The 144,179-nt window shown below is 39.4% G+C and overlaps 2 pseudogenes; both read right to left on the reverse strand.

Moving 5' to 3' along the window:
* Positions 1-32,494: 32,494 nt before the first annotated feature.
* Positions 32,495-33,192, reverse strand: LOC149225181 (soluble starch synthase 3, chloroplastic/amyloplastic pseudogene; annotated as a pseudogene).
* Positions 33,193-36,884: 3,692 nt separating this feature from the next.
* LOC149225182 (soluble starch synthase 3, chloroplastic/amyloplastic pseudogene) lies at positions 36,885-98,267 on the reverse strand (annotated as a pseudogene).
* Positions 98,268-144,179: the final 45,912 nt, after the last annotated feature.

Genomic DNA, 144,179 nt, shown 5'->3' on the forward strand with positions numbered 1-144,179 from the left:
AAAATCGAAGAAAGCTTAAAATGGGAAGCTAAAGGGACTGAAACAGGCTTCACATTATTCATACCAAACCTCAAAAGTATTTTCTCAATATACTTTTGTTGTGATAGCCATAACTTACCATTGCTCCTGTCTCTAAAAATCTCCATGCCCAAAATCTGTCTTGCTGCTCCTAGATCTTTCATATCAAATGTCCTTGCCATCTAAGCCTTCAACCTATTGATTTCTTCTATGCTTTTGCTTGCTAAAAGCATATCGTCAACATACAATACCAAGATAATGAATATGCCATTATTCAACTATTTAAAATAAACACAATGATCATATTCACTTCTAACATATTTCTGACTCAACATGAAAGAATCAAACTTCTTATACCACTGCCGAGGCGACTGCTTCAGGCCATATAATGACTTCTTGAGCCTGTAGACAAATTTCTCATTGCAATGGTGAACAAACCCTTCCGGTTGTTCCATATATATTTCCTCATCTAAGTCACCATGTAGAAATGCAGTCTTAACATCTAACTGCTGCAACTCTAAATCAAGCAAAGCCACTAATGCTAACACAATTCTAATTGAAACAATTTTAACCACTGGTGAAAAAATCTCATGAAAGTCAATACCGGCTTTCTGAGAAAACCCTTTTGCAACCAGTCGTGCTTTGTACCTGTCTTTCGTATCATTCACACCCCATTTCAGCTTGAAAACCCATTTACACCCCACAGTTTTCCTGCCTTTCGGAAGCTCAACCAGATCCCATGTGCCGTTCCTACTTAAGGCCATCATTTCGTCCTTCATGGCTACTTTCCACTTGTCACTGTTTGAACCTTCTATAGCTTCCTGATAACACAAAGGTTCATCATCATTAGCGGTCAAAGCAATTGAAGTAACATGATCATCATACCTTCTCGGAGGGCGTTTGATCCTTGTAGACCTCCTTAAGAAAGTTTATGGTGCTTCCACAATTGGCTGCCTATCATCTGTAGGAACTTCTTCATGATCGCCATCTGAGACCTGTTCATGACCTCCATCTGAACCCTGTTCATAATCTGATTCTGAAACCTGTTCATGACTAGAATCTGAACTATGGTCGTTATGACTATCATTAGAAATGCTGTCAAACTGAATGTGCTGGAAATCAAATACATCATCCTGTTTCAATCTACTATCTACATCTAACTGTACAAGAGAGGATTCATTAAACTTTACATCTCTGTTGATGATGATTTTGCGGGTAGTAGGATCCCACAATCTATATCCCTTTGTTCCATCACCATACCCAACAAAGATATACCTTTTAGACTTTGGATCTAATTTAGTTCGCTGATGTTTAGGCACTAGAGCATATGCTTCACAACCAAACACTCTGAGTTTAGAATAGTCACAAGGGTGTCCTTTCCATACCTCTTGCGGAACCTTGCAGCCTATCGTCGTTGATGGAGATCGGTTTATCACATAACAAGCTGTTGCCACTACTTCCGTCCACAACTCCTTTTGCAACCCGGCGTTACTCAGCATACACCTTGCTCTCTCTAGAAGAGTCTTGTTCATGCGTTCAGCAACTCCATTCTGCTGAGGAGTATAAACCGTGGTCTTATGTCTCTCGATCCCTGCATCCTTGCAATAGCTGTCAAACTCCTTGGAAGTAAACTCACCACCATTGTCAGTTCTTAAACATTTTATAGTTCTACCAGTGTTGTTTTCTACCAATGCTCTAAACTGCTTGAAAACTGTAAAAACATCAGACTTCTTTTTCAACATGTAGACCCACACTTTTCTAGAAAAGTCATCAATAAACGATACAAAATATGACGAGCCACCATATGACGCTGTAGGGGCTGGACCCCAAACATCTGAATGGATATAATCAAGTATTCCTTTACTAGTATGTTTGCCTGTTTTAAATTTTTGTTTACTTTGTTTTCCAAACAAGCAATGTTTACAGAAATCTAACTTTCCAGATCTTAGATTAGGAAGTAACTTGCGATCAGCCAAAATTTTCAACCCTCGTTCGCTCATATGGCCCAACCTTTGATGCCATAGGCGAATGGAACTACTGTCCTGTTCAGACACCGACACATGATCTGACCCAGTTCTACCTTCTAATTGAAAAAGATTTCCTACCTTCTTAGCCTTCATCACTAGTAAAATACCTTTATAGATTTTCATAACTCCACCTTGAATTACAGTTTTATATCCATTCGTATCCAGTGCTCCTAATGAAATTAGATTTTTTCTTAGATCTGGTACATGTCTCACATCAGTTAACAATTTGGTTGTGCCATCTAACATTTGCAGTTGTATACTTCCTATTCCAACAATACTGCAAGTGACATCATTACCCATGTACACGACTCCATCATCAACTAATCTATAAGTCTTAAACCAATCTTTATGAATACACATGTGGTTAGATGCCTCGGAATTTAACAACCAATGTTGATCATGTTTTGAAACATTAACAGACAATACCTCATCACTCATACCTGAACCAAATACTGAACCTGTATCTGTGGTGTTGGCTTCCTTCTTTTCTGTCGAAGAGCCTTCTTTAGCAGCCTGCTTTCACTTCCAGCAATCCTTTTTCAGATGTCCAGCCTTGCCACAATGCCAGCACTTCACCTTTGTCTTCTTTCCTTTGGACTTTGAACGAGAGTCGCTATGCTTTCCCCCGGAGTGTCTCTCTCTTGAGCGACCTCTGGCCATCATTACCTCTGACGTAGAGGTGTCTACATTCGACCTCTTCCTCATCTCCTCAGACAACAAGGCTCCAACAACATCGTCAAACTCAAGAATGTCTGTTGTACTAAAGCTTATGGAAGTAACAAAGTGATCCCAGGATTTGGGCAATGAACACAATAGAGTTATTGCCTTATCCTCTGAATCAAATTTCACATCTAGACTGTCTAATTGCACCAGTAAGGTATTAAAAACATTCAGGTGATCAGTAATCGAGGTACCTTCTTTCATTCACAAACCGTAAAGCTACCGCTTCAGGAGAATCCGATTTGTCAAGGATTTCGTCATATACAGCTTCTCCAACTTCGTCCACAAACCAGCTGCAGTCTTCTCTGACACGATGTTAAATAAAACATCATCAGCCAAACACAACCGAATTCCGCTCAAGGCTCTTCCATCCAATTCATTCCACTCATCATCTGTCACGGGGGAAGGCAGTTTGGACCTGCCCAACAATGCCTTTGCAACGCCCTGCTGTACCAGTAGATCATGCATCTTTACCTTCCAGATCTCGAAATTATTTTTGCCATTAAATTTCTCGATTTCGAATCGGGCACTTTGAGTTTTCGCCATTTGTATCAATCAAAAAACAATAATCTCCAAAAAAAAAACAAACCAATGTTTCAATACCAGCAATTAGCAAAACCAACTGCCTATGCCTTTCTGTCTTTGCCTTTAAATAAAGAGCTGAGTTATAATACAAAAAACTGAATATCAATATGCACTGGAACTATGCTATTGTTTAACAAAAGAAGTGCTTTCGGTACTGAGCATCAACCAATGAATTACTCTCTCAAATGTTTCGGGCAAATAGTTTCGCAGAACTGAGCTTGGACACCAATAAACCAATGATTTACTTACGTTTTCTCCACAAATAGTTTCGCAGAACTGAGCTTGGACACAACCGAACAGGATTTTGTGAACAAATCGGAGCCTAAAGCTGCTTATTACCGATCTAATGGAGTTGACCCAGCTACAGTCGCTTGCTTTATCTCTCCCCATCCACGGAGTGCTCTCACGGAAAGGATGACATTAAACACAATACAACGATTCCGAAACCACAGAGAACCAGATTACAGTTTTAACATTTTCGATTTGCAATTTTAAAATTTACGGTTCTGTGTTGAATGGAACCCGGCGATATAATCAGACGTGCAATACAATCAGACGTGTAATATAATCAGACGTGCAATACAACAGTTTCTCTATCTATTGGTTATCTTTCAGCACATTCGAGATATCGCAGAAATTTGATTGTAACAACACTGCCTTCAACACCACGCAGCAATCTATATTTTACAACTTAAGTTACCTCCACCAGATCGGTTCTCAAATCCACGCAGCAGTCTTTAATCCACCACGCACCAGCACCAGATCGGCTTCAATGTAGCCAGCGCTCCACGATGAAATCAATGGAAGCCTCGCTCCACCGTTCAGGATGGCTCTCTACGCACGCAGAGACACCACGCAGCGCCTCCAGGCAGCACCTCCAGGCAGCAAAGAAATGACCTCTACGCACAGCAGGCACCAAGCACGTAATACACAGCTCCACGCTTTTGCGCTCCACCTTCAGCACGCTCCACCTCCAACTGCTCTGATACCACTTGTTGGAGATCAAATGCTCAGCTAAATTAAACAAAATACACAGCAGATCAATCATGCACATAAAGACACAAGAATTTAACGTGGTTCACCCAACCAATCTGGGCTACGTTCACACAACATAGGCATCGGAAATCTTATTAATCAAACAGGAGATTACATAATGAAATCCTCACACAACTCTCACCCTCATTCCAAACAATCCGAATGGTTGCCTGTTATACAGCAAAGAGAATCTAACAACCTCATTAACTCACTCACATCAAATATAGGAGGCATTAATCATCTCCCAACAACCTGGAGCTAATCTAGGATCTGAATTTCTATTGTTGTCACCTACAGAGATTTTTGCCTATTTTACTCCAAAAAGAAATTCTCAACATCCATCATCTTCTTTTCACAGTACTCTGATATTCCATTTTCATCTCTGTAATTGTTTTGCTTCATATATACCATTGCCATTTGCATAGTTTCTCCACACAGACAATGCAGAGAATTTAAAAAAAAAATGAGCAGCAAAAGAGTAGGTATTCTGGTATTCCATTTCCATCACTAAAACTATTTTGTTCCATATGCCACTACCATTCACAGAGTCCCTACATGCAAACAATGAAAAAAAATAATCAAAACTGATGGTTGACTGTTTCAGCCACTTTCCGCAGCTGATTTAACTTTCCGCAGCTGGTTCAACTTTCCGCAGCTGATTCAACTTTCCGCAGCTGGTTCAACTTTCCGCAGCTGATTCAACTTTCTGCAACTGGTTCAACTTTCTGCAGCTATTTTGTTAAACTCTAGATTGCAGGTGTCATCAAGCAAAATAAGCCACATCGGTAGCTGGGCGAATGTCAGTACATGGATGATGTCCTATTCATTTGGTCAAATTCGATGAAAAAGACCCCGGTCAAAGGGAAGTCAAGTTGTGTGTTATCACTAAGTCGCCACACTGAGTCGCCACACTAAGTCGCTGCATGTCAAGAAAAAAAATAATAATTTTGAATCAATGAAATGAATAAGTTATTTGCTCACTTTTTTGAAGGTATTGATTAATTTTGGACTGATGATGAAAAATGAATGGCTAACTTTGTATCCAAGATTTTTAGCTACAGAACCGTGCACATTCCACAGCTAAAGTCCAATTCCGCCGCTGAAAAAAACCTCATTGTTCAAATCAGCCTAACTTTCTCATCCAAAATCAGATTTCGATGATTCAAGTACTGTTTGAAAGATCTCAACAAGATCTACACAATGAGAAATCTATCATTAGAGTTTGAAATGGCAAATAATGAAATAAATTGCTGAAAAGAAGCAACATTCAACTTGGGGCACCAATTCCAAAGCAGGTATAAATTCTTTTGATTTTTCCTTTGAAGACTTGTTTCATTAATACAAATTCTTAGTTTTGTGTGTAAATATCATAACTAGAGAGATTGATCACCTCTCTCCTTTGATAACCTTACATTCCATTGTAGAATAAGTATTAGTTTTTTTTGCAGATTCTAGGAGGAAGGACAAATGACTACAAGAGAATGGTGTCTCTCTAAGAGACCAATTTGTTTCATAAAAGGATGATAAAAAACAAAGAGGAAATATGTTGATGCAAAATCAGATTCAAACACTTGAAAAACTTTCAGATACTATTGTCTCCATCACATCCATACTTCGTAATAAACCATTCACCTCATTTCACTCCATATTTTCCATTTACATTCACATACACTTTCCATCTCTTTTTGTCCATTCATAACCCACAAATAAAAGCAAGAGGCTCATTCACATGCTTATTTCCCATTGTCATTTCTACTCTCCATTGCCATTTTCCATTTTCATCTTCCATTGCTTGTCATTTTCATTCCGCAAATAAGCCCTGCTTCAATGCAAATTATTGAGTCCATAGTCCTTTGAGTCTAAGTTCTTTGTAAAAACACCTTGACGCTTGCATGCCTTAATGGCAAGCCCTCATGCTAAAAAACAATGAGAATACATTAATGTCCCTTGTTCGTTAGATCTTCTAGGTGACTCAACATCGACAAATTCATTCGTGCCTAGCAAGATGTGTTTGGGAATCTTGACTCTCATTGTCATCAATGGTGAGAGTTCTCGTGTTGACTAGTGGCATCCATTAATGGCCACTAAGACAACAATTTCATACTATGTTCAACATTAGAACATCTTTTCACATAGTAGGAATTGTGCCAGTGAGTTTTGAAGACATGAAGACTATTATTTTCAGCATTTTGGAGCAGATTCAACAAGTTTTAGTAGAAGCAATAAAAAATCATCTTATCTCTCTATCCATGACTCCTCTTGTTCAGCCACTTGAAGAAGAATATGATCAGAAATTTTCAGCCACTACACATACAACTCATCCATTCCAAAGGGTAAGTGAAGGTACGTCATTTTCTAACTTTTACCATAGAATTCCATAAAAATCTAGAATGATAATTGTTGGAAAAACATTTCTCTTCCTCATTTCATAAAATTGCCAATACCATCAGTTGGGGGGGGGATACATTCATATTCATATATTGCCATGTCCATATCATATTCAGGAGCCCACATACTTCCAACATATATTAATTATTACATTGTTATTATGAGCATACAATGGCTTTTGAAAAAGTGATTAAAGGATAAATTGGATACAAACAAAATCATGGTTGTCACACAAGAACCAACCATCATGCAATCTAATAAAGATATACTTTGCAACAATAATCAAAATATCATTATGCAAAGTTCAAAGATCAAAATAGAAGGCAACAACAAAAAAAATGGTTATAACACAAGAACCAACCATGTTGCAATTCAAGTAAAACACTTTGCAGAAATATGAAGTTATCAAATGATATCATGCAAAGTTAAGTCAAAGCTCAAGGATCAAAAGAGTTAATGTAATATATATTGCATGAGGACATGCAATAGCTTCAGTTGGGGGGTATGTTGAGTCTTGAAAATGTCATTCATTTCCATTACACTTTCACTATTATGTCCATTATATCACCTCCATTTCACTACTATGTCACCATATTCATCCCACTTTCATTATCATTGGACCACATATATGTTTTTCCAATCCTTATTAATTCTAAGCCTTTTAAGTGAATTTGTGGTTAAAAATTAGAAAATAATGTGCATATGCTTATACCTAACAAATGGGTTGAGATTGTTGACATGTGTAGGTTGAAAGGAGGCTTCTAGAAGACCCTTATGTGGCACTCTAAGGCCAAATTCGAATTTGAGTGGAAAGAATCATGGGATCATGAGGATATGTGTCACATCTCCTAATTGTATTGTAACTCTAAGAAGACATCTGCCTTATTAGTTCCTATTTTGATTAGGACTCTAGAGGTAGAGGGAGAGATTCATGGACTCTCATTAATGATATGGCTTCTCATCTTTTTGTATAAATAGGAGATCTCTCTCATTCATTTGTTAGTTCTTGAGTCCTTTAGCTTGTGAGCTTAGCTTGGCTTGGCTTTTAGTTCTTTAGCTTGGAGTTTGTAGTTCTTCCTTGATGGCTTTTGAAAGCTTTGGAGAGCTTTGTTGTACTTTGTAATTTTGAAGAATTTGAATAAAGCTTTTAATGTTCTCAACATGGAAGGAGATGTGAAGTAGATGTCATGGAGCATATTAGAATGTAAGGTAGAGTAGATTTCATTTCGTAAATTTTGCTTTGATTTCATTATGTCATTTGATTGCTTTCAAGTTGGTAGATTAGATTTTTCATTCATGCAATTTTAATTCATGCAAGTGTGTTCAACCGGTTGATTGTAGATTAGCAATGCACATAGCTTTTTAATGACTAATGACATGATGGAATTATCTTGTCCTTCTACTGATTTATTTTCTTAGTTCTAATTCCAGCACTGTTTATTTCTTTCAGTTTTGTTTTGTTCATTTACTTTTCTGCAAGATAGATATTAGACTGCTCATGTCATTTTTAGTTACCTCCTATAGCTAGAGCAACTCAAATGGTGAGGGATTGAAGTATGAATGTGTAGTTTGATATTAGTTTATTTTTCTGCAAGTTAGTTATTTAATTTCTCATGTCATTTTCAGTTACCTCCTATAGCCAGAGTGAGTCAAATGGTGAGGGATTGAAGTATGAATTTGTAGTTTAATATTAGTTTCATTTTATGCAAATTATATATCGGATTGCTCAATTTGTTTATGATTACCTCCTATAGCCAGAGCGAGTCGAATGGTGAGGGGTCAGAATATGAGTTGATGTAATATGATTTAGTTTACTTTGCTTACAGTTTTTGAATTGCTTTAAGTTCAGTTTTCTTTTTATACAGCAGCAAGGATACTGGGTCTCATAGTCACTAGCTCATTGTTTGGTTGTTGCATTCTATTTTGATTGAAGTAGTTTCATATTTACACTTTTGTTTAAGTACTAACTCCATCAATAACATGTTTTAAGATCTTTTGAAGTGCTAAGTTTTGGAAATTATCATTAGGGACATAGACTTTGTCTTGAAATCTACATCCATACTTGTCCTTTAAAAGTATTCTTAAGACCTTAGAATAGGATTTCCATTTGCATTAGACACTTTAGGAAACCAACAAAAAAAAAACCACAAAACAAAATAAAATCTATAAAACAACGAAGTAAGAAAAAGGTTAACTAAGCACATATGGTGCACCACACTTCATCAGTTTATGATACCCGGATTGATAATTTATGTAGAGCAATTTAAGACGTTAAATTGAATAGACACTCCTCCGGTGATGTTACTCTAATGATGGAAATTTCATCTAAGTACTTCATTGGTGTTGTTACTCATCTGATGTTGTTACTCCTCTGGTGTTGTTACTCCCTTGATGCTATTACTCCCCTGCTGATGTTACTCCGTCAAGGTATGTCACCCAGGTACTTCCCCAATCAACTTTGCGGATTTCATTAATAACTCATGTGACATGACTCAATATGACCGCGGACGGTCATCCTTTAGTTGAGGAGAGGTACTATAATGATGACTTATTATTTTTATCAAACCTTGTGCTAAGCCCAATCATTCACAATTCTCCACCATACTTTGCACGATGCCTATATGCATCGGGACTTAAAGTTAGTATTGTTGTACTAATGAACGGTCCTTTCCAATGCTTATAAATAATTACCATTATTACCTTCCATTATTATCCATTATCTGCCATTATTTTTCCATGTTTCATCGTTATCCTTCTGGTTTTCCCTCTCACTACACCCTATCCCTATCACAACTCTCACTAAAAATCTACTTGCTAACACTCCTTCCTGACGGTCTGCTATTACTCCAAAGTGTTGTTACAGGCCATTGCAAAATGGGTGGACAGGCTCTAAGACACAAACCAGAGAATACATAGCAGGTTCAATGCAATGCAGATGTTTGGCAAGTTTTCTTGGATGTAGGGTGGAATGTGTATTTTGAGAGGTTACAAGGATTTGATGAAGCCATCACAATAGAATTTGTGTTAAACTTGGAAGGAAATCATTCTAGAGTCCATGGATTGGATATTTTTGTCACGAAGGAAGCTATTTCAATTGCTAGTGGATTACAACGAGGAGGTCAGAAATGGTTCTCTTAGAAGTCTCCTCTGTCGGAGTTTCCAGAATTGTTTTTACAAGCTGGGGAGACAATGGTTAAGAAAGGAAAAGGGTATGATTGTAAATCACTGTCATATCCATGGAGTGAGGTGGCATATTTTGTAATGAGGTATGTTACCTGCGAAGGCCATTTCTCTACATTGTTTAAGTATCATTTCAAACTCATTGCATGCCTTCGGTTTCGGCATGCACAGGTTCATGATTTGGACATGTAATACTTCCTATGGAGCAGCCTCCACTTAATGGTGCAATATTCCTGGCGGTCTCGACAACCATTAGCGGTTCTTACAAATCATGGGTTGGTGAGATTATTGGTGGTGCATGCTCTGTCTTGAACCTCTGTGGCTTGGCCACAATTCACCGATTTGGCAGAGGAATAACTTGCAGGCATGCTACCTATAGGGGAAGAGGAAGAAGATGTAGCAATGGAAGAAGAGGCCACAAATGATGTTGTTCCAGCATTGCCTGTTCACCCAATAGAGATTGATGCAATGGATATAGAAGATAGTGCAGTCAATGCTACTCCACAAGAACCAGCATCAACTGACAATCTAGGAGAAGAATCGTCACCCTTGTATGCAGTTATTGGTGGTACTGACACACAAGAACCAACATCACCTATTCGAACAATGAAAGAACTCTTGGCTGAGAATGGAGGTAGTTCCGCTACACAAGAACTAGTACTACCTATTCAAATATTTGAAGAACGTATGATTGAAAATGTAGGTGGTATTTTCACACAAGATCCAACACCACCTATTCAATTGAATGTGGAACCTTTTGGGGGAAACAGGAGTTGTAGTCGACACCACTCCATAAGAGACAGTGTTGGTTGTTGGGTAGGAGGACAACTCAAAAGAAGCGATGCAGGATGAGAAAATGGGAGCATAGAACAACCAACAAATATAGAAGAAGAGGAAGGAGAGCTTGCATCAACAGGCACTGAGAAAATAAAAATTGATGAAATCATTACTCGTTCTTCTTTTCTTACATTGTTTCCAAGAGGGGAAAGGAAGACCCGTTCCTCTAGACGCATGGATAAAGAATAATCCTCTTCTCCAACCCTAAAATTTGTTAGTAAGGCTAAGGGAACCATTATTAACACGATTATTCAAAAACTATTGTCAATTGGTGAAAGAATTGAACAAATTTAAGGGGTTGAGGTTGACACTGTCACACAAGAACCAGTGCCAACCAAAGGAAAAAATGAAGAAGCTTTGGCCAATTTTACTCCTGTAGAAACTATTCTGAGGTTAATGGAGGAAGGTGAAGCTAAACAAACTAACCTGCAAGGGCTAGGAACTGTTCCTGAGAAGATGAAGGAAGCTGCAGCTGAAAAGACAAACCTACAAGGACTAGAAACTGTTCTAGGGCCGATGGAGGAAGATGTTGTTGATCAAACTAACCCACAAGGGTTAGAGACTACTCTTGAGCAGATGGAGGAGACTGTTGCAGATGAGGCTAACCCACAAGGGTTAGAAACTATTTTAGAGAAGATGGGGGAAGACATTACTGATCAGACTAGCCTGCAAGGATTAGAAAACATTCCTAAGCAAATAGAAAAGGATGTTCCTGACAAAACTAACCTGCAAGGGTTAGGAACTGTTCCTACACAGGTGGAAGAGGATGATCAGACAATAGAGAAACTACAAGAGGAGGGTGTCAAAGACACTACCACACAAGACCCTGCAGTGAATCCAGAAGTGCAAAGGGAAGATGTAGAGGTCTTGAGACCTGAAGAAGGCAATGGCGGGACTGTTCCCAGAGTAAAATAAGAGTTGGTTGACAATTTTGTCAACATTAACCCACTAGGCCCTAGACCAGCTATGAGGCCTGTGGAAGATGTAGTTATGAAACAAGATTTTATCGAGCAATGTGCGAGAAGGAGAACCCCTCTTAAGGAATGATATCAGGCACAATTCAGAGAGAATATGCAATTGAAAATGGAGATCATGAAATTGAGGAAATGGTTGCGATGCCTACGAAGAAAAGTGAGAAAGAACAAGAAAAATGTTGTAGAGTCCTAGCCTTAAACTGTTTCAGTGGCAACACAGACTGAAGACCGACCAATGACTTCAGCAAATACACAGACTGAAGATAGGCCGATGACTTCAACAACTACATAGACAGAGTTGTTTTTTCATATGATTGAGGCACGAGAGTTTGTCATGTATGTAGAAATTTAGAAGTGGCAAGCCAGAACAACTCACTTTCAATGAGGGTCCATTCCTTTAGAGGAACATGGAGAAGGAATAAGGAAAACTCGCAAGAAAGCTCCAAAAATAGTTTCTGGTTACATGGAACAAATAGAAAATGAAAAATAGAAGCATGAGAAATAGCATAAGAAAATTGAGGGGCTGGAAGAACAAGTGAAGCTACTAAAGGCCGATAAGGAAGAGATGTTTACCTTGGCTCAATAGGAAATGGCTTGTCGTCCCCCTGCTCATAGCTACACCTTGTTCCTCCATAAACAATATTTATTCTTTTTGTTTAGAAAGCATCCACCAGGAGCTCTGTCATGATATTGAAGATTCAATGCAATTTTTGCGCATCATGAGATGCCACAACATTTTGGACCAACATTTGATGTGTGAGTTGTACATACATGACTACTTCCTAGGCAATGATCAATCATTTAACCCAGTGCCATATGTAGGAGACATTCAACTCAAAGCCTTTACCTCCTACACTATCAACTAGGCTAAATGGAAAAAGGTTTTTGATACATTCGAAGAAAATCAGGCAAATAGATCACCTATCATCAAGATAGAGAATTTTCAGTCTGTGAATGTTTATATAGACACAAAAGTCTCTTCGGGATCGAAGGAAAGAAAGAACAAATGTTGGAAACTCATAAATGGCGTGCTGATATATGCACAAAACAGATCTTCACTTGTTAGGAGGAGTCCTGGGATAGCTGCCAGAAAAGGTGGATGCTCTCGTCATCAGCTATCAGGATACACGAGCCTTTTGGGGCCCCCAATTTTTTGTAGGATCTATACAGGGTTCCCAGTACATTGTGTGCATGTGTCATCATGGGGTCTGATGGATGGGTTTGAGGTTTCGACTTCCCATCATCTAGCTGCTAGTTGATCAGTACACTCTAGGTTACGAGGTAAGCAAGGACTGGTGGAAATAAGTAATCCAAATAGATGGGTATAAGCCTCCAGGGATAGAGATGTATACAAAATATGATATTTCATAGCTTCATGTTGACCATCACAGCTCGAGCCCAGATTTGCACAGGTGACAAATTGCATGAGGACATGCAGTAAGGCCAGTTGGGGGTAGATGTTGGTGGCTATATTTGCATACTTTTACTCACCCTTTTTACCCTGTTCTTTTATCCATTTCACGCCAATAATGGTTAATTGATATATTATATTACATAGGTATACCTCTCATCATGTCTTTATGGATTATTGGTCAATGAAGCATAGTCATAGGGGATTATTACCTAAGTGACTTGCTAATTCAGTTATTTCTGCATATTTAAAGGGAGAATGACCAGGACCATGATTCACTGAACGATGCTATCAAACTGGCAGTGCTATTCTTGAATACTGGCTGCAATGGTGAATCAACCCTTCGATTGACACACTTCTATATTTTAACATTCTGTTTCATTCTGAAAACCACCATGTAATTAAGGGCAGATAATGTTGTAATTCTAGGAGTTGTATCATTGACAAATGTATAAAGTAGAGTTGCTAAGTTTGCAGGAGAATACTCTAACTTTAAGTCTGTAACAACATGATTGTAATATTTCTTTTATTAATGATAAGTTGATCTTTTGAGCATATCATGATTCTTTGATCTCACCACAACCCTGATTAGGGAGTTGGGACCACTTTCCTGACTAGGTGCTGCTGGATTAGATGTGTGTTAGGTTTATTTTTGTGAGTTTATTATTGTTGTGAATTTTTATTAGTGCGTTGTTGTGAGTCCTTATTGATGCTACTCTTATTGTTTTTACAGTTATTATTTGTTGTTACTCTTATTTCTATTACATTATTGCTTGTGGTTACACATTGATGAATTTATAGTTAATGTTCACTACTGGGTAGGGAATTTGTGGCCTGCACATATAGTGCATGATAGCCTTGAAACAAATGGTAGAACCCTGGGTTTACAATTAATTGTGGATTGGGTGAATTTCATGATTCATACTTGGACACCAACAATATCCATAAGTATTTTCTACGTATTGAATTTATTGACAAGTAATTAAATTATTTGAACAATGAAACAACAACAACGGGTGTGTTTTCCCTGTAGAGGGTTTTCCATGAGAATAATTTGTGTCCTCTTGTGCATGTTTATTTGGTTGTTTTTATGGGTCTCATGTATCTTTATTGTGTGATTTGATATACTAACGAGTTAATGTATGTGTGTGATTCAATAATTGGAAAAATATTTAAAAGTTAATAAAAGTTTTCACTACTGATTCAACCCCCCCGTCCTCTCTCAGTGGTGAAAACATTTCCAATAGTTGGCATTAGAGAAACTTCTTTTAGTGGAGCTTGATCACTCAAGGGTATATCATGGGAATATGTCTCAGAACAAAAGGAAACAATTTAAAAAAAAAGAGTTGCAAACAGGTTAAGAGTGCTACAAAACCTGATGGCCCTCTCCTCTTGGTAAAAGGTATGGAAAGTAATGTTTTTGGTCAATCTAGTGATGATGATTTTGGAGTTATTGAAGAGGATTATGATCAATGTGTTGAAGTTGATTTCTCAAGAGGCGAGGAAGGTGTCTTTCTAGTGTAGGAGTCTAAAGATGAAGATATTAAGAGATTAATAACCCTTGAAGCAGAAAATAAAGTTCAAGAAAGATTGATAGAGAAGCTCACATTGGAGAATAAATATTTGAAGAAAATTTTCCAAATTCTTGAAGAGAGAGAGAATGCCATCAAAGAAGAAAATTTTGATATGAAAAATTGGTTGGAGAAAGCAAGGAGAATTGAAGAGGAGATTGGTAGCTAGCTCAAAAATCAAATCAACCAGTGTGAGAAACTAGAATCAAAATTAGAAGAAAGCATAAAGAGAGAAAATGAGGAAGAAATTGAAAATCCCAAAGCAGAAAGTTTGAGCAGAAATGAAGGAAGCCATCATCAAGATCAAGAGCCAAGTCAAGAGACAAATAATGTTCCAAGGAGAGATATGAGAAATGTTAAGTGTTTTAGTTGTCAAAAACTTGGACAAATTTAAGGAAAGTGCAGAGGTAAAACAATAAAATATTCCCTACAAAATAAGAAGTTGATTAAGGAGCATCCTCAAAGATCATTCCCATTAGTCTTCAGGTATAAAAAATTATTTTATGGGTACTTTTTCTTATGCAATGATTTTGGTCATAGAGGTGTTGATTGTAGAACCTATGGAGCAAGGAGTATAAATCATATCAACAAAATATTTGAACCTTTTCTGCCATTTTTTGGGCACATTAGATGCTATGTTTGCGATAACATGGGTCATAAGGCCAAGGATTGCAATCTTCCCATGTGTTTTAGGAAATCCAATCAAAGGGAGAAATCCATGAAAATCTAAGCAGTCAAGAATCCAAATAAGAATATGCATGCCAAGGATCAATCTCACAAAATTTGGAGAAGAAAGGAGCAACATATCACCCCCCCTAAAAATTGAGGCCTTCATGCTCTCAGGGGGAGTATATGGCTGCATTATGGAGCGAATGCATATCATTAAAGGTGCTTCCATATTGGAGAATATATATGAAAACTATGTTGCAGCTGGTTTTCATGATTTTGTAGCACTAATATTTTTTGTTGCAATAGATTATTTAGAGATGACACATGTGCATGGGGAGAGTCTCACATGCTTCAAATTTTTAGTGGTTTATTGATGGCATCATGGTCCATGCTAGCATAAGAAGAAAAAGACATTTCTTGAAGGGGGTTGATTTTTTTCTCATGTTATACATTTATCTAACATTGGTCATTGCAGGAGCTATTAGAGATTAAGGAGAATTTCTTTGATTTTGTATGACTTATATGATTCTCCATAGCCTTGTATTAGTTAGCATGCAGTTGATTATTTTCAGATTGATGGTTATTTTGAGCATTCATGCAAAATTTCCTTTATATGAACAAGTTGTGTATGTTGTTAGTGAGAGAGATTGACATGCATTAGTTCCAGTGATTAGAAGCCATAGTTCATATGCAAATGAGATGATCTTGATGTATCTATTTCACTTGCTTTAGTTATTGAACATGAGTATGGTCACATGTTGATTTGATGTATGATTATTATACATTTATGTTGCTAGTGTTTATGCTCCATATGCATGCCTATGGCTCTTATATAGTAGCTAGATGGTTTTGTTTTGGCCTCTATGGAGCACAGGATAAAGAATGCACATCATGATTGGCTTCTCTAGAGCTTGTGTGAGGCATAATTTATTGTTACTAATATATAGTAGGAGTATGATAATTGTTGTTGGTTTTGTTACATATGATGTGACGTTATTTCTGTCATATATTGATTCATTGGTCACAATGTTGAATGATCTCTCATGTGTGTTCTTTGCCACCATTGAGGATATTGGTTGTTGTTACTTTTCCTATGCTGCATTTAGTAGATCTCTTTATGGTTCATGGTTGCTAGTCTTGCTATTAATAAATATTGTGCTACAAGTTTAGTGCTACTCCAAGTTTAATATTATTTGTTGCTACTTAATTGTTGGCATTATGCATATGCGGTGATATGATATGTTGGTACTAGTTGGAGGATTTGTTGGGCAAGTTTGTTGTTTCATGGATCTATGACTTTCTTCCATAATGCTTTGCAACTTATGTTGTTGGTCAAAAGAATGATAACATTATATGGCTTCTCTTGTGATGTGAGATGTGTTGGATTTCTTTCTACTACTATGAGAGGATGGTTGTTTGGTGTTGAAAATAATGTATACATTATTGGACACATTTGTTGTTGCTATCATATAGATGTGTTGGTTGGTGCATTCTAGATTATGTGATATGATGGTAATATTTTGTTGCTGCAAGTTCATGAGCCATCTCTATGTGCTAGATATTGTTGATACATATTAGAGTTTTATGCTCCTCAATTGATGTTATGGTTATATGCTACCACTACTCATTATTACATCATGTTGATTGGCTACTCCTACCATCACATCATTTTATGCTAGAATATAGTTCCTTGATTCATCATGGAAGGAGTTTAATTGAGTATATCTTGGAGAGAGTCATAAGTCTTGGTCATGTATTGAAAGTTTTTAGCATCATGTAACAACCACATGTTTCATATTGTACTTCATCAGTTGCAATCATGTATCATGCTTATGAAGCCCTCTAATCAAGTGTTCAAGTCATTGGGTTCATGAGTTGGTGATAGGAAGAGTTATGAGTCAGGTCAAGTTTGTGTTATTTTGAGTTGTTACAACCATGTTTGGGCTATTGTATATCATGTTATAGTCATTTTGTAGCCTTGTATCTCATTATACAACCATGTACTTACATTGTATTGGATATCATTGGTCATGGTCATGTTGGAGAGAGAGTATTGGTGTTTAGTATCCATTGATGAGGGATGAACTATTAATTCATGTGGGTTGATGTGTGGTGTTTCAGTCATGTATTATATTGCATATCAAACATATTGTGTTAATGTAGTCCCTTAGTCCATGAGGTGTAGCCTTCAACTAGAAGGCATTGGTTGTAGGTTGATGATGATGATGCTCAGAGGGAGCAAGTCTAGAGTGTGGTTTTTGATCAATTATGGATATTGTGTTGCTGCTTGAGAGAGGATGGATGATCATGTTATTGATTGGTCATCATGTATCTGCTGCTATTGTATCAGAGGATGATTTTCTTCTACTCATTGAGTTTGGAGATAATGTTTCTTCTCACATTATACTACTGTTGCTGGTTAAGAGTGGTGTTCATGGAGATTTTTTTGTTGTTGGTTGAGAGTGGTGTTCATGGAGAGTTTGTTGTTGCTGCTTCGGGAGAGAGAAATCTATTGCTTCCACTATTTCTTGCCATGTTGCCATGAGGAGTGTCATTGTTTTCTAGTGCATTTTGATCTGACCCAGATAGTTTCTAGGGGGAGTATTGCCTATTCATCTTTGGTCACTTGGATGAGCTCAGCCCTTTGTCATTGATGTAAGGGAGAGTGAGTGAGGAGTTTTCAAAGGTCAATTAGATGGTTTAGCTAGGGTTTCCATCAATGCCAAAGGGAGATGTTTTTTGCATTGATGTTGTGTTGCAGTGATGGATGGTTGGCATTGATGTCAACCTGGTAGGATTGGTGTGTTGTTGATTGGAATTAATGTCAACCTAGTATCATGAGTTTCTAGTAGGACATGTTTGATTAATGAGATGGTAATTGGATTGTGCATTGGTTATAGATCTTAGTTCAGTGAGTGTAGATGTTCTCGCAGGTATTTGGATTGTGTATGGATTCCTTGGTAGGTTGTGGAGCTGCTACACCTAGTTGATAGTCATTAGACACTGTCAAGTCATGTCTATGGTACCTTATGTGTGTGTGGTTGGTTTTTGGCTAGTATGATCAGTTGTAGGGATTTTGAGGTCTTATCATTAATTATTTGAAAGTAGTGTAGGTGTTGGAGAAGTTGTGGAGCAATTTGATGGCTCTGGTGTTAGTGCAGTTGTTGGTTGGCATTCAATTCAACTTAGTTTGACTTTTTATGATGTTCAAGTTGTGACAGTGGTTTAATCGAGTGTTTCAAGGCCTATAGAGGGTCCTTGAGAACTTATATAGGTATGTCAAGTAGTAGAGAAAGTTTGGGCAGGTTCTGAGCTAATGAAGTTTTCATGTTTTTATCCTCTAGCCCAACTACAAGGAGACAACCTCATATGTGCAGTTGAAAGCCTCCAACCAACATTTGGTACGCTTATTCATGTGGTTGTAGCTGAAATCTAGCAGTTCTGTGGGTGTGGTTGTGGCTTTAACTAGAAAATTCTGTAGATTCCTCATGCACTTTATGAATTTCTCTGATTTTCTATTAGGTTCCTATACTACTAGTGTAACCCCTTATTGTTATTAGTGAAACCCCCTTATTGTATTATTGTGCCCATATAGTCCCCATGTTGTTATTAGTATGCCCCATAGAAGCCCACTATTGTTATTGTTGTTCCCCTACAATATTATCGTTATGTAGGCTCTAATTGTATTGGGACCCCTTATACTCCTATATATAGAAAGGAGGTCTTGTCATTTGTATCGTCAAAGAATTATTCATTTATGTAATGTAAAGGAGGTTTCCCCCTCAAAGAGGCTTATTTTGAAGTCATTGATCTATATGCTCTTCTATTTTGTGAGCTGGTTTCATAACATTTGGTATTAGAGCTTTGGATTCTAGGGTTTTTCTTGCTCCAAACAGATCATCGTGGAATGTTTTCTATAACATTCTGTTTGCAACGTTTCATAAGCTAAAAAAAAAACCATTTGAGCCAACATCTTTCTGAAACTTGGGTCTGAATTTAAGATCTTGTATCGTTATATTTTCGGAGATCTGATTTGAGGAAGTTAGGGTTTGTTCAAGCTCCATAATTCCATCTCAAACAGGTCATCATGGCATTTTTGCTATAATATTTTTTCTACAAAGTTTCAGTCACTAAAATTAAATCCCATTTGAACCGAAAGCTTGGTGAAGCTTGGGCCCAATTTTTAGATCTTGTTTCACTATATGTACGTAGATATAGTCCAAGACATTTAGGGTTTCTATAGGCTCCCTAATTACATCCCAAATGGGTGACCTTGGGAAAATCGTCATAACATTCTCTATGAGAATCATATTGAAATTTCATAAGAATTTACAGAAAGAGGACAGATTGTACGTTTATTTGTATTGTTTCTAGGTCCAAAGGTTGGAATAGTGACACGTGGAACTTCGTACAAGTTCACTCTACTGAAACAATATATAATCAAGTCATCTTGGGAGATTGGGCATAACACTTTCATGGAGAATCCAATTTCGATCAGACTGGTGGCATTGGAAAGAAAATGCAGAGGGCTACTATGGGTCACAATTTCTAACCTTGGAGATCTAAAATTTGATAGATACAACAGATTCAAGATCAAGCGACTAAAAGCAAGAAAAATAATGACTCGAATCAACCAAATAGAAATACCTAGTAAGAAAAATTGGATGGATGATTTGAAGAATTTGATCGAAGCTAAGATAAATAGTTTTATATGTGCCATGGAAGCTAATATCAGTGGTAGAGAAGCATATTTGAAGAAAGGCATGGAAGATTTGAAGAAAGACATGGAAGGTTTGAAGGAAGGTGGGACTGCTACAAGAAAGGCCTCCTAATGATGAAAAGGTAGTAGAGGAAACTCATGATGAGAAAAAAATAAATGTTAATCATGATTTCATAGAATCTAACATTGGATTGAAGACCCACCATATTCGAAATATCGATATGAGTAAATTTGATGGAAAGGATCCCATAACATGGATAGTGCAGATGAAGAAATATTTTGATCTACATGATGTGCAACTGTTACAAAAGGTATGTATTGCATCTTTATATCTAGAATAAAATCAATTTTTATGGTATAAATGGCTTTGTTCCCTTAAACTAATTGTCACCTAGTCAATTTTCATGGAGGAAATGATAGCACATTATGAGGATACAAAGAGCAACACCTTCTTTAGCCAATTGATAAATATCAAACAAAAGGGTTCAATGGCAAAGCACATTGAGGACTTCTAGAAATTGAATATAAGGGTGAATGATATTCCAGAGAAGCAGAGGATTTATGTCTTCATAGGGACTTTAAAGTATAACATTCAACATGAGGTTCGTCTTTGGGAACCTGATTCATTGGACAAAGCATTCACGTTGGCAAGAAAAATTGAAAGAAAAATTATGGCAACAAGAAATCCTACCACTCACAATTATAAAGATGGAAGTGTTGTTTCTCCTAGTCTTCCACAACCTACAAGGTTGACACCACAACAATTGGAAGAAAAAGGAGAAAACAACCTTTGTTACAGTTGTGATATAAAATACACTAAAGGTCATAAGTGTGCTGAGAAGAAATTATTTTATGTTGATTGTGAAGAGGAGGAAGAAAAGGATCAAGAAATGTCAAAAGAAGAGGATATACACTAGGAACCAACCTAAGAGAAAGAAGAAATGAATCCAACCATATCTTGTAATGCATTGGTAGGAATTACCACTCCTCAAACTCTAAAAATAGAAGGACATATCAAGAAGAAAAAGGATAACCTCACTTTTGCACATAATCGAATGAAACAATAGGCAAATTAACATCGCAGCGAAAGAAGTTTTGATGTAGGTGATTGGGTATTTCTACAACTACAACCATACAAACAAATGTCCCTCAAGCAAGCTAAGAAGGATAATAAATTATCACCAAAGTATTATGGTCCATACAAGGTGTTACAAAAGATTGGTACTATGGCATACAAATTGGAGCTTCTTGCATCTTCCCGAGTGCACCCATTTTTCCATGTTTCATGCTTAAAGAAGGTTATAGGTGAGAAGATCTCAGTTCAAACAATATTTCCTGAACTTTACCTGGAAGGAAAAATCATATTGGAATCGGAAGCAGTCACAAAACCAAGAAATCTACAACTACGAAATTGATCAATTTTAGAGTATCTCATCAAGTGGAAGAACTTACCCACTGCAGATTCCACATGGGAGGATGATAATTTTATACAGAAGCATCCAGAACTACTAAAGCGTTGAGGAAAACACTTTTTGAAGGAGAGGGGCATGTTAGGTCCCTATACTACTAGTGTAACCCCTTATTGTTATTAGTGCAACTCCCTTATTGTACTATTGTGCCCATATAGTCCCCATGTTGTTATTATTATGCCCCATAAAAGCCCACTATTATTATTGTTGTGCCCCTACAATATTATTGTTATGTAGGCTCTAATTATATTGGGACCCCTTAGACTCCTATATATAGAAAGGTCTTATCATTTGTATCATCCAAGAATTATTCATTTGTGTAATGTAAAGGAGGTTTCCCCCTTGAAGAGGCTACTTTTGAAGTCATTGATCTATCTCATTCTTCTATTTTGTGAGCTGGTTGCATAACATTTTTGTTGAAGAACCACATAAATAAAATATTATTTTATTGTAGAAGAGAGTTGAACTAAAAATTATATAAGGGTTTCCTCTCCATTTGTAATTGGGATTTGGTGAGTGAAAGGGATCCAAGCTTATGTAATAAAGGTGATCTATAATTGTTTAGGCTTTGTATAATTGTATGTACAATTGTTATGTGTGGCATTATGTTTTAGGCTTACTCATTTTTTAGATGTTGGACACCTAATCTGTTAGGGTTATGGTGTGGAATGTGAACCATCATGGGGAGTCCAGGAGACCTTAGGTCCTATGAGGATTGGAAGAAGTTGGATTGGAAAGCAAAGAGAACAATACAGTTATGCATCGTAGATTCTGTATTTTTGAATGTATCAGGGGAAGTTTCAATGAAGGCTCTATGGGTCAAGTTAGGGACTTTGTACCATTATAAGTCTTTGGTGAACAAACTATTCCTACAAAAAAAGTTGTATAACCTAAGGATGAAGGATGGAGACTCGGTGAAAGAGCATATGAATGCCTTTAATACGTCATTAAGCTAATTGTTATATGTTTATATTAAAATTTCAGATGAAGATAAGTACATCAGTTTTCTATGTTCTCTACTAGATTTGTGATTGTTGTAATAGGTAGGAATATAACTGCCTTGCAGTTTGATGAAATAGGATGGTCCCAGAATGGTGATTCTTTGTTTGTATGAGAACAATCCCAGAACAAAAAAAAAAAAAGTCCTCGAGTGGGAGATCTAAATCTCTAGGAGAACCTGTAAAGGTGTACTAGAAGTGCAGAAAGGAAAGACACTTTAAAAAGGACAGTAGATCTAAAGCTCTTGAGAAAGAAAAAACCACCTCAAATGAAGGTGGGTATGTGTACTTGGATTCTTCTTCAAGTACACATCTAGATTATGAGGCATGGTTGATTGACTTAGGTGCATCTTTTCACTTCACTCCCCATAGGCAGTGGTTCTATGAGTATGATAAATATGATGGTGGTGAAGTCTTCTTAAGGGATGATAGGAAGGCTAGAATCGCTAGACGCGAAAAAGTCAAGATGAAGTTGCAAGGTGGAAGGATTAGAACACTTCTAGCTATTTTGCATATTCCTCTACTGGGAAGAAATCTGAATTTTGTAAGAAAAATGGATGATGCATGTGTAAAAATAGTGTTCGAGAAAGATACCTGCAAGATGGTTCTAGGAGCACTAATATTGATGATGGGAGTTTAGATTGGAACTCTATATAATATTTTGGGCAACACTGTTATTGATGGGTGCAACAGTTCTGTGGTTCCTGAAAGTGGAGTAGAAAACCTTGTGATCCCTAGAGAAAAGACCATGTTATGGCATCAAAGGCTTGGACATATTGGAGAGAAGGGCCTTTGAATACTTCATGGTAATGGTATGGTAGAAGGTATGTCTAATTTCTCTCTGGATTCTAATTTCTATGAACATTGTGTCTATGGGAAGCAAAATTGGGTGATTTTTCCCTCTGGTGCTAAGAGGGCGAAAGGGATATTCGAGATTGTGCACAGTGATGTGTTTGGACCTGTGTCGGTTCCATCACTGGGTAATTATGTGTACTGTGTATCATTTATAGATGAATTCTCAAGGAATACGTGGATATATTTATTTAGGAAGAAATCTGAAGCCTTTGACAGATTTAAAGAATTTAAGGCTTTGGTGGAAAACTAGACAGAGAAGAAGATAAAGGTGTCGAGGACAGATAATGGTGGAGAGTTATGCAAGAAGGAATTTGAAGAGTTCTATAAGAAGTGTGGTATATCACAACAGAAGACTACTCCATACACACCACAAAAAAACAAATTTGTAGAAAGAATAAACATGGCATTGATGGAAAAGGCAATAAGCATGCTCTGTGGTGCCAAGTTAGGATAAGAATTCTTGCTAGAGGTAGTGGAGACTACATGTTACCTAGTCAACAAGTCACCTTCATCAACGTTGGAGGACAAGACTCCACAAGAGGTATGGACTAGTGAGAAACCCTATCTTTCACATTTGAGGGTATTTGGTTGTGATGCATATGTACATGTTTCAAAGGAGAAAATAACCAAGTTGGATAGTAAATTTGAAAGGTGCATCTTTATTGGGTATAATGATGGCTTAAAAGGTTATGATCTTTGGAACCCAGAAACAAGGAAGATTGTGTACAACCATGATGTGGTGTTTAGAGAGGTGAAAGATGTTATTAAACATGAAGTCCTACCAAAGGAACTTGAGAAGATAGAGTTTGAGCTAGCTTTGGACCTAGATGCATCTTTGCTATTTAAACTTATGGATAGATTGTTTTTTTTACATTTGTCTTGAGGATTAACCACATTAGATGATTCGAAACATCGACCAAATATTAATGATGTGATTAATCCTAAAGACATCTTCTTTATCAAATTATTTATATTAGTAGAAAATAAAAAGCGCTTTTTATTATAATAATTTATATATATATATATATATTGAAATTCAATTTTATAATATTAGTTAGTTTAAATTAATAATTTATAAAAATAAAAATAAAAATAAATAAAATTTTATATCTTATATTAAAAAATTAAAATATATTCATTAATTATTAAAATTTTAATAAATCAAAAACATTTTTAATAAATAATAATTATTATTATTATAAAAATTAAATTGATGAATCATAATAAATAACCATGATGATAATACTAATAAATAATTATAATGACAATAAAGAAAAATTTAACAATAAAGTATTCATAAAGGGTCACTTTTGCTACATCAAACTCGTTGTTTTATGAATCTTGTCCCCTCCGTATTCAGTTGTGTGATTCATTGACACTTTTTCGTTCTTTTATTCTACAGCTTTTTGGACCTTGGAGTGGATTTCCCAACTTGCATGTGAATATAAGGACAAATTTAATACAATACACCATAAATAGACATTTGAAAATGGTCCAAACAGATCGCCATTTATTAATCATATCCAGTTGGCCAATCAAAGGTCCAAGCAGATCCAATCTTTGAGTTCAAACAGATCCTCTTTGAGTCCCAATCTTTGAGTCCAAGGATATTATCAAGACATTAAAGGAAATTCTATACTCTAGAAAAATTGTTTGACACATGGGTGTCTTATTGGTTCCAAGGTCCCAAGGTCTTAAAGTCATGAGATCATCCTTAGGTCATTCCAGTATTAAAAGAGTATCTTAAGTGAGATAAAGTTGTGGGAATAAAAAGTAAGAAGTTCAAAGTTATTGGGAATAAGAAGTAAAGATGCAGGTTATATATGGGTAGATATATTTGTTACATGGGTAGATATGGGTAGATATTATTATGTACATAAAGTTAATTATTGACCTGTAATTTATATGTTCATCTAATCATCTGATTTAAAGTATAAATGTAATAATAATTTATTATTACTATTATTATTATTATGATGATGTATGTATGTATGATTAGAGTTAATTTAATTTATATTTTTTTATTTAGCATAATATTGTTTGTAAAAATTTATGGGAGAGCGTGGAGGGGTTTATTTTTTTATTTTTCTCGAAGGGAAATTATAAGTATTATATGTATGGGGTTTATGTTATGGATTTAATAACTATGTAAAAGTTTATCTATTTTTTAAAGTTTTATCTTTGGCCTATGATCAAAATTTTCCAATATAATGATTATTGGAGATTCTAGGATTATCATTCATCATTTGGTGGTTGGTTCTCTTCTATGGGGGTATCAATTTAAGAAGTATTGTTAAGAAAATCATAAATCTTTTATCTAAATTCTATTGTACGAAGGTTGTTCATGTCTTGCATCGTAACAATGGCAAGATAAACCAATTGCATGGCAATAGGGGCACTAATCTTGCCTTGGGAACTATATTGATTAATGGGAAAGAGAACTTAACTTGAATACCTTAATGTCAAAGAGTGGGCTAAGAATTATTTAAAAATTAAAAATTTTCAAGCACCAAGTGCTGCCATACCAAGTAATCAGCCATGCAACAATGGTTATAAAGTTGATCAAGGGTAGTTGGGAGCCCATAGCTCCTCTATTCTCTTTTATGTGAGGAATGCAATCAATATGTTGTACGTGCTTTTCATGGTAGAAGATGCATTGAGAGAGTCGTTCTATTCTAGGACTCCATGGAAGCTCACATCACTTCGCTTTCGTTAGCCTTATGCAACTTAGACAGTTGTAATTCTAAACCTAGTATGAATTTGGATGCCTTGGACATGGAAACACACTTCAAATTTGGCATATGGGTAGTTTAATTACTATGCTAAAGAAATGCCAATTATTTCTAACATTGTCTCACAAAATTGGGAACGATGGAAGTGTTTGGGAGATAATTCAATCATGGAAAGTCTCATCCTTGTTGTGAGAATGTCACTATAATCAAGTATAAGCGATGTGGACTCCCCATGTTGATGTTTGCATCATGTTTCATCTAGATAAGTGTAATAATTGAAGTCGTTAGTAGTATGATTTAAAATCAAATATGGTCAGCGTGTTTTTACTACTTTGAGGTAAATAATGATATTGTATCTTTCAATGTGGCTCGAATTCAAGAAAATTCATTGCAACCAATGAACAATTGGATATAGGTGGATTACATGTAGAAATCCAGGCCTATAAGTATAGCCCTTTTAGGGATATTTCCTATAAATTTGGAGAGGAGGATGAGTTTAAGTCCATGGCATAGAAAATTAGTTTATCTTGTTGGGGTGCATAAGGTTCCTATTACTCTATCTCATTGATCCAAGAGGATCTGAAAGGCCAAAAATTCAAAGTTTCGAAAACCTAATGGAAATATTTCCATGTCGAAGATCTCAATGAGACGATTCCAATGCAACTTGAATTGCATTGAACGAATTTCATATGAAAATGATATCGCAGTATGAATACTTATACCTACAAGTAAAAAGTCAAACTTTCCAAGACATGTGGCATTACCTGGATGTGACACATGACAGTACAAACAGGGTGACGTGGTAGATGTAGGATGATGTGGAACTATGTGAAGATTACATGTGGCAATGAGTTAACAACGACATGACATAAGTAGTGATGTGGCACCTGATGTAGGTGCTTATGTGGCAGAATAAACAAGAGACATGTCGTTGAGTCTGAATGGTTGAGGTGGTACCATCCAAGAGGTAACATGTGGCATCCTCCAGACGTGTCCACATGGTATATGATTGGTGGTGACATGGACCAATCCGCAAGTGCCACGTGTCCCAATCACTGTGCACCATGTGGCACCCTATGGTTCACCAAGCTGGTCTACCAAAACAAAATGTGGTTGTAATGACCCAAACTAAGCTAATGGAATATGGCATGCACCACTTATTAACATATAACACACATCACCTGAATGGGAGGTCTTCAGGTTTCACACTCGAGACCTCCCCCCAAAAAATGACTTAAATAATCCTCACAAGTTGATATGCCAATGGATGACTTTGTTAACTTTTCCTATAATGTATTATTTAAACTGTGTTCATCTATCGAGAGAGGGGAGAGTAGTGGGAGAAGGACCTGCCCATGAATTTCTGGGAGAGAAACCTGCGTTCCTAGCCACGAGCATCTATTTCAAGGGAATATCCATGAGCCTATACATGGGCATGAATTTCCAAGATAAGGATTGCATTAATTACAGAGAGGTACATCTGCATGACACGAAGTCTAAGGCAAAGAAGCTCAAAGGGGTTTCGAAGTGATAGTGACGAAAACATATGGTGTTGTTAATGGCGTTGGATACCGCTAACATACAAGGGATCTCCTCAATATGTGGTCCCAATTAGACATCACACCATTTGGTGTAGGAGTCCCATCCAAAAATATGACCCGAATTTCATTTACTTAAAGATATGCCTTGGCTTAAGTAGTTAGCACGAGAGAGAAGGGCACATGTGCTTTTGAATGAGAAAGAGAGTGTGCCTTGTAAAATGTTCAATTGTAGAAGTATCAAGGTTCCTTCATTGCAAGGGAGAAATTAGCCTGTAAAAGATAAGTAATAGTACCAATATAATGGAGACACGTGCACATAGATGAGAAAAAATTATTAGAAATCAAGCGAATTATCTCACATAGATGCAATGATCATTAAATCATCACAACACATTTCCAACAAGTTAAGCACCAAAGTCACATAAATACTTCAATTACTTCAATACATATGGAAAGCCAACATAAACCACAAACATTAGAAGAATAATCTCAAAACATATATGATTCATGCATGAAATGTGTTTGCTAAAAGGCTTCAAGTATTAAGAAAAAGTTCCAAGATACATAAGTGCAATGAACACCACTAGCTCCAATAGTGGAGTGTTAGAGTCACTACTTGCTCCCAAAAGTAATATCTCTATCTCTCTCATTCCTATGGTAGAAGCTAAGGTTAAAAGTCATTTTCTTGAGTAATGAGGATCCTTTTATAACTTGAGGCATGACCTTTCATATCCTTGTGACTCTTGACTTTCCAACTTCTAATTACCTTTGGACTTCTAGAACCCTTTGACTTCCAAATGACTTTTGGAATTACATATGACTCTTGGAATTACATGTCTTTTGGACTTCTATACATGGCTCTTTTGTCCATACATGACTCTTGGACTTCCACTTCTTTGTCTTTACAATGATTACATGATTACATCATAACTTCCACATCATCATGTGATGAGGACATGACAAGTCACTATCATTGATGACAAGGACTCTAAGTGACTGATAACATGGAATTTCTTCAATAGGAGATGTGGCTTCCACTCGTTTCTTTGATCTTGCATGAAACTTTCGATCGTTGATGATTTCACTCTCCAGAGGGTCTTTGATATTATGGTGTCTTTAGGGTTGCTTCGATCATCAAGATTTCAATGTGTTATTTATTCTAAAATGCTTCCTTTGACTACACTTTTTGCCTGATATTTTTCATGCATCCTTGCCATGCTACCCTTGAAATACCTGTAACTACAATCACTCATGACAAGAAAACATCAGCCGAAAAAATATCCTAATCTAACATGTTTCAAGCAAATTTTTGTTCATGACTTAACAATGTGTTTTAGAGGAGTAGGGAGAACTTTTCGGTGCAAAGGTGCACTTAAAAAGGTTGAAGGGCCAATGAGATGAAGCTTAAATACTTCGGGGTGTGATCATGCACTTAAGAGGAGAGAGAGAAACTCAAGGTAGGGTGAAAGGCGAGGTTCCAAAGGGCAAAGGATGAGGCTTTAGGCTTCCTCAGTGTGTTATGCACTCAAGGGAGAAAAGGAGGGTGCATGGTGAAAAGATGAAGGCTTAAGGGAAAGGCTTCTGAGCTTCAGGGTTCACTCATGCGATCAAGAACGAAAAGGAGGGCCTAGGGCACATTACTGAAGGCTGGAGGGGTTAGGCTTCAGGTCTTCAAAGTGTGCTCATGTGCTCAAAGAGCGAGCAGTTATTCAAGTCAAATGAGTGCGATCAAAGGAAGACTTGGTTATTGAGGGTGCAGTTTAGAATAAGGGGAAATATGGTTAGGATTGCACTATTCTCTCTTGAAGGGAATAGGGCACACTTACTAGCATCAAATAATTCCCACCCAAGGCTTAAGAGTGCACTTTTTTTCTCCTTTGCTTAATGGGTTTGCTTGCGCAACCAAAAATTTGTCTAAGTCTGAAGGATAGAACAAGGGGCGAGCACAATGAATTTAGACATGACTTTGTGTGCGACACATACCAACTCATCAGTAAAACTTAGACAAGATTAAAGAATGATAAATAAGCATCAAAACGAAATTTTATATGCACTCCATAATTACAACAAACAAAGTGTGTGAGACTATAACTAAAAGGTGTCGTTTTGCAACAAACAAAGGTGTCATGACCATGAAATGTAGTAGATATGTCTTAATAAATGAAACGACACTCAAGAATGATCAAGAACACTTGAAACATATAGAATGAAGATGAAGGCGACACTTGATGTGACAGTTGAGTAGGATCCAAAATTTAAATGTAGTGGAATTTTGGAGGGTGTTGTAGCAGCGACAACACTTGGCGACACACTAGGTGAACTTGAGTTTCTTTGCCTAGGGATAGCATTTCAGTTAAAGGGTTAGCCCTTTAGGGAGTATTTATTCACCAATCATATTTCCTTGACATCCCCCTTTCAACATGGTTATATACATAGTACCTCACTTTCTTCCACTTGGTTCAAACACACACAAAAGAGATGTCGTATCACAATTGTTTCAATCTAGGAAAGGGTAATGTGTGTTTCGAGTTTAAGATACTGAGAGTATGAATTTCATCTTTGGTGTTGCTCCGTTATCAAAAGGCATGGACAATACCATAGCAGAGTCACTATAGAAGCAAAAACATTGCTTCGCTATCAGAAGGCCTTGGCAGTACCCTGATGAAGTCGCTTGTTTCTACTCCCTACACAGGGAGCCTTTCTCTTCTTTCACCCTTTATTTATTTATTAAATAGTATCATGCTTCAACAATTGTTATTTTCAACTGGTGTGTTATCACAAAATCAGGTACTGAAGGCTGCCAATCAGCAAGATTCTGTGTAACTATTTCAAGCCAGCCTTTAGACTAAGGCTTAGCCTCCTTAGTCAGAGAGGGCTCTCTCACAGATTATGAATATGGACTAAGGACAAGGAAAGATGGCTAACTCTTTAAAAAACACATGAAAATAAGCTGGCTGGACAAATATCAAATTGATTTCCATTGGGCTTATGGAGTCTCACATATCTTAGCAAACAACAACACCATCCTTTCATAGAAATCAGGGCACTTTACATCTAATGTTCAAACATGACTTACATAAAACACAGCTTGCAAAGCATACAGGAATTCAGAGCATGATACATGAATTCTGAGTGATTATGCTGTAACAAAACTGTAAGAGAACACTAAAGAGAATAAACCATCACACATCTGAACAATAAGACATATTGTGAATCCTGAGAAGAAATAACAGTCATTTGTATTACTGAGCTCTGTTATACATAAACCAAATAGTCTTCTCTTTTTTATCAAAATATCCAACCCCAATTACATCCAAGTCTGATCCATATATAGGAATACATTCTTAACCACCTAGAGCGAGCTCGAAGGCTGCTATTAACTACTCCTATCTACTGCTTAACTAATTCATTAATTACATAAGTGCTGAACTGTAATTACAAAAGGTCCTAATTTATTCAAAGCTAAAATCTGTCCTCCTCGTAGCATGGTTACTTTCTGATTCTTGACACCTGTATACTTTCTGTTTTGGCCGAGATATGTTGGAGGAGAATGCAATGAACAAGCTGGCTTTGGATACTGGCTGCGTAGATGGTTCATTAATCAACAAGATAAGTGCCCTGTTTTCCCGGTCCTTGTCTTCCACCACTCTTCGGAATTCAAGCAGCATGTCTCCAGCTCTTTTTAATACCCCAACAATGACGAGCATCACCATATTCCCAAATGTGCTGGCAGCTTCGTTGATGGACAGGTGCCTCTCTGTCAAAATTCCCACTTGTATACCAAACTGCCTGTCTGCGCTAAAAACACTACCTACAGCAGTTTCGTAGCGCGCTACGAAACTGCTGTATTGTTTAAACAACTTACCTTTTTGGATTTGCCGAAGCAACTGCAATTATGTCTCTGTTTGATCCAAGCTCAATATCTGGAAGTGATATTCCAATGTATCAATAGTTATGATCTGGCTGGAGCTGGAAGCCTGACTGCACGAAAGTGAACCATCTTCAACACTGATAAATGAGCCTATATCTATCTCCACATTCAGGGTATTTTCATTTTTAAACCCACCCGAGCCAACAGAATCATGAGTTATCAATGAAATCTCTTTCTGTGTTCACAAGTTTCTCAATAATAGGCTGACCAAAGCTCTTCATTTGCTCCAAAATACCGTTGCTCATAAGGAAAGCTAGGAAAACAATATTCTGTGTTACATTTTGTAATTTTTTAGGAACTAAAGGTTTTATCCAATCATGAACTGCATTGTCCGAAACACAGATGACTTCTACAACAACGTGCTGTTGCTTCCAAATTGAAGAAAAAGTTGCTCCCCTGAAACTACTGAGCGTTTCCTTATAGATTCATCCTTTTCAGAATTCTGGACATGAATTATCTTGAGCCTCTGAATTCGTTTCAATCTACAAGAAGTGATTGAGACAGAAATCGACATAGATCCCAGAAGGTTATGCTCTTCAACGCACACAATAACATCATCGCACAAATCCACTACATAATGTATGAAATTGCAAGAAACATGTTTCCTTGATGCATCTTTGAGATGACTACCTTGATGCTAATAGAAAACAATTATGCGCCGCTTCAAAAGACCAACATACAAACCTGGTTCGAATTTGTCTTCCTTCATTTGCGCATGAACGGAATGATCTATAACACCCATCTCCTTCAATATTCCACTCATCGTTCACTTGTCCCCATAGAAGCCAATTGTCAGCAAAGATTGTTAATTCAAGGAGTTGAAACTGATTCCATTACAGGGACGAAGAATTAGGTACAATTCCGTTACAGAGACGAAGAACCTGCTCTTCTGGAAGATTAACCTTCTCTACAGAGCTCAAATCATGCTTGTTAGATACAATTTTCATAACTTGAAAGAGAGAGACCTCCGAATCCTTGTTGTAATCAAGACAATCATATTTTGGGCAAATGATCTCAGCATTATGTCCCAATTCTTGAACTGCACGAGAAAGACTTGTAACCACATCTGCCAGTCTTCCAACCTTTGCAACAGGTGCCATTTCCATTTCTATTGTCATACAATCCACCATGTTCATCGCCTCTTTCAGAGAAAAACAAAATCCATCATATATGCATCTAGTGGCACTTTAACAGTTGCCTTCACATGGGAACCATTATCTGCCGGGATCATTCGCTGTGGTGGAAGAACACCAAGTCGATGAGTCCATTGATTGAAAGAGCATCGAAACCATACTTCAGATTTACCATTCAAAACTGTATTAGATGGGTTGTAAAAGACTGTAACAGAGTTCCCAGCTTCAACTTTACTAGGTTCGGTGTAGAATATATGCTTTTGTGACTGTCGAAATAATGTCATTGTTTTCTCCTTCCTTTCTGCTTTTAAAAGTTCCAATTTCTCAGCCTTCTTGCGAACAGATTCCTCTCCTACATGAACTTTGAGGCTTCGAGATTCAGAATTGATAACAAGCATACACGCAGGAGCTTGAGAGCATGCCACCTGTAAAATACATCCACCGCAGAGCTATTTTGCATGACAGTTGCTATGGATTAGGACAAATCCCCAATTTCGTAGCGCGCTACGAAACCACCTAAACATGTAGCGCTGCGAAACCGCTAAAAGGATTCATGTGCTTATTTGCAGACATTTAGCATTGAAATTTTGTCAGTGATAACAGTGGCTCCACTTGGGATAGTGTGCCCTTGTGGTACACTAAGAACCTGCAGTTCCAGTGCCTTGTAAAATTTACTTGACAAACTTCTTCTTCCAGCTTCTTGGGCCTTCACCTCGGGCTTAAGCTTGCTGATCACTGTTAGGAAAAAGAAATCTACATCTACTAAAAAAAAATGCTCAGTCAACCTTGAGCTTATTTGCATTTACCTACCTACCTACCCTAACAATTTCAACTTCTTCCTGCTCAATCAATGTGAAATTTCCAATATAGCCAATCCTTTATCTTATCTGACATTTGAGTCCTTTGGCTGTGCTTGAAACAAAAATAAACCAGATACTGAAGTAACCGAGGCAGCATGAGGTATAACTGTTCTTCAACATGAAAATATAACTGGAAGCCGCCTGAACAGTAAATCTTTTCCATGTATTCAGCTATAGGGTCAAAAAACACATGGTTAGTTTGTTGATTCTCAAAACTTTCTGTATCTTCAAACGACTGATCCTCAGCCACACCAAATTTATTTGATATGCTATCCAACTGCCTTTCTAAATGATGCTCACAAACAATGTAATTTTCCTCACTATTATGATCATTATTTGAAGTAAGCTGCTGTAAGGAATTACAAAATGGAACAAGCTTTTCCTCTGCCTGAGGGTCATAGAAAATTTCCTCCAGTATTTCTTCTTGCTGGGTGTAATCGATTTCATACTCATGATGATCTGAAGCCTGACAAATCTGCTGCATCTCTACATCAATATCAAAGGATGAAACATGGTTTTCACAAACAAACCCCTGCTAATCTTCATGCTGCGTTTCATGAGAGGTTATACTTTCTTCTCGGTGCTGAAATGCATTGTTATGAAGAGCCTCTAAAATTTCTTCATCCATAAATTCATCATCATCATAACAATCATCCAAGTACTGAATAAGATTTAAAGAATGCCTACAGCAATCTTTAAGCAGCAATAAGGAAGGATAACCTTCTTTATACATTTCACAGAATACATCATGAAAACTAGCAAGCGAATATATTGAACCATTTTCCAGACTTTTATACCAAGACCATGCTTTTCCTTCTAAAGTGGTCATAAACATTTTCATGAGACAATCTTCAGGGAAATGAACCTTAAGACTGCGTACATGCATATGGAATTTAACCAAATGAAGAGCAGCATCATCTTTCTTTTCATCTTTGAATATTGGAAGATCCTCTAACCAATCAACCTCCGGCATAGGATTTGGAAAACCATGGATATGAGACCGATCCATAGGAGAATACCTGGCATTCATTCTTGCAGTAGAATCCATCTTGAAACTTCATCAAGCTACTGATCTTCTAGCAGTGGAGTCACCTTCAAATTTCTTATTCGATGTGTGGAGTCGCCAAGGTAGTTTTGCAGCCTCAAAAAGATGTTTGAGCTCCTGCTACCTTCAGAAGTTCAACCTCTTAATTTCGGGAATGAATAGACTTCAGGCTCCCGGCAGACGCACCAAAATGTTATCACAAAATCAGGTACTGAAGGCTGCCAATCAGCAAGATTCTGTGTAACTATTTCAAACCAGCCTTTAGACTAAGGCTTAGCCTCCTTAGTCAGAGAGGGCTCTCTCACAGATTATGAATATGGACTAATGACAAGGAAAGATGGCTAACTCTTTAAAAAACACATGAAAATAAGCTGGCTGGACAAATATCAAATTGATTTCCATTGGGCTTATGGAGTCTCACATATCTCAGCAAACAACAACACCATCCTTTCATAGAAATCAGGGCACTTTACATCTAATGTTCAAACATGACTTACATAAAACACAGCTTGCAAAGCATACAGGAAGTCAGAGCATGATACATGAATTCTGAGTGATTATGCTGTAACAAAACTGTAAGAGAACACTAAAGAGAATAAACCATCACACATCTGAACAATAAGACATATTGTGAATCCTGAGAAGAAATAACAGTCATTTGTATTACTGAGCTCTGCTATACATAAACCAAATAGTCTTCTCTTTTTTATCAAAATCTCCAACCCCAATTACATCCAAGTCTGATCCATATATAGGAATACATTCTTAACCACCTAGAGCGAGCTCGAAGGCTGCTATTAACTACTCCTATCTACTGCTTAACTAATTCATTAATTACATAAGTGCTGAACTGTAATTACAAAAGGTCCTAATTTATTCAAAACTCAAATCTGTCCTCCTCGTAGCATGGTTACTTTCTGATTCTTGACACCTGTATACTTTCTGTTTTGGCCGAGATATGTTGGAGGAGAATGCAATGAACAAGCTGGCTTTGGATACTGGCTGCGTAGATGGTTCATTAATCAACAAGATAGGTGCCCTGTTTTCCCGGTCCTTGTCTTCCACCACTCTTCGGAATTCAAGCTGCATGTCTCCAGCTCTTTTTAATACCCCAACAATGACGAGCATCACCATATTCCCAAATGTGCTGGCAGCTTCGTTGATGGACAGGTGCCTCTCTGTCAAAATTCCCGCTTGTATACCAAACTGCCTGTCTGCGCTAAAAACACTACCTACAGCAGTTTCGTAGCGCGCTACGAAACTGCTGTATTGTTTAAACAACTTACCTTTTTGGATTTGCCGAAGCAACTGTAATTATGTCTCTGTTTGATCCAAGCTCAATATCTGGAAGTGATCTTCCAATGTATCAACAGTTATGATCTGGCTGGAGCTGGAAGCCTGACTGCACGAAAGTGAACCATCTTCAACACTGATAAATGAGCCTATATCTATCTCCACATTCAGGGTATTTTCATTTTTAAACCCACCCGAGCCAACAGAATCATGAGTTATCAATGAAATCTCTTTCTGTGTTCACAAGTTTCTCAATAATAGGCTGACCAAAGCTCTTCATTTGCTCCAAAATACCGTTGCTCATAAGGAAAGCCAGGAAAACAATATTCTGTGTTACATTTTGTAATTTTTTAGGAACTAAAGGTTTTATCCAATCATGAACTGCATTGTCCGAAACACAGATGACTTCTACAACAGCGTGCTGTTGCTTCCAAATTGAAGAAAAAGCTGCTCACCTGAAACTACTGAGCGTTTCCTTATAGATTCATCCTTTTCAGAATTCTGGACATGACTTATCTTGAGCCTCTGAGTTCGTTTCAATCTACGAGAAGTGATTGAGACAGAAACCGACATAGATCCCAGAAGGTTATGCTCTTCAACGCACACAATAACATCATCGCACAAATCCACTACATAACGTATGAAATTGCAAGAAACCTGTTTCCTTGATGCATCTTTGAGATGACTACCTTGATGCTAATAGAAAACAATTATGCGCCGCTTCAAAAGACCAACATACAAACCTGGTTCGAATTTGTCTTCCTTCATTTGCGCATGAACGGAATGATCTATAACACCCATCTCCTTCAATATTCCACTCATCGTTCGCTTGTCCCCATAGAAGCCAATTGTCGGCAAAGATTGTTAATTCAAGGAGTTGAAACTGATTCCATTACAGGGACGAAGAATTAGGTACAATTCCGTTACAGAGACGAAGAACCTGCTCTTCTGGAAGATTAACCTTCTCTACAGAGCTCAAATCATGCTTGTTAGATACAATTTTCATAACTTGAAAGAGAGAGACCTCCGAATCCTTGCTGTAATCAAGACAATCGTATTTTGGGCAAATGATCTCAGCATTATGTCCCAATTCTTGAACTGCACGAGAAAGACTTGTAACCACATCTGCCTGTCTTCCAACCTTTGCAACAGGTGCCATTTCCATTTCTATTGTCATACAATCCACCATGTTCATCGCCTCTTTCAGAGAAAAAAAAAATCCATCATATATGCATCTAGTGGCACTTTAACAGTTGCCTTCACATGGGAACCATTATCTGCCGGGATCATTCGCTGTGGTGGAAGAACACCAAGTCGATGAGTCCATCGATTGAAAGAGCACCGAAACCATACTTCAGATTTACCATTCAAAACTGTATTAGATGGGTTGTAAAAGACTGTAACAGAGTTCCCAGCTTCAACTTTACTAGGTTCGGTGTAGAATATATGCTTTTGTGACTGTCGAAATAATGTCATTGTTTTCTCCTTCCTTTCTGCTTTTAAAAGTTCCAATTTCTCAGCCTTCTTGCGAACAGCTTCCTCTCCTACATGAACTTTGAGGCTTCGAGATTCAGAATTGATAACAAGCATACACGCAGGAGCTTGAGAGCATGCCACCTGTAAAATACATCCACCGCAGAGCTATTTTGCATGACAGTTGCTATGGATTAGGACAAATCCCCAATTTCGTAGCGCGCTACGAAACCACCTAAACATGTAGCGCTGCGAAACCGCTAAAAGGATTCATGTGCTTATTTGCAGACATTTAGCATTGAAATTTTTTCAGTGATAACATGGTGGAAGAGGGATCCCAAATTATTAAGAGCATAAGAGTTTTCCCCTTCAAAAAAGTATTTATATAACCTCTGATATTGGTTTTCTATCTTTAAATTTTCCCCTTATCCCTTCTTTGCTAGTTTGGATAAGCACATAACACACCAAGTGTATGTACACCAACTTGAGGAGGTTGGATAATAGAATAGATGAGGATATAATATGTTCCCTCAAGGTTTTGTTTTTGGATGTATCTCATTTTCTGTCTAGACTTATCTCAACCTATGATGTTTTCCCAAATAGAGAAGAAGAATAAATAGATAACCAAGCATTGTGGTTGTCACATTTTATTTTTATTTCACAACAAAGTGTTTCTAAGCCACACACGTTTCACACAAGGCCTTATTTATGTAAAATGAACATGACATAAAACAAGACAAGACCCAACTTGACATGACACACATCTAACTGACATAAATGAAAAGAAAAGAAACAAAATAAAATATTGTACAGGGAACACAACTTAGAGCTTCTATTGGAAATAATGCTTCAAATATCAATCATTTATGGGAAGAGGGTTAGTCCTCCCATCTAAGGATTTTAGCTTGAAAGTATTATGACCAAGCTTTTCTTCAATGGTGAAAGGGCCAATCCATAGAGGTTGGAACTTCATGTTTTTTCCTTTCTCTTTGTGGGATTTTTTCCACTTCAATATTAAGTCACCCACATCAAAACTCTTTTTCCCTTAGGATTTCTTGTCGAACTAGTGTTTAATATGGTTTTGATGGACAACAAATATTTCTTTGGATTTGAGTCTTTCTTCCTCAATTTTTAGCAAGGTATCTATCATGCTTTGAACCAGAAGGCAAGGTCTACCTTAGGACTCTTAGGAGAGTTGCAAGGATGTAAGATACATGTTCAGAGGCTAGATAATGTATTTTCCATATACTAGGAAGTACAATGAGGTTTTTAAGGAAGGCATTAGAGTGATATGGTTAGCCCATAATGCATTTTTCAAAGCATTGCGTCGGTTCCTTTCCTTACAGAAAATGGTTTTCTTAATTATGTGGATACTATTTTTGTTTGTTGATTCAGCTAAACCATTTGCCTACAGGTAATAGTTAGATGCATGCTTTAATACAATACCATTTTCTAATGTGAATTCATAAAGTTTCAATGAAAAAAAATAAGTTGCATTATCAAAGACAAGAGATGTTGGAATGCCAAACTTGGTTATAATGTTATGCTTTAAGAAGTGGATGACTTCCTAGTCATTAACTTGTCTTAAATGAACTATTTTTTTCCACCAAGTGAGATAATTTATTGTTGTTAGAATGTATCAATGTTGCTTTGATGAATGTGGAAATATTTCTTTAATAGCATCTAGTCCTCACTATTGGAATAGTTCCTCGACTGCTACTAGTATAAGTGGGGAAACTAACTTCTAATATCAACCAACGCATCTATGACAAGTTGGGAACTTGTGAGCATAAGCATGAGAATATTTGAATAAGGTGGGCCAATAATAACCAACCCTCATTACTTTATGCACATTTTTATCACCTTCATAGTGGCCACCTATCGATCCATTGTGTAGGTATCTTAGTACCTTCTTTGTATCTTGAGGCTCAAGGCATCTTAGCAAGACACCATTATGGTGCTTTCTGAAAATCACTCCATGAATGAGCTGATAGGATAGAGATTTAAGGTGGATTTCCCTCTTTTGTTTATTCGATAAATGTGTGGGAAAGGTTTCATGCTCTAAGAATTTTTGTATGTTTGAATACCATGGCATTGTACATTTGTTATGGGGCACTTATTCAATATTGTACATCTCTATTTCCCACTCCCAACCTGAAATATAAATCTTAGGGGCCTATCACGCTTTAGCTGAAAGTTGACAAAGGACATGACCCTTAATGGTATGAACTGGTTTAAACTACAGATGATATTCTTGTAAACATCTCATCCAATTTTCCCCCTTCTCACCCATCTGTTGTTGCACAAAAAGAATTATGACTGTTGGATGAGGAACATATATGATCATGTGAGCTTTAAGGAGATCAGTCCTGAAATATTTTACTGCCTTATACACAACATAAGATTGTTTATCGATGGAAGGGTAGTTCAGATACGACTCTTGTAAGCCAACACTCATGAAAGAAATAGGTTGTTCATTTCCCTCAGCTTCATTTTGAGTCAGTACGACCACAATATATGAATCTGAAGTAAAAGTGTGAAGCAATAAATATTTACCATAATCAGGACTAAATAATGTAGGTGTGTAAGCAATATATTGTTTAATTTGAGTGAAATAATCCTTTTCCCTTTTGTCCCATTTATAATTCACATATTTCTTGATCATCTCCTATAAGGTTTAACTATCTAATCATCATCAGAAATGAACTTTCATAGGAAATTAATGTTCCCTAAGAAAGATTACATATATTTCTTATTCACCTAGAATGGGATCTAATTATAGCTTTGACCCTTTCAGGATCAACTTTGATTCCACTCTTTGCAAGGATGTGTCCTAAGAGAGTACCTTCTAACACAACAAAGATGCTTTTCTTGGGATTGAGAGAAATACCGCATTTATGACACCACTCAAAAATTTGCTTCAGATGACGTACATGATCTAATATTCTTTTGGAAACAATAGTTGCATCATCCAAATAAACAACTACACGTTTTCCAATCAGGCCATAGGAAGCGATGTCCATCACTCTTTGAAATGTAGCACCAACATTGATAAGCCCAAATGGCATATGTTTAAAGGCGAATGTTCCCCACTTGGTCCTGAAGATAGTTTTGAGATGATCTGGTTCGAAAATTAACACTTAATTATAGCCAAGCAAACCAACTAGCAGCGAGAACATCTCAGACCTAGATTTTGTTTGGAGGATTTTTTCCATGGATGACACCAAGTAATTATCTTTATCTAATGTCTGGTTGAGGTTTCGAAATTCAACACATACGTTTGTCTCATCAAACTTCTTTCTGGCTGGGACCAAATTCAAAACCCAAGTAGAATGTCTAACCTTGAAAATGATCTGAGAATCCAACAACTTTCTCAATTCCTTTTAAATTAGGGGTTCTAATGTTGGATGAAATTTCCTTAGCTTCTGCTGAAAAGGTTTCACCCCTTCTTTAATGGGAATGACATGTTAGATGATACAAGTATCATGTGTCTTCAAATAGTCTCAAGTCCATGCAAACACATCTCGGTACTATTTGAATAGGTGAATAAAGGATTTTCCTTCTTGTGGAAAACAAAATGTACTGAGGTTTACATATTGTGAATCTTAGTAATAGATTTGACCTACGAATATATGAAATGATGCCAGTATACCCAATAACTGTAAAAAAACACAAAATATAGAAATTCTTCTTTATTGATCAAAACCCTTAAGGTAGGGTAACACCATACAATCACTCCTTAAGGAAGGAGAACACTCCACAAGCCATATGCTTGTCCATACAATATTCCTTGACCTCCCTCAATGGGGAGTCTCTAGTCTCTATATATGATTCATACATACAATACCATGGGTCATTACCATGGTTCTCTCAATACCATATATCTAATACCGCAGGCATACCTTATAGCTATGGCCCATCCCATTATTACATTATTCCTTTGGGTACCTCCCTCTGTACCCCATACTATCCCCCTAGATATACTAGATTCCACCCCCCTTAAACATGTTTCGTACTCGAAACATAAGAAGAACAAAAATAATAACATCTACTCAAAAGAGTAGTCCACTGGTACCATGCACGTGCATCTAACCATCCAAGAGAAAGGTGAACCCTTAATCTAGCTGGTGCCTCGCTCGCTTCAGATGGAAGTTGACCCTGGTGGCTCTTCTGTGTTGATGTGTTGTGGGTGGATCGTCTCCCTTCTCTATCTGTCATTTGGGGGTTGTTTTCCTTATGGCTAATTTGTTGCCATTGTGTTGGTTCTTTTCTTGCAGGCTGATGTGGGTGGTGATATGCTAAAGTTTTAACCAACGGTGTATCTTTCTTTAATTCACCACCTAATGGATCCTGATTGGTATCTTGTACATGTTGTGGCATCTGCTGTTGTTTCTTGTCTTCCAATATTACTTCAACCATGGATTCCTCATCTAATGTATCAGTACCTATAACATTTTCTACTTCAGCCTCCTTGGACTCTAGTTGTTTATTGATGGAAATATCCTGTAATGTAATTTTCTTCTTTTTATACCAGATCTTCAAAAATTTATTTTGCACAGTAATATTGATAGTACCAACAGATTCCATCCAAGGGTATCCCAAAACAACATCCACATTAGTCATATTTGAAGCATAAAAATCAGAATGCAATACATACTTATACATTGTAATCTTCAAATCTTTATAAACTTGAACATCCTCATTATCAACCTGTGTGTTTTCCATGTGGTTTGCTGGAACTTGAAATTTTTTAGCCAAATGAACATTAATAAAATTATACTTTCAACTAGGATTGATAGACACAATTATCTTCTCTTTCTGAATACATCCATGAACCTGTAATAAGGAGATACCATTAGAAACTAACCCCTTACATGTCTCATTCTCCTGTTTTCTAGCATGATACCATTTGTCTAAAAGGACTTTTTCAAGCTCTTCATCAGGAAGGCTTAAATGCTTCTCGAAGTCAGGTGATTTCCACCATATGGCAGTCTCATCTTTAAACTTAAACCATGCCAAAGGTCTCCAAAATTTCCCAACTTCTAAATTTTCCCATTTTATGAATTCTTCAATAATAGATCCATCATCTTTCCCTATAAAAATAAAATCCTTGCTAGGTTTTTTGGTTTCCTTCTTTCCAATATGAGACCATTTGTCCAAAAGTAGTTTTTCAATTTCGTCAACACGACATAACTTCAGAATCTCACTATCAAGTGATTTCCACCATATAGCAGCCTCATCTTTCAAATAATACCCTATTTTGTCCTTCCAACACCATGGGAAGTCACACTTATGAGATTCTATAAAATTTTAATATTCGGCCCATCATTTTTTTCCTATAAAAAACATCTTGTTAGAACCTAAGAAGAGGGTTTCGAAAAAAAAAATCACTTACTTGGTGAAAATTTAAAATGGCCATAGTTTGGTCAATATTTCTTAGAATCCTTATTATGACTTGTTTTCGGAAATAGAACAGCCATTCTGCATTTTTCCATGTGATAGAAATCTGGATCTAGGCACTCTGGTATTTCAGATTCACGCTGCATTGTCCCGCCGTCACAAAAAATTCTGAAAAAGAGTTAATTTTAAATCAGCGATATCTCCTTCATCTGAACAATGATTCGACTGATTTTTTTTTGAAATTGGGTATTTTTTCAAGAGGATCTGAGATCTATAATTAATTTCTCATAATTCTCCACAAAAATGACAAAACTTAATTGGAGATCTGCCATCCATGAATTTTCGCCAAAGAATTTCTGTAACACAACTAATTTTTAAATCAACGATATCTCCCTCATTCGGACTCCGATTCGGCTGAATTTTTTTGAAATTGGGTATTATTTTACAAAGAATTCAAATTTGTAATTTTTTTCTGCAAATTTTACACCATAAGTTTCAAATCTGATCTACAAACATGCCACCCCAAAATATTCCTGCAAAAAAATATAAAAAAAATATCTCTCTACTTTGCTAAGAAAGTGCTCTGATACCACTTGTAATAGATCTGACTTGCAAATATATGAAATGATGCTAATATACCCAATAACTATAAACAAACACAAAATATAGAAATTCTTCTTTATTTATCAAAATCCTTAAGGTAGGGTAACACCATATAATCACTCATTAAGGAAGGAGAATACTCGAAAAGCCATATGCTTGTCCATACAATATTCCTGGACCTCCCCCAATGGGGAGTCTCTAGCCTCTATATATGATTCATACATACAATACCATGGGTCATTACCATGGTTCTCTCAATACCATATATCTAATACCACGAGTTTACCTTATAGCTATGGCCCATCCCATTATTACATTATTCCCTAAGGTACCTCCCTATGTACCCCATACTATCCCCCCCTAGGTATACTCATTCCATTATTACATTATTTCCTTGGGTATATCCCTCTGTACCCCATACTATCCCCCCTAGGTATACTACAATCTTCTTGAGTTCCCAAGATGACTTGTTCAGATGATAATGTCGAGCTCTAAGTCTTAGTACTAATTAGTCCTTTGAATCAGTTTTGTAGGTCATATAATGTTTCCATGTATACTATACCTTTAGTCATAGTGTTTCCTTTCATTACATTAGATGACTCCTGCAAAGCCTTCTCATTCTCATCCTCTTCAATGGAATCTTTAAACACGTTTTCATTATCCATTAAATGCAATATCTATTGGCCATCATTAAAAACAAAAAAATTAGTAATGTTATTAGGCACAAAATATTTATATATAATCTCTCTAGAAAAACCATTTCTCAATGCCAACATTCTAGCGGCTGCATTAGCTAATGTATTGGTTGCAACATTTCTAATCCTAGGAACAAAAATGATATTAAGAGCTTTAAAATAATTAATCGGTTGTCATACCTCCTATTGGTAGTTTTTAAGATTTGGTGAAGCATAGTGGATAGTATCCTGTACTTTACAAGAGACCACTTCCTAGTCACCAATTACCTTGAGCAAGTATACCTTAAGATTGATGGATTTCTTTAGTCCAAGCACGAGTGCTTCATATTCACCAGTATTATCTGTACACTTGAACTCTAAATAGAAAGATAAGATGTACTTCTTATTGTATGGGTCTATGAGTATGCAACCAACTCTAGAGCCATCTATTCGTAGGCTAAATTGCTTCATTTTTAACCCCTTTCCTACTTCAAATTCATAACGTTAGACCTCTCTTTTAACCTCGCAATCTCCTTATTCTTGGACTATTCCAAGAATCGTGCCTTTTCCTGCACTAGCTTTATATTTCATATTTAAGAGTAAGAAATGCACTTAATTATTTATTTTTATAGGTTTTATACCTTTAATATTATTTGCAACTAATATCTTCTTTGCTAAAGTATTTGTTAAGCAATGTATTAATCATTTCTTTAGCATGGTCAAGTGCAGGTGGGATGCCTACACCGTTGGTGAATCCTAACCTTCCGTGATAGCTCACTACCTAATGCAGATATCTCATTTAGAATCGGTCATCTCAAGTTGGTCTCGAAGCAGAGATAAGTTAGGGATATGATACAGATTAGGTCGTAGGCCGAATTCTTAAGTTTAGCATTTTGTTACAACTGAAAGGCTTAGATTGTAACACTAAATGTAATTTTGTTATGGCCACAGGCCTAAAGGGATGTATATAATGTAGGATTCAGATAGGAAATGGAGCGATAGCAATGCTACTATAATTATGGTATTTTGTAATTTTGTTGGTATCGCCCTCGTTCTGGGCTAGATTCGATTTCATCATGTACATTTGTTGATTCTGAAATTTAATATAAAGGGACTGTGCCATGTTATTTCAATCATGTGTTTTAATTCTATGTTGATGCATTGCTAAGAGCTAAGTTTCCAAGTTTCTTAAACAGGGAAATGAGTTGGTTGGCTAGGGCCTAGCCAACCCAGCTTGTTCTCCCTTGCATTCTTCTTTCACGTTAAAGGTGTGTTGATTTCGTTTTAATGCAAGACGTGAATTAAGTAGATTCTTCTATTATTTCACAAAGTTTAGGTTTGATTCATTTATAACCATTGTCTAACTGATCTGTGGTGTGTATGCCTAACTAAGTTTGATTTTACCTTTTTGTAATTTTTCTTTTTGAAGCTTAGTATTATTTCTGCTTGGATCATGCAAGCACATTATTCCTGCACTAGTGCATTTATAGTTTTGCAATTTGATTTCTTTGGTTCGTTACAATGAAGTCTTTCATTCTTTTCTGTCATAAGGATATTGAATTGAGCTATCCAAAAATACACCAGACACATATAATAGAAAAAACCAAAAGAACTGACAGATAGAATGAGTCATTTAGACTCAAATGATTAGATAATAGTTGGATCTCTAACACTTGATCCTGAAGGATCAATGTTTTTGTTTTTAGGTTTTTTTGGGTATAATTTAAAGAAGATTAGTCTGGAATATGATCCACAGTTAGGATTAGCTTTTCAAATTCATAATGCAAGTGTCCCTCCACATGGGAAAGCCTCACATCCACTTTATCTAGGGTGAAACATTGGTTCCTTAGCATTTTCTTAATGTCTTCCAAGGTGGTAAAGATATTGTACCTCTCGACTTGCTTATCCTTCAAAACCAATCCCGAGAGAGATGTCATTTACCAATGTAAAGCCATTGATTTCAAATATTGCTTCTTCCTTTCCCTAGTGTGTCTAGGATCTGAAATCTAGGTAGACACTTCGTCCATTTCAAAATGAGTGGGATTGCCTCTCCACCCCATCTTGACTTTCCAACATGCATATTTCTCTTCTTTTATCTGGAAGAACTACATTAAAATAAGTGGCAACTGAATCTTGGGTTAATAGTCTCACCCTACTTTATTCCTATGGAGAAGATACCTCCTCTCCCTCTTCAACAATGCATACACTTTCTTGGAAACATGGCAACAGTAGAGGGGGTACACCTGAGATAAATGTTGAATCTCCCTCAACCTACAAAGGAACATGGAGGAACACCATATGTAATCCCCCCTATATTTAAACATCAACCTACGACATCATCACCAACATTCATAACATAGGCCATGTGGTGTGAGGGATTCCCTAGTAACTTTACCCTAGACTCAGAGATCCATGCCACATAAACCCCACACCTGAGGACCATAAACGATAAAAAGAACCATAGGGTGCCCAACAACCACCATTTATAAAGAACCCTCGCATGTGAAAGGAAACAATAGCAGGAAAAAACATGCCCTGACTCCTAATTTTTCAAACAAGAGCACTAGATGCTCAAATGAAACCCTTGACATACCAATTCCAATGGAGTTCAAATCATACATTAACCATATTCCTACAAACCCACTCAAAACCAAACTCTCAAACTACTCATAGAGCCCCCCCTTCACAGATAAATCTATAAAATACACAGACCCAAGCCCAAAACAAAAATACATGCAACAAATCAAGAAAAGGGTAAAGAAAACCTACAAAATTTCGTTTGGAAATGAGGATTGGGTACTCCTCATACTACCAAATTCTAGGAGAATATTCCTCAAGCTGGCCTTCACAAGTGTTAAACACACACATGGCAGCAACAGAATATTAAAGATAAGCAGGAGAGTACATCTATTATTAACAAATGATATACATTTATAGTACATTTGTGTGACCGTTGGGTTCCACATCCCAAGGTCTCTTGGACTTCCTTAGTCTATTCGGCTTCCACACCAACCCTTAGAGGATTAGGTGTCCAACATTCCCCCCCCCCCCCCCCCCCCCCCCTTAATTCGAAAAGTTGAGTATGAGTCTAAGAAGAGAGTTGTAATACAAAATGTGAAAAAAGCATGGCAGCACTAGGCTAAATGTGCTCTTTGAAATGTTGGTATAAAGGGCAGTGGTTTAAGGATGACCACCAACACTAGAATGTTTAGTGCAGTTCTTGGAACTCTTCCAAGTCTGGCATGAAGCTCAGGTATTCTGCTAGAGGAAGTGCTCCTAATGTTTTGAAGAGGGAGGTCTCAACCTGCGATTGGAATGCGTAATGCAATTCCTGGAACTCTTCCAAAACTGGTAAGAAGCTGAAGTATTCTGCTAGAGGAAGTGTCCCCAATTCTTTGAAGAGGTATCACCAGCTGAAGGCATGCTCAGGGGCATCTTTGTATCTAGCTACAACTCTGAATTTGGTATGGCAGGTTGTGGCTCAGGCTCACTTGATGTGGCTTTGAAGCTTGTAGATGACCATCATTTTCCCCCGTGTTAGATACAAGGTGAGAAGATGAAGAAATATCAACTGCAAGACTATTCAATACTCTAGAACAAGTTCTGACATATGACTGGAATATCTTCTTGGCTGTTGATGCCCATTGCCAAGAAGAGATCCATCCAAGATGAATCTTTGTTCTTGCAGGAGGTTTGTTTCTGAAGCATCTGTTTGAAGAATGACTGGTTTTATGACAATGATTACATGGATGAAGATAAAAATAGTGATATTTCAGATGGCCAACTCGGTCACAGTGTGGGCATTTCACAATCTGTTAGTGTGAAAGGGGAGTAGAATCTGGAACACCTGAAGGTGGACTGTCATGAAGGAATCCAACACTCTGACACCGTATGGGTTTTGACTAATATGGAATGTGAAATGACACGTCCCTCTCATATTCAAGATCTGTTCTATTCTTGTTATGGAAAAGCTCTTCCCAAGGTCTGATGGTCGACTTGGGAAGTGCAAACTGAATTTCAGCACTTGCATGCAAATCTGCTTCTGAAATGAGCACTGGATCTAAATCAACTTGTTGCTTATGGCAGTCTATTTCAATGTTCTGAACAAAAATAGGTTCAGAATGATTACTCATCTGGTTTAATTCTTCTTGCTGAAGCTAAGATTCAAGCTCCAAAAATTCTACCTTTTCTTGTGTATACTGCAGATAGATTTTAATATCACAGAGAGTGTTCTTGCTGATTTTCACTATATCATGATCAGTAGAATGCATCAAAGTTTTCAAGAATTCTAATACTTCAGTAATTTGAGTCATTTTCTCCAATGTCAAAATTACACTATAAAATTTGTTCACGACTATGAACCAATGTCACTGCAAGGTATTCTCAAACTTTGTTCTCCCAGAAAACTACAACAATCAAGTGATATTCTTCCTTGAGGAATGAACCAAAAGTAAGATTTTAACTCTACAATTATTCTCCAAATCCACACACAACAATGGTTGGTTGCATTCATATACAAGGAAAAGTATATTGTGCATTCCCAAACGATGAGACTCAAAACAAGAGATAGGTCAGTATCAAATCTGGTTACATAGACCTCAGTCCAGCATCATGGTGAGGATAAAAAATCTTGTGCAAAATCATTACAGCCCTACTTTCTCCTCAGGGCATATTGTGGCATTCAAGTAGTTGAATATTATAAAATAAACATTTTCTCGTACCTTTTCAACTTCTCATGGCATTGACTTGCTCCATATGACTAATGGAATGGCAAGGGTGTAATGCATTCAGGAGTTGAACTCATTGCAGATGAAGTCAGATGCTTTGCCATCAAACATATGAATAGAGCGACCTTGCTGGAATCTTTCAAGCTCTGTTTAGGAATAATCAGTTGTGGCAGCAATCATTGTTAAGCTACAGGTGACCATTCTGTGCAAAAGAAGACTTGGGTTGGCCTGGAAATGAACAAGTGCAACTATAGTCTAGTTAACCTCTAGCGTGGGCTAGCTTAATCTTGTATTGTGCTACTTTCAACAAATGTCTAGGAGAGGCTCTCAGTTTTGCCTTACAAGCACAACAAGGAGGATACATATGTGTACGTTCAGCTGACAATTTCCATATAGAACTCATGCCCAAAATGATAAATCTGCCCACAGTTGATATATATTTTTAGTAGTGAATCTTGGCTTCCTGAAGTGGCCTCTGACAAATGCAACAAGATTCGTCTTTTTCCATAACTCTGAATGTGAACCGTCTGATGTTAAACTCGGTTTCAAATTGAGGATGTTTTTGAAAAGGACATGGAATACCTTAAGTTGGTCAAAGGTCTTTGGTTCAGTAATCAAGCATGCAAAATACCCATGGATTCATTGAACTCAATGCATAATTAATTGAGGATTTTTTGGACATAAAATGGCGTTGGAGGAGGGACAATGTGAAAAGACATTTGATAAACTTCTTGTTTACAAAGGAGAAACTCTGCAATTTCCTTTCAAGTGGTCGTGGTTAAAGAACATCAGGTTCTTGAGTTATCGACCACAAAATTTGACGCTACTTCAAGAGATACCCTCCTCGAATCTCAAACACATAGAATTGGATGGAAGCCTCTGTTCTGTCTGTCAAATCTCTCTCAATGATATTCAGCAGCTCCGAGTTTTGCAAGTCATATTTTGAACCACTGCGCTATTCTTTGCAAAAACTCGACATGTGGAAATGTGTGAGCCTCAAATCGCTTCCTAGCAGTTTTGGCAAAGCTCTAGATTTAGACTCAACGTGCTTATTCCAACACAAAGGAATTCTGTCGGGTTCCCCTCAGTATGGGAGCGATTCAGATTATGAAACTGATGAAGATTAGGGGAGCACACCGTGCAAGAGCAGGAATTGTGTGAACAGAGGAATGGCAAAGCTGATAGAGGTAACAACCTCTATTATAACAAATGCTCAGAAAGGTATAATCAGGAGGAGAGCATTGGTTTACAAAGGTGACAAAAATAGGTCGCTCACACTTGAGCAGGGCAGGAGATCGCCTGCTCTAATACCATGTTAAACACACACATGGCAGCAACAGAATATTAAAGATAAGCAGGAGAGTACATCTATTATTAACAAATAATATACATTTATAGTACATTTGTATAGCTATTGGGTTCCACATCCCAAGGTCTCTTGGACTTCCTTAGTCTATTCGGCTTCCACACCAACCCTTAGAGGATTAGGTGTCCAAAAACATGCATAAGTTTTCCAACCTCCCACCACCTCAAGCACAAGAAGTCAATGAACCAAAAACTCTCCATCCCACCATCCCACTCGAGACCACACACATCGAAACAAACTTTGTAAAATATATTAACCGCTAATAGAAAGGAGGTCGAGGTCTCAACCTCACCTCTACCCTTCCCCTCACCGCCTAATGCCTGAGGCTTCATTGTAGGGGCATATTTAATACCAACGGAAGCCATCTAGTGGCTTTCATGTTGGAGGCGGACCACACTCCCTCACCATAAATGACCAACATGTCTTAGGGTGGTGGGATCAACCCCCAAGGCTCCCTCATTAAAACTATTAACAAATTTGATTGGCATTTTTCTTTCACGTGTTTTGTAATATTTATAATTTATTTTTTTGTTGAGATATGAATAACATTAATTAAAGAAAGATAACTTAGAAAACAAGTTTTATTGTAAATATTAAATTTTTAAATGCATTTTAATAAAATTTAAATATAATATAATGACTACCTATATGAATCATTATCTTAATTTATATGATAAAATGAATCTTACTTTATAGTTACTATTTATGTTGATGATGATGATGGTGATTAAAATCCACTAAGACCTATATGGTCTATCAAACCTTAATAAGGCAAGAGAGTAATAGAATTCTTTAATGTTTTATTTTTATGCTAAAAAAAAATGAGAGAAGCACTCCTAGATCACCATAGTTTTTTTGAGTTAAAAGGTCAAGAAGGTTGGTAGTGTGACAAATATTTGGAAAATTAGATTGAATGCCAGTATAAGATGGACAAAGTAAAAGAAAGTGTTTATCATCTTCAAACCTCCTAGGATTTCATAGGTGACAAACTCTTTCATCCATGGTGTTTTGGGTATTGATCAACACAAAATTTCAATATGAAGCTCATGAGAATTAGTTTTAATCTTGACAATGTTTATTTTCTTCTTAACACTAGTAAAGATAGAGATATCATTTTTGTTTTTGAGATTGGGGTTGATCAATTAATTATAAATTCATAGTTTCGTTTTTCCCTCCAACTATTTATTTCCCCACAATTTCTCTTTAAATTTGGAAGAAATAATATTTTAATATTATCTAAATTATGCAAGATGGTCTAACCAAGACTGGGAATCATTATGCCACCCTCGCTTGATTCAAAGGTGGAGTTTTGGATAGAGTTAGAAGTAATTTTAGGAAACCTCTTTGCATCCATGTTGTAAAACTTTTTCTTATACTTATGATACCTATTCTGTCCATTCTTTCAACGAGGAACACACTTGCTTCATTCAGGAGGATAGGGTAGGGAGTATTTCCTTTAATATTGATTTTGTAAGTTATAAATTGTTTATGGATTTATTCAATATTACTCCATGACTCTCTGGATATCCATATAAAATAATAGGAGTGAAAATATTATTAAAGAGGAGCTTCTTTTTATCCCAAATCCAAATATTTGTTGGGTTATAATTGTTTTCAAGTTGATAGTAAGCTTTCCAACCTCCATTTATCCTTTTCTCAATGGTATAATTCTAATTGTGCTAATGATGAATGTAAATTCCCAAATATTCATATGAAGGAACTTATTCCAAGGATCTATTGTCATAAATGAAAGTATCATAAGTGATCTTTTTGAATTTAATTAGAGTAACTATAATTTTTTCAGTATTTATAGTCATATCCATCTTGGAGCAAAAATGATGGAGGATTTTAAGTTTCTTGCCAAGATCGTAATGGTTCATTTCCAAAAGAACAATATTTTCAATATAAAGGAGAAGAGTTATGACCATACCAGTGAGCGTGGGGCCAACACAACCTGCATCCTCCAAAAACTCTTATATCTTATCAATGGATATGCCAAAAAGGCTATGGGATAAGGGACACCCTTGCTTGAATCCAATATTGTATTTAATTTCCTCCAGAAAAACCTTAGTGGTCTTAAACTGGGCAATAAATTTCGCATATAGCCTCGTCACAACAACTCTCAACTTGACAAGAACTATTCTCTCTTCTAGCCTCTTCCATAACTCTGTTCTTGGAATGGCATCAAAAGATTTTCTAAAGTCAACAAAACAACATGAGAGATCAACTTTATTTATGCAACAGTCCTCCATAATTATCATAAGAGTAACAAGATGGTTCGTGGTCATAATGATATCTCCTAAACCCACCTTACCTTTAGCTCTTTTACATTTGCTTTCAATGCAAGGGCTAATCTTATTTTTCCCAAATAAGCATGTACAACTTGTATAAAGTGTAGCTAATCATAATGGTCCTCTAATTAGAAGGAATGTTTTTATCCTTACTTTTAAATATAGGAACAAAGGCTTTGTGCCTAAGGATTAGGGGATCCTTGATTCATTACTAAATTAAAGAGCTTGTGTATATGCGGGATAAGGATAGATTCTCCCATTTTAAAAATTTCAACTTGATGGCCTTCAATGTCCTTAGCTTTCGCATTAGTGAGCTTCTTAACCCAAAAATCATGATCTTCCAAAGAAAAGATATGATCCTCTAGAGGGACATTAAAAATTATTTCCATGGTGCTAGGGGATTCATAGAGGTTTTTAAGGTAAATATTATTGTTCTTCAAGGGAATAAATTATTTTCTTTAGTCTTACGAATCTGAATTTTCCTCCAGAACTTTCTAGGATTAAAAATATTTTTACATATTTCACACACACACACACACATATTCTTATTTCTAATTATATATTTATTAATTAATTTTTATTAAGTTTTTATAGGTTTATTAATTATATGTTCTAAAATATCATGGTTATCAATATGAATTATTACTATTTAAATTTATTTTAATATGATATGCATGTTATAATATCTTTGTGGAAAAAATTGTTTGTAATTTTATGAATAAAAAAAAATTACAATATAAAAAATTGAATTGAATGGATTTATTGTTTTTATTACTTTTTTAATTAAGCCAACATCATCATCATCATCATCATCATCATTATTATTATTATTTAACACTTCATTTTATGAATCACTACAACATATTCCTCATACTAAGCTCTAGAGCACCTCTCAACATAACAAAAATATATGTATTAATAAATGAATAAACTCGTAATTTATTTTTTAAATTCATAAATTAAGAATTTTTCTATGTGGTGTAGAACTATATTTTTAAAGTGACATAATACGATAAAATAACCGCATATATATCTATATATATCTATATATATATATATATATATATATATATATATATATAGATATATATATATATATATATATATATATATATATATATATATATATATATATATATATATATATATATATATATATATATATATATATATATATATATAAAGTTAATTTGTAAAGTGACTTTTAATTGGCCTAAAAGGGTTAGATCCAATGATGAAAAGCGAGGAGTTTTTCACCATTGGACAAGGTTCAATTCCCGTGAGGGCCTAACTTGGAGTCATGGGGACACCTTGAAATAGTGGTCGAACATGTGGTTGCACCTAGAGATACCATATTAAATGGTTTCGTGACCTGTGCATACATAAGTGGATCAAATCCCACCACCATGTGTTTCTTAATTTTTATAACCCTTAAATGAGGTGACCAAGGTGGTAAAAGTGGGAAGAACATGTTTCCACCACTTCACTAGACCATGAGCCAATAGGATGTGGCAACACGCTTGCTGTCATGTGGAAAGAGTCAATTTTGCAGACAAAACCGACCTCCCTAGAAGCTAAGGCTTTCTAGTGACAAACAAAACAATCAAGCACTATCTTTCCCTAAATATGCATTTAAAATAAAAGCAACCAGGTGTTCAAGTCTTACCTTTAGTCCAACGCTGTTTGTAGCAGCCAAGCCTCTCCGATCCAGATGAGCTCCTTCTCCTTGAAACCTGCATTCACTAACAAGCAAACGATTACATAGCACATGAATAACTCATATAATAAAACATATTCATCATAAAGACCAAGGAGTTTATGAAACAAATTATATATAACAACTTGTTGAGAAAAATGAACTTAATTGTATTAATTGGAAACAAAAGAAACCATTACAACCAGTGCCTTGGTGTTGTGTAGGTCCCTCCCAGGGTCCAGCAAGAGTTCTCCTTTACTTTGATCAGCTCACCCACTTCCAAATGAAGCTAAGAAAGGAATGGAATCTATCCTCTCAAGCTCTATAAGGGAGTCCTAATTTCAACAACATCTACCCTTAGGAATGTTCGGCTTTCAACCTCTCCTCCCTCTAGCCCAATGCCTGTATTTATAGTGCTTTGGAGGAAGTTAATCAGGTCCACCATGAATGGGATAAGCCCCTCTTTCAATGGGATAGCTCCCCTCTTCATGGGATAAGTTCCTCTTTCTTTGGGATGCATGAACCATCTGGAGGCGCTCAATCCACGTCAAACCATCTTCTGGAATGCTCTAGATTCGACCACAAGTAACTTTTTTGAAGTAAAACTTGCGCCTTTTGACCTTTACAGGAGTACGCACCCACCCCTTTATAGACAGAGCGTACAAGTAAGCAGGTATTATGAACTTGAGGTGCGTACACGCAGGTAAGGGTAAGAGAAACTGCGTAACCAGAGTTATATTGATTTTTAAGGACTTTCTCTCTTTTTTGGAGTTTGTCATGAGGAGCAGAGGTATAAGACTTGCCAAGGAGGACAGTATGACAATTGATGGAGCCATACTGACTGCAAATAGTCATGGTGACAAATTTTAGTGTAACAGATTGCCCCCTAAAGTGCGAAGCCTGTAGTAGATTAGGGTTTCATATCATCTAGGAAGGGTGAAGCAATTTATTATTTCAAGGATTATCTTGTGGAGAGCCTAGTCGGAACCTGCAAATATTCAACACAAAATACATATATGAGATCATATCATCGCTAAGGTAGGCATTCCCATACTCAGATTGAAAACTTTAACTAACAAACTAACCACTGCTCTGATATAGGAATGATTTCGCAGTACATCATAATCATAGACTCATGTAGACACAGTATGGACGCAGCCATCTGTTTATGATTAGTCTACTATATAATGAATACAAAACTCCTCGCAGCCTGGATGGTGGAAACTATATCCAGGGTCTTCATTTCAACTTCCCGAAATAGTACCATTCTATCCATGCGAATAAATGAGTTGATGTCAAACATGGTAGAAACCACTTGATTACCAGTCGATGATGTAAACTGTTAACAAGTGTGAGAGAGACCACCAGTGATGTCAATGGTTCTCAAAGTACCCAGTACAATCCATGAGATGTGAATGAATGTGTTGATGTCGAACATGTCATGGAATCCTTCGATCAAAAGTCAATGATGTAAACTGTCGTCAAAGGCGAGAAACCTGCCATTGAGGCATGCAGATCTCAAGGTACTGACGATTTCTAGGTCATCTTTCTAGATAATGTGCTGATGTCGATAGAAAGCGACCCATTACAGGCAAGCCCACAACATGAAATCATAGGTCAAGTTGAAGAAATGTAGCTGTAAGGACTGACTCAGGGATGGTCAAGATGGATGACAGGTATTTTGCAGATGAATGGTTTATTTGTAGTGGCCTCTTGAACACATAATGACACAACAAATGGCTTGGTGACAATTGACCCAAAGTTAATACCCGGAAACCGGCTGAAGACTTTCAATGTGGTTTGATCAACTATTAGGCAAAGGATTTCCCAACCCAGGTGAATGAAAAGTGTCGTGTTCAAGAGTGGTGATAAGGTTTTTCTGAGACAAAGGATAACAAATAGGCTCATTTTTCTCTCTTTTCCCCCACCATTTCTGGCAAGTACCTCTTTATTTTTTACAAGCTTGAGGAGGATAACATTTGCTTGATTATAAGCTCATCCTTCGGATGAGTCCAACTTAGTTTAGATTCGAACCCTAAGAAGGAGTGGTCCGTTCCTGTTTGTAATCGAACAGGTCCTTTACTGTGAAATTTTAACGAGTCCAGTATAGGAGAAACTCAGCGTTTTTCAATTTTAGAGAGTCTGAAAAACTTAAGAAGACTCCAGGGTTGACCTTTTTCGTAAATTTGTGTCTCCCAAGCCCGAAAAAGTATAAAATAATACTTGAGAGAACCGCTTGATCTTTACGACCAAGAAGTACTTTCATGATTAGTGTCTTTGATCTGAAAAGTAGAAAGCGATCAAGGACACGTCGTTTTATTTCCAATATCGAATTTGAAACGACAAAAATCCGGCAATCTTTTCATGTTTTTACGGTCGGAAAAGAGCTGTAAGTGGACCGTCTTTTAATTCCGTTTTAACAAGTGTAAAAGAAACGCTCGGCAGTCTTTTCATATTTTAGGAGTCTGAAAAGGGCTTAAAAGAGAACTCCAAGGTTTCACTTTTTCATAAGTTTTAACGAGTTCGAAAAAATGATAAAAATGTACTCATGGTTTTCACTTTTTCATAAGTTTTAATGAGTTCAAAAAAATGATAAAAATGTACTCATATGGCCGACTTTCAATTTAATTTACGAGCAGGAAAAGACGGAAAGGACTCGGCATTTTCATTTGTTTTACGAGAATGAAAGATGGCAAAATAATCTCGGGATTTTCATGAGTTTAACGAGTCTTGAAAATAATTGAAATTGACTCAAGATAGGTTTCATTTTTACAAAAGCTTGAAACAGAGAAAAACTATGCTTCAAAGTAGTTTCATTTTTACACAAGCTTGAAACAGAGAGAAAACTATGCTTGATGCCCCCTAAGCGTAACTGCTAGAGCGCATGCCCCCCAGCTTCATTTCATTCAACTAAGTACAAGTTGGATGGAATGAAGGTTCATGTATGAGATCATTTGAAAGACTCGACCTAAAAATGTAAGAAAATTATGTAAAACACTGAAATAACTAGCCTAAATATACAAATTAACATTTATGAGATCTAGTCAAACTCTCGACTCAAGTAGAGGAGGATTTGTTTCATTTTTTAACAAGCTTGACACAGGAAAAGAACTATGCTCGGATTCAGTTTCATGTTTACGCAAGCTTGAAACAAAAACTATGCTTGTTATAAGTTCGCATGCCCCCAGCATAATGACGCAAATCAAGGTACATGCCCCCCAAGCTTCATTGCATTCAACCAGGTGGATGAAATGAAGGTTTACTTTCGAAATCTTGGAAAGACTCGTGGGAGTTGTTTCATTTTTTAGTGAGGTTTACACAGGGAAGGAACTATCCTCAAAACCCTTGTTTCATTTTTTAAACGAGCTTGACACAAGATAAGGAACTATGCTCATAACTACTCTCTACAATCTACCTAACAAAAAACTTTACTCTAAAAACCTTGATTCATTTTTTAACGAGCTTGACACAAGACAAGGAACTATGCTCATGTCTCCTTGTTTTTTTTTTTTAACGAGCTTGACACAAGACAAGGAACTATGCTCTAATAACCTTGATTCATTTTTTAACGAGCTTGACACAAGACAAGGAACTATGCTCTAAAATCCTTGATTCATTTTTTTAACGAGCTTGACACAAGACAAGGAACTATGCTCATGACTACTCTCTACAATCTACCTATTTAACCTATCCTTGTTTCATTTTTTTAACGAGGTTGACACAAGACAAGGAACTATCCTCGAAAATCCTTGATTCATTTTTTAACGAGCTTGACACAAGACAAGGAACCATGCTCAACCCTGATTCATTTTTTAACGAGGTTGACTCAGTAAAAAGAACTGTCCTCATATTCACTGATTCATTTTTTAACGAGGTCGACACAGTAAAAGGAACTTTCCTCGTGGCAGCCTGTTTCATTTTTTAACGAGGTTGATACAGGAAAAAACTATCCTCGCACACACTAATTCATTTTTTAACGAGGTTGACACAGTAAAAGGAACTTTCCTCACAACATTGATCATGGCTTCCAACTGGAAGAAAGACATGTCAATGGACACACCTTGATCATGGCTTCCAAGAGGTCTTCATCAGAAGGAAGAATAGTTCTCTGGAAGGAACATATGTCAAGGGACTCAAAAGGGATAAGAACATCGCGTTCAATTAATCCCATAGAGTTTTCCATGTCAATTACCGGATCTAAATCAAAGGAAGATGAGAAAACAGTGAGAGGCTCACTTACATCGGTAACTGAAAACATGGGACCAGTTGCCACATAATTAACCTGTGGCGGGGTAGATACCACTTGAGAATCAGGAACATTTAGGGTTGTCATATTATTGGTAGTTGAAACAAGACTAGGGAACGAAAGCTGGTCTACAGTCACAATATTTCCATTGTGAGGGAAAGACATTACGCGAAAGAGTGTCGATACGACAGCTTTCATTGCATAAACATAGTCTCGCCCAAGGAGTAAATTGAAATCCAAGGGACCTCGAACTACCATAAGATCAATACAGACAGTTTTACCTTCCAAGGTAATAGAAAAATTAGGAAGGATCCCTAAAGGTTCACTAATGGTCTGTTAAAAGCTTTCAGATTCTGCGTAATAGGCGCAATCTAAGGGGAACCCAAAGCTTTCCAAGCAGTTGAGGATAAAATACTAACAGAAGCACCTTCATCTACCTGTGTGCGATGCATGTCCCTACCACCAGCCTTGACAATGATTTGGAAAGGGATGGAGGAAGGAAGACGAGGTTCTGTCAATCTATTCCAATCAAAGGAAAAGACCTCAGTACTTGGAGGGGGTTCTGTAGAAACAGGTGAAATGCCCCCCAGCGTAGAGGAATCTGATGTAACAAAAAGAACCTGAGCGGTATGAAGTTTACTCTCCAAAGGGAAAGTGTGATCGATTGAATGTGAAATTGAATCGACCACTTGATCAACTAATGGATCATCAACCTGAGTGACATGAGTTTCACTCTCCAATGGAAGAGTGTGATCGACCGAATGTGAAATTGAATCGACCACTTAATCAACTAATGGATCATCAACCTGAGTGACATGAGTTTCACTCTCCAATGGAAGAGTGTGATCGACCGAATGTGAAATTGAATCGACCATTCCGTCAGTTGACGGTAGGTTGGGAGAAAGTTTACGGTAACCAGTTGGAAATTCTTGTTGTGGAACAGTATGGTTTTCCAACAATTTTGAGGCTTCATCAATGTGAGGGAAAATGTGAGTTTGATGACTCCCTTTGCATAACTTACAAGGAAACCTAACTTTACCCTTTTTCCCAGGAACCTGACTATCACTGGTTGATGGATCAATGGAAAGTTGTTGAAATTTTTCTGACCATACTTCCAAGACCTTTGGAATACCAGGACAATTGACAAGGAAGTGGTCACCCTTACAAAGTCTGCAAGGGTATTTGGGTTTACGATGCATGTCGGAGTTTTCCTCAACACAACTAACACTTACAGTCGTGGTTGGTTGGTTGACCTCTTTCTTATCTTGCTTCTTCTTCTTCTTCTTCCCTTTCTTCTTCTTCTTAGCCACCTGGTTACTTGCATCAAGGCTTTTACCAAGCGAAGAGGAAGAAATGGAGGAAGAAAAATTAGGCGAAGAAGGTAAAGGGCCAATAGAAGGTTGGTGATGTTGAGATGGTGAACTCTGTGGAGGTGAAGCATTCGGTTGAGGTGGAACAATTGGAGTATTTGGGGCCAACAAAGTTGAAAATAACCATATTGGTAATCCTATTGTAAATCGAGGTAATGACAAAGTAGCCATATAAGGAGGACCAACATTTCCAAAGTAAGGAAAAGTACTAGGATTCTCGTTAGGAGGGGTTCCTAGGTTGGTAAATTACGGAACATTTGCCATTATATTCAACTTCAGTGAATTTTATTAACAATTTAAAACTAAAATTAACAATTCACAATTCACAATTCACACCTAACAATTAAAATTCACAATTCACACCTATGGTCTCTAAAAGTAAAAACAAACAAATTAACACGCACTATCAAATCTAGGAGTCAAACAACACACAAACAGTAACTTTCCGGACCGAAAACACTAGTTGGTGATGAAATCCAACATCGCAGAATTCAGTACAGAAATGGTGGGTGGAACAGTTACCCCGGCAACCTGCTTAATGAATAGACTGGACCAAGTTCCTCCACTTTAACCATCTCGAGTGAAGTGAACCCCTAGAAAATCCAAGTGAGTCTAGCCGACGTCTGCTCCAGGTACAGTGGGATCTTCCCTCCACCGTCACCTTGGGTAGAACCCTAAAGATAATAGTCACTAAGGTCACCAACAGCAACAAATATACCTGGGGGAACAGTCTACGATCCGATACACACGCAAGGGCAGAGTAACAAGCTCAATCCCCTTGCCAGCTCCTTGACAATAATCCAAGGTTTATCGACAAGTGACCCCAGGCTCCTCGACAATGGTTAATCCGAGGTTTACCGTTTGTAGTACGTGCATATCTGGCGTCGTTCCCAATGAAGGAGGATTGATCCCCTCACTGGTTCGGACACGATCTCGTGCTTCTCCTTTAAGAGGAGCTTTCCCAGAGCATAAATGTAACAATTGGATTTATCCTACCGCAAGATAAGCTACTTGTTTGGTTTTACTGTCTTGGAGAGTTAATTACTCTCCTACTCCAAGACACTAGCCTAAGCTATGTTGGTGTATCAGAGCCCTAGAAATGTAAAAATTACTAGATGAATTTTAATTAAGCGCTGTGTTATTTAGGCTGTTATTACTCAAAGGGGTAAATGGATACGAAACCAATGGTGTTATGACCCGACTCAAAACTGAATGCAATCGAATATGATAATGTAATCCTTTCAATTCGATGAATCCTAACTAAAGTAAGGAGAGAGTTTCCATTCACTTCCAACAATGCAAAAATTGATCACTAAGAGAAAATATAACAAATTCTCTAATGCACTAATTTCATCAAGAAAAACTAATGCAAATCAATTCCAAAATAGTTTTTTTTATTTTTATTTTAACAAAGCATGAAAAACTACTTAACAAAAATCAATTTTAAGATCTATGAAAATCTAAGAGAAATTTACCTAAAAGCAAATCTAATGAGGTAAAAGCTTACAAAATATAATTCCAGGATGTTTTACTCGGTTACAATTCAACCAAGGACTAATTCATGCAGAATCATAAATCAGTCAAAAACAAAAATAAAAAGCTCTTGTTCTTTTTCTTAAGAATGAAATTCACAGCTTAACCAACAAGCCTTCTCGAAATTCCGCAAAGAGATAACACAAAGGTAGGTCTCTCACAAAGGTGGATTTTACGAAAGGTCCGACTCCTAAGAAGACTGAAAAGACCAGGGATATCCAAGGTTTTTACAACTTCTAAAGCCAAAGTCACTACAAGACCAATACAAAAATCAAACCTAGGGCTAGAATTTCTATGAACTTCACTAAAACCCTTGATGCTAATGAAACAAGCTTAGATGAAAACTTTTGACAAGTAACCAGTGGATCTGGGCAGCAAAAACAAACTATAAACAAAATCTAATGGGTGAAAAGGAAAAAATGGAAATTTTATAAACTTTTGACAGGGTACGCAGGCAGCCTGTTTGCACAGGTGCGGCCACGCTCTGTGTACAAAGCAGAAGTGCGTACAGGTACGCACTGTGCTTAACGCAGAGGGTGCGTACTGCTCTCAAAAACAAGAAAAATAAAAACTAACTCAATCCTAAGCTATTCCACCCAAATTCATAGTCAATCAGTCAAAAACTAGAAAGAAATCAGATTTTTCTCAAATCAAAGTATCAATCAAAAGAGAAATCAATCAAATCCATGGATTCCCCAGTGGAGTCGCCATTTTGTCATGCGGAAAGAGTCAATTTTGCGGACAAAACCAACCTCCCTAGAAGCTAAGGCTTTCTAGTGACAAACAAAACAATCAAGCACTATCTTTCCCTAAATATGCATTTAAAATAAAAGCAACCAGGTGTTCAAGTCTTACCTTTAGTCCAACGCTGTTTGTAGAAGCCAAGCCTCTCTGATCCAGATGAGCTCCTTCTCCTTGAAGCCTGCATTCACTAACAAGCAAACGATTACATAGCACCTGAATAACTCATATAATAAAACATATTCATCATAAAGACCAAGGAGTTTATGAAACAAATTATATATAACAACTTGTTGAGAAAAATGAACTTAATTGTATTAATTGGAAACAAAAGAAACCATTACAAACAGTGCCTTGGTGTTGTGCAGGTCCCTCCCAGGGTCCAGCAAGAGTTCTCCTTTACTTTGATCAGCTCACCCACTTCCAAATGAAGCTAAGAAAGGAATGGAATCTATCCTCTCAAGCTCTATAAGGGAGTCCTAATTTCAGCAGCATCTACCCTTAGGAATGTTCAGCTTTCAACCTCTCCTCCCTCTGGCCCAATGCCTGTATTTATAGTGCTTTGGAGGAAGTTAATCAGGTCCACCATGAATGGGATAAGCCCCTCTTTCAATGGGATAGCTCCCCTCTTCATGGGATAAGTTCCTCTTTCTTTGGGATGCATGAACCATCTGGAGGCGCTCAATCCACATCAAACCATCTTCTAGAATGCTCTAGATTCGACCACAAGTAATGTTTTTGAAGTAAAACTTGCACCTTTTGACCTTTATAGGAGTACACACCCACCCCTTTACAGACAGAGCATAGAAGTACGAAGGTATTATGAACTTGAGATGCGTACACGCAGGTAAGGGTAAGAGAAACTGCGTAACTAGAGTTATATTGATTTTTAAGGACTTTCTCTCTTTTTTGGAGTTTGACATGAGGAGCAGAGGTATAAGACTTGCCAAGGAGGACAGTATGACAATTGATGGAGCCATACTGACTGCAAATAGTCATGGTGACAAATTTTAGTGTAACACTCGCCCTCCCCAATACATGATTTAAGTAATTCATGCAATATTGATGGCCACCATAAGTCATCACTCGGTAGCCTTCTCCACATTCATTATTCAACCTAGTTATTATCTGTGAAAGGGAATTTCAAGAGATTTGTAGAGGTTTTATATTGTTGATAGTACAAATCTCATGGATTTTCATGATAGGTATAATCTTTTCAATCATATGGAATTTAATGATTGGACATCAATAGCTATCCCATCAAGATTTTGCACACTAAATAGGGATTTTCATTAAAGAAATTGGTTCGAAGAACATCCACAATAGGTCTCCTCATCATTTCAAGTACAATATTATTTTGTCGGGCCTCCCTTCCCTCTCAACCCTGTACAACTCATCGTATACACCGTATTCTCTATTAGGTTCTATGGATTTTTCAATACATTATTCATGCTACCAACCCCACATATAGGAAGGAAATATTGGCCCAACCAAGTTGTTTCGTCTTCCCAGTTTGAGATTGATGATATCCCACCTAACATTCTAGTTCTATGGCACACAACACTTCATACCTCGCAGTATTATGAGCCAATAACACAATGTAATCCTCCATGAAATCTAACCCCCCCCCCCCACCATTTGATCCAGGAAGTCCTTTTGGGCCTAGGTATTTTGGGATTCTCTGGTTATGTAATTTTATTTCTAATCCTCATATTGGACCTCACTATTTTCTTACATATATCTCAAGATGTGAACTTTCTTAGCCTCTAGGAATTTTGGTTAAGAAAAATGGGCTTTGAAGGGGCCCCTCCATTCCTATTGGATTATGCATGCATGTATCCACTTTCTCATCCCTCAAGTCGGCTACCATACCTCAATTAATAGCTAAAGTTAGGTGGGAAGAAACTTATTATCAAGAGTGAGGTTGATCTAGAGCTCAAGCTCTAGCTGAGAGATCAACCATTCACTACCAATATTTGACTGCCCATCCGATTCAAGAAGGAATCACTTAGGTGGAAAGTGAACTCTCTAATAAGTAGCATATTGTGACAGACATTGAGGTAATGGATGAGGTTGTAGAATGGGTCATGTTGACGGTGCTGGAAATATGTCAACCAAGGGGGTCTCCCCAATGTGAAGTCCCAATTAGACATCACATCGTTTGGAATAGGAACCCCATCAATATTATCGAACCGGTTGCCATCTATTCTTATATATTGTCCTTGTCTTTAGTTGCCAGCAAGAGAGAGAAGCGTGTATGTGCCTTTGTGAAAATCAAGTAAGTGTGCGTGATGAATGTTTGGTTGCTGGTGTATCAAGGGCTACCTTGCCTGAGTCTAATGGATGCCACGTACCAGAGTGGTCCCTTAGGGGACAACCAGGTCTTCTCTCCCAGCCCATCCTTATGGGATGGGGTGTTCCTAGCATAAGAACCTTTGTATCCATCCCTAAAGGGTCGCACATTTGCCGAGGGACTTTTTTCTTCTACTACATAAGGAGGAAAGATGAGCCTATAAGAGAGAAGAATTATTACCACCCTAGTAGAGCCACATTGTTGGCTTGATGGGTGCTAACCCAGGTTCAGCATTAAGCAGCCAAGCAAATCCCTACACTAATGGCCCTTTCAGCATCAATCTGTGGAGTGTGCACTAAAGTCTCACCTGAAGCAGTATGGGGGGATGCAGGAACCAAGTTTCTGCACCCTAAGATGGATGTGATGTCGATCTTATACCCTAACCCCTATCTTCACATAGATTGATAAGCCATTAGGGCTTATCGATGTTCCTTCTTCTCTGACCTTCAAAACCTTCGCGAAGGTATATGACTGACTTTCGTGCAGCCCTAACCAGTGATCCAGGCACTTATGCACCTCTGTAACTATGTATGGTTACCAATTCCCAAATTAACTTAAGTGTTCACCAATTTTACCATGCAATTAAGGATATCTTTTGCATAAACATATATTCTTACTTGCGTTCAAATAACAGATAGAAATAGATACATTCACGCATCAAATTAGCATTATAATGTAAATCTAGAACTTAATATAACATAATCAGATGCAATAATCTGAGATAAAATACACAACAATTTCAAAATACTTCTCTTTATTAATGATTCAATTTCCCAGTACAGTCTGTATCTGCCCTACACACACAGTTGCATGGGTCCGTGCACTCAGCTGTGGACTTCTACCCTAGGCCTTTGTGCACTCAGCAGTAGAGCCTCTACCTATGCTAAGACTCTCACTCTTAGCTCTCCTATAACCCAAGGCACTTAGAACTCTACTTCTTTTGTTATAGGGATTAATGCATGGTGTATGGAAGATGAAGGAACCCTCAAGAGTCTTCCTGGGACCCTTGGCAGATTGTAAGATTATCTACAATTGTCACAAAGATACATGCATGTCCATGTTCAACAACTAACTATCAAAGCAAAATAGATTCGTCACCTCAAGCCTTCATGTCGAGTTGCTGGAGAGTGCAATGCAGCTAGGCAGAAGTCCCCTGAGCCGGCTCCAGATCAAGTATTGCACATAGAAAAGACAAGCGTAATCACAACATAAAACCTTGATAATCAATGCATAAATATACAAAATACGTCTAGTTACACATAAAAAAGCCACTCATGCTAAAATACATTGAATAAACATATAAATGAATTATAGTAACAACATCATGGAGTGGACAGTACAACTGTAGTTCTATATTAATGTTGAAAGAGTGATTACAACCATCGGTTGCATTAGCCTTCCCTTACCCCTCCAGCTCCTCTCTCTCTCTCCCTTCTTACCAACTTCTTATGCTTAAGTCTGAGACTCTGCTCGACAATCAAGTAAGCTATCCTTTCAAATGATCTGATCCCTTTCACAATAGCCCAAGCTCTGCTTATGTAGCATGTGAGGTTAGGCTATCCAGGTTTCTCCATGAGTTTCCTTAGGTAAAAGCAATGATGTTACCATTCTTTTGAGCATTTTCATACTCCATTAGGATTAGAAATCCCCTAAATAGGTTGAACTTTGATGTTTCCTTTCTTTTCTGAGTTGATTTAGGAGAGAATATAGGGATATTTCTTAGTCAATCCGCTCCTTTGACCCTTAGATCCTCATTAGGGTTTACTAACGTTGTTCCCGAGGTAACAAGTAGAGTTACTTGGGTCACTAACGCACCCTTAGGCTTGCTGAGAAGCTTTATAAAGCAAGTTGCTAGTGTATAGGAAGCGTTAGCTTGGAAACAAGGCTTGTGAACTTGGTCATTGATTTAATGATCATGTCTTTCTCCTCTGAGCTGATGAGGAGGTAACTTTATTATATAATAGATGCCCCCTAAAGTGTGAGATCAGAGGTTGTGACAATGGCTGAAATACTTTATACTTAACTATTCTATTCCTTCTTGACAAAAAGAGAGAGAGGATCGGAGCTTCGAGCGGTACAAGAAACCTGATACAACACATATATATAAAACAACTAAAATCATTCCCTGAGTCGTGCATTCCCACGCTCAGTAGCTATGTTAAAGTAATTTTCTCATAAAAGGGATATGATGATGCTGGTCGCTGATAAACACAATGTGAAATTGGTGTCATAATAGGATCATTCTTAGGAGCTGTTTCCAAAAAACAATATACACAAGTTGGGAGAGGAAACAAGGCTGAGTGATGCAAGCCTCTACCCAAGGTCTTGATTTTCACTTCACCGAACAGCATAGATCGATACATGTGAATATATTCATTGTTTCAAACATGCACAAAATCATCTGATTACCAGTCAATAATGGATGCCGTTAACAGACACGAGGAAGGCCACCAATAATGGTGATTGTCTCCAAGTTGCACAGTACAATCTAGCCAGTGTGAAAAATGTTTTTGTCATCAAACACTCGTAGAATCATTTAACCAGGAGCCAATAATGAGAACCCCTGACCAAACACAAGGTAACTTGCCATTGATGTCTGCAAGTACCAAGGCACTGAAGTGTTTCTGGATCATCTTCCTAGATAGAGTGTTGAAGTCGATAGGAAGAGACCTATTGAAAGGTAGGCAATAATGTGTCCTACATCAATCGACATGAAATGGGATAAGAATGATTTGTTTTTTGAGGAATCTTTGAGCATTGGGTCAAAACGATAGAGGGCATGATGAAAGAATATGCTTGATGGTTTGATGGAGGAAATAGAAGAAAAAAGGTTTCCTCTTGAATAACAGAAGGCATGACAACAGTTTTAACCACGCAGCACTAGACTCATGAACACCAAAGAGTGTTAGGATACAGAGATGCAAGAGAATTGGGGTATATAGGCTAAAATCATAGGATGGTAAGGTTTATATTGAGAGGCTGTCACAAGGAAGGTTTAACTAAGGAAGTGCCATGTTCAAGGGAATGACTGCTACCAAAACACGCTTTCAAATACTGAACATAGTTGTATTGTCCACTTTCCCCATATGATTAGTTTAGTGAGTCCAGACGGGTAAATTCATCGATATTTTCATATTTTAAGAGTCTGAAAAGGACCACAAAAAGAGCGACTCTATGCCCTATCTGATTAGTTTAATGAGTCCAAACAGGAAAACTCATCGATCTTTTCATGTTTTAAGAGTCTGAAAAGGATCGTAAAAAGAGCGACTCTACTTCACATCTGTGTAATTTAATGAGTCCAGATGAGATAACTCGGTGGTCTTTTCATATTTAGAGAGTTTGAAAAGATCATAAAGAATGACTCCATGGTGGTCCCTTTGTCATAGTTGTTAATTGGGTGCGACAAAGGTTTAATAGTATACCTGGATTGGTTACTTTTCCGTGAGTTAATCTATTGAGTTTGGATAAAGAGAAACCTATGCTCAATAAATGTTGACCTCATTTTGTTACAAGTACGAGGAGACGGACTAAACTCGATATTCGCCATGAATTTTTAGTGAGTCACACGACTACACACTCAATACCTTCATTGAATTTTAACAAGTCAAATGAAGAAAACTCAGGGTATCGTTTTTAGTTTAGTGAGCAAGGAAAAAGAGGTAAACGAACTGCTCATTCCTTATTCTAGATTTAACGGGCCCGAAGAAGGGAAAAACTTGGGGATTTTTGGATTTAAGAGTGAGAAATGGTCCCAAAAAAGCAAGTTCTCATATTGTTTCCAGCTCGATGACGAAAACTCAGGATTTTTCAGTTTAACAAGTGAGAAAAGAACCTAAAAGAATGCTCAAAGCTTCTTCATAAGTGTTTAACGAGTCTGAAGAAGAAACTCGGGGTTTTTTCAGTTTTATGAGTAAGAAAAGAGTCTCAAAAAAGAATTCTCAATTGATCTCTTTCAGTTTAATGAGCTAGAAGAAGAGCGAAAAAGAGTTGCTCAGCCCGTCATTGTAGGTGTTCAACGATCCCAATTATGAAAAACTTGGAAATTTTTCAGTTAAAAGAGAGAGAAAAGATCCCATAAAATAACATGCTCATAGCTTCTTTGTAGTAGTTTAATGAGCCCAAAGAAGGAAACTCGAGGCTTTCTGGATTAACGAGCAAGAAAAATACCATATAAGAATGCTCGCTCTTCTTCGTGGTAGTTTAAGGAGCCCAAAGAAGGAGGCTCGAGGATTTTTTAGATTAATGAGCAAGCAAAATACCATTAAAAGATTGCTTGATACCTCTTGATCTCATGCTTGAAAATAGAAGGGTCTATGCCATGCATTTGCTCAGAAGACCAAGGGAAAACATCGCGGGAGTCCTTAAATGGGTAGGTGAAGCTCGCAATTTCCTCAGGATTGTGATTGGCTCCAATCTGTATGTTTTCCATAATGCCTGTCTTGACTGAAATATCGATGAGAAATGTCTTTGAAAGATTGCCCATGTTTCCTTCTGATTCCATAGTTTGGATAGTCGTATAAGGTGAGGAAATGATTTCAGGTGTGTCAGGTGACAGGATTTGAATAGGCATCATGTCCAAATCAGATATCGAAACACGATGGTTAGAGTCCTCCCAAGGTCGTTCTTCTAAACACTCGATCTCTCAAATAACTTCGTATGAAGGTAGGACTTTATTAAGTATATCTTTAGAAGGAGAATTTATGGGAGAGGTGGTGGTACCGTTGGTCGTGACCAAAGTGACTAGAGATTCAGATGCAGATTGAATGGCCTAGTAGGCCAATTCAGCTAGTGACAGCAGCATTTGTTCTTTGTAAGTGTCAATGTTTGAAGGGGCCAGTAGGATCCAAGGATCGGTTGGTTCATGAGGAATGGATGAAACCATATTGACCATCTGTGGAAACACTGGCGGAAGAATAGGGAAACAACCCATCAGGGAAGAGCCCTTCACTAGGACGCTATTGATACTGATGTAAGAGTCAAGTACACCACCCACTAAGGGTACAAAGCCGCTAGGAAATGAGGAGTAATGTGGGTTGCAAAAGGACAGCTGGTCCACTATGACTATCTTTCCATCCAAGGGAAATAGGATGATGCGGAAGACTAAAGACACAATGGCATTCATGGCATAAGTCCAAGTGCGGCCCAAAAGCATATTATAGTCAATTTTATGATCTATGACTTCGATATCCATCATTACCATTTTCCCACTCAGAGTGATGGGGTAGTCGAAAAGGTAACCTTTTGGGATGAAAGTGTGGCTGTCGAAAGCTTTAAGGGAATTTGACGGTGGGGATAGGGTAGGAGAACCCAAAGCAAGCCAACATGAAGCTGACATTACGCAGGTAGAAGCACCTTCATCAATGACATTTCTATGTATACCTTTACCTTTCAAAAAGATTTGCACTTAAAATGCAAGCTAGTGAGAAAGGGAGGTTTACACTTTAACATGTCAAAAATTGCAAGCATGGAATCTTGAGGGTCCATACCACCAATGGCTGAAAGCAGAGCTTTCCTCTGTGCTAGAAATGTTTGTAATACTTCGAGTGCCGACATAGCCGACAATGCTTGCGCCAAGCCTTCTACAATGTTGTAGTTTTGGGTGGCACATGTAGATGTATTGTGCATTGTGCGTTGAAGTGCCCCTTTAGGGGGGCGAATCACAAGGTTAGCAACCAGCCTTTCGATATGAAGATCGTTAGGCGGTGGTGGGTTTTGACTTGAGGAGGGTTCCTCTGCATGAGCGACTAGAGCTCCATAATATTTGGCTCTAGTTTGTAGATCTACCATTTCAAAGGTGTAAATGGTAGATGGTCCTTCACCAATTGAAGGATGTTGTGAACCGTCATTGCCCCCTTGCAGGGGTTGTGGTTGGTTTGCAATAAGGTGTTGTTGCTGTTGAGTAGGGAAAGGATTATCTAGGATAGCAGGGGACCTACCAGTATCCTTTTTAGCAATGAAATCTGTGCACTCCTCGAGATGCGGGCAGTGATAGGTCATGTGGTCTTTGGCACAAATTTTTTAAGGGAATCTGGCAGGTTTATCCTTTCCATCATCAGAGGGTGCAGCTGCCTTCTTCTTGGGGTTAGACTGCTTTGTTGACTACTCTTCAAAAGGAGTGGTCTCTTTCTTATTCTTCTTGTTCTTACCACCAGGTTTTTGTGTAGACTACACAGAGTTGATCGTAGTGGTAGGAAGAGCAATCGATTTGGTAGAGGGGTCCACTGCCATCTGGGTAATGTGACCACTGAGTTGTTTTATAGTAGCCCTGAAGGTTGCACCAATAATCCCATTGGCGTGTGCTCCGGGTTGCTGAGTATTGGGATCATTGGAGTTGCAAGGGGCATTGGGAATTATGTCGTATAGAGCACCAGACTATGAATATATCAGATCCAAGTGTTGGGCACGACAAATGGATTAGTATTTTGTGACCGCACCACCTAAGGCAACATCCTTAGAGTTTGGGGGAGTAGAGACTTGCGAACCAATCCACTAAGAGATAGTCTGGGAGGGGAGCTTTGACTAACCTCCGCCTACGTCTCCATTCATATATATGATTAGAGATGTGGGTGGCTGTATCCTGACATAATGAAGTGAAGAGTTCTGTCCCAGTTTCATAGTGGATGGGTAGCTAGAAGTGCTTTGAGAATTCCATCGTTAGAGTGCCAAAGGTATTGACTGACGCGTGTGGTAACTCAATGTACCACTTGGTTGTGCTTCCAGTAAGGGTGCGGGGAAAAAGACATGACCAGATACTATCATCCACCATGGAGTTAGAAACACACCATAGATGATAGGTGGTGATGTGTGTACCCGAATCCTCCCCTTGTTTCCCTTCGAACTTAGGGATGTCTGTCAGTTTTTTATGCAGGATTTGTGGCCAAAGTAAGTTATGATAGATGGGGTCATTTGTAAGTTTGTACAAGTTGGGGATATCAAGCATTGCCAAGAAAGGCAAAGTGTTTGATGCCCCCACATCGGACAAAGGTGATGACATATGACTTGAGGATCCTTTTGGTCCTCACATCATGTTATTCCCAATATTATACACAAGTTGCGTGGTATAGTAGGTGCCTTGGGGTATGGTATTGTAATGTGGATTTCCATAGGTATTGTTAGGCTAGGGGATAAAAGTGTCCCCAAGATAAGCAGTGACCCCTTGACTCATTTGAGGTTGTGAGTAGGGTGACCCCATGGATTGATTGGCACCTCCTTGAGGATTCCCGCTTGCCACAAAACTAACCATAAGTCCTTGAATAACATAAGGAGTGTTCATGTCAATCAGTGACGGACCATGCATGCCTGAAAATGGAGGGCGAATTGTTATGCTCCCAGCTGGTATATGCATATTGAGAGTGCCCCCAAATACTTGAATCTAGGGGTTAGAACTATACAATGGATGCTAACCATATTGTTGGTTGAAGGGACCCATGCTAACTGTGCTATATTGACTATTATAAGGACCGCTATATGTAGCACTTGTCGAAGGTACAAGTTTTGACACTAGAACCTGGAATAGACTGGGCTCCACTCGTGGAGTGTGTCATGATAGGGGTTGAACTTGGGACAAATGGGATAGTAGGGTTCACCATCAAAAGTGTGGTATTTACTATCTACTAGGGAAGTGGTGGGGGACCAAAAGTGTCCAAAATGTCCCACAACCCATTAGTCATCGACAGGACGGGTGGAAGTGTTCCAACTGAAGACAAAGGAGGTATAGATGCAATGGGAACTAAGAATGGGCCCAATGGATTCATGATAACTTATAAGAAGATTGTATGGAGGAAGAAATCCTTCAGTAAAGAAATCCTCCAATAAGCTTGAATTGTTGAATGTCCAAACTGATTTTGAGTGAGATCTCGGAGACTGATTTCCTGAAGACAGGGAATCTAGTTCACTGGAGCTTGGCAGATCCTCCACAGTGATTGGGGGAAGACCTAACAATTGCCTAGATTGATGATGAGGGTCAGATGTAGCCACAGTGGCCGATAATTTTTATCAGTAAATTTTACAGGGATGTTTATTAAAGTCTTAATGATAACACTCTCGCACCTAAAAAAGATAAAAAATACACTAAGTAAATAAATCAACAAGCAGAGGGAAATGACCCTGTCTGATAAGCACCGATCACTGGAGATGAAACCCAGTATCACAATGAATAACAGAGATGTTGGGTAGTGTTATATTCTTGCCATGACTAACCTATGTAGTGAACTGGGGGGTTAGAGGGGGGGGGCGGAGTCCCCCCGTCGTTGCGCCGATAGCACAGTGGGGGGGTCACAGGGGGTTTGAGGGGGGCGGGTAGCCCCTCTCTACGAGGTTCGTGGCAGCGCCTTGGGAAATTTTTTTTTGGACCCTATATTAGGTTGGGCGGACCTACCTATGGTTTTTGGTCCATGGTTTTAGACGCGATGGTTTTCAGTCCATGGTATTGGATGCTTCAGCATGTATAAATATGTATTGTAACATTGAAAGAAATAATGAAAAATCATGTTGGTAGTCCAGGTTTTTGGACTTAGGGGAAAATCTTTGTGTATATGTGTTTTATGTGTTATGCTCTCGCATTGTTTATTTTCTATGTTTTATAATTCGTATGCAGGTAATTTATGTATGGGGTTAAAACCTACATTTGGTATTAGAGCTATTTTGGCTTCAAGGGGATGCCTTTGTTGTTGAGGGGTTTCGCTCGGGCCTGTGGTAGACCTTGTTCAGTGGGAGATCTGCAAGATCGATTTTGGTAGTGAAAGAAGATGGCAAGCAGTGGAAAGATAAAGATCGAGAAATTTAATGGTCAGAGTTTTGAGTTGTGGAAACTCAATATGGAGGATTTGTTGGTGGATAAAGATTAGTGGATCATGGTAGATCTAGGTACTAAACCAATGGGAGTGTCTGATGAAGAATGGAAGAAGTTGGATCAGAAGGCTAAGAGCACAATACGATTGTGTGTCTCAGATTCAATATTGTTGAATGTATCAGGGGAAGCTACGGTGAAGGCTTTGTGGGAAAAGCTAGGGACTTTGTACCAATCTAAGTCTCTGGTGAATAAACTGTTCCTATAGAAAAGCTGTATAACCTGAGGATGAAAGATGGAGACTCATTGACTGAGCACCTGAATGCATTTAATACAATGGTAAGTTAGTTATTATCTGTTGATATTAAAATTTCAGATGAAGATAAGTGCATCAGTTTGTTGTGTTCTCTACCAGATTCATGGGATAGTCTGGTTATTGCAATAGGTAGCAATGCAACTGCCTTGCAGTTTGATGAAATAGTCTCATCCTTGCTAACGAAGGAGATGAGACGAAAAAATATGGAGAGCCAAAATGGTGATGCCTTGTCTGTGCAAGGATGGTCCCAGAACATAAACAAAAATAAGTCATTGAGTGGGAGATCTAAATCTAGAGGGAGTTTTAAATCTCTAGGAAAACTTGTAAAGGTGGTGTGCTGGAAATGCGGAAAGGAAGGGCACTACAACAGGGACTGTAAATCTAAAGCTCCTCACAAAGGAAAGGGATTTGATGATGCTTCTTCTACAGAGGTGAATACCACCTTAGATGAAGGTGGGGATGTGTACTTGGCTTCTTCAAGTACACATGTAGATCATGAGGCATGGTTGATTGACTTAAGTGAATCCTTTCACTTGACTCCCCATAGAGAGTGGTTCTGCGAGTATGATAGATACGATGGTGGTGATGTCTTCTTAGGGTATGATAGGAAGGCTAGAATCATTGGTTGTGGAAAAGTAAATTTGACGTTGCAATGTGGAAGGGTTAGAACACTTCCGGGTGTTCTACATATTCCTGCATTAGCCAGAAATCTGATTTCTGTAAGCAAGTTGGATGATGTAGGTGTAAAAAGAGTGTTCGAGAAGGATATCTACAAGATGGTTTGAGGAGCACTAGTATTGATGCACGAAGTTTAGACTGGAACTCTGTACAAGTTGCAAGGTAGCACTGCTATTGATGGGTGCAACAGTTCTGTGGTTCCTGAAAGTGGAGCAAAAAATATAGTGGTCTCTAGAGAGAAGACCATGTTGTGGCATCAAAGGCTTGGACATATTGGAGAGAAGGGCCTTCGAATACTTCATGGTAAAGGTATGGTAGAAGGTATGAGTAATAGCTCTTTGGATTTTTATTTCTGTGAAAATTGTGTATATGGGAAGCAGAATCGGGTGAGTTTCCCCTCTGGTGGTAAGAGGGCGAGACAGATATTAGAGCTTGTGCACAGTGATGTGTTTGGACCTGTGAAAGTTCCATCACTGGGTAAGTCTGTGTACTATGTATCATTTATAGATGACTTATCAATGAATACATGGATATATTTCCCTAAGAAGAAATATTAATTCTTTGATAAATTTAAAGAATTTAAGGCTCTGGTGGAAAACCAGATCGAGAAGAAGATAAAGGCACTGAGGATAGATAATAATGGAGAGTTTTGCAGTAAAGAATTTGAAGAATTCTGTAAGAAGTGTGGTATATCACAGTAGAAGACTACTCCATATACAACTAAGCAAAATGGATTTGCAGAAAGAATGAACAAGATGTTGATGGAAAGGGAAAGAAGCATGCCCAGTGGTGTCGGGTTAGGACAAGAATTATAGGTAGAGGCAGTGGAGACAACATGTTACATGGTCAACAGATCACCTTCATCAGCATTGGAGGATAAGACTCCACAAGAGGTATGGACTGGTATGAAACCCTCTCTTTCACATCTGAGGGTATTTGGATGTGATGCATATGTACATGTTCCAAAGGAGAAATGAACAAAGTTGGATAGTAAACCTAAAAAGTGCATCTTTATTGGGTATAAGGATGGTTTAAAGGGTTATAAGCTTTGGAACCCAACAACAAGGAAGGTTGTGTATAGCCAAGATGTGGTGTTCAAAGAGGTGAAAGATGTTATTAAACATGAATTCCAACCAAAGGAACCTGAGAAGATAGAGTTTGAGCTAAAGAAGGAAGAACCAGACTCTACAGTAGAGGAGCAATTAAAAGATGAAGAGCCACAAACTCCGAGTGTAAGAAAATTAGTTCGAGAAAGAAGGTAGCCGTAAAGGTATAGTCCATCTGCTTTCTATTCAAATTTTGCTTTATCTATTACTGATGATGATCCCAGAACTGTGAAGGAAGACATAGATTTAGAGGATGGAAAACTTTAGAAAGAGGCCATGGTTGATGAAATGGCATCTTTGCACAAAAATGAGGCTTGGGATCTGGTGGAGTTTCGGATGGAAGGAAACCCATTGGCAGCAAATGGGTTTTCAAGAAGAAGACAAATGCAGAAGGAAAAGTGGAGAAATACAAAGCTCGGTTGGTAATAAAAGGTTAGTCTCAGGTGCCGGGAATTGATTTTGGTGACATTTTTTCTCCTGTTGCCATGGTAACTTCTATTAGATTACTTTTATCTGTTGTTGCCGCTTTTGATTTTGAGGTAGAACAGATGGATGTGAAGACAACATTTCTTCATGGGGATCTAAAATAGGAGATCTACATGAAGCAATCTGGAGGCTTTGCGGTGAAGGGTAAGAAAGAACTGGTATGCAAGTTAAAGAAGTCTTTTTATGGGTTAAAATAGTCACCAAGGATGTGGTATCAAAAATTTGATACATTTATACGGGGACTTGGCTTCACCAGAAGCAAAGTAGATCACTGTGTGTATTTTAAATTAATTGGTGACCATGTTATTTATCTGGTCTTGTATGTGGATGATATGTAACTGGTTGGAAATGACAAAGAAATTATCCAGGATTTGAAGACCCAATTGTCCTCCAAATTCGACATGAAAGATCTTGGTGCTGAAAACTATATTTTGGGCATGGAAATTAAAATATATCAGGCAAAGAGGAAGCTCTGGTTAGACTAGAGGAATTATGTCGAGACAATACTGTAGAGGTTTAATATGCAGGATAGTAAACCGGTGAAGGTTCCTATTCCTGTATGTGTAAAGTTATCTGTTGAGCAGTGTCCCAAGACACAAGAAGAGGAAGAGGATATGTCCCGTGTTCCATATGCAACTGCAGTAGGTAGCCTAATGTATGCAATGGTCTGTACTAGACCAAACATTGCACATGCAGTGGGAGTATTGAGTAGGTTTATGACAAAACCAAGGAAGGAGCTTTGGACAACAGTGAAGCGGGTTTTCAGGTATTTGCGTGGCACTAGTGATTATGGTTTGTGCTACTAAGACCAAGATTGGACAAAGTTTTGGATATCTGTGGCTTTGTTGATGTAGACTGGGCTGGAGATTTGGATTAGAGAAGATCTGCAAGTGGGTATGTGTTTAACCTATTTGGAGGTGCAGTCAGTTGGATGAGTAAGAAACAATCTGTAGTGGCACTATCAACTACAGAGGCAGAATACATGACAACCACTCATGCAAGTAAGGAAGTAGTTTGGTTGTAGAGATTGTGTTTAAGTATGGGGTTAGTATAGGGAACTATAAGGATAGACTGTCATAGCCAAAGTGAAATTTTCTTGGCAAAGAACCCTGCTTATCATTCAAAGACAAAGCACATTGATGTTCAGTATCATTTTGTGAGGGATATGATAGAAGACAAAAAGGTGTTGTTGGTAAAGGTGGACACTTTGAAGAATACTGCAGATGCATTGACAAAATCTGTGAGCTCTGACAAGTTCTCCTGGTGTAGAGAAACAATGCATGTTTCAGGGATGGAAAAATGACTAAGCTCTCCTATGGCCCCTTGTGGAAAGAAAACAACAAGTGGGAGAATGTTGGGTTATGTTATATTCTTTCCACGACCAACCTATGTAGTTAACCAGGGAGTTAGAGGGGGTATGGAGCCCCCTCTTCGTTGTGCTAATTGCACAGCGGGGGGGTCACAGGGGGTTTTGAGGGGGGTGGGTAGCCCCCCTCTACAGGGTTCGAGGCAGCGCCCTGGGAAAAAATTTTTTGGACCCTATATTAGGTTGGGCGGACCTATCTATGGTTTTCAATCCATGGTATTGGATGCTTCGGCATGTATAAATATGTATTATAACATTGAAAGAAATAATGAAAAATCAAGCTGGTAGTCCCAGTTTTGGGATCCAGGGGAAAATCTCTGTGTATATGTGTTTTATGTGTTATGCTATCGCATTGTTTATTTTCTATGTTTTATAATTCGTATGCAAATAATTTCTGTATGGGGTTAAAACCTACAAGAGAGAGCTAGCCAAATGTATAATTATGGTTACTCTAAAGCTTCACTCGAACCTCAAATTGAGGGGCCAAGTACTCTCGTGAAGATGAGCACCCTCCCAAAAACTAAAGACAGAGTAGGTCTATTTGTGTTAGGTACCAGGGCAGCCTACCCCAGTCACCTTGTGTTAGTCCCTAAAAGTATGGCCACTAAGGATACCTCAGATCATAGACACTACCAGGGGGGACATAGTCACAGACAATATGTTGTGTGGGCAGGATACCTGAGTCCCCGACTCAGCTTCGATATCCCTGAAGGGATCCCCAATACAAAAAATACACAAAGGAGATGCAAGAAAAGGTGGGCTACCTTCAATTATAGTCTGATGTTGTCTCGTATTTATCTCTGCTTTCACTGTATTGGTCCCAGTAGTATGAGTGCAGAAGGATTTCTCTCTTTAATGGCACTATTTTTGGTGTATGATCTTGGGCAGTTTACTCACACTTCCTAACCCAAGATCCTAGCCTAAACTAATGTGTGTTTACTGTAGAAAGAGTTGATGATTGATTTTATTAGGTAGATTTTAAGTGTACTAGGTCTTTGGTAGGGGTGTTGACGTATGCGATTTTATGGGACTTTGACTCAAATCATGCAAAAACAATGCTTGTAAATTTTCGATTTCGATGAATAAGATGCTTCTACAAAGGGAGAGCCATTCATACATCAATATTCATTCCATGCATCCTATTTAGTAAAACACTCGCATAACTGACAAAACTTTTCAATGCTCACTAACAACTACTGAAACCAAATAATGCAAAACTTAACTAGCTAAGCAGAAAATAATAAAAAAATTTATTTTTTTCTTTTATGAAAATAAAAACTTTAAGAAGGAAAGCTATTTTCTTAAAAAAAAATTATGTTCAGGACACAAATTAGTCAAACAAAACACAACTACAGATCCCTTATCAGTCTAGAAGCAAGTTTCCCAACCCTTTGAGGTCACAGACACAGTTGTTTATCAAAAAATGGGTGACTAACGCTCTGTGCTAGAGGCCACAGAGAGTTACAAGTGGCACTAATGCTCTGGTTGTGAATCTATAGTGCTTTATAAGACTTTTTTTACATTGGTAACCTGCGTTAGTGAGGAAAAAAACTTCAAAAAAGGGTTGTGGGGATTAGATCCAGGGCTGAGAAATGAAAGAAGAGTGCTAAAAGATCTTGAGTGGTCAAAAAAGGAATGAAGAAGTACAAGAAAGTCTAGAGGAAGGAGATATCTAGGAACTTTTTGGGAAAATAGGGAACTAAAGTGTAGTCCCCAGCGGAGTCACCAATTATGCTATAGGTATTAATGCATGGTGTATGGAAGATGAAGGAACCCTCAAGGGTCTTCCTAGGACCCTTGGCAGACTATAAGATTATCTGCAGTTGTCACAAAGATACATGCATGTCCATGTTCAACAACTAACTATCAAAGAGAAACGGATTCATTACCTCGAGCCTTCATGTGGAGTTGTTGGAGAGCACAATGCCGCTAGGTGGAAATATCCTAAGCCATCTCTAGATCAAGTCCTGCACATAGAAAAGACAAGCATAATCACAACATAAAACCTTGATAATCAATGCATAAACATAAAAAAGACATCTAGTTACACATAACTAAGCCACTCATGCTAAAAGACATTGAATAAACATATAAATGAATTATAGTACCAACATCATGGAGTGGATAGTACAACTGCAGTTCTATATTAATGTTGAAAGAGTGATTACAACCATCAGTTGCATCAGCCTTCCCTTACCCCTCCAGCTCCTCTCTCTCTCTCTCTCCCTTCTTACCAACTTCTTATGCTTAAGTCTGAGACTCTGCTCGACAATCAAGTAAGCTATCCTTTCAAATGATCTGACCCCTTTCACAATAGCCCTAGCTCTGCTTATGTAGCATGTGAGGTTAGGGTTGCCAAGTTTCTCCATGAGTTTCCTTAGGTAAAAGCAATGATGTTGCCATTCTTTTGAGCTCTTTCCCATTTGCATACTCCATTAGGATTAGAAATCCCCCAAATAGGTTAAACTTTGATGTTTCCTTGCTTTTTTGAGTTGATTTAGGAGAGAATATAGGGATATTTCTTAGTCAATCCACTCCTTTGACCCTTAGATCCTCATTAGGGTTTACTAACGATCTTCCCGAGGTAACAAGTAGAGTTACTTGGGTCATTAACGTACCCTTAGTCTTGCTGAGAAGCTTTATAAAGCAGGTTGCTAGTGTATAGGGAGTGTTAGCTTGGAAACAAGGCTTGTGAACTTGGTCATTGATTTAGTCATCATGTCTTTCCCCTCTAAGCTGATGAGGAGGTCATTTTACTGTATAACATCTTTCCTCTACTACTCCGTTAGAACTTACTTACTTAGCTTCTTTTTATACAATCCCATGGTCCGCGGACCACAGGTGAATCTTTATAGCCGACGTGATTTTTTACAAAATAAGGACGAACAACCCTTAATGAATCTTGACATCTTCACGCTCCGTGACCATAAAATGTGGAGACTTTACATTCTTTATACAAACTTCGGGCCTTTTTCCCCAAAACTTGGGGTTTTAACCCCAAAATTGATCTCGAGGGGACCCGTTCCCAATAAGCCCCCAACATAAACATGGTGACTCGCCCTTGAGTTACTCAGCTAGCATGAAGATCTTATCACGAAGACCTCCCAGCTCGGCTTGGACAACTGCTACCTTGGCAACGCACTACGCGACCGCCTACTTCATCTCCTCGACCAACTACTCGATCGCTGGCCCTACGGTATCAACTTGGAGCTTCTGCTGAGTCTCCTGCAAACTAGCCATCTTGCCTTCAATGGATGCCATGATCAATTAGGCCTCATCCAACCAAGGTTTTAAGCGGGCCTTCAACATTGCTTCCTTTTGCTGAACTGTATTGATATGTTCTTTCAATGCCTTGGCCTCTTGCAGCTTCGTGAGTCTCTGCTTGATGGTGACAGTGCACGTTGACACTTTAACCTCATCATAGCACTATTGTTGTTCCCGCAATTCTATCTCCAGCCTCTCCACATTGGGGTCTTCTTGCAAGCTAGTGAGTACCTCGAGCGATTGCTCAAAAAGCATCATGCAGTCCATCACTGCACTCACTATTGCTGCTAGCGCATCTATCACGACAGTCGCACGTTGCTCCCTGACTTCTGGTAGAGTCGAAGGCTGGGCCTTTAACTCTGTGTGTGCATCGTACACTCCCACTGAACCTTTGCCAACTCTATGTGTGTGTCTCACACTCCCACAGCGAGTTTCTAAACCCGCACATCTACTGGCTCAACCTCGGGTATGGCTAGCTCCAGGACAATTCTGCATGCCTCATCCACAACCTTGATTATGCGTTGATTCTTATCAGTCAAGTCTGTCACAAGTTTAATAGTAGAGTCTCTCTGCATAGTCATCTGACCATTTTTTACCATTTTCTCGTTGATCACATGCAAAGTGCGCTATTTGTGGGCCCGAAGTTCTGCAATCACACCATCCTACAGAAGGTGTAGTGCCTCACTAGGAAGCACTACCAAGTTAAGTCCCACTCCCTTGAGGGCATTGACAGTGGACTTGTCAACTTCAGTCTCTGTTGTCAATGCTCCATCTGGCAGCACTATGGCTTAGGGGTCCCTTACATGTGTAGCATCCCTGTGGCTTCTAAGGTGTTAAGGGCCAAAATGGTGGATGCCACGCTGGTCTGAATCTATGATGCATGGACCTATAGCTCATGCAGACATGTCTGAATAGCCCCCGATGCTTGCTATTGCTACTACTCGAACTGTTGCAGTAGTTCCGTGGTGGCATCCCACACTGCATCCCTTATATCATTCAGATCCCCCTTTGTTAGGGTGATCAGATCTAGAGACATCTTTCTAGCCTTGGACTTCTTCTGTGGCCCTACCTTTTATGGTCCTTTGGTGTGCTTGATACAGAATGGAGTCGTCTCTAGGTCCACTCCTCCCTCCTCCGTCTATTCGTCCTCTTCTTCCTCTGTTTCTGGTGAAGGCGATTTCTAACCTTTGTCAAAGTTGCGCTACTCTTCTCCTACCTACCCACCCGATTGCTGCGCGGTAGTGTGCTTTGCCTTAGCCTTGTTGTCAACCTCCTTTCTCCTTTTCAGGGCTAGCATTTCCATCTTCATCTTGGCCTCTTCCTTATTGTGTTGTGTGGTAGACTTGCTCGACCCCGCAACCAAGTCGGAGGAAGTGCGCCACTCTGCCGGACAGCTATCAAGGACCGTGTTGATCATGTCGCCTGTTGCCAAGTAGGGAAAGTCATGCCATTTCTACTCAAGTTCCTTATGTGCCCGTATTGAGATGTGGTAGAAGTCAGCCTTGAATTCCATGTACTCTTTCAATCTGTCAAAATTGGTAGGTGACAGCCACGACTTGCGGTTGATGGCCATATGCAAGTTCATCTCCATCAAGATCCAAAAGATCTTGTTTTCCTTTATCCATTGAGGATCCTTAGTCGCCCACAATGAAGCGTACGTCGTGTCTAGTCAATTTAACATCTTAAATTGCTCTACATAAATTATCAATCTGGGTATCGTAAACTGATGAAGTGTGGTGCACCATATGTGCTTAGTTAACCTTTTTCTTACTTCATTGTTTTATAGTTTTTTGTTTTGTTTTGGGGTTTTGTTCTTGTTGATCTCTTAAAGTGTCTAATGCAAATGGAAATCCTATTCCTAAGTCTCTAGAAGGCAAGTATGGATACATATTTTAAGGCAATTATGTCCTCTATAATGATTTCCAGAACTTAACACTTCAGAAGGTCTTAGAATATACTAGTGATGACAGTAATGCTTGAACAAGAATGAAAAATGTGCTACTATTTAAACCAGTAAATAATGGACTACTGATCATGAAACTATTATCTCTGTTGCTATCTAAATATAGAAAAGTGATTTAAGCTACTGCACTCAAAGAAATAAAAAATTGCAAGGAAAGTAAAACTAAAATCAAATTGCACATTCATAATTCGATCCCTCGCCAGTAGTCCCGCTATGGCTTTTGGAGGTAACCGTCAATGATATGAGCAATTTAATATCTAATTGCAGAAAAGTAAAACTAAAATCAAATTACACATTCATAATCGGATCCCTCACCGGTAGTCCCGCTATGGCTTTCGAAGGTAACCATCAATGATATGAGTAATTTAATATCTAATTGCAGAAAAGTAAAACTAAAATCAAATCACAAATTCATAATTCGATCCCTTTCCAGTAGTCCCGCTATGGCTTTCGGAGGTAACCATCAATGATATGAGCAATTTAATATCTAATTGCAGAAAAATAAAACTAAAATCAAATCACACATTCATAATTCGATCCCTCGCCAGTAGTCCCGCTATGGCTTTCGGAGGTAACCGTCAATGATATGAGCAAGTTGATTTCTAAACTAACTAATAAAGCAAGTAAAGAAGACTGAAATCAAAATAGAACTGGAATTAAAAAAAATAAGAAAAGCAAAGTTAGCAGAGAGGTTAATCTCATGTCACTAGTTGATGCAAAAACATATAAAGAAAAACTAATCTACAATCAACCAGTTGAACACACTTACATGAATTAAAATTGCATGAATGAAAAATCTAAATTGTCAAACTTGAAAGCAATCAAATGACATAATGAAATCAAAGCAAAATTACAAAATGAAATCTACTCTACCTTACATTCTAATATGCTCCATGACATCTACTTTACATCTCCTTCCATGTTGAGAACATCAAATATTTATTCAAATTCTTCAAAATTAAAAAGTACAACAAATCTCTCCAAAGCTTTCTAAAGCCATCAAGGGAGAACTACAAACTCCAAGCTAAATAACTAAAAGACAAGCCAAGCTAATGAAGGAGAGAGATCTCTTATTTATACAAAAATATGAGAAGTCATCTCATTAACGAGAGTCCATGAATCTCTCCCTCTACCTCTAGAGTCCTAATCAAAATAGGAACTGATAAGACACATGTCTTCTTAGAGTTACAATATAATTAGGATATGTGACACATATCCTCATGATCCCCTGATTCTTTCCACTCAAATTCGAATTTGGCCTTAGAGTGCCACATAAGGGTCTTCTAGAAGCCTCCTTTCAACCTACACATGTCAACAATCTCAACCCATTTGTTAGGTATAAGCTTATGCACATTATTTTCTAATTTTTAACCACAAATTCACTTAAAAAGCTTAGAATTAATAAAGTTTGAAAAAACATAAATGTGGCCCAATGATAATGAAAATCGGATGAATGTGGTGACATAGTAGTGAAATGGAGATGAAATGGAGGTGATATAATGGACATAATAGTGAAAGTGTAATGGAAATGAATGACATTTTCAAGACTCAACACTTCGCTGCCTCTGGTAGGTTCGATGCGACTGGAGGAAACTGACTGTCTTCGGGTAGCTCCCATGCTACCAGCACTATGGACAGCAAGAGCCATGCATAGTGGAATGGCTTGCTAAGATCCTTCTCCTTGCGGAAGTATGCGAGGAACTCACCACAGAGGTAGCGCACCCAATTAAATTGAACTACATCCGTGCATTGGGCCACCAAAGCTATGATTGGTGCCAACACTTCATCTGTGCAACACTTCTACATGACCTTCCCTACCAAGATTTGGGTTGCCACTTTAACTGTGGGGTCAGAGATACTCGTAATGGCATAGCCTCGTGACTTGTTTACTAACTTAAACTTTTCCTTCATGGCCTCCGTAAGGGCATGCTCGCCAGCCTTTCCGCCAAACGTCATGGCCGTATTTTCCCCTGTGTATGGCAGATGCCCATCAGCATATCAGTGATGGGTATCGGCTCCTCCAGCCACAGACACCCATCATGTACCAAGTATAGTAGCTTCTTGATTACCACCATTTTGATGGGCACGTGGTTGTAATCCAACACCCATAGCAGGTTGAGCAGTCCTACCTTATTTATGCCTTTCAGCCCTTCCTCGGCTCCAATGGGGTTACTCTAGTATTTTTGTGGAACACTCGGTGCATAAGTTGGTTTGTTGCTAAATGAGGGAACTACTCTATGTTGTTAAATCCTAGTATTCTAATTTCAAAATGGGGACATGCCCCAAATGCGGTCCTTCGAACACAATTTGGTCTAGCAAGAGGGGTGTCTGTGATGAGGCACCTTGATCTTGCCCCTACACGGAGGAACGTACTCAGGTAGCTTAGTGATGGGGTAGACCCCTCAATTTCAACATCCTCTATTTCCACCCCAACATCTTCATCATCCATTGGGATATCCTCAATCTCTTCTTCTTCTAGCTCTAGGTTAATCATCTTGCCCTTTTCCTATGTGGTAGGCTTATATTTCTGTGGGTGTTTTCTGGGAGATGCACACACCGGCTACAGTGTCACAGCCTACTTGCCCTTCTTGTTCTTGAGACCCTCCTTGGTTGGGGTAGGCCTCGGTCTAGGCGACCATGGATACTTCAATACTTTAGTTGGTATCTCTACAAGGCATCTCCTTCTATTGCCATAGCGACCTCTGGAACAGATCCATCGGTTGTCATTGCTTCTGCATCCATGTTTTTTGCTCCTAAAATAATGTCACGGATGATTTTGCGGTCAGTTTCAAGAAATTGATCGAACACTGGGCAATAAATTAGCTTTTCTAGAAATGCGCGGTTCATGCACAACACACAACACAACTCACAATTTCTCAATATGAATTTTTTTTTCCACTAGGCGACCACATGTAATTTATAGGCCATTTTGAATTCAAATCCAAGCGTTACCCCCAAAATTAGTTCATTAATGCTATATTAGCAGCATATTTTCAAACATCTTGCCCATAATTTCCGACTTAAATGCTGCCCCCCGCTCCATTTGGCCGTTTTTTCATTGCCAAATCATGAACAATGACTTTAACGATCACTTTCCGGCTGCTCTGTGTGGATTCTCCCTTGGTACCATAGCTCTCTGCATGTTGTTGTGGACTATGTGACATTCCCTCATTCCACGCAGTTCTCTCCTTACGCAACTCTCCAACCCGGGTAGTGTAGTTTATAGTCCCATGCCTCCTTTCAGCTGCCTGGAGTGCTAAGACTGTGCTTCCCTCATATAGTCACCTAGCTAGATCACCGGTGTATGGCTTCAATCGGCTACCATTCACCTTCCCTGGGAAGGGTTCTCCATTCAATTTAACCAGCTGAACTGCTCCACCATCAGTAATCTCCTTGATGACATATGGCCCTAGCCAGTGCATCCTAAATTTCCCTAGAAATTTATCAAATTTACTGTCATATAACAAGACCAGATCATTTACCTTGAAGGTGCATAGTTTGATGTGTCGATCGTGCCATGCCCTTTCGCACCCTTTTTGAACTTGTTGATGAAATTGAGCTAGAAAGCAGTCCTCCTCAAGCTCTGTTAGCTGCACAAGCCTCTCTTCTAGGGCCCATGGTCCGCCATTCCTATGAGTGCCACTATGCGCAAACTAGGTACAATGTATTCCATTGGCATCATAGCTTCTATGCCATACACAAGTTTGAAAGGCATTTGCCTAGTCAGCTTCTTGCAGGTCATTATGTAGGCACATCCCAGCCATTTCTTTGAGCATTGCAGGCATTCGTCAGTGCGCTCTCTAGTATCTTATTGAATGATTCCACCGTCCCATTGCCCTGTGGAAGATAAGGCATACTTTTCTGATGATACACATGAAATTCTTCTGTCAATGTGCTAATTGTTTTGTTAATAAAGTGCGTACCGCGATCTCTCATCAATATCTTTGGATAGCCAAATCTTGTCAACACATATTCAAAAATAAACTTTGTTGCTATCACGCCTGTATAGTCCTTCACAGGCTACACCTCTGCCCACCTAGTCAAGTGCTCAGTCGTAGTGATGATGTACTGCGCACCTGTCTTCTTTCCTTGAAGCTGAATTGGACTCACAAAGTCAATCGCCCATTTCTTGAATGGTTGTAAAGTCACCTATAGCATCAAAGGCAATTCATCCCTCCACGGCAGCCTGCCAATCCTTTGACATGCGTCACATGCCCTGCAGTATGCTTTCGAATCCTTATGAAGGGTTGGCCACCACAACCCAGTGCGTAGAATCTTCTGTGCAGTCGCTTTTCCTGCGTAATGTCCTCCCACAGCTTCCCCATGAACATCAGTGAGGATACTACTCCTTTCAAACTTCGGTACATAACGTTGTAATATTTCATCAGACCCCATTTTATACAGGTGTCCTATAATGACAGAGAAATCTACCACGCTCACCATTAACTCCTTCTTCTGCTGCCTTTTATACCCTTCTAGAGCATTTCTTGTCATCAGGATGTGTATGATATCATCAAAGTGTCTGTCCGTGATGCGCACTGCAAAGAGTTGTGCGTTAGGCAGCCCCTCCTCCAAATTAGTAGGTTCCTCTCCCATTTCAATGTGCGATAGATGATCTGGTCCTGCATTCAACCGTCCAAGTTTCACAATAACTTCAAAATCATACTCCTTGAACAACAACAACCATCTGTAGATATTCCCCCCCAACACAGGCTTATTGATCAAGTACTTCAATGTGGAATGATATGTATACATCTTAAAGTGTCTGCCCAACAAGTAGTGCCTGAACTTCTGGAGCGCATACACCATATCTAATCCTTCGCACTTTGTCGTGGAATAATTTTTCTCTGCTTTAGACAACTTCCTACTTGTGAACGCTATAGGGTGATCCAGTTCTCCCTCACCATCCTGTGTCAACACAGCCCCCAATGCAATATATGATGCGTTCATGTGCACATGAAATTCCTTCTTCCATTCCGGGAAGACCAGGATTAGGACGGTGACCATTTTCTCTTTTAGCAAATCCAATATCTTTTGACATTCATCATTCCAATAGACCGTAGCAACCTTTTTCAATAATTTCTCCATAGGCGCGATGATCTGGGCATAGCTCTTGATGAACTTCCTATAGTATTCGGTATGCCCTAAAGTTGCACATCACTGTTTCACATTCCTCGGTGCCTCCAAGTTGATTATCACAATGATATTCATGGGGTCTACCATCAATCCTTGTCTGCATACCACATGACCTAGCAGGACCCCAAAAGGGACACAAAATAGACACTTCTTCAAATTGAGCACAATCTGGTATCTCCGACATGTATCTAGCATCAAGCACAGACTTTCCACATGGAATTTGACCAATCCAAACACTATCTAATCATCAATGTATACCTACAAAAATTTATGAATGAATTCCTTGAATGCCGCAATGATTACGCGCGAAAAGATTGCTAGTGGATTCTTCAACCCAAAAGGCATTATGGTATACTGAAAACATCCCCATTCAACCATGAAGGTCATCTTGCTTCTATCCTCAGGCATGATTTTGATTTGATGGTACCCAGAGAACCCATCAGTGAAAGGGTATGCTTCTTGGTTGCCTACATTATCTAGGACCTCATCAGTGAATGGGGTCGAGAAAGGATCATGCACACAAGCGTCATTCAATTTACGGAGATCCATGTATATCCTTATTTATTCATTTTGTTTCTTTTACTTAACCACTATCGGGCTTACACAATCAGATTCTTCCACTGGTTCAATAATTCTTTCCGTGAGCATATTATCTAACTCAGCACATACCCTTTCCTTATGCTTCGGATTAAGGCGGTAAGGTCTTTGCTTTACAGGTTTCGCGTCTCATTTTATGATGATCTTCATGAAACCTAGGTCTCCTAATATTCCCTTCAAATCAGAAAACTTCATGGGGAACAAATCCTGATATTCATATAGGAGCTTAGTGACCTTGTCTACTACTGCATCATCCCAATAGTCCCCAATCTTTGCAAATTTCAGCTCCACATATGTGCCAATGTTGACTTGCCTAGTTTTCAGTGGCGTGATTATGTTTGGATCCTCTATATGTGGACCTTCAACCTCACGGTGACCCTCAGATTCTGGAATATTAATCTTTCTGGGATCCTCGTCTTCTTCTTCAGTGGTCATGTTATAGCATTCCAGTGCATGGTTCAGCTAGGTAGTCCAATCAGGTTGAATCAGGTCCAAAGGATCTTGCAGTATCCTAAAGATCGCTACTTTAACCTCCTGTAGTGCCACGTTAATACATTCAAACCCATCCTCAAAGTTGAACGTCATTAAAAACCCCTAGCAGCAATATGTCCCATTCTTCAATGCCATGTTGGAGCTCTATTTCTAGGTACCAATTCATTGGTATGACAAAACAGATGCACCCATTCAGGCTGGGAATCTGCTCCATAAGCCTTAGTCCATTTGGTTAGGTGATCACGTGGATCATCCATTCCATCATACTTGTCTATTGTTGGCTACGTGGGGCCTGACCCAGGTTTAGCAGTGAGTTTAACCAATTAAATCCTAGTACTACTGGCCCTTTCAGCAACAGTCCATGAAGCTCAGACTGAGGTCTCACCCGAAGTAGTATGGGAGGGTGCTGGAACTAGGTTTTCACACCCTAGGGATGTCTTGATGAGGGTTCTGGAGGTTCGCGATCCTAATCTGCGTGCTACTCCGTGCAGCTTTCTATTCTTTGCAACCTGTGTGCACCTTCGTATTATTCTGATTCGATCCTTACTGTGCTATTATATTAGTGCTTAACTTAGTTTGTGTAGGCCCAATATTATTATTACTTATTCAACTTCTAGATTAATGTGAGTACTTGAAAACAATATAAATGCATAAAGATAACCAGAACATAGAAATATAGATCTACAAATAGACGCACAATATTCTGAATCAATCTTATCTTTATTAATACTCAAGTTTAGTTATAGACCTGACTCCACCCTGTGCACTCAGCTACAGGGGTCCGCGCACTCAGCTGCAGACTCTACTAGGCCTCTGTGCACTCAACTACAGAGCCTCTACCTACCACTACGACCCAATACACTTTAGATTCACTTCTATCTTCTAACCATGCCTTTGCATCTATCTATTACTTGTGAAAAACTAAGACATCCTTTACACTTAGAGCCTCGCTCTATTTATACAATCTCATGGTCCGTGGACCATGGGTAGGCCGACACACTTTACATTAAATTACATTATATTAGGGTGGACAACCCTAGACTCTCACGTTCTGCGCCCGCATTTCGTGGGGTCTTTACATTACACTTGACCAAAATTCGAGCTTCAGGCCCCAAAAACAAACAAACTAAAGTTACTTGTGTTTTCCTTTATGAGAGATAGATGAGAGAGAAGCAGAGAGTACCAACCTCAGTCTTTTGCTTGCCGCCTTGCTTATTTCCTCCCTCCTTTGATGGAGCTTCGCCACTCTTTCCTCACTTGTTCTACTTCAAAGAACACCTGTAGAGTCAAAGCAACATAATACCATCAAAGCATAGAGATATATAACCATAAACAATATAGGATTAGATGTATATTAACCATACAAATGCATACACCAATACAAGATTCAGAAATATACAAGAATATGGAGGAAAACTCAAATAGCTTTATTGATAAAAGTAGTAGAAGAGAGGATTACAACCCAGCGGTCTAACCCAGTGCCATCCTCCCAGCATGAAAGCCCTCTTCACCTCATGAAAAGCTATATCACCCAACACTACAATGTTTCACAGAGAAACCAACAACACTTCTTTACAAAAATACAAAATTCTAGCCCCCCTTGGATCTCTAGGATGAGGGATCCATATATAGATATTTGCAGGTGGGTGAGTCAACTCTTGGGATTTTGATTATTGTCATTTATCTGATATTTCTTGGTTCCACTTGGAGATTGCATGATCTCTTACTCATCCCTGGGCGAATTCAGAGAGGTAAGTGTCAAATGAGCAGTTTCTAGAAGATTCTCTAGGTTTCCACCTAGCAAACTGTCTCTACAATTTGTCTGCTCTCGCTCATCGCACCCTACAGAAGGGCTTTTTAGTATGCATCACACCCTTTGCATGTGACAGGTGAGATGCATCACACCCTTAGCATGGAGCAGTCTGTATGGTCCAGTTTTGACCAGTTCTTAGCAGTTTTTCAAGGAGAACTTCTGGGAAATGATGTAATCAGTTGACCTTGTTCCTTTAGGGTATGATACAACACTTTTAGGGGTTTAAAAGCCCTTGGTTTATCGACATATTTGATTGGGGTTGCAGTGCCCAAATATGTCTAGAATAGTTGCCCCCTAAAGCATGAGGTCGTAAATATTATAATGTCGGGTGAAATGCTTTATCATGAGGATCTGAGGTTTTTCAAAACTAGAAGGTGACCTGTAATAAGATACAATACAATACATTATCTTCGTAATATTTTCATGATCTAGCTGAGGTGGGCATTCCCATGCTCAGCTTTATAAATTCATTTTCATGTACATAGGACAGACAACCGTCTATGTGGCAGACTGATGATTCTGGTAGAGCCATCATCCCTTGGCTTGGATGATTATCTGTGCAGCTATGATGTACATTTGATGTCTTTATTTTTCCTAAATATATCATAGCTCGGATGGATGAAACTAGATCCGAGGTCTTCAAACTCGTTCAATCTTCGCCCGAAGTACAAGTCGATCCATGTGAAAAGATGTTCTGATGTCGAACAAGGAAAGACATCGCTTGATTACCAGCCAATGATGTAAACTGTTAACAGGCACGAGAGGAATCACCAATAATGATGATGAACCTCAAGGTACTGCAGTACAATTCACGTGGTGTGAAAACATGAGTTTATGTTGAACACCACATAAAATCTTTCGGTCGAAGGCCATTGATGTAAACCTATCACCGGAAGTGAGAAACTTGCCATTGAGGCATGCAAGCTTTAAAGTACTGAAAGGGTTGTTCCTAAGTCGACTTCTTGGATAATGAGTTGATGTCGAAAAGAAGTGACCCATCATAGGAGGGCCTTAATGAATCCCACATCTACGCCACAGAACAGAGCAAATGATTTCGTGGAGATGAAAACGATCTGATGATACAAGTTCAGGGTGGCGGTCATGAAAAATGGAGTGTGAAGGTATTGCAGTGGATGAGGCATTCGCTGGGTTGGTGAATTCTCTGAGCAACTTCTCTTGAACATATTGGTGACACTGAAAATGGATTGGTAGCATTAACCCCAAAAAATGGATGGTACGGAGGACCAATGGTGATATGACTGGTGAACGGAATAACCCAACCTGACTCAATCTTGGTGATGGAGTGAAAGTGTTATGTTCAAGAGTGACCTACTACCAATAAAGTTCTTCAATTTTTCTTCCCAATTTTTACCCAATCATTTTTGACCAGTACCTCTTTATTTTTGTCAAGCTTGAGGAGGATAACATATGCTTGTTCTATAATTTTCCCTTTGGGCAAACCTGTCGCTATGTTTTAGCGAGCCTAGCGATAGTGAAACTCGCTCTTGTCTGTAATGGACAAGTTCGTCACTATTGTTTTAACGAGTTTAATGACAAAGATAATGTGTTCCTTTTCAGTTTTAGAGATTCTGAAAAGAGACGAAAAGGTAACTCCAGTAATCCTTTTTCATAGTATAATCCCTTAAGTCCGAAAAAGTATAAAATAATACAAAAGGGATAACTTTTCTGATCACTTTAATGAGCTGAAAAAGACAAGCGCTCGATCTTTTTGTGTAATGATCCCTCAGGTCCAAAAATATTAAAATATAGAGGAGGGATGGAACTTCCAATCACTTTAATGAGCTGGAGAGGCCAATTGCTCGGAAATCTTTTTATATTTTACGAGTCTAAAAAGAGCTTAAAAGAGACTCGTATTTGAGGAACGAGTGATATTTTCGGGTAGTAGTTGGTTCCAGGTAAGGTTTGGAACTTTTCAGTCACAGCAGTGTAAAGAAGATGGCTAACAGAATCACTCGTCGCAGTTGTTCCTCAAAAGGATAAACAATCAAGTGGAGGCGGATGATCGGCTAAAAAGTGGAGGTGATGGTAAGAACACGACCAAGGCTCAAAAGCTAATCATAATGCGATTACAAAGGTTATTTACTGAAAGTGGGTTCATTTTTTAATGAGCTTGAACTCTGGGGGAACATATGCTCATAACTAGGTTTATTTTTTAACGAGCTTCAACTTTGCAGAAACATTGCTTGTGCCAGTCATATAATAAGGATGTATCTCATTAGTAGGTTCATTTTTTAGGGAGCTTTCCCCATGCGCACCTTTGCTTCGGAGCCTTTTATATGTAAGCTAGGAATGACAAACTACTTTCCTAGGGGTTAAAGAACTACTGAGGTTAGGTAGGATAGCTTCTCAATGAGAAACAGTTCCTTTACTTTGTCGTTTCCATCAGTCTCGGCAAAGGTGAATGGTTGACTAGACCAATCACCTAACTTAAGCAATTGAAGTTAGTAAAAACTACGGGATTAGAGTTATGCTGGTTGCTTTTCACTTGTGTACAAAAGGTTTGCATGTCCCTAGGTATAAAGAGAAGTAAAGTTTCCAGGTTACCATATGGAAGTTCTTGCACTTAAGCAAGGCTGTTTCGTCTGCATTTGCAGACAAAACACTTCCTTGGCTCTGTCCATTGAAATAGACAAAGGTGAATGGTGGGAGCTTCCACTCACATAACCTTTGATGAGGGAATCATTTTCCAGTCTAATCCCATTTTCCTAAACGAACGGGTGTGTCAGACTAGTCATATATCCTACGTGGAAACCTACCTTATATCTGGGGTTTTCCTGCTGAAGCAAACTAGGGTGCATGTCCCCTGGGTTTAGTCACATTCACTGAATCACTCGCACTCATCAAGTGGACGGACTAGAGGTTGATGAGACATTCCTTGTGCAAAAAGACCAGTTAGGGATGGCATTTGACTAGTAGCCATGTTTGAACCAGGGAATGAAAGTTGGTCAATGAGCTGGACCATTCTGCCTTCATACAGGAAACACATCACTCGAAAGAGTGAGGAAACAATAGCTCCCATGCTATAAATGTAGTCACACCCAAGGAGTAGATTGTAATATAGAGGCCCTTGGACTACCATCACGTTTAGAGAACAATTTTCCTTCTCAAAGTTATAGGAAAACTTGGAAAGATCCCTAATGGTCGACTGGTTCCTTTGTTGAAGCCTGACAAATTTCAAATCTCAGGCAGAAGCGATGGTGAACAAGTACTTTCCAAGTAGTTGAGGAAGGGATACTCATGGAAGCCCCTTCATCTATGATAGTACCAACCATGATCATTCTGTAAGCTTGTACTATGATTGGGAATGGTACATTAGATGGTAGGTGGGGTCTCCCTAGTAGATTCCAATTGAAAGAAACGACTAGATTGCTTGGAGGAGGGACCGAATAAATGACCAGATGAATCTTTGACGAACTTCCTTCCTACGGTAAATGAATGGGTAGATTTCCCCCATGTTCATTGGATTATGTGTTAACAAAAATAATTTGAACAGTGTTGTTCTCATTCTCTTTAATGACCATATCATATGAAGGTGGACCTTCTGAAGACAAGACTAGGTCGGCTACTGTCTTGCCCTATTGACTTGGTCTGGTGTGGACTCAGAGGGTTTATCTTCAATGATAGGTGCTTCAACCAACAACAAAGGTGCGTCAGTCAGATTTTCAACTAGCGATGGACTCGGCAAGAGTTTCTTGTATCTAGGAGGAAGTCATTGCGGTGAAGCAGGGCAATTATCCAAGAATTTTTTAGCTTCATCCAGGAACGGACAATGGTGGAGGGCATGATCACGTTCACATAGTCTACAAGGAAATTTAGATCTTCCTTTCTGTCCATTGACTTCATTTTCACTAGTTGATGGTGTGCTCTCAACATGATCGTCAGAGGTTGAAGACACCGGATTGTGCAAGTGGGGAGACCAGTCCCTTAAGATCCGCGGGATGCAAGGACAATCTCGATGATAGTGGTCTCCTTTGCAAATGACACATGGAGATTTAGGTTTGGATGGTGTAGTGTGTGGATTTTCGCCAGATGATGCATGGTTGTCCCCTTTCGTTGTTGGCTTCTTCTTCTTCTTCTCCTTCCCTTTCTTCTTCTTCTCAGTTACTTGTTTTTTAGTGTTACTAGCTTCACCAAGCGAAGAGGAGGAAGGAGAGGGAGAAACAAATGAAGTAGAAGGTGGAGGAGCAACTTCAGTATCATCTGGTTTCTGATTTGATTACTAAGGAATTATGGTGTTTTGAATGACAGAGGTCGAGAAAAGCCATACTGGCAGGCCAATTGTGAGTCCTGGAAGGGACAATGTAGCCATGTGTGGAGCACCAACATCTCCCCAAGAAGAGAAAGGATTAGGATTCCCCCCAAGGGGAAATCCTTGATTGGTGGACTCCATTTTCTCAACCTGAGATCAACAAGGGAACAGTGATGTTATTCTGATTAAAATAAATTTGATGACGCTTTGACACAACTTGCTTTTTCAATTTTAAAGAGTCGAGAAAAAGCTAAAGATGACTCTAGTCGCCTTAAATTTTTAATGAGCCTGAAGTGACAAGTGTTCAGATGGACCATTTCTTTTAAGGAGTCTGAAAAGGAACGAAAGTGACTACTCTAGAAATCTAGACAGGGGGATTACCAAACCAATCACAAAACTACAGAATACTTTTTACATACGGTAGTCAATCTTTCTGAATGCTGTGTTCAGTGCATTGCGATCGATAGGGCGGCAGACACGGATTCCTAAGGATAAATGATATAGCCTATTGTGGTCTCCCAATATATACTCGATGGTATATGGGAGCACAAGTCCGTATTGGCACTTGTCGTATCAAGGAGGAGGAATCACCCAACCTACGATTACCAGGCTTTACGACGCCAGAATACATCTCTAGCCTGGACTTCTAGATGTTGTGCGTTAGGTTCCAAAGTGCTTTTATGTTCATTAAGGTTTATTTTACAGTTGATCTTTCTTAAGAAGTTTTCCTTTAAGGTTCACCGCATGATGTAGATGTACAATTCCTAAATATGCAATCTAAGATGATAAACAATTATTTACTTTCTTTTAGCAATGAAAATCCTAGCTACTAAGGAAAGAGAAGTAAAATTCTTTCAACATAGAGTAGAGAGCACACACTAAGATGCACTGTCCTAAATCAATTTCCACATGCAGTCTAAATGCAAATGCACATGTATGCATTTTTTTTTCAGTTTCCTTAATGTGAGAATGACAAAAAGAAAACTAAGTATAGATCTCAACTATCTTTCCTCAAAGAGACACTTTAGCAATTTATTTTCAAAAACAAAAGGAATATTTAGACAACACTTTCAATTTTGACTTGAAAACTTCTTTCGACACTTCAAAGAATTGATGATTCAAATAAAATACAATGGAAAAAGTGTAATCAACTATATAAAATAGGAAGACTTTATGACACTCTTTTCTTTGACTGAAAACGACACTTGCGACACTTTCAAATCAAAAGACGACAGTTCAATTAAGCTACTTTTTGCAAAGGAGGACTGTAAATGATGAAAAATACATAAAACATTCACAATTCCTTATCAATGGAGGTTGAATAATGCAAAGGAAGAGAGTTTCAACAGTGATATACTGATCATAGACAACAAAACTACTAAATAGAGCTGAAAACAATGAAGGAAAAACCAAAATGTAGAGGCACAAACAGTCTCATTCAATCATCGCACCTGTAACACAGGGAAACATGGATACATCTCACCTAAAACACACAGGAGGTGCGATGCATCTAGGTTGCCAATGAGAGACAATGCTATGGTCTAGGGATGAGACTGAGCTTGGTTTTCACTCACAGTTTGTAGCTAAGTTCATGGATTTAAGCTAAACTAATGATAGACAGTAAACACAAAGTATAGGGGCTGATCTAATGAGGTTATTTGAGCTACCACCAGGGCACTTAGGATGTTTGCAAGTCAGATGTTCAGTTCATAAACTAACCCGGAGATTGACTGAAGCAGTGTTGATCTACTTTGCAGTTGCATAGCAAAAGCAGTTCGAAGGCTAGCTGGCTTAACTTCAGGCTCCATCTGTAGTTTATAAAGAAAACAACAGTGACTAACAATCAAACCATTCGCTCCCAAGTGGAGTCGCCATTTTTTTATCAGGAAAATTAGTGTCCATTCAGAGCTGCTAGTCCCAATAATATGGGTAGCTATCTTAGAAACAAACAAACTAAAGTTACTTGTGTTTTCCTTTATGAGAGATAGATGAAAGAGAAGCAAAGAGTACCAACCTCAGTCTTTCACTTGGATCCTTGCTTGCTTCCTCCCCCCTTTGATTGAGCTTCACCACTCTTTCCTCACTTGTTTCACTTCAAAGAACACCTGTAGAGTCAAAGTAGCATAATACCATCAAAGCATAGAGATCTATAACCATAAACAATATAGGATTAGATGTATATTAACCATACAAATGCATACACCAATATAAGATTCAGAAATATACAAGAATATGGAGGAAAACTCAAATAGCTTTATTGATAAAAGTAGTAGAAGAGAGGATTACAACCCAGCGGTCTGACCTAGTGCCATCCTCCTAGCATGAAATCCCTCTTCACCTCATGAAAAGCTAGATCACCCAACACTACAATGTTTCACAGAGAAACCAATAGCACTTCCTTACAAAAATACAAAATTCCAGCTCCCCTGGATCTCTAGGATGAGGAATCCATAAATAGATATTTGCAGGTGGGTGAGTCAGCTTCTGGGATTTTGATTAGTGTCATTTCTCTGATAGTTCTTGGTTCCACTTAGAGATTTCATGATCTCTTACTCATCCCTGTGTGAATTCAGAGAGGCAAGTGTCAAATGAGCAGTTTCTAGAAGATTCTCTGGGTTTCCACCTAGAAAACTGCCTCTGCCATTTGTCTCCTCTCGTTCATCGCACCCTATAGAAGGGCTTTTTAGTATGCATCACACCCTTTGCATGTGACAGGTAAGATTCATTGCACCCTCAGCATGTAGCAGTCTGTATGGTCCAGTTTTGACCAGTTCTGAGCAGTTTTTCAGGGAGAACTTCTGGGAAATGATGTAATCAGCTGACCTTGTTCCTTTAGGGAATGAAACAACAATTTTAGGGGTTTAGAAGCCCTTGGTTTATGAACATATGTGATTGGGGTTTTAGTGCCCAAATATTCCTATAACAGCTGTGCGAAGATCCGCAGCGCACTGCTCTGCCATCTGTTGGATCCACTCTGCTCGCTCGGCTGAATGCTCATTGTCAAGGTCAAATCCATATCTCAGGTCATGCATCACTTTCATTTGTGTGAGTTTTCCTTTGATGCCGGCCATGATGAGGAAGGCCTCATGAATCCAAGGCTAGAAGCGTGCTTTAAGTACCACCTCTTTTTGGCGTGCTACGTCCACTTGCTCCTTCAATGCCTTTGCCTATTGTAGCCTTGCGAGTTGCTGAGTTAGTACCACTGTTTGCGCCATCTCGTGCACACTATCATATTACATTTGAAGCTCCTGTGCCTCTATTTCCAACTGTTGTATGGTGGGGTCCTCCTTTAAGGTTGTGAGGACCCCGAAGGATCCTTCCAACAAAGTGGTACAACTCTGCATTACCTGTTCAATTTCTTCCTGCCCTTTCCAAACATCATCAGCACACTGTTCTCGAACTTCTGGGGGCATGGAGGGTTGCACCTTCAATCGTAGTTCAACAATTTTTAGGTTGAGATCCAACTGGATCCTCATAGCTTCCTCCTTTGCCTCACGGAATCCACTGGCCAATTTGTGGATCCACATTCCTATTGGTAGATTTGTCACAATTTCCAGTTCTGGGATGAGATGACATGCTTCCTCTACGATCTGCTCCAACTGCTAGTTCTACGCCACCACCTCATCACATTCTAGGCTAAGTTGTTTGATGTTGATTCATTGTTCACTTAGCATTTGCACTGCGTGTCCCTCCCTAGCACAGAGTTCGGTTGTCCCTCCGACATGTAGCTGGTATAATATATCCCGCGAAAGGGTAGCCAAGGTTAGGCCAAGTCCCTTGGTCCGGCCTACCATGGCTCTGTCCTATGTGTTGTCTGCTGTCAGTGCTCCTTCTGGCAGCATGACGATGTTAGCCATTTTGTCCCACAACAGATGCTTTGTTGCTGATGTACTAGCGGCACCGTAGACGGCTACCGTTCCCTCTTGTGGGAGCCACACCTAAAGTCCCTGCAGTTGTCCCTGAGTGTCCCCAACACATTCTGCTACTCCGTCATTGCTTCTTAGAGTGCTTCCCTGGTAACCTTGCAAACTTTTTCGCTGATGTCATATAGATCACCCTCTGTCAGTGTAATAGGCTCCCCATCGAATTTGGAAGGCTTGGTCTTCTTCCGTGGCTTTGTTCGTTCTATACCATGTGGTTGTTTCAGTTGTGTAGCTGTTGTGCTTGGGTCCGTACCTTCCGCCATGTCGTCTGTCCCCTGTCCTATGGTCAGGTCCATGCCTATTTTCTCCTGCATTGTGGTGGCCCCAGTTGCTACTGTTTTTCGGCTGCCTTGGTCTTCTCTATGGTGGCCTTCACTGCCTCGCAAGAAGCCCTTACCTCCTCGGAAAACTTCTCGTTCCACTTCTGTAGTGCCAGTAGCTTGGGAGCATCCTTTTGTCTTTGTATCGCTGCCTCATCGCGTGCTACCAGATCTAGGGCATGCCATTCGGGTGGCCATGAGTCGAGCACCATGAAAACAACGTCATCAATTGCAATGAACGGGAGTTTGATCCAGTTCTTCTCTGGATCCTTCCGCACCTTGATATACACATTGTGCATATCGACCTTAAAGTCTACAAAGCTTCACAGACTATCGTATACTGTGGGGGATAGGTGCGACCATTTCTTGATCCACATTCGTACACTTGCCTCCATGAGTATCCAGAAAATCTTGATCTCGCAGATTCACATGGCATGCCTTGTCGCCCAGAGTGACACGTATTTCGCTGCCTCTGGCAAGTCTTGGTCAAGAGGAGGAAACTGACTGTCCTCTGGCAATTCCCCTGCAACCAACAAGATGGATAAGAGAAACCACGCATAGTGGAAGGTCTTACCTTGCTCCTAAGCCTCCTTGCAGTTCGTCAGGAACTCCTCGCAGAGGAACTACACCCAGTTGAACTGTACCCCCTCGGCACATTGTTCGGCCAGCGTGATGACCATTGCTGGTACCTCGTTGCCGTGACATTTTCTCATCACTTTTCCTGCCAATAGCTGGGTGGCTACGCGCACCCCTTTGTCTTGAATGCTAGTAATGACATAGCCCCTCTGCTTCTTCTCCAACCTGTATTTCTTCTTCATGGCTTCTGCGAGTGCCAAGTCTCCGCTTTGGCTAGCTATTTCCGCGGGGTCCCTTCCCATACAGGGAAGGTGAGAAATCCTATGAATAAGCTCTGTCGTGATGGGAATCGGCTCCTCCAACCACAAGTACCCATCATGCACTAGGCAAAGCAGTTGCCTGATGACGAATATCATGATTGGTTCCCAATGAAAGTGTGGAATCCATAGTAAGTGGAGTAGCCTGGCCTCCTCCACCCCGCGCAACCATTTCCGTGGCTGTAGCACTGTAACTGACCCCTCCTTGCTTTGTTTCATAAGTTGGCTAGTCTCCAAATGTGGGAACATTTCGTTGTCCATGAGGTCCCAATCTTCAAATTTCATCATGGGCATGTGACCCAGGACTGAACCCTCAAATAGAATTCCATCTAGGAGGAGTGGGGCTTCGAGTGCGCTCTTAATGGTATCCATGTCTTTGTGTACTTTTTCTTTCCCTTTCTGTGGGGGGACATATTTGGGTAGTTTTGCTGCAGCGTGCACTAGCTGAATGTCTTCCTCCATTTCTTCATCTGGTTCAATCTCTTCTACGAAAGCCTGAAGATCCTCCTCCTCATCATCTGTCTCAATATTAACTGTCTTTCCCTTGTCTTCCATAGATAGTTTACCGAACTACGGATTTCGCAGAGACATATGGACCGGTCCTGCTACCTATGGATCCTTTTTGGGCCTCAGCGTCCGGGGCGATTTAGGGATTTTTGGTGCATCCCCCACCGGCAGCGTAGAGCTCTGTGTGACTCCCTTGGTTGTTGACATCATTCTGATTAGGAAATCTTGTGTCTCCTTCAGTAATGTCTCAAACACTGAACTTGCTCTCACAGCCTCCAAATTCATCAAGTCCATACCCAATTGGTAGCGCAACAACTGAATTCTCAAAACGCCAAGGGTTGTTCAGTGGAGAGCCACCTGTGATTTATAGGCCCTTTTGAATTCAAATTTGACCGTTCCCCCTTTATTTGGCTCATTAATGTGAGATTAGCAGCAGTTAGCCCCAAATCTAGTTCTGACTTCATGTCTTAATTGCTTGTTGCCCACTCCTCGTTGCCTTAAATTGGACATCTTGTCATATACTGTGACTCCAACGGTCACTTCCCAACCTACCTGCACAGCAGCATAGCCCCCTGTGCACGAATGCGACCCGTGTGTCATACTGATCTTGCGTGCAACCTCCTTGTCGTGCAGCACCCATGCAGACTCTTTTATAGTCTTGCACTCTCTTTCAACTGCTTGGAGTGCTAAGACTGTGCTTCCTATGGATAGTCAGGTGGTCACACCACCGATGTGAGGCTTCAAATCACCTTCCAACCCGGTCCATGGGCCCTCCTTAGTTACCCTCATGCCAGTCAATGCCTCACGTTCTTCCTCATGCGGTGCACTCCCCTAGTTACTTTGTTTGATAAGGTGTGGTCACAACCAATCTTCTAATGTGGTGGTATGGCTTCCCATATCTTGTCTTGTCCTTCTATCAATGCGACATGCTTGCGTGATTTCAGTTTCCAGTTTTCTGAATTCCACGTCTATTAACATGCTTTTCTGCTTCAGTCGTACCTGATCTTCTTCAAGTTCTTAAAGCTCAAGGTTCCCTCGTCGAATGGCTTCTTGAATAGACATATGTTCATCGTCGCATGCTATCCAAATTATGGGAGTTATGGTGTGAGGATTCTTTTCCAAAACTATGCCCTCGACTCTACTTGTCGTCTTCGGAATCCTTTCTGTGCTCAGGTTCTTGTGCATGGCCCTATAGGCCCATCAGACCATTGGTACGCATAGGTCCCAATCATTCCATCCCTCCCGGTAAACCTTATTCAGGATTCTGCATACCTTCTGAAATGCTTCTACGTGGAACCTCTATGGGGCACACCACTTTTCATGTTACTGCATCTGGTTTTGATTTTCGATCCTTAGTTTGGGGTGTGCTTGCACAACAATCATCTACACTATTAAATTGGCAACTAGGGCCAAACTTCATGTGGATCAGTTTATTTATGGCAGCTGATATTTTTATTGGATCCCTCTCGTCGAGAGGTGTAGGATTGATCCAAAGATCATCCGATTGTAATAAGTATTTATGGAGATACAAATTTATTTTGTTTATGTAATTATAGTCAAGCCAACCAGCTCTTATGTAGGCTTTAGAAGCCCAACCGACGTGTCTATTCATCATCCTTGTTTTGGTATAAATAGATGAGTATTTAATATCATTTACAGACACGTATTCTTGAGGTGATCTCCTCTCCACGTCTGGGTTTTTGGAGAAGGAGAGAACCAAAAGAATACGCTGGCCTAAAAGGAGCCCCAGCTGCAAGATGATGCCCTACGCTAGTCATGAAGACATATCTACGCTGGTCATGGAGATAAGACATACGCTGATATATATAGGTTATGGAGACAGTCATTACACAAGACAGTCAACGTAGCTGCTCCGTTGTCATATGGAAGAACCACAGTATAATCTTAACGTTGTTCCACAGGCTCTTATACGCTGTCATCTATATGCACAGCAATGAAAAATATATGTATATACGTTGTCATGACTATATCCAACAAAGTCTATACGTAGTCCAAATTACAGTCACGTAAATGCCCTAAACGCTGTAAAGGAGGGAGACCTTGTGCAGTTAATAAATGAAGGCATCTACGCAGTGCATACGCTGTCATGAAGACAATATATGCACCGTTACAGAAACCCTACACGCTGTTCAACGCTGGTTATACACGTTGTTCATGTTATATATATTTACGCGCTGTCCAACGCTAGTTATACACGCTGTTAATACATACGCAGTTCATACATACTCATAAGCAGTCATAATAGAAGTCAAGGTATGGAGCCATTGTAAATTCCTGTAGCCGCAGTCATGTATTGAATCAATACGCAGTTCATAATTGATGAAATACGTGGACATTTCATGCTGTAGCATGCGATGAGCAGTAATATACGCTGCTGTACATAGGCATAGTAATGGTTATATATATATGCTGGACTGAACATGTGATGAGCAGTAATATACGCTGCTGTACATAGGCATAGTAATGGTTATATATATACACTGGACTGTACGTGCGATGAGCAGTAATATACGCTGCTGTACATAGGTTAGATATATACGCTTCAATATGGAACACTGATATATACAAGTCATATTCATTATGGAAAATTGTCATATTGATGATGCATGGAATGCAGATGTATACAAGTTAAGGCATCACATAAATGAACTTAGTCAAGGCAACAAGGTAAGGAACACGCTGTGTGAAACGCTGTCATATAACGCAGTCATAGGCAGCAGCATTACGTGTGATCTGGGTAGCATGATGAATGGGCAGCATTATGAGCAGCATAGGTGCATGCTGACATGGAGCATGGACATCATCATGATGGGCAGCATGATCAATGAGATCATGGACATGAAGGGCAGCATGATTAGAAAAGCATGGTGCAAGATGCAGTGGTGCAACTAGAGAACCAGATGCAACACGATGATAGGTATCAGTTGAAGTAGAATGTCTTCAACTGATCTCATCATTATAGGAGATGATCTATGCTCAGATCTAGATAATTCAAAGTGTTGACTTCTATTGTAAATGTACTATCTCTCTCTCTCTCTCTCTCTGCTGAACTTTGAAGATAAAAGAAGATTTGATCAAAGGGTTTCCCCACACATTGTGGGGTTTGTCCCTGGCTCGCACCATATCTTGTGTCCTCTTGCCTTGGCTTGTTTTCTGTGTTTTATATTTATGTTCTATCTGTAGTTTATTGTAATGCTGATGTGATTGCTAACTGTGAAAATTTAAATAAATTGCTCTAGCATAGAATATACCTAAACTTAACATGGTATCAGAGCTGAGGTGAAGACAATGCCCAAGAAAGAGTGAAAGAGCAATCACCGAAGACAATTGGGACAAGACAAAAGGATCAATGGGTTCCTCATAATTCACCTAGGGTGAAGTCAAGGAAGAAAATGTTATCAGAATGGTGTAGCGGAAGATTCTGATGGTCCATCTTAAGATCACTTCATTGGGAAGTTTGGATCTAAGGGTGGAAGAAAAGGCAGATGCCTTGTTGAAATAAGTTCGGCCGTTATATGAAGGAGTCTTTGAATGGCAGAGACACATCTCTTGATGAAGATAACAATCATTCCTGGGACATCTTCAATGATCAAAAGGAATGACTGGTAATGTAGGTCATCAAGGAAATGGTTGACTCTTCCACAAAAGAAAGGAACCCCTGAATCTCTTTTATGTACCTGATCGCAAGAAGAACCTGATGTCCATCTCAGAAATGGAAGTCAAAGATTATAGGATGGCACTTATCAATGGAAAGGTACGTGTTTGAAAATAGATCTTTCAAAGATGTTTTTGAGTTCAGGGTTGTATCAAGTTACAGGAAGTCCACTGGGGACCATGTCCATTGACTCAGTACCGGAGGTCTGTGAGTCAGATGGTGACTTCGATGCCTGAATTCAAAAGGAAGCATGAAGGTACATGTCTGAAATGTCCGAAGGAAAATATTATAAGGGGACCATTCCCCTCATGCAGCAGGTCCACAGGTTTGGAACAACCCGAGGAGTTTGAGAATCATGATCAAGGAATCTCATATATACAGGTGGAAGAAAGCCCTCTATGGCTTGAAGCAAAACACCTCGGGCGTAGTATGAGAGGATTGATAGCTATCTGATGCAGCTGAGATTCACTAGGAGTGAAACCGATCCAAACCATTACTCAAAGGTTGTGGATAATACACCTCTCATACCGGCACATATGTCTGATGGGTGCAGACCCTCTCATTTGTAGAAGACAGAGGGAGTTGGATTCTGAATATGGGAAGATAAACTGCTAGCTTGTGACTACCTCGAGGATCTTAACTTTCAGAAGTTATATGGTAATGATGTCGGACCAGATTTGGGAAATGCTTCTGAGTTTCATAAACTCATTCACATTGATGTTCTTGGAGAACCTCTGTCCAGACATATGTGTTGCAGTTAGCATGGTGAGCTCATATTTGGTTGAGCCTCACTAGATTGGTGCCAAGAATCTTCTAAGATATCTTCAGGGCACAATCTCTCATGAATTGAGATACACTGCCAGAAATATGAAACCACATGATTATTCAAATGATGAGTGGGCAGGTAGTGTGGAGGATCACTAGAGCACTTTTCAGTGTTGGTTCTCTTTGGATTATGCTTCAATGCAGGAAGCAGAAGTCAGTCACTATAAGCACCGCCAAGACCGAATACATGGCTATGAGTATGATCTTGTATGAAGCTGCATGGTTGCGTAATTTCTTAGCTGTTTTCGATTATTGAGGAATCCTGTATTCGACAATTGCTCCAGCAGACAGACATCAGATACTGCCTTATCTGGGATATGGAAAGTCAATGAGCAAGGAGGCTCCATCGCACTGAGATGATATACAGGTCGCTAAAGCCCCGGGGGAAAGATCAAATTTGTGATTTTCCCGAATGACTTGGAGTCATCAAGAGACCTTTGTAAAAGGGTCCTGCATGTTGCATACATTGAGCTCTGGGAGCTTTGTGGGGCTTACAGAATCTACTGGAGCAACATACGACCACAGGGTGACTCACCCTCCCCTGGTGGTGCGCACTGGAACAAGATGATTCGCTCTCTTGTGGGACAAGATGATTCGCTCTCTTGTGGAACAGGATGATTTGCTCTCCTGTGTAGCAATATTGATGTGTTCTCCTGTGAGGCCTGGATTGATGTGTTCTCCTATGAGGACAGGATTGATTAAGTTATCCTGTCGAGGCATCCTACCCATGCAGTCTGGGACTCATGGGAAGTACCTCTCATCTGATCAATGAGCAGGGAAATGAAGTTAGGGACCATAGTAGTACCGATGGATGCATCGTTGTATCTACCGTACTCCCTACGCTAGGATGTCCTCCATTGATCTGGGATCAATAGTACTGGTCTGGGACCAGTGGTAGGAGTTGTACATACTATGACGCTGACTTCGGGTCAGCTAAGACTGGTCTGGGACCAGTGGTACATACTCCGAGACTGACTTCGTGTCAGTGCAGGACTGGTCTGGAACCAGTGAGAGTGGTACATACTATGACACTGACTTTGGGTCAGTTGAGACTGGTCTGGGACCAGTGGTACGCACTCTGAGTCTGACTTCGGGTCAGTGGAGAATGGTATGAGACATTCTCGATCAATTCTTCTTCTTCATAGTTCAGCAGAGCCAGCAGAGTAGAGCTAGCAGAACCAGCAGCGCTGAGCAGAGCTGAGAAGAGCAGAGCAGAGCAGAGCCAGTAGAGCAGAGCTAGCAGAGCCAGCAGAGCTGAGCAGAGCAGAGCTAGCAGAGCCAGTAGAGCTGAGCAGAGCCAGCAGAGCTGAGCAAAGTAGAGCAGAGCTAGCAGAGCCAACAGAGTTGAGTAGAGCAGAGCTAGCAGAGCCAGCAGAGTTTAGCAGAGCTAAGAAAAGCCAGCAGAGCTGAGTAGAGTAGAGCAGAGCCAGCAGAGCTGAGCAAAGATGGGCAGAGTAGTGCAAGGCACTAATGGCAGAGATAGTACAGTCGTACATATGGATCAGCGGATGGAGTTTTCCCTAGTTGAGAGGGAGTGTTAAATTGGCAACTAGGGCCAAACTCCATGTGGATCAGTTTATTTATGGCAGCTGATATTTTTATTGGATCCCTCTCGTCGAGAGGTGTAGGATTGATCCAAAGATCATACCATTCCGATAAGTATTTATGGAGATACGAATTTATTTTGTTTATGTAATTATAGTCAAGCCGACCAGCTCTTATGTAGGCTCTAGAAGCCCAACTGACGTGTCTATTCATCATCCTTGTTTTGGTATAAATAGATGAGGATTTGATATCATTTGCACACACGTATTCTTGAGGTGATCTCCTCTCCACGTCTGGGTTTTTGGAGAAGGAGAGAACCAAAAGAATACGCTGGCCTAAAAGGAGCCCCAGCTGCAAGATGATGCCCTACGCTGGTCATGAAGACATATCTACGCTGGTCATGGAGACAAGTCATACGCTGATATATATAGGTTATGGAGACAGTCATTACACAAGACAGTCAACGTAGCTGCTCCATTGTCATATGGAAGAACCACAGTATAATCTTAACGTTGTTCCACAGGCTCTTATACGTTGTCATCTATATGCACAGCAATGAAAAATATATGTATATACATTTTCATGACTATATCCAACAAAGTCTATACGTAGTCCAAATTACAGTCACGTAAATGCCCTAAACGCTGTAAAGGAGGGAGACCTTGTGCAGTTAATAAATGAAGGCATCTACACAGTGCATACGCTGTCATGAAGACAATATATGCACTGTTACAGAACCCTACACGCTGTTCAACGCTGGTTATACACGTTGTTCATGTTATATATATTTACGCGTTGTCCAACGCTAGTTATACATGTTGTTAATACATACGCAGTTCATACATACTCATAAGCAGTCATAATAGAAGTCAAGGTATGGAGCCACTGTAAATTCCTATAGCCGCAGTCATGTATTGAATCAATACGCAGTTCATAATTGATGAAATACGTGGACATTTCACGTTGTAGCATGCGATGAGCAGTAATATACGCTACTGTACATAGGCATAGTAATGGTTATATATATATGCTGGACTGAACATGCGATGAGCAGTAATATACGCTGTTGTACATAGGCATAGTAATGGTTATATATATACACTGGACTGTACGTGCGATGAGCAGTAATATACGCTGTTGTACATAGGTTAGATATATACGCTTCAATATGGAACACTGATATATACAAGTCATATTCATTATGGGAAATTGTCATATTGATGATGCATGGAACGCAGATGTATACAAGTTAAGGCATCACATAAATGAACTCAGTCAAGGCAACAAGGTAAGGAACATGCTGTATGAAACGCTGTCATATAACGCAGTCATAGGCAGCAGCATTACGTGTGATCTGGGCAGCATGATGAATGGGCAGCATGATGCAAGAGATAATGGGCAGCATTATGAGCAGCATGATGAGTAGCATAGGTGCATGCTGACATGGAGCATGGACAACATCATGATGGGCAGCATGATCAATGAGATCATGGACATGAAGGGCAACATGATTAGAAAAGCATGGTGCAAGATGCAGTGGTGCAACTAGAGAATCAGATGCAACACGATGATAGGTATTAGTTGAAGTAGAATGTCTTCAACTGATCTCATCATTATAGGAGATGATCTATGCTCAGATCTAGATAATTCAAAGTGTTGACTTCTGTTGTAAATGTACTATCTCTCTCTCTCTCTGCTGAACTTTGAAGATAAAAGAAGATTTGATCAAAGGGTTTCCCCACACATTGTGGGGTTTGTCCCTGGCTCATGCCATATCTTGTGTCCTCTTGCCTTGGCTTGTCTTGTGTGTTTTATATTTATGTTCTATCTGTAGTTTATTGTAATGCTGATGTGATTGCTAACTGTGAAAATTTAAATAAATTGCTCTAGCTAGAACATACCTAAACTTAACATACACCCATCAACATAGGTGGGCACGCAAGCTACTTCGTCCTGGCTGCCCAACTCTCATTCGCCACTGGGGGCTTCCAAACCATAAGCGCATCTGCCTCCTACGTTCGCACTAGTTTACAATGGTCTTTTGATGTGTACTCCACCATCATGAGGGTGTTGCATGCAATGCCTATTCCAGCGCACTGTACCATTGTTGTTCCAGTATTACACTCTCAAATTTGTCCAGGAATTCATCCACCACTATTACTCCATCATATGTTGGCAGTTCCCTTGCCTCTATCATCATGAAATGCAGTGATCTAATCATCATGTTGCAATTCATCATTGTCACTTTGTGTAACGGGTTCTACCAGTGTTCTACCTCTTCATCTGAATCCGAAGTACAGGAGTTGTTGCACTCCCATGAGATTCTCCCATCTGCAGTTAGGTTCACCTGATCTTGGTCTCATGCCATTTTCTGGTAAATACAATCTAGCTCATCGTCGCACACTGGTTCAGTGTAACGTGCTCCTTTGGCTAGGTCTAGCGGAACTACTATGCGTAGGGACTTTTTCTCAAATATCATCTTCCACTTCTTCAGGTTGATAACTCCATTCATATCAGTGGCCCGGTCTATTCCTAGCAACGTGGGATAAGGATTACTGTCATCGACAATCTCTATTACTTCAAAGTCCGTTTGTGTGCTCACGCCTTTGATATCAACTGTTACCCCTTGCAACCTCCCCATGGACAAAATCTTCTATTGGTTCACCATTTGTAATTGAATAGGGGACCATTATAACGTGGGCATGCCCCTATGTTCCCATGTTTGCTTCGATAATACATTCACGTTCGAACCCAGGCTTAGGATTACCTAATCCATTTCATACTCACCAATCTACACCGTCAATCTCATTTCCCTCCGGGTGCGCAATGCATGATTTCCCAGTTTTCGGACTACACACGGTTCTGTTGACCCTGTGCACCTGGTGATCAACTCCTGTAGTCCCTTAATTGCCTTATTGTCACGCAACAATTTCACGCATGTCTCCAAAAAGGTACTAAGCATAGAAGGATCCATCCCTAGCTCTGGTTGATCCTTACTACCTGAAGTGGGGGCCTTCGTGAAGCTCTTCTTAGCTTCCATGAATGTCTCCTCTGCACGATCTAAGTCAAACTTAGTTTCCTTTGTACGATCCTTGCGACCCCATGTATCTTCCTTGGGTTGCTTCCCCTTGTCCTCCCCTCTAGTCACACCACTTCTGAGCATCATGTTCACATTTGGGTCTTCTTCGTGTGGTTTAGACCTCATCATTTGGATATTTTTAGTCAGAGGAGTCTGGAGTACCCCTTTCTCGTGCATTTGTGCAATCAACATAAGACAATCTATCATTTCATGATCAAACTGAGCACAGTATGAATAGGATATTCTTGTCAGGTTAGTACAATTGCGGGCGTAGTGCCCTGGTCCTCCGCAATTGTAACAAATTAACTTTTTGCAGCCTTTTCCTAGTCCCATTCCTCTTCGTCCTCAACCTCGCCCCTAAAATCCAGCGTGCGCCATCTCCACAGATGGGTTGAGGGCTTGCGTTTCTATTTGCATCCTATATTCTAGGGTCTAATCCATCATTAGCTCATAGCTGCAACAAGTATGCTCATCGTGGCCTACTGACCTGGAGAAATTACAAAACTACTATTGGGGAGTTTGTGTATACTTCTGCAAAAAATGTCAATTATCCATTGTGTGTTTTCCTCCTATCTAGTAGATCACACACCATAATGTGAGTGTCACACTTGGCCCTGCCCGCGCCTCTGGTCTTAACGGCATTGATCCCCCTCCTGCCAAGTAGTTCACGAATACTGGACAGTGGTCCTTGTCATGGCCCTGGCCCTTGCATTTTATGCACAACACTTCCCCGCGTGCTTCTGGCTGTGGTGCCCTATCCTACTTCAAGCTCTGCATTTCCAGGAAAAGATTTTGTAGTTGCACGTGGATTTGTTGAACTCCCTTCCCTGGATCCTGTATCGGTGTCTCATGCAACCTCATCGCCATTTCCAATGCTTTGGACTGGATAGAAAGTTTTCGTTGTGACAATCTCATCCTCAGGTGCTGATCCAGGAGGATATTGGTGGCCACCTGCAAAGTCCACTTGGACCCCCACCATTGTTTCTCTCAACTTTTCCATTTTCCTTAATTGTAGCACAACTTACTATTTTTTTCAGTTTTTCAGGTCCTGAGCCATTTTGAGGCCCTAAATGATGTTTTCTAGGAAACCTGGGAGCAACATGGGTCCATGGATCGATGTTCCTCTTCCCAAAGTTGTAGTTCTCGAATAGATCTTTCTAACGAGATATTGTGCGCGTCGAATGAAGATCATATGCCAAAGTTACGACCCCAGGAAGTTGATGTACCAATTTACCCAAATGGGGCCCATAGTTTGGTGTTTTATCTTCTAGGATTAGGTTTTTGGATGTTTATGATTTTCCATTGTTTCTCAACAATAAATAGGCCTTCGAGCCTCATTGTAACACAATTCAGAGGCATGTAGCTGCCACATCTCTTCTCAGAGATAAACTACCATTGCCCTAGCTGGTTTATTTCCATTTCTTTTTGTAAGCATATCTCAGTATTTTACATTAATGAATTGAAGTATTATTTCCGCTACATCTCTATGTTTATGGTTATCTTTGTAATTTGTTGCGTTCTTGTTTAAATCTAGATCAGTGGTATCAGAGCGGTCTGCTTTTTTTCTCTATTTTTCTTTGTATGTCCCCAACGAGGTCAAGATATAAGGAGTTAGGGCTTGAACTGGTCAAACCTTTGCAAGACCAGCCTTGCAAATCCCAATGGCCTCCCATGGTGGATGAAAAGAAAGACGAGGGGGCAGGAGATCCTATCAAAATCTTGCTTGAAGAAGCCCTCGAGCGACAAAGGAATGCGATGATGGACAACTTTGCCCAGATCCTTCAGCAGCTATCCAGAGGCAACGCATCGGCTTCCAGCAGCTCCTCTGGAAATGCCACGTGCTTTAAAGTACAAGTTAATTTAGAAATCCCCATCTTTGAGGGTCAAATAGATGCATATGCCATAAATAAATGGTTAAATCTGCTAGAGGGTTATTTTTCTGTTAATGACTTTTCCAGTCGGGAAAAGATTATTTTTGCTCTTCCCAAAGCATCCCCCCACGTCAAGGACTGGTGGGAAACCTACCATGAGCTGAAGGATGAAAGTACAGGCTCACTATTTTTAGCCGCACCAACTTGGGATTCATTCCAGGATGCTATCAAGGAGCAGTACTACCCTGTCGGAAGCTATGAGGATCAATACATAAAGTGGACCATGCTGCGGCAAGGAAGGGACCAAGACGTACCGAAGTTTACCAATATTTTCCATACGCTTTGCACAAAGTTGGGTATCAAATATTCGGAGCAGCATTTGATGCTCAAATACTACGGCTTCCTGCACAATTACATCCAGGAAGAAATAGAATTCCTGAACATCCCTGTTTGGTCAATTTAGTGTGATCTAAATTGCTATTTATAATGTCAACCTGGGGTTCGTAAACTGACGAAGTGAAGTGTACTATATGTACTAGATAACCATTTCCTTAGTCTTTTGTCGTTTTTAGTTTTTTTAAGTTTGTTTTTGGATTTATCTTTCCTTAATGTGAGATGATGAAAAGGTGATATAGCAAGTGAAATATGGATGATTATGGTGATCTCTAGGTGGTTTTTCAAAACTTAAAAGAAAGAAAGCTTTAAAATAACTGCAATGAAATCAATTCTTAACAAGAAATAAAGACATCAAACAATGAACTAATGACATCGGCCCAGTATCTTTGTTGCTGAATGAAAATGAAAGTGAAATCTACACTAAATTCAATTAAAAGTAAGAATAACTAATCCACACTATTTCAACTCTTCAACTCAATCTTCCTTGTGAAAAGATATCATGAAATGTTAAGCAATGTGAAATCTAAAAGAAGTTAGACTGCATAAAAGAAACTAATCACACTACTTTAACTCTCTTGACCTTTTGCCTTTCAGCTTAATTTACCCTGTGAGAAACAATCATGAACAAGTCAAGCAATGTGAGATCTAAAGCAAACTAAATCAAGCCATAATGAGTGATATTCTGGTTCCTAATAAAGTTGTTTGATTATAGAAAGAAACCGTTAACAGATGAATAGCATGATATCTAAGAGCAGAAAATAAATGTACAACTTAAGGAAATGACAGTACTGGAAATCACTTCAGAAAACAAGAGTCAGCGACAAAGACAAGATGATCTCGTATGCCAATAGTTATAAAAAGAAAAGGTGAAAAATCGCCCTGGGCTGCCTAAGAAAACCTGCAGAAAACACTGATCAGTTGTAACCATAAAAGGGCAGCAATGAAAATGTAAATCAACAGAAATCAAAAAGCTTTGTTATGTACAGCTAATATACATGATGAAATAAAACCCAGCATTTAAATGACAACTGTACAGCTAATATACATGAACATGAAAGAAAAAAGTAATGCAAGAGTTAAAGGACAACTGTACAAGGCTTTAGTGAGCGGGGGCCCTCTACCACTTCAGCCGATTCAACGAACAGCTACAAGCTTAAGTTTAAACCAGTCTTCTCATATATTAAACAGCAACGTAAAAGTGCAGTGGGGAAATACAACAACTTCGAATTACATTACCAAATATTAACTTTTACAGCGTTCATGGACGCGTTATTTATAAGGAAAGAAAGCTAAACAGATTAACTAAATCTACGCTATTAACTGCGCTGCCAGAGACACGTAAATCCTCTTCAGCCCGGATCTAGGTAACTGTCATCATGTTTATTAAATCTGAGAGGTATGGCTGTTGGATTCACGCTACCAGGATGTCTTCGTGGCTAAGGACTGTGCCACGTAGCTTCACGTGCTAAAAAACAGAGCTGCGCAGAGCCGTGCCACCGCTGAACACTTCCGTTGACTATCCTTTGCCCCTTGTTTGACCGCGGGCTTTTATGGGCGTGCTGGATGATCTGGAGGGACACGTTCCATTTCCTTGACTCCTGTAACTTGCCCATGTGGCTTGTTTCTTCAGAGGACACCTGTAGCATGGTGTTTGACAAAACGGATGCGGAATCCTGTGTCGGCTGCGGAAACTGAGAAGCTTCCACGGCTGTCTGAACAAAATTCTAAACCAAACAACAGTCATCAGCGTAGTTAGAAAACCATGTCAAAAGCTCTCTTTTAAACTAAAATACAATGATTTAATCAACTTGGTGGATGAAATGAGTGGAGAAAGAAGGCTGAGAGGGTGTATAGGAAGGTGCAGGTTCGAGGCTCAACATACCCCCACTGTGAAGGTGTTGCATGTCCTCATGTAACCAAAACTTAGTTATTTTCCCTTAATCCATATGCTCTGAGGCTTCTGCAAGAACATCTAGCCCTCTTCTCTTTCTCTTTGATGCTAAAATGGTCCTTGGTTTCCTGACTAGACATTTGAACTTAAGATTAATCAATGCCCTGCTCAACTTTTTACACTTTTTCTTCAGCTTTCTGTTCTTCTTTTGCCACAGTCCTAAATGGAGCATAGTGTTATCATGGACAATCTTGTCTACCTTACTCTGCTCTTTGAGTGCTTCGTTTTCCTATTTGATGTGCCTATTTAGGACTTCCAATTCAAACACTTCCTGTTTTAAAAACTGTACTTGTGCATCAAGTGGCAAGGTGGTACTTGGTCCTGCAGCTAATTGTTCCAAGGACTCTAGGTAGTTATATGCTTCTTGCTGATTAGAATCTACCTCAGGTGTCTTTCTCGGCCTGAACTCAAATTCTGGTGAAGGAGGACTGCTTTCTCTTTCCAGCCGAAAAGGGCTTTCCTCACATGGAGGACTTGGCTCAATGCTTGGCTGAGTTGGAGATTTCTCAAGTGTCTCTTTATCTAAATCAATAAAGTGAGACTGTTTTTCTTGGGCTACACTCTTCTTTCCTTTTAGCCTACTGCTCCTCCTCACGTGTGGACTAGTGCTCTTTTCCTGTGCAGTCTGTTTTCCTCTTTGTTTCTTTGTTATGGCAGCAGCTTGAAGATGTACCAATCTTTCTGCCAAAGTTTGAGAATCTTCCTCTATGGATAGTTCGGGGGATGGATAGGTTTCTTGAATGGTTATTTTTCCTTTGTCCTTCTTCTGTTTCTTGTTTTTAGCTCCCTCTTCTTCTTCTTTCTGAATAGTTTCCTGAATGTCTATTGTAGGAGAGTCTTGGGCTGTAGTATTCTTTTCTTTCCTCCTACTTCTCTTTGGAATTTTTGGGGAACTGATTCCAGAGGCTTCAGTCAGTTCTTGGAAGTGGTTTCTTGTCAAAAACTTTTCCCAAGTATCCTTAGTGTTTTTCAACTGATCTTCAATAAGGATTTTTATGAACCCATGATGGTAAAGATGGGGTTCAATATTGCCTACGTGTTTTTGAACTGTAGAGCTCATTTTCTTCAAGCTTGATAACAGAAAATAAGGCAAATTAAGGGTATAACCTTCCATAAAATTCATCATTAGCCTGGCATGATACATGTACATGGAACCAAAACGACCCTCGCATGTGATAAATTTCTGGATAAGTAATAACAGAGTGGACCATTCTTCTTTTATTGCATGCACAGGGATTCCTTTTGTGAATACAGAGGTATCCATACCTGGGTTTTGGAGCATGATTCTCCATCCTTGATCGTCCACAATTCTTTTTTTGAACCACCTTTCACCTTCTTGTGGGAGACTTGTTGTAGCTGCTATTGTGGCCTCGGTCACTGTAAATTTTAAGTCTCCTATCTCCACTGCGTGTCCATTAAAGGACCATGCAAAGGCTTTAGTCACTTCTTTGTTATAGCCCCTGAACTTTTGAATGAATCTCAGCCACCTTGCTTTCTTCAACGACTCCTTCGTTTGAGGATAACCCTCCAGGTATTTTGGTCCTTCTGGTTCAGCTCTTAGTAGTTTTCCCATTCTTGGCTTTAAATTTCGACTGAAAGTTCTACTGCGTATGAAGGTTCAGGAAAAAATGGGCTGATTACAGGATTCTTAGGGTAACTGGAGTGGCTGTAATCGAAGTTCAGGATGTATGTGGTGACTGTAGCCAGGGTTTGTAGCAAGCTGTAGTGGATGCAGCGAAAATGGAGAATAGGGAATGGTATGAGTACTGAGGGAGTAAAGGGTAAGCAACAGTAACGAGTTCAACATCGAATGCATGCAGAAGTGAAGTGATAAATGGGCAGAATAACGGCTGAGTCCTTTTGGATCGGATGATTTGCGCACACGTCTCAGCAGACGGCTATGGAAATTATGGTGAAGGAGAGCCGTAGTACAGTAGGTCACGTCTCAGAAGTACGGCCAATAAATGGAAGAGCAGTCCATCTCGAGTTTAAATTTAGAATGATCATGGGACCGTTAGAAATGAATAAGGTGTGTGTGGAATGACATCATGGAAGAGGAGTGGTATGGGGCTTGCCGTATCAAATCATTGCATTTAGTGGAACTTGCCATGGTTTAATAACTATGAATAATAATGACATTGAATTGTTATTTGGTAGAGATTTTTGATCATACCTTTGGAAGTTTATCATTTCTTGATTAAGGCTTCTGACCCATTGTTGTTCTTTGATCTTGAAGATGCCCCATGTCTTTGCTGCACTTGGTGATGATGACACTAACCTTTGACTGTGATTTTTTTTTTTAAAATAGGGTGATGCCGGCTGTAGAGATAGAGTGATGCTGGCTGCGGAAACTGGTTCTAGCTACGGAAACGGTCTCCAGCTGCGGAAACTAAGACAACACCCCTTTAACTGCACAAAGATAGTTAGAGAAGAACTAACTAAATAAAATAGTCCTGAGAGGGACTTTTATTGACGGAATGAAATGAAATGAGTGGAATGAGATGGAAATGAAGTGGAGTGAGGATGGAGATGAAGATGAGATGGATGAACTGAAATGGCAAATGAGGTGGGGTGAAGATGGAAAGAGAAAGAGAGGAGAGATTTTTTTTTTGGAAAATATAGAGTGTCAGGTGCCCCTGATTTTCACCCTACATTTTCTGTATAAGACTGCCAATCTATGATTGGTTTTCAGGCTTATACAAAAGATTTTTTTTTTCTTTTTTTTTTTTTTTTCTTTTTTTTTTTCCAACTGAAAGAAACAAAGACTAGGCTGATGGAGGAGAAGGATTCCTCTCCACCAGCCTCATTGCAGAATTTTCTTGAAACATTTTGACAAATTCCTCTTTTGAGAGTGGCTTATGATAAATTTTCAATTGGTGGCCATTCACAATGAGAGGAGTTTGAAACTCATCAATGGTCTTGACTCGAACTGCTCCATTGCTAAAGACTTCGTCAATCTCATATGGTCCAAGCCAATGAGTCTGAAATTTTCCTTTGAAGTCTTTAAACTTGGAATCAAACAGTAACGCCCAATCTCCCTTTTGAAACTTTTTCTCTTTGATATATCTGTCATGCCACTTAGTTCTTTGGTGCTGAACTAGATCAGTCCTTAAAATTGCATCTTGTCTCATTTCATCTAGCTCATTCAGCTGCTCCATTCTGTGCTTTTGGGCTTCTGATAGATTCATCCCCAACTGAACTGCCATCTTGAAAGTCTTGACTTGAAACTCAATGGGGAGTAGGACTTATTTCCCATAAACAAGTTCATAGGGAGAATGTCCTGTTGTATGACTCCATGTAGTTCTATAGGCCCATAAGGCTTCAGGAAGCCTTTCTGCCCAATCTCTTCTATGTAGATGAACAGTTTTGGTGATGATGTTCTCAAGAACTTTGTTTGTGGATTCCACTTGACCATTTGCTTGCGGATGGTACGGAGTAGATTTTCTATGCTTGATTTTGTATTCTTCCATCAGCTTCTCCATCAAGTTAGATGTAAATTGACTTCCCTGATCTGTCACAATTTCTCTTGGGACACCAAAATGAGTAAAAATATCCTCAAAAAGAAATTGAACAACTGAATTTTCAGTGGCAGAAGGCAATGCCTTGGCTTCTACCCATTTAGTGACATAATCAGTGCAAACCAATATATATTTCTTTTGACTAGATGGTGGATTAATGGGTCCAATGAAATCTAAAGCCCATTTTTCAAAGGGTTCGATGAGTACCTATTGCTGTAATGGCATTTCATTTGAAAGAGTTGGTCTCCCAACTCTTTGGCAACTGTCACACCTCCTGACATATTGTTTTGCATCTTTGAAGAGAGAAGGCCAATAATATCCTAAAGAAAGGATTTTATAAGCTGTCCTCTTGTCAGCGAAGTGTCCACCGCATGGTTCATCATGACATGCCTTGAGGATGTCAGGCATTTCATCTTCCCGAACACATCTTCTGATCACACAATCTAGCCCTGTTTTAAACAATTCATTAGAAATCCATGAATAATTTGAACTCTCCTGAATAATTTTCCTTTTCTCATTAGGAAATAAGTGTGGAGGTAGCTTCCCTGTAACCAAATAGTTAGCAATATCTGCATACCAAGGAGTTTTAGTAGTTACTACAAACAAATATTCATCTAGAAACTTATCCTCTACAGGAGAATCTTCGTTAGTATTTTGGATTCTAGACAAGAAATCAGCTACTGTATTTTGTTTCCCTGGTCTATCTAACACAGTAATATTGAATTCTTGTAAAAGTAAAAGCCATCTTGTAACTCTGCCATTAGTAACAGGTTTGTTCATGAGATATCTAATTGCAGAATGATCAGTATGGACAAAAGTTTCATAGCCTGTTATATAATGTCTAAACTTGTTGATTGCATGAACAACAACTAAGAACTCTTTTTCAGTCACAGTATAATTTAACTCAGTAGGAGTCAAATTTTTACTGGTGTAGTAAATGGCATAAGGAACTAAATCCTTTTGACCCAACACAGCTCCTAGAGCTGTATCTGAAGCATATGTAGAAATATGGAAAGGAAGTTTCCAATTTGGCCCTCTCAAAATGGGTGCTTCAGATATTCTTGTTTTCAAAGTTTCAAATGCAGATTGACAATCAGGATCCCACTTTAATTCACAGTCTTTTGTAAGTAATTTGAAGAGTGGAGATGCTATTTTGGTGAAGTTTTCAACAAATCTTCTATAATATCTAGTAAATCCAAGAAAACGTCTAACATCTTTTTGACAATTTGGAATAGGTAACTTGGAGATGACTTCAACTTTTGATCTATCAACTTTAATCCCATCTCCTGAAATATGATGTCCTAAAACAATCCCTTCAGTAAACATCATAAAGCATTTCTCATGACTTAATGAAAGGTTTGTTTCTTTACATCTTATAAGGACTTTTTCCAAATTATCTAATGCCTCTTCAAATGAATTACCATAAACTGTAAAATCATCCAATAAACCTCTACACAATCATGAATTAGATCCGAAAAGATTCCTAGTACTGCCCTTTGAAATGTTGCGGGTGCATTACATAATCCAAAAGGAAGTACTCGGTAAGCAAAAGTTCCCCATGGACAGGTAAATGTGGTCTTGTCCTGATCTTCAGGTGCTACCTGAATTTGATTATAGCCACTAAAACCATCCAAAAATGAAAAATACTTTTTGCCTGCTAAAGTATCTAATACCTGATCAATAAAGGGTAGAGGAAAGTGATCCTTCAAAGTTGCTTTGTTCAATTCCCTGTAATCAATGCAAACCCTCCATTTACCATTCTTTTTAGGTACTATAACCAAAGGAGAAACCCACCGGCTATCTGAAATGGGGTAAATGAAGTTTACATTAAGTAACTTTTGGAGCTCTTCTTTCACTATCTCCCTAAGGTTTGGATTCATCCTTCTTTGAGGTTGTCTAATTGGTCTACTGTTTTCCTCAATGTAGATGTGATGAATGCAAGTCTTAGGGTCAATACCTTTCATATCGATATACTCCCATGCAAATGCAGTAGAATGTTTTTGCAAGATTTTGGTTAGCTCCTCCTGTTGTGATTTTTCCAAGTTTTTGTTGGTATTCAATGTTTTTCCTGGAAAAATCTCAATGGCAGAACTACCAAACTCTTCCATAGAGAAAAGAGACATTTGTCTAGATGATAGACACTCAATGTCAGAATCCAACTGAAATTGTGTGTGGTCATATTCTGAAGATGGTTCAAAGTTTTCTAATGTGTTCAGAATTTGACTATCTTCACTGATCTCAGAAATGGTAAAGACAGGTTGTATAGTATCTTCATCATCAACCCACTCATTATCTCCTATTTCTGTAATTGCTTTTGCTGGAGGATACAGATTGAACTTCTTTGTCGAATTACCATCAGAAATATACATATCCCCAGACCTACAACTTATGAAAGCATCAGCTATGGCTAGCCAAGGTCTTCCTAAGATGAGAGGATGTCCTCCTAGATTACTCTTGGGAGTTAAAATCATGAAATCGACTGGATATTCCCAAGAGTCTAAGGAGACTAGAATGTCTTCTAATACACCATCTGGTTTAATAATTGATCGATCTGCAAGTTGCAGTAAAGTAGGTGTAAAAAGAACATTAGGAAGTTTTAGCTGTTACATAGTCTGTCTACTCATGATGTTGATAGCAGCCCCTAAATCAATCAAAGTATTTGGTATTTCTACCCCATTGATATGTGTTTTGACAATTGGACTACCGGGATCTACATATTTCTGCATAGTAATTTTTCCCATCATGATATCTGCAATTTTTCCTACCAGGTGGATTCTTCTTGTATCTATTAGTTTCCTTCCTGGTCTTTTAAGACTCAACTCCTTTATTGTTTTTGCTAGAATAGGAATCTCTTTAATGGCTTGTAACAAGGGAATCTTGATACAAACATTCTTCAATTCATCTAGCAAATTATAGTCAGGCAACCAAATTTGTTTTTCCACTCCTTTGTCAATTTGTAATCTTTTAGGAAAAGGAGGTGTGGATAAAGATGCAGGTTGCTCAACTATGGGAGTTGCGGGGGTTAACTCTTTTTCTTTTTCTTTTTGAGTGTTTGGGTTTTGAAGAGATGCTTTAGAACCTTTATTGGCTTCAAGAGAATCTTCCTCAAAAATGCTTTTCTTTCGAGCATTTATAGAAGGCTTATCTAGAACTCTACCTGATCTGAGTTGTACATCATTGAGAGGAACAATCATATAGGCAGGAAATTGTTGACCTTCCATCATGTAAGCATTTTGAGGGTTTTTGTTATTGGGGTTTGGCAATGGCTGAGAAGGAAGTTGATTTGACTTTTGTTGGAATGGGAGCAAGAGTTGAGAATTTGGATTCTGTTGAGAAGGTTTTTGTGGAAATGGCAATGATAGTTGTGGATTTTGATTTGGAAGTTGTGGAGCTTGTTGGTTTTGAAAAGATGGGGGATATTGATAAAATTGAGCAAATCTCCCATAAGGATTTTGCATACCTTGTACCCATGATTGAAAAGGATTTTGAGGTTGGGACCAAGGTTGTTGCCAAGGATTCCAATTTGGTGGGGGTTGAAAATTCATAGAGTTGCTAAACCCTTGATTTTGTTGCCCCTGCCAAGGTCTCCTTGCAACAAAACAGAGAGATTCGATTGTACTTGGATCTTCTTGAAAGACAGCTTTGAGCCCAGGAATTGAAGGACAATCCTTGGTCTCATGATTCTCTGAACAAATTACACATGTTTCTACAACTTTTGCATCCAAGGGACATTCCCTTAGAGCATGTTTCTTCCTACACTTTGGGCAAAAGATGGCCAAAGCCTCAGCTTCTGCTTTCTGCTTATTGTGAATCTTAAGGGTGTCTAGTTGCTCACTAAGACTCCCTAAGATGTCAGTTTTGAATTCATCAAGCATGTTGCCAATCTCAGCCCTACTTATTGATCCAGTTGTAGATTTGTTTGCTATGATGAGAGAAGGATCTCTAGGCCCTTTCTGAGTTTTAGATTCCCCCTTGAGGGATGAGCACATAGCTCTGCTATATCATGAAGTGGAAGTTGAGATATGTCTCCTTTTCCCATCATGTTCAAAATATCTATCCATTCATCTCTAATGGTTTTTAATAGAAGGGCTTTCAAGGTCTCCTCATCTAAGTTACTCATTTTTGCTCTTTTCAGGTTGTATTGAAATCTTTCAAGTAAATCCTCCAAGTTTTCATCTTCTCTTTGCACCATTTTGAATATCTCATCCTTGTGATTGGTGGGCATACAATAGTCCAGGTACATATCCAAAAATGTTTGTTTCATATCATTGCAAGTCCTAATGGATTGAGTGAGTAATCCCATGAACCATTTCAAAGCTGCTCCTTTCAATGTTGAAGGAAACAGTTTGAGTTTTTGAGAGTCTTCCAAATAATCATAAGTTCGACACACGACCTCAAACTCAAATAGAAATGTTTCAGGGTCCTCATTCCTTAACCCATGGAAGTTTGGGAGGACATATGGTGAGATGTTTTTCATTGTGGCTCGGGAGTCCTCATCGACTATAGGAAATCCGAATGAGTTATCTCCATCCCTATTTCCCCCAATGTTACCTCTACCTCCTCCATTGTTTCCTCCTCCTCCTCTACCTCTACCTCTACCAAATCCAGTTGCTCCTTCCTCTGTCATGGTAGTTTCCCTGGAGACTTCAGAGTCTTCTAGTTCTTCTACTAAGGGTGAACGAGAAGGAATTTCTCCCTCTTCTTCTTCAGACGATTCTACTTCTTCAATTACAATTTGTCTCTCTGTAGAAGGAAGGAAAGGATCTCTTTCTAATTCAGATTCGATGGAAGGTGTAGGAGAGTCGACTCCTGCCTCTTGAATTCCAGGAATCCTAGGGCTAGGAGTGTAAGTTGGAGATGATGGACGTGTCTCTTGTCTATTCCTTGAAGTAGATGGACTTGTAAAAATCGAACTCTTGGCTCTAGCTAAAAACCTTCCCCTAGAATCTCTTGCTCTATGCATGTCATTTTTTTTATTTTTCTTCAAGTCGGGCTAATAATTCTCTTTCTGATCTTCCAGGTCACTCTAGGTGCAAGAAGAGAGCATACTCAAGAAACTATTAAACCAATAACTTTCTCTTTTCTGATCCTCCAGATCACACTAAGTGCAAGAGGAGAGCATACTTTGAGAGGTTATCAATTTTCCTTCGTTGAAATTTTCTTGTTTTTTTTTTTTTAGAAATTGGCTACCTAATTTCACTTCCTCGGCAACGGCACCAAAATGTTTGGTCAATTTAGTGTGATCTAAATTGCTATTTATAATGTCAACCCGGGGTTCGTAAACTGACGAAGTGAAGTGTACTATATGTACTAGATAACCATTTCCTTAGTCTTTTGTCGTTTTTAGTTTTTTTAAGTTTGTTTTTGGATTTATCTTTCCCTAATGTGAGATGATGAAAAGGTGATAAAGCAAGTGAAATATGGATGATTATGGTGATCTCGAGGTGGTTTTTCAAAACTTAAAAGAAAGAAAGCTTTAAAATAACTGCAATGAAATCAATTCTTAAAAAAGAAATAAAGACATCAAACAATGAACTAATGACATCGGCCCAGTATCTTTGTTGCTGAATGAAAATGAAAGTGAAATCTACACTAGATTCAATTAAAATTAAGAACAACTAATCCACACTATTTCAACTCTTCAACTCAATCTTCCTTGTGAAAAGATATCATGAAATGTTAAGCAATGTGAAATCTAAAAGAAGTTAGACTGCATAAAAGAAACTAATCACACTACTTTAACTCTCTTGACCTTTTGCCTTTCAGCTTAATTTACCCTGTGAGAAACAATCATGAACAAGTCAAGCAATGTGAGATCTAAAGCAAACTAAATCAAGCTATAATGAGTGATATTCTGGTTCCTCATAAAGTTGTTTGATTATAGAAAGAAACTGTTAACAGATGAATAGCATGATATCTAAAAGCAGAAAATAAATGTACAACTTAAGGAAATGACAGTACTGGAAATCAAACTTCAGAAAACAAGAGTCAGCGACAAAGACAAGATGATCTCGTATGCCAATAGTTATAAAAAGAAAAGGTGAAAAATCGCCTCGGGCTGCCTAAGAAAACCTGCAGAAAAAACTGATCAGTTGTAACCATAAAAGGGCAGCAATGAAAATGTAAATCAACAGAAATAAAAAAGCTTTGTTATGTACAGCTAATATACATGATGAAATAAAACGCAGCATTTAAATGACAACTGTACAGCTAATATACATGAACAGGAAAGAAAAAAGTAATGCAAGAGTTAAAGGACAACTGTACAAGGCTTTAGTGAGCAGGGGCCCTCTACCACTTCAGCCGATTCAACGAACAGCTTCAAGCTTAATTTTAAACCAGTCTTCTCATATATTAAACAGCAACGTAAAAGTGCAGTGGGGAAATACAACAACTTCGAATTACATTACCAAAGATTAAGTTTTACAGTGTTCATGGACGTGTTATTTATAAGGAAAGAAAGCTAAACAGATTAACTAAATCTACGCTATTAACTACGCTGCCAGAGACACGTAAATCCTCTTCAGCCCGGATCTAGGTAACTGTCATCATGTTTATTAAATCTGAGAGGTATGGCTGTTGGATTCACGCTACCAGGATGTCTTCATGGCTAAGGACTATGCCACGTAGCTTCACGTGCTCAAAAACAGAGCTACGCAGAGCCGTGCCACCGCTGAACACTTCCGTTGACTATCCTTTACCCCTTGTTTGACCGCGGGCTTTTATGGGCATGCTGGATGATCTGGAGGGACACGTTCCATGTCCTTGACTCCTGTAACTTGCCCATGTGGCTTGTTTCTTTAGAGGACACCTGTAGCATGGTGTTTGACAAAACGGCTGTGGAATCCTGTGTCGGCTGCGGAAACTGAGAAGCTTCCTCGGCTGTCTGAACAAAATTCTAAACCAAACAACAGTCATCAGCGTAGTTAGAAAACCATGTCAAAAGCTCTTTTTTAAACTAAAATACAATGATTTAATCAACTTGGTGGATGAAATGAGTGGAGAAAGAAGGCTGAGAGGGTGTATAGGAAGGTGCAGGTTCGAGGCTCAACAATCCCCTCGCTTGGCACGACATACCGATATGTTGTCAAGGTCGAGCAAAAGTTTAAATAGAAGAAGTGAGACTTTGGATTTGTGAATTCAAAGCAAGGGAAAGGTGCCCCCAAACCGTAGAACAAAGGACAAAGCCAAGGCGAGATGGCCCAAGACAACTCGCCAAAGCTGCAAGCAAAGAACAGTGTCGTGAAGCTGAAAAAGGACACAGGAAGGTGGTGTGAGTTCCATAAGAGCTCCACTTACAACACAAGTGAGTGTCATGCCAAGCAGTCATTAGTGGCTGAGATAAAGGTTTCAAAATTAGATGCATGCTCTAACTCTGAGTCAAAATTCAGCAAGGGGAATGACAAAGCAAAGAAGATTATCGATGCGGAGCCCAACGCCATTGTTGCCACCATGAAGATACAAGAGGAGGAACCTGAAGATCCAGAGGAGGAGGAGTGTCTCTTCCACTCCTAGATGTGGGTAAAGGGATTCATGCTACAATTCATTATCGACAGCAGGAGCCAAAAGAAACTCATTTTGGTAGAGGTCGTGAAGCGATTGGGCTTACCGACCACAACACATCCACAACCGTACACCATTGGGTGGCTTCACCAAGGACGAGATCTTCGCGTGAGCTAATAGTGTCACCTTCCATACAACATCAAGCCCTTCACAGATGAGGTATTATGTGACATTGCTCCCCTTGAAGTTTGTGATGTATTATTAGGACAACCATACTTTTGGAAGCAACATGTTGTGTATGAATCAAGGCCCCATCTTGTTATTGTTACATTGGGAAATGATTTGTACATGATACTAGAGGTAGCACCGCCTACCGCCATCTCTTTGGTTAGTGCAAAATAATGCAGTAAGATCATTTCCAAAACCAAGAAATTTGTTTTCCTAATGATACACCCTCAAGGAAAGAAGAAGACAGTGGCCACGACCTCCAGATAGGGCCTCTCCACATGACAATTACAGAGGGACAAGGTCGTGGAGGAGTATGAGCACATCTTAACCTCCCCTACAGGGGTTCCTCTACACTGTCAGGTCAAGCACTCCATCGATCTAACCCATGTGCACTGCTCCCCAATGGACCAATCTATCGGTGCTCCGTTCTGGAGAATGATGAAATCAAGAGGCAGATTCAAGAGCTGCTGCAAAAAGGTCACATCCATCCAAGTTCATCGCCCTGTGGGAGCCCGATTGTGTTTGTATAGAAGAAGGATGGGACTTGGAGACTCTGTATTGACTATCAAGTGCTGAACAAGATCACTCTCCATAATAGGTACTCGATCCTGCGGATTTATAACCTCCTGGACCAACTAAAGGGGGCAAAATATTTCATCAAGATTGATCTGAAGTCAGGATATCACTAGGTACCAATCGAACCCTCTGATGTGTGGAAGACTGCCTTCAAAGCCAAGGAGGGCCTTTTCGAATGGTTGGTTATGCCTTTTAGATTGACGAATGCTCCTGCAACTATCATGAGGCTAATGGATGACATCTTGCAGCCATTCACCAACTCATTTGTAGTGGTATACTTGGATGACATCCTGATCTTCAGCCAAAGTTGGGAAGATCACCTCCACCACATCCGACAGGTTCTCCAAACACTACGAAAACACAAGCTATCTGCCAATTTGTTAAGATATGGTATGTTCTATGCTTATAACAGTTTACTTCTTTTTCTTATTATATTCCACTGATTAGCAATCACATGTACATAAAGTAAAGTGCAGATAGAACATTAAACGATCGACAGAAAACAAGCCAAGACAAGAGACACAAGATGTGGCGGCTAGCCAGGGACAAACCCCACAATGTGTGGGGAAACCCTTTGATCAAATCTTCTTTTATCTTCAATAATTTGGCAGAGAGAAATAGTACAATAAATCTGATTCATATCAGCAGTAGCAAACCCTACATCAGTAGCATCAGCATTAGCATCTTCATTATCAAACTAGGGCAGACCATATCTCACAAACCGACAGTCGGATTGACTTCATTCCACCACCAAAAGTTTCAGCTTCCAGAGGAGGCTCAGATGAACCTACAGTGCAGTTTAGATGAGGAGATCTTCTAGGCTACGGAAGTCAATCTTTATTTCTGCAGTTGCAGCTTCAGTTTCAGCAGTTTCCGGCTTCAAACTAGGGCAGTCGATATCTTGCAAACCGTTCGTCGGATTGACTCCATTCCACCACCAAAAGTTGCGGCTTTCAAAGGACGTTCAGATGAACCTACAGTGCAGTTCCAAAGAGGAGATCTTCTAGGCCACACAAGTCAATATTTACTTCTGCAGTTGCAGCTTTAGTTTCAGCAGTTTCCAGCTTCACATGTGTGAGAGAGAGAGACCCATTTCAGTGCAGTAGAGAAGAGACTCATATCTGCGCAGTAGAGAGAGAGATGTGATGAGATGAGTGAGTCCAAATGAGGAAAAGTCTTCTTATATTTATACACTTTCCTCGACGAGAGGAATCTAATAAAAATATTATTAGCCATGAATAAGATGACCCACATGAAGTTTTACCCTGGTTGCCAATTTTAACACTCCCTCTCAACCATGGAGAACTTCATTTGCAATCTGTCTATCGGTCGTTACTATTCATCCATCAAATGCACTACCTTGTATAGCCTAACCCTTGCCCTACTCTGCTCTATTTTGCCTATTCTGCTTTGTCTTGTTCTGCCCTGCACTGATCTGTACTATTTTGTTCTGTTCTGCTCTGCTCTTGCATTGTTCTGTTCTACTCTGCTTTTTTCCGAATTATGAAGAAGAAGAAATGATTGAGGATGTATCATACTGACTCAAAGTCAGTCTCAGAGTATGTACTACTAATCCTAGACCAGTCTCAACCAACCCAAAGTCAGCGTCATAGTGAGTACAACTCCAATGGTCCCAGACCAATATCATCCTCCACTGACTCAAAGTCAGTCTCAAAGTATGTACCACTGATCCCAAACCAGTCTCAACCGACCCGAAGTCAGCGTCATAGTATGGTACAACTCCTACCACTAGTCCCAGACCAGTATCATTGATCCCAGATCAATGGAGGTCATCCTAGCGTAGGGAGTACGGTAGTTACAACGATGCGTCCATCAGTACTACTATGGTCCCTAACTTCATTTCCCTGCTCATTGATCAGATGAGAGGTACTTCCCATGAGTCCCAGACTGCATGGGTAGGATGCCTCGACAGGAGAACTAATCAATCTTGTCCTCACAGGAGAACACATCAATCCTGCTACAATCGCCATGGAGAACACGTCAATCCAGGCCACCATGGAGAACACATCAATCCAGACCTCACAGGAGAACACATCAATCCTGCTACAATCGCCATGGAGAACACATCAATCCAGGCCTCACAGGAGGACTAATCATCCTGCTACACAGGAGAGAGAATCATCCTGTTCCACAAGAGAGCGAATCATCTTGTTCCACAAGAGAGCGAATCATCTTGTTCCACAAGAGAGTGAATCATCTTGTTCCAGTGCGCACCACCAGGGGAGGGTGAGTCACCCTGTGGTCGTATGTTGCTCTAGTAAGAGCCACAAGCCCTCAGAGCTCCCAGAGCTCAATATATGCAACATGCAGGATCCTTGTACAAGGGTTTCTTGATGACTCCAAGTCGTTTGGGAAAATCACAAATTAGATCTTTCCTCAGGGCTTTGACAAGGTGTATCAACCTGTACATCATCTTAATGCGATGGAGCCTCCTTGCTCATCAACTTACCATATCCCAGATGATGTCTATCTGCTGGAGCAATCGACGAATACGGGATTCCTCAATAATCGAATCCCACCTCTGGTTGTTATAGAGAATCACAATGGTATCCAAACAGTTCACTGAAGAGCTTTTGCAACCAGACTACCTCACACGAGGTCATGCTAGCAACAGTATATCCTGCTTCAGCGGTGCTCAAAGTCACCGACTTCTGCTTCCTGCTCATCCAGGATATCGAAGCAGATCCCAAGGTGAAACAGCACTCGGAAGTGCTCTTATGGTCCACCACACTGCCTGCCCAATCAGCATCAGTATATCCAAGTAGTCTCACATCTTCGACAGTGTATCTTAACCCATTGTGCCATGAAGATATCTCAGAAGATTCTTGGCACCAATCTAGTGTATGTGGTGGCGTTCAACCATATGCTGGCTCAACGTGTTGACTGCAAAGCATATATCTGGACGGGAGTTCACTAAGAACATTAATGCTCCGACGAGTTGCCGATACTCGGTAGCATTTTGTAAGACAGGTCCAGCAGCACTACCGCTTAACTTCTTGAAGTCAAGCTCCATCGGAGTAGTTACAGGCTTGTAGTCCACCATTCCGAATCTTTCCAATATCTTCACCACATATTTTCCTTGAGATAGGAAAATTTCTCCTGGCTTTTGCGACACTTCAAGTCCTTGGTCCTTCATTTCAAATTCAGAATCCATCTCCCTCTTACATTTGTGAATGAGAGGGTTTGCACCTGTAGAAAGAGGTCATCCACATGCAACACCAGTATAATAGGCTTTTCATCTTCAACCTTAAAGTAAAGGTTAGGATCGGCTTCACTCCTGGTGAATCCCAACTTCATCAAGTAGCTATCGATCCTCTCATACCATGCTTGGGGTGCTTGCTTCAGCCCATAGAGAGCCTTCTTCAACCTGCATACATGAGATTTTCAATCATAAATCTCAAATCCTTCGGGTTGCTCCACGTAGACCTCTTCTTTGATCAAACCGTGCAAGAATGCAGTCTTGACATCCAACTGATGTAGGTTCCATTCTCGTGAAGCGGCAAGGGCTATGATCGAGCGGATGGTCGTATATCTGCCAACAGGTGCAAATATCTCATCATAGTCTATACCTTCCTCGAGCCTTATACTTTTCCGTGCTTCCATCTGCTGCATGCTTTATCTTGTAAAACCATTTGGAAGTAACAACAGTCTTGTCCTGGGGTCTGGGAACTACTTCCCAAACATCATTCTTTATGATATACTCATATTCTTCGGTCATAGCATCCTTCCATACTTGATGCTTGACGTCATCTGAGAATGACGAAGGCTCATTTTGTATGATCGTGCTCATGATGGTCAGGTATCCTTGATACCTATTAGGTTTCTTACTTTCACGAAAGGTTCCTCGGGGTGCAGCATGTCCTTCAGCATCATCAAGTAACCTGTTAAGCCATGAGGGCCTCTTCCTAGAAGAGGAAGGCTCATATGGAGGAGGATCAATCGGATCCATGGGTTCTCCTACATCAGGCATTGATTCATCATCCTTTTCTTTCGGTTCCCTGGTGTCGGCTTCTTGAGAGCTCCTCAAAGTCGGAAGATTGATCACCTTGCTGAGAGCCATATCTTCGTCAAAGGTGACATCATGACTAATTATGACTTCCCTTTGACCAGCTACATAGATTCTATAGCCTTTAGTATTTTCACCATAGCCCACGAAAATTCCCTTCTTTCCAGATGCTCCCAATTTATTTCTTTTCTCTTTCAGCACATGAAAGTATATAGGGCTTCCAAAAATGTTAAAATGAGAAACATCAGGTTTCTTACCGGTGAATTTTTCTTCAGGAGTCTTGGAACCCAATGCTTGATGAGGGCATCGATTTTGTACATATACGGCGGTGATTGTAGTTTCAGCCCATAGAAACTTCAGAAGTCTTTGATCATGTAGCATGGCCTGGACAGCTTCCATCATCGTGCAGTTCTTCCTTCCCACCACACCATTCTGCTCAGGAGTATGTGGTGTAGTAGTCTCCCTCTTAATGCCAACCTCAGGTATGCCTGAGTGAACCAACTGTAATATATCGGAGGTCTTGCTTTGGATTGAGGGGAATGGTCCCCTTTTGAGCTTTCCTTTGGCACATCCTGGACATACACCTTCTTTCTCTACTTGGAATTTGGGCATCCCTGTTACCATTTGTCTTACATCGGGTAGAGCTTTGTAATGAAGGTGGGCAAACCTCCGATGCCAAAGTTCGGACTAAAGAGTTGTGTCATAAGACATGACACCTAGCAGACTTCCATCGACCTGATATACTAAACCCAAGAGTAAAGGCATCTTTAACATTATTTTTCCATATACATACCTTGCCATTGCTGAAGGGTACCTTCTAGCCTCTGTCTTCCATTGCCAAGATGGACACTAGGTTCCTTTTGAGGTCAGGTGCATTTAATACATCCTAGAATTTCTAGCCTTCTTGAATGCTTGTCCTCTTCCTTGATTCCCAGCTCTCCTCTTACCTTTGCTGTTGAATTTGTCATTCCTTTGATTGCCATCAAAGGGATTTCGAGTTGCACCACTGCATACTGTACCATGCTTCTCTAATCATGATTATCATCATGCTGCCCATGTCCATGATTTTATCCATCATAATGCTGCTCAAACTAGTGTGCATCATCATCATGCTATCCTATATGTCCATGATCTCATGTTGCCCTTTATGTCCATGATCTCATTCATCATGATGCTCAGATCTCATACATAGTGACTTGCTTTATCACAAATGTAACATCGCCATTTTCTTCTAGCCTTAGGTCCAGCCTTTCCTTTTGATTTAGTCCCAGAATTATTTCTTTTCTTTGCATGAGAAGAAAAGGCAGCAGGAGGACCTTTAGGCATGGGCATTTATTGCACTTTGTCCCTTGTTTCTTCTTGAATGCATCTAGCCATTAATTCCTCGAAACTAGGAATTATATTATTGTTCAGAAGAGTAGTCCTGAACACATACCATTCAGATGGTAATCCTCCGAGAGTTGTGAGTGCCATTTCTCTGTCAGTAGAGGTTTCCCCAATAGATAGGAGATCGTTCTTGATCTCGGTGATTCTTAAGAAGTACGCTTGCATACTTTCATCCTTACCATTCTTGATTTTCCTCAACTTATTTCTAAGAAACAAAACATGATTTGCATCATTAACTTTAAATAAACTCACCAGTCTGTCGTAGATTTCCTTGGAGGTGTCTAGATCAGAGATGTAGGCCACCAAGCGCTTGTCGATAGAGTCCCAGATGATCTTCTTTGTTTTGACTTCTCCATTTTTCCATTTGTTCCAGGCAGCAACAGATGCATTTGATGAAGGCTCAACAATATTGCCTCTTACATGGTCCAGCACTCCTTGATCTTCAAGGGTTAGATCGATAGACATCTTCCATCCGTGATAGTCATCTTTCTCACAGAGCTTGTCTTCAGTAGGAAAGAGTGTTGAGGACCCCATAGTTCTTTTAGGATAGCCTTGCCAATCTTCTCTTCAATGATTGCTCTTGCTCTTGCTCGGGCTTTGTCTTCACCTCAGCTCTAATACCATGTTAAGTTATGGTATGTTCTATGCTTATAATAGTTTACTTCTTTTTCTTATTATATTCCACCGATTAGCAATCACATGTACATAAAGTAAAGTGCAGATAGAACATTAAACGATCGACAGAAAACAAGCCAAGACAAGAGACACAAGATGTGGCGGCTAGCCAGGGACAAACCCCACAATGTGTGGGGAAACCCTTTGATCAAATCTTCTTTTATCTTCAATAATTTAGCAGAGATAAATAGTACAATAAATCTGATTCATATCAGCAGTAGCAAATCCTACATCAGTAGCATCAGCATTAGCGGCTTCATTATCAAACTAGGGTAAACCATATCTCACAAACCGACAGTCAGATTGACTTCATTCCACCACCAAAAGTTTCGGCTTCCAGAGGAGGTTCAGATGAACCTACAGCACAGTTCAGATGAGGAGATATTCTAGGCCACGCAAGTCAATCTTTACTTCTGCAGTTGCAGCTTCAGTTTCAGCAGTTTCTGGCTTCAAACTAGGGCAGTCGATATCTTGCAAACCGTTTGTCGGATTGACTTCATTCCACCACCAAAAGTTGCGGCTTTCAAAGGAGGTTCAGATGAACCTACAACACAGTTCCAAAGAGGAGATCTTCTAGGCCACGCAAGTCAATCTTTACTTCTGCAGTTGCAGCTTTAGTTTCAGCAGTTTCCGGCTTCACATGTGTGAGAGAGAGAGACCCATTTCAGCGCAGTAGAGAAGAGACTCATATCTGTGCAGTAGAGAGAGAGAGAGATGTGATGAGATGAGTGAGTCCAAATGAGGAAAAATCCTCTTATATTTATACACAACGTTGGTGGGTGAATAGATGTGACTGTTGGGCTTCTGAGCCTACATGAGTTGTAGGTCGGCTTGATAATAATTCCATAATCAAAATAAATTCATATCTCCATGAATACTTATCGGAATTGGACGATATTTATATCAATCCTACACCTATCGACGAGAGGAATCTAATAAAAATATTATTAGCCATGAATAAGATGACCCACATGAAGTTTTACCCTGGTTGCCAATTTTAACACAATTTGGAGAAATGCACTTTTGGCATGACCCAGGTTCAATATCTGGGATACATTATTGATGAACAGGGGGTGCATGTGGATCCAGCCAAGATCCAAGTCATTCGGGATTGGCCATCTCCAACCACTTTGACAGAGCTCCGCAACTTTCTAGGTCTTGCCAACTTCTACCGTAGGTTCGTGTTGGGGTTTTCTCATATCACTTGGCCCTTGAGTCAAGTCACCAAGGGAGGAGCGAAAGAAAAATTATTTTGGTCTGAATCTCAACAAAAGGTATTCACAGAGTTGAAAGATCACTTCTACACGACACTAGTGCTCGCGTTATCAGATTTGCAACAACCATTTAAGGTCGAGACAGATACCTCTAACTATGCTATTGGGGCAGTCCTCACTCAACACAGGCATCCAGTGGCATATCACAGTGAGACACTTTCAGACACAGTCTGGAAGTATCCCACTTATGAAAAAGAGATGTATTCCATTATACAGGCATGTCAACAATGGAAGCATTACATTTTTGGGAAGGAAACGGTCATCCACACAGACCACCGGTCTCTGCAGTTCACACAGACCCAAGGGAAATCGTAGAATGATCGTCATCAGAAGTGGTCTACATACCTGCAACAGTTCCATTTGAATATCAAGTATAAGAAGGGTAGCACCAATAATGTTACAGATTGCCTCAGTCGACCACCGATCATGGCCTTAACCACCGTGCTCAGCTCTTGTGGGAACAAGACTTCTGATTGGCCACCTCTCTACAAAAGCAATCCAGAATTTAGCCACACATACCAGACACTCTTGGAGGGTCGGCATGTTCCATATTTTCACCCCTAGGATGCCCTGTTATGCCACCTGGGTCACCTTTGTGTTCCTTCAAGCAAGCATGCCAAGATGATTTGGGAAGCACACTACAGTCAGGCTGCTGAGCATTTCGGGGTCGAGAAAATGGTGGTAGTACTGCAAAAGTATTTCTATTGGCCAAATCTTCTACAAGATGTCGGTAAGTACATAATATCATGCATTTCCTGCGCCATTGCCAAACCATCCATCAAGAAGCAAGGCCTCTATACCCCACTGCCTACCCCTAGTCGACCTTGGGAATCCATCTCCATGGATTACATGTCAAGCCTTCCTTACATTGAGCATGGAAACGACTGTTTTTTTGTGGTCGTCGACAGGTTCTTGAAGATGGCCATTATGGCAGCCTGTAAGAAGAATATCACAACAAAAGCCACTACTAAACTCTTCTTTGAACAATTGTGGGTGTACTTTGGGATCCCACAGTCTATCATCTCATATCAGGATAGTCAGTTCCTCAGTACATTTTAGTCCAGTCTCTGGTCGATGCTGGACACCAAACTCACTAAGTCCACAGCCTTCCATCCTCAAACTGATGGCCAGTCAGAGGTTGTCAACAGGATGATTATACACATTCTGCATATGTACAACTCAAAGCATCCACACACATGGGACAAGAGCCTACCCTATGTTCAACATAACTACAACTGAGCTCTTCACAGCTTGACTGGTCATAGCCCTTTTCACGTGGGCTTGAGATTGAAACCAATATGTCCCATTGATGTGGCCATGACATTTGCAGCTACTCACACAAATTCGGCTCATGTCCAGTCCGAAACAGATAAGGAAACCAGCTTCATTGAGCACATCCAACATATTTGCCAACAGGTCCATGACATTCTGGAGAAATCAAATGCCAAGTACAAGCAGTGACATGATCAACATTGGGTGCCACACAAGTTTCTGATGGGTGACAAAGTCTAGTTGCATTTGCAAAAGGAATGCCTTACCAGAGCCTATCGGAAACTGAGACCACTCCGATATGGTCCTTACACCGTTACCAAGGTTGTGGGAGACAATGAGTTTGAGCTCAACATTCCCCCATTCTTTGGCCTACACCCAGTATTCAATGTGGACCGCCTTCAACCATACTTTCCACCATTACTAGACACATCCAACATTGCAGAATAGCTCACACCCACAGAATTAAATCCAGATTGCATGGAACAAGCTACAACTAATCGGATCATGGACACATAGATCAAGCACACTCGCCAACATAATATCCAACTATATCGAGTTGTCAAAGCAAGCCAACTCCTTCACCAGGGCAAGTGGCTCACCAAGGACCAAGTTCAGCAAAAGTTTCCTCATCTCATGGAAGACCTCAACGCAATGGGGACCATTGCTTCCTAAGGGGGGAGGAATGATCCAGGTGGATATTGGTGGCCACCTGCAAAGTCCACTTGGACCCCCACCATTTTTTCTCTTAACTTTTTCAGTTTCCTTAATTGTATCACAACTTACTATTTTTAGCAGTTTTTCGGGTCCTGAACTTCCAAAGCTGTTTTGAGGCCCTAAATGATGTTTTTTGGGAAAATTGGGAGCAAGATGGGTCCATGGCCCAATTTTTCTCTTCCCAATGTTGTATTTCTCAGATAGGTCTTTCTAACGAGATATTGTGTGCTTCAAACAAAGATCATATTCCAAAGTTACGACCCTAGGAAGTTGATGTACCAATTTACCCAAACAGGGCCCACAGTTTGGTGTTTCATCTTCTAGGGTTAGGTTTTTGGATTTTTAGGGTTTTCCATTGTTTCTCAACAATAAATAGGCCTTCGAGCCTCATTGTAACATAGTTCAGAGGCATGTAGCTACCACATCTCTTCTCAGAGATAAACTACCATCGCCCTAGCTAGTTTATTTCCATTTCTGTTTGTAAGCATATTTCAGTATTTTATATTAATGAAATGAAGTACTATTTCCACTACATCTCTGTGTTTATGGTTATCTCTATAATTTGTTGTGTTCCTGTTTAAATCCGAATTAGGTGCAGTCTTAGAGATGCCACAAACCATGCGCGATGTTGTGCATCTGTGCGCGTCATATTAGCCTCATGGATTGTACTCTTCAGTCGTTGATCCAGATCCCAGGGGGTCTCGCTTGGAAGCATCGTGATCTCTTTAAACCCAATTATTGACTGTCTCTGATTTTAGCCTGCTAAATTCTCCGTTCAGCGCATTCTAGATCTTTGCTATTCCTGCATTTGGGTGATCATTAGAGTGCTTGATATACCATGTCAACGCGCGATCCTACAGCGCACTCACCAATGTAGCCTTCTTAATGTTGTCATCCGTGACCCCTTAAACTTCCCATGATACTCTTACCACGAACCAGAACTGGTCTAGATCCTCATTCCCTACTCCTATGAATACGGGTAGCTTGATCGCAATTGCCATGCTGAACTTCGAGGTTGGTGAAGGTGGAGCGGGTGGAGATGGAGGTGAGGGAGGTGAAGCGAGTGGTGGCATGGGTGGGGGTCGTAACTGCGGAATGTGTTGCCTTATCAAACTTACTGCACTTCTCGGAAAGACCTGAGTGAGCTCCTATTCGCTCTCTCGCGATGGTGAAATTAAGGGACTGTTTCCTAATTTGATGCTACCTTTGTAGATCTTTCTGCTTTGCGTCGTTCCAAACATTAATGTATTCGCATAACCCTCTTTTCGCATAACAACATCTTAATCCAAGTATTCAAAGATTTAATGTACTTACCTTGTGGTCCCTTGAGAAAACGTTGTTCTGCTTCACTATAGCTCATGGTCGTGTCTATCACAAACTCAGTGATAAATCCCCCTATTATCCGGTCAAGCCAATTGTCCACAGCTCGCATGATCTTATCTTCTAATGCCTCTAGTCTGCGCACTAATCTCGGAGTCCACACTATTGCTTGGTCGAGCTTACGCCTTCCTTGGTTGTGGACTAACCTCGCGATCCACTAATATAGTTCAGAAGGAAAGGATGCGAAGAAGATCTCATGGATTTCTGTATACATGTAGTGATCCAGCCACATTTTCTTAGATACCTATGAAGTTTTGTTTTCTTATGTCACGAAATTGTGAAACTTCTTGTCCAACCGCTCTTTAGTTTCCTTCCTTTTTGGGTTCCAGTGGCACCACATCAGACATCCCTTAGGCAAATCCCGGTCCCAACAGCAGAACCATTTGTTGGCTACGTGGGGCCTGACCCAGGTTCAACAGTGAGTTTAGCCAAGCAAATCCCGGTACTATTGGCCCTTTTGGCAATAGTCCGCGGAGTGCGGACTGAGGTCTCACCTGAAGTAGTATGTGAGGGTGCTAGAACCAGGTTTCTGCACCATAGGGATGTCTTGATGAGGGTTCTCGAGGTTTGCGATCCTAATCTGCGTGCTACTCCACACAACTTTCTATTCTTTGTAACCTATGCACACCTTCGTATTATTCTGATCCAATCCTTACTGTGCTATTATATCAGTGCTTAACGTAGTTTGTGTGGGCCCAATATTCTTATTACTTATTCAACTTCCAAATTAACGCAAGTACTCGAAAACAATATAAATGCATAAAGATAACCAGAACATATAAATATAGACCTACAAACAAATGCACAATATTCTAAATCAATCTTATCTTTATTAATACTCAAGTTCAGTTACAAACCCGACTTCGCCCTGCACACTCAGCTGCAAGGGTCCGCGCACTTAGCTGCAGACTCTACTAGGCCTATGTTCACTCAACTATAGAGCCTCTACCTACCACTACGACCCAACACACTTGAGATTCACTTCTATCTTCTAACCATGCATTCACATCTATCTGTTACTTGTTAAAAACTAAGACTGCCTTTACACTTAGAGCCTTGCTCTATTTATACAATCCCATGGTCCGCGGACCATGGGTAGGCCGACATGCTTTACATTAAATTACATTATCTTAGGGTAGACAACCCTAGACTCTCGCGCTTCATGCCCGCATTTTGCGGGGTCTTTACATTACACTTGACCAAAATTCAGGCTTCAAGCCCCAAAGACATGCTATGGGGGGATACGCTGCCCAACATCTGTCAATCACACTTTTGGCTGTCCAAAACGTATTCTCATCATCCTCCTATAGTCGCACCAATCACCGAAATTATCCTTGTGTGTACCCCACCATCTTGAGGGCATAGTGTGTAGTACCCAATCCAAGGCCTGGAAGTGATGATTCTCCGGCAAGTCTCTCTCAAATGTATCCAAAATGTGATCAACATTAGTTAACCCATCATAGTGAGGTAGATTACTTACTTCTGATGACACACAGCATAATGACTTGGTTATCATATTACAATGCAGCGTAGATACCTCATGCAGCCGGTTCTGCTAGTTATCTAATTCTTCGTCTGAATCTGATGTGTAGGAGCTCTCATGGTCCCATGCGATACACCCATTTGCTGTCGGATTTACCCAATCCTGGTCTCATGCCGTTATCTTGTAAATCTGGTCCAAATCGTCATCACTTTCATAATCACAGACTGGTTCTGTATAGCGCAGTCCTTCTGCAGGATCAAGTGGCACCACTAAACAGAGCGACTTATTTTCAAATGTCATATTTCACTTCTTTAGATTAATTACCCCATTCATGTCAGAGGCCCAATCGATTCCAAGGAGTTCAATGTCAGGATTTTTATCATCCACAATCTCTATTACCTAGAAATCCGCCAGTGCGCTCGCACCTTCGATGTCAACTGTTACCCCTTGCAGCCTCCCCATTAGGATAATTTTCTGTTGATTCACCATCCTTAACTAGATCGGAGACCACTGGAGTGTAGGTCTCCCCATTCTTTCCCATGTTTTCTTTGGCAAAACATTCATTGGACCCCAAATCCAAGATAACTTGGTCCATTTCGTATTCCCCTATCTGCGCGGTGAGTCTCATCTCATGCCCAATCCTTGCCTTATGCTTGCCAATCTTTCTGACTACGTATAGTTCTCCAGTAGCAACATCCTTGCTAGCGCACGGATTGATCATTTTCTACAAGCCCTTCATAGCCTTACTATCATGGATCAATTTCATGCAGGTCTCCAAGAATGTGGTAATCATGGATGGGTCCATTTCTTCAACTGGTTTCTCCTAACTTCCTAAGGTAAAGGCCTTAGTGAATATTTTCTTTGCTTCCATAAATGTTTCTTGTGTGCGCTTCAAATCAAATCCAATCTCCTTTTCTAGTGCTTTGCAGACCCATTCACCTTCTATAGGTTACTTCCCTTTATCCTCCCCAGTTGTGGTTCTGCTTCACAGCATAGTGTTTACCTTAGGGTCTTCCTCGCGAGCCTTAGCCCTCATCATCTGGAGGTTCTATGTTGACTGCGGCAGCTGCGCCCCCTTTTCATGAATCTTAGCCAACAATATAGGGCAATCCTCAGTTGCATGGTCAAACTAAGTGCAGTAGCGGTATGAAAATTGTGTCGGATTTGGACAGTCCCTCGCGTAGTGTCCTGGTCCTCCATAATTGTAAAAAATAAGTTGGCATCGGCCTCTACTAGGCCCCCCTCCACCTTGGTGCTGGTCACACCCCTGATACTCACATCGTGTTCCCCCAACGCCTTGGTCCAGAGGCCGTGTTTCTGCCTGCACCCTGTATGCAGGTGTCCTGTCCATCATTAACTCGTAACTACGACAATTGTGCTCGTCATGACCTACTGATTGACAGAAATTATAGAAGAGTTGTTGTGGTATCTGTATGAATTTCTGTAGAAAATGGCAATTGTCGGTCACATGTTTCCTAGCCACTTAGCATATAGCACACCATAGCACGGGCCCTGCACTTGGCCTTGCTGCAACCTCTGGCCATAGAGGCATTGGTCCCCCTGTTGTAACATAGTTTGCAAACACTGGGTAGTGATCCTTGTCATGACCCTGACCTTTGCATTTTAGGCACCAAACTTCTTCGTGCACCTCTTAGCTCTCCTATAACCCAAGGCACTTAGAACTCTACTTCTTTCCTCTACTACCCCCTTAGAACTTACTTACTTAGCTTCTTTTTATACAATCCCATGGTCCGTGGACCATGGGTGGATCTTTACAACCGACATGATTATTTACAAAACAAGGGCGGACAACCCTTAATGACTCTTGACATATTCGTGCTCTGCAACCAAAAAATGCAGAGACTTTACATTCTTTATACAAACGCCGGGCCTTCTGCCCCAAAACTTGGGTTTTTAACCCCAAAATTGACCCCCGTGGGACTTGTTCCCAACACACACACAAGAAAAAATAGAATCACCTAACATCAATCATAATAGTCCACATATATGTGATGATTGTTACAACCATTACAACACATTTTCAATTAGATAAGCACTAAAATAACTGAAATAGTTCAATTACTTTAGTACAGGTGAAAGAAAACATGAATCATAAACATTCACAGAGCAGTCTTACAAATATTCAAAATCCATGCATGAAAACATGCTTGCCATCAAAATCAAGTATTAATTAAAAGTCCCAAGATACATGAATACAACAAACATCACTAGCTCCAATAGTGGAGCATTAGAGCCATGACTTGCTCCCCAAAAGTACTAACATTGTCTCTCTGATGCCTTATGGGAGAAGCCAAGGTGAAAATCCCCCCCATTTTTTCTTGTACAATGAGGATGTATATATAAAAAGTGGAGTGATCCTTCACCTCCCTTGTGACTCTTTGACTACCTTCATGATTGTTCAACTTCTCTACAACCTTTTAACTCCCTACATGACTTTTCACATTTCATGAACGACTCTTGGACTTCCACTTTACATTATCTTTCTCCATTATAGAATTTACATAATCCACAGAATGATGTGGCACATGATGACTCATGCCATAATATGAATTGACACTAATGAAACAAAATACATGATGACATGGTAGTGTTAAGTCACTCTTTGCTGCTAGTTTCTTTATGTCTTCCCAATATATAGAACATGGTATTTTCTTTCTCCTCCTCGTGACTTGAATATAAGGAATCTTCAATGTGGTCTTTAACTTCTATCTTTTGTTGTAATATTGTGTTCATTCCTATTCTCACCTGATGATCATCTGATTTCTTTAGCTCCATAGGTGTCTCTTAGCATGGTTTCCTTCTCCATCTCCTTCATCATCATCCTGCCATAGCATGAAAGAATACCTACGACTGCAATCCACTCATGACAAGACAAAATTAGTCCTATAAACCCCTAATCGAACATGCTTCATGAAATCACTTGTTGGGGCTGGAACTAGTGATTGGTCGAGTGACCAACTCAAGGATTGCGCAGTTCCAAAGGTCAAGGTCTGGGACTAAGGCTTGAGACTATGTAATGATAAATTCTATAGGTTTTGGTAGAGGGACTACACAGTCAAGGGACTTAAGAGCTCAATCTAGAGGCTTGAGGCTTGAGACTACACAATGTATAGTTCTAAAGGCCTACGCTAAGTGACTGTGTAGTTGAGGGAATCAAGAGGTCAAGCTTCAGGCTCGAAGTTTCCCAATGCATAGTTTAGATAGGAGAACATGCTGGGAGGTTGCTTAGTTGGGGGTTCAAGGGCTCAAGCTTGAGGCTTGAGGCTTAAATTTTTCCAATGGGCAATTCAAGAGGGATAAAGGCCAAGTGATTACACAATTTCACATTTCAAGAGCCTAAGGTTGAGGCTTGATGCTTGAGACTGTGAAATGCACAAAGAATGCTAGTTGGAGGCAAGGATTGCACAGTTCTAGAGCTCAAGGGTTGGGACTGAGCACTGATATTATACAGTGCATATTTTTGGAAGGAAAAACTTTCACATTACGTAGTTCCAAGAGACAAGGTTGTTGCTTGAGGGTTGAGACTGCACAATGCACAGTTTAGGCTGGCTAAAGGAGGATGAGTGGTCCTGTTGGAGAGATTTCCCAATTTGACTAAGTGTCGGATTAGTGAGAAGAAGATAAGAAAATTCATGACTCTGAACATGAACACACACTTATATGACTTGAATACACAACATAGAACACTCAAATCACATGACAACATCATTTCCTTAATGCAACAACTTTGCGACGACCTACACCAAGTGCGACACCAAAGATACACTTTGTAATGACACTTGTGCAACAGTGCTTGAAACTTTGGAAATGAGTGTGATACATGTTTACATGATAATACCAATGAATTTACACAAAGGTTACCTCTTGAAGCCACCAAAAGTAGCTCTCGTGCATTGTGTGACGCTCCACATGCTAAAATATGACATTTACTATATGAAGAGAAAAGTGTGAATGAGAATTGCAATATGCAACTGATAGTGAGAGCGACATATGCCAGAGAAAATATATAATGAAAATGACACTAATTAAAGTGAAATAAAGTGAAAGCGACAGTTGAAAGCATGAAAATGACACTCACGAAATCGAAGGTGTGCAAAAGCAACAGTTTGAAAAACTTACCAAAATGGAAGTACAAATGCAGCCAAAAGTGGAAGATTGTCAATGAAAGAATGCATTGACTATCGACATATGTTGATTATTGAAGAGGAATTGTGTTGATGGGTCATGTTATAATCGTTCAAGCTTGCAGAAAATAATACATTCATGAACTTGTTGCAGACCGAGCATGCATGAGAAGGTGACTTCCATAGTTATAATTCAAAAGGGAGATCAAGAATTAACAAAACATCAATCGACCAAGAAGTGACTATGTAATGACTGATCATAAGATCCAAAGTAGGCTCCAAAATTCAAGTGTAAGAAAAATTTTGGAGGGTGTTTGTTGTAGTGACAACACTTGGTGACACACTGGTAGAACTCTAGCTTCTCTGGTTTGGTCAATTATTTTGCATAGGGTCTAGTTCTTTAGAGAGTATTGATTCATTATTCAGATTACCATGGCTTCCCCACTTACCCCATGCATAAACATAGTCCCATTCATTCCTTTAATCGATTAAACACAAACATAAGGTCAACGATCACACAATGTTGTGAATCAGGAAAGGGTAATGAAGTTCATGAGAATTAGATTTTCAAAGTTTAGTTTTTCATCCTTGTTTTTGCTCCACTACAAGAAGTTCTAGATAGTACCCTGACAGTGTCACTTCAGGGACACAAATATTTCTCTGTTTCCAACATGCCTAGATAGTACCCTGACGGAGATGCTCGCTTCAACTCTCTACGTAGGATTCCTTTCTCTTCTTTCACCTTTATTTATTTATTTTATATAGGAATGCGCATCAACACCTATTTATTTCATGGGATGAAGAGGGATCCTGACTTATTTAGAGCAGAAGAGGTTGTCCCTTGACAGAAGAATATATAAGACCTCTTATATTGGTTTACTTGTTTATATTTTCCTCTTTTCCTTCTCTATTTGATTGGAGCAGCGTGAAAACACTGAAAAATAAAGACCTTAGTGTAGGCATGTGGTTTCCAGAATAGACATGGAAATCATGGTTTGACACAAGTCTTTCCTTATGTAAGGATCATATTTTCCATCGAACATCATCGACCAAAAGGTGTAACCAAGACAAAGAAGAAGGACAAAGAGTTAGACAAATGTTGGAGTGTCAAAAAGTCCTTTTCTATTTTTCCACATTGTCTTTCGAGCCCAAATAGGACACCCTTCATGTGAAGTCTCATTAAACAAAATACAAAAGATAAAATACAACAAGGAAACAAAACTAGTAGGAAAACACAAAAGGAGGCTAACCAAAAAGATGATGTGAAACCAAAATGAGAAAACACAAGACAAACTACAGAAAGTGAATGAAGGATGAATGTACTGGTAAACTAATACAAAACTAGACCTACTCCTAACCTAACCATCTAGAAGGTCGAGGTCACATATAATGAAATTTCCAATGTATCCACCATAGTTTTTCCCGACCTGCAATCACAAAGATATGATCAATTTAAACATAGATAAAACAATGTGTAGGAGAAAATGTAAGAACTTGAATATTTTGGAAAAAAAATTGAAGGTCTTGCCTATCAACAAAAAGATATGTCATAACCACTACTTCTAACCATTTCTCACTCTTAATTTTTTTTTTATTTTTTTTTGGTTCTGAAAACCATAAGAAGACAAAACTCATGGGCTTCTTCCAAATGTATCTTCATTTTCACTATACTCCTTAGCAAGCATGAGAAAATGTTGAAACCTGTTATTTATGATGGAGCTTTCCAGGTAATATTTCTCCAACCATTCAGCAATTGGATCATGAAAATCGAAACAGTTCTCTTGATAATCTTGAAATCTTTGAAAAGACGAATTTGAAATTAAAAGTGCAAGATAAGGATGAGAATATTGTAATGGAAAATGAATCTAATCATATTCAAAAGGATTTTCAAGATAGTGAGGGCCTGAAATAACCTTTAGCGAAGGCTGAAGTGCCTCAACTACTTGACAAGTATCTAAATGGTGAGATAAGCCATAAAGATTAATCAATGTGAAACAATTTTCATCAAATATACTAGTGGGAAAATGATAAAATGTATGACATTTAATATTATGATCAGATGGACCTTTTGTGGCAATAGTTTCTCAATTAGAAGATAAAAAAGATAGATCAATTTGAACATATTTATGAATAATTTGAATAGATTAATTATCTTCCTTGCATGATAAATGTAACAAAAGATTTCCTTGTGACTGGTTGCATGTTGTATTGGCATGGTAATCATCGAAATAAGTGAAAAGGAATGCCATTACAACAAATGAATGAGACCAGT

Source organism: Pinus tabuliformis, chromosome J, assembly GCF_031772625.1.
Source record: "Pinus tabuliformis cultivar Carrire ecotype Pingquan chromosome J, CPIR1, whole genome shotgun sequence".
NCBI lineage: Eukaryota > Viridiplantae > Streptophyta > Pinopsida > Pinales > Pinaceae > Pinus > Pinus tabuliformis.